The sequence below is a fragment of the Mya arenaria genome, chromosome 3 (assembly GCF_026914265.1).
Source record: "Mya arenaria isolate MELC-2E11 chromosome 3, ASM2691426v1".
NCBI classification, from domain to species: Eukaryota; Metazoa; Mollusca; class Bivalvia; order Myida; family Myidae; genus Mya; species Mya arenaria.
Window position 1 is genome coordinate 15,291,288 of NC_069124.1, and position 103,165 is coordinate 15,394,452.

At 33.4% G+C, this 103,165-nt stretch overlaps 4 protein-coding genes and 1 long non-coding RNA gene across 6 annotated transcripts; 2 read left to right on the plus strand and 3 right to left on the minus strand.

Moving 5' to 3' along the window:
• The first annotated feature begins 5,636 nt into the window (after positions 1-5,636).
• LOC128228449 (uncharacterized) lies at positions 5,637-9,349 on the plus strand. The gene is made up of 5 exons (XR_008259921.1): positions 5,637-5,956; positions 6,393-6,468; positions 7,628-7,704; positions 7,938-8,042; positions 9,258-9,349. It is a non-coding gene; the product is annotated as an uncharacterized LOC128228449 (long non-coding RNA).
• Positions 9,350-14,621: 5,272 nt separating this feature from the next.
• LOC128225728 (putative nuclease HARBI1) lies at positions 14,622-19,064 on the minus strand. The gene is made up of 4 exons (XM_052935635.1): positions 18,949-19,064; positions 18,501-18,608; positions 15,748-15,919; positions 14,622-14,894 (listed from the first exon to the last, which is right to left on the minus strand). Exons 1-3 carry the CDS (start codon positions 19,062-19,064, stop codon positions 15,757-15,759), a joined length of 387 nt encoding a protein of 128 aa, XP_052791595.1. The 3' UTR covers positions 14,622-14,894; positions 15,748-15,756.
• A 17,637-nt stretch (positions 19,065-36,701) lies between these two features.
• LOC128228445 (scavenger receptor cysteine-rich domain superfamily protein-like) lies at positions 36,702-55,186 on the minus strand. Of its 2 annotated transcripts, XR_008259920.1 has the most exons (16): positions 54,720-55,186; positions 54,096-54,226; positions 53,749-53,908; positions 53,312-53,462; positions 50,726-50,877; positions 49,973-50,152; positions 49,596-49,814; positions 48,366-48,530; positions 47,894-48,049; positions 46,694-46,879; positions 46,377-46,508; positions 45,701-46,009; positions 45,236-45,421; positions 44,514-44,648; positions 37,529-43,909; positions 36,702-37,202 (listed from the first exon to the last, which is right to left on the minus strand). XR_008259920.1 is itself a non-coding variant. In XM_052939761.1 (15 exons), exons 1-15 carry the CDS (start codon positions 54,808-54,810, stop codon positions 43,443-43,445), a joined length of 2,820 nt encoding a protein of 939 aa, XP_052795721.1. In that variant the 5' UTR covers positions 54,811-55,186; the 3' UTR covers positions 36,702-43,442. The 2 variants fall into 2 exon arrangements, 1 of the variants encoding a protein (XP_052795721.1); XM_052939761.1 differs by having other exon boundaries at positions 36,702-43,909.
• A 4,763-nt stretch (positions 55,187-59,949) lies between these two features.
• LOC128228448 (uncharacterized) lies at positions 59,950-65,727 on the plus strand. Its single transcript, XM_052939766.1, has 8 exons — positions 59,950-60,347; positions 61,767-62,125; positions 63,192-63,390; positions 63,637-63,741; positions 64,137-64,172; positions 64,392-64,520; positions 64,717-64,800; positions 65,030-65,727. The coding sequence occupies exons 1-8, from the start codon at positions 60,099-60,101 to the stop codon at positions 65,300-65,302; spliced, it is 1,434 nt and encodes a 477-aa protein (XP_052795726.1). The 5' UTR covers positions 59,950-60,098; the 3' UTR covers positions 65,303-65,727.
• Positions 65,728-76,837: 11,110 nt separating this feature from the next.
• LOC128225729 (receptor-type tyrosine-protein phosphatase kappa-like) lies at positions 76,838-91,120 on the minus strand. Its single transcript, XM_052935636.1, has 26 exons — positions 90,919-91,120; positions 90,213-90,395; positions 89,535-89,675; positions 89,102-89,233; positions 88,435-88,572; positions 88,074-88,205; positions 87,693-87,836; positions 87,178-87,312; positions 86,929-87,049; positions 86,508-86,635; positions 86,148-86,302; positions 85,639-85,804; positions 85,326-85,402; positions 85,075-85,111; positions 84,684-84,781; positions 84,321-84,449; positions 82,083-82,237; positions 81,223-81,358; positions 80,855-80,992; positions 80,534-80,657; positions 80,261-80,334; positions 79,800-79,915; positions 79,336-79,474; positions 78,946-79,091; positions 77,581-77,716; positions 76,838-76,909 (listed from the first exon to the last, which is right to left on the minus strand). Exons 1-26 carry the CDS (start codon positions 91,118-91,120, stop codon positions 76,838-76,840), a joined length of 3,354 nt encoding a protein of 1,117 aa, XP_052791596.1.
• Between the last annotated feature and the right edge of the window lie 12,045 nt (positions 91,121-103,165).

The following is a 103,165-nucleotide window of genomic DNA, read 5'->3' on the forward strand; positions in this document are numbered from 1 at the left end:
CCACGCCTCGATCGATATGACCAAGCCTCGATCGAAATGACTCTCAGTTAATATCAGATCATATTCAATGGTGCACTGGTCAATAATTGTATAATATGTGAGGCAGGTATCTGAAAGGATGTCGCACATTTTCAAACAACTATTTAGACCGTTTACATTTAATAACACACATTTGAAGATTGTATTTTTATGTTGTATATTGGATTTTAGGAATATAATCAAAACAACGACCTAAAATATTAGAAGTATTTTTTTTCGATTTGGCCTAAGGCTCTAGGTAACAACGCTATTGTAATGGTCCGCTGTAGGCGGATGTGAGTTCATGGATTCTAATTCCGTTATAGACGGAAGTACGTTCATAGTACGTCGATATACTTGTTTGGTAATATGCAAATAAGGAAAACCCTGTCTCTGTGTCGATTAAGCATTTACTGTTTATAAAGACAATAAATAGAATAGACAGTAAATATAAATATAGTCGACCCCGCCATAGTGGAGCATGCTTTTCTCTGATGGGATCTGTTGACCTTGTTTGGCTCGCACGTTACACTATTAAGGGCTTTCATCGGTACTCAAGTGGGTGAGAAAGAGGTAATATGCTCATTACTCCAAAACTATTTTTTGATGTCTCAAACTTTTCACCAATGTTTCAACAATATTAGTTTGTGATTAAAGAAGCCATGCTATAGTAGTGAAATGTATTGTAATTTATTGTGTCCGACTATGGTTGTATAGGGTGAAAGTTTACTTTTTACAATTTTTGAACAATATAAACAATGCAGACTCTTTCCTTGTAAGGAAGTCCCCATTGAACCCGAAGGGTCCTACCTTTAATTGATTTTCCTTTTCTTTAATTGACTTCTTATGTTTAAGAATAAATTAAACCAGGATATACCTGTTATAAGTAATACTAATTGATAAAGACTATTTCTTGAAACAGTATACAGGTAGCTATACATATAATTAAATATATAAAATGAATAAACAAACAATCCAACAGAATTAAAGAAGTACATCCTTGTTCACAATTCACTGCTTCGTTTCCAGTCGGAACATTTGGAACTCCGCTACTTTCAATGTTTCCCATGACGTGAAAAAATGGTCTTTCTTTATTAGTTGTGCATACTTATGTACGGATCAAATCCTCCTTCTCTCTTATATGTTATCCCCAAAGTAATAATTCAATTCTGTAATAGTTTATAATGTTGTCAGACTTTCTTTTTTTTCAAATTCAATGTATATCACATGAGTAAAATAATCAAGCAGTATCTTTGAAAATTGATCGATGAAAATTAAATTTTGAATCTCAGACAATAAATAGTGTATGAAAATGGCAGAAAGTAAATACAAATTATATATTATAATAATTATTATGGGATCTTACACTAAATAATCTATACAATAATGTTACATACTATAAAAATAGTTATCCTCTTAAGTTTTAACTTATATACATGTACAATAATAAAATAATGTTAACGACAGTGCTTATGCCATCTAGAGCACGGCAAAAAGTTATCAAGAAATGGTAATAATATATGTATGATATAAGTATGATTTGTAAGTACAAAGAGCATATTAACATAACTCTGTGTCTTACAACAGCCAGAATACGGCCCTTTCCCTACGACCAGTTCCATAACATCATCAAGGCGAGAACTTATCGCAGACTTAAACACTCCTTGTTCCAGGTTTACATGCAAAACATATATTTTAAGAGGTATCATAGTAAAGCTGTAACATGTTTAAGTTCACAAATGTGAATTTTGGACGACTGGATGTTTGGATGTTACTTTGTATCATCTTAAAGGGTTTTATGTCTAGAAGAAGAATATGTGAAAAAAGAAATATACTCAGCAAACTGGGAAGTTTTGTTTTGATGTTTGAAAAATTAAAATGGAAATGGAATGGACTTGGGGAAATAGGCTGATAGAAAAGCCCCCCCCCCCTTGTTGAAAATCCCCCCCCCCCTTATTTTCACCCCCGTTTTCTGTATTCCATTATTTGTCGTGGCTACAAAGAACTCATGCACACATACAAACGCACAAACATACAATATGACAGCCGATACAGCCGAAATGTCAAAATGTATATCAAGTATTTCGTATGATAAGAGATTCGGAAAACGTTTTCGATGTTGTGAGTGGTGTGGTGGTTACAGTAACATTGATTATCTCTTACTCGTTATGAAAAACTGTGCGCTCGAACATTCCGCGTGTCCAAGCTGTTTTGATAAATACAACGGCGTTTGTCCTGCTTGTTGGTTGAGCCATCCAGTAGCGTTAAAACACATTAAAGAAAGGAAACGATACTACAAGAAATTGGGTATCTCAGAAGGAAAAGATTATCTGACTAGAATCAAGCAAAGCGCAAGAAAACAGTTTAAGCGCTACTGGATGTTGAGATTTGCATTATTTTAGGGCCACGGTTTTGAATATATCTTGCTGAAATCAACAAAAGTCAAACAAAACGCATAATGACAAGCAATTGTATTGAGAACTGCCAGTGTGACGACTGTAAGTTTTTCAGATTAAATTATGATGACCATAAGTTTTTCGAAATTGAGAACAGCCAGTGCGACGAGTGTAACTACACAAAACAGAAAACAGAGAGGTACAACGCTGTTACAATTAATACAGATCAATGTCTTGAAAACTGCCAGTGCGACACACGTAAGTTGTACAGAAAGGTTTTCTGCCAGTGTGATAAATGTAAGTTGTACTACACAGAACAAGAAGAGATGCTGGTTGATGATTGTACATCGAACTTGAGCGCTAAAAGAAAAACTGAAAACTGTGAAATGGACAGCGATGTGAACAATGTAAAAAAACAGAAAACCAGCCATGATACTGCCCCCCAACAGATGGATGCTGAAATGTCGGGAAAGGACGAAGACTTTCAAAACGCTATGGGTTCCTGTCCGACAATGACGTATGGTCCTTATAACAATAGTACCAATAACTGCCAGTGCGACGGCTGTACTGCCGAGTAACATTATTGAAATCACAATGATGTGAAAACATTTCTGAATAAACATACAAACGAATGCTTTAAACTTGTTTTTATTGAATTCAGTATGCACTTGTACCTACAGTATTTTCAGTGTAAGAACTGTCAACCCAAACCTAGTACGCTCATGGCAAAGCAAATTTGAAATTACAGTGATGTGAACATAATTCTGACTTCTGACAATATAAAATAAACATAAAAAACGAATGCTTTGAAATTGCTTTTTATTGAATTTCGTAATATTCACTTGTAGGTGGCAAAGTAAAGCAATTCATGAAAAATCTTGAGTGTTTTCGTTGAATAGTTCCATACAGGCAGCTTCGTCTAAGGATTGCAGGTTGTCTGTTTGAGATTTCAAGCCCAAAACTTCGTCTTCCAATGCCGTGTTATTTTGCTTAAGCTGATTGTTTTCCGCAGTCAGCTGTGACAGATTCAATGTCAAGCGTGTAACTTCGTCCTGCAATAGTTGACTATTGTCCGTATTCAAGTTGTGCACATGAGTTTGCTTATACCGATCGTTCTCTCTGATCAACCTAAACACCTTTTGCTGTAGTGCGCCACATTTCTTGCGGTACTCAGTCGTTACTAGTTTGTTTTGCAGAAATGTTTTTTCGATATTGTCAAGTATTGAGACGATTTCTTTGAACGTAGACTCGTGCTTGTTATCACCCATACATAGTCTCGCTACGAAGCCGGTAATTTGTTAATTAAGGTTGCTTATGTCCGTCATGTTTATTGTGAGCTAGTTCACTGTAGGTGTTATATATCGTAGAAAGAAAACACAAAAAAGTGAATTACTTTGTTATGATATAATGACTGTTGTTAAGATTAGTGTCATACACACTCTCAAACAATTATGTCGAGCCAATCAGCCACTCATTCTGATGATGATTCTTTCGAGCGTGTTGTAACCGAATACTGTAACGGTGATTGTTCTGATGATGATTCTGCTGGTGATTCTTTCAAGGAAATTGAAGCCGAATATGAAGATTATATTGATTATGATATATTGAATCGTGTACAGGATGCTTTAGCAGGCATGGACAAAGGTAAACTTATGGAAAAGTATGAAGGTGGATATATATTCAGCAATGGTAGAAGTGTAGATATCAAATATATGGACAAAGGACAGTCGTACGTAGTATTTGATTTGTTTAGAAGTCGCAAGGAACGCATTAACTACGAGATCACTGAACTCAAATATGGGAGTTTCGACAACACGAAATATGAAAGTAAAGAGTTTGATCCACCAGTAGTGATAGTTTTCAGTAATGATGTTCCATGTTTGAAGAAATTTCCAACGTATCGATGGCGCGTGTGGAATATTATAGACAATAGACTGAAAAGTTATGATCAAGAAATGTGTCAATGCAAATGTTGTAGAAATTCTTCCACATCAACACCGAAAAAAGAAAAGATAAAACACTCAAGAAATTTTAAAGATAAATGTCTTTACGAGATGTTTATTTCCTGAAAATTAAAATAACAATTACTAATATAACTACTCTGTCCCCATCTCCGTCTTTAGCCTCCACTCAATAGATAGTTGGAGACAACGCATTATTTTTTTCATATTATAAGGCTTGAAATTTGTTACTTGTCATACACATTCTCAAACAATTATGTCCAGTCAAGCATCGACACAGCAAACAACGCCTTGTGAGAATACAAGTGAAAACGAGCAAAAAAGCGAATCTTGTTCTCAGCAACCCATGAATGATATCAATGAATATGAAAAAATGATGGAGATGGCAGAAGATTATTTGCGAGATGCTGAAGAACAAAAATCGAGCGAAATCGAATCCATGCAAGATGACAACCCAGACGGGGCAGCTTGTTATATGAGAAATTGCTGCGTTTGTGACGGTTACTGTTATGATAGTGATAATTTTAAAGACATTGAGACCGTAGACGAGGAAGTAAAATTTTTTGTGAGCGAAAACAAGAATTGACATTAGTTTTCAATCCGCTCAAACATGATGATACTGTCAGTCATATAAGATGATTCACAAAATAACAGATCTCAGTTGTTTGAAACACTGTCAAAAGACTCCATTTTCTTAAAGCGTTAGAAATGCTTTTTAACCATAAATATATCCATTTTCAAACAAAGATACGTACAAATGTTATCTGATCTTCTATCAGCAATCTTTTATCACTGGTTTTCAGACATTTTTTTTGTCAAAATGGTCAGTCTGAGAATGCAGCTTTAAACTTGAGCACTGTATTTACAATGATGAACAATTTTAGTTATGAAAATTAAAATACATAGGAGCAGATGTATTGAATCATTCAAGTCTTGAAATATTATGTAATAATAACATTAAACATGATATAATTCAATAACAATAAATTGTCCTTGGTATGCAATAATCCCTTTAAAGGTTCATTTGCCAAGGGTTAAAAACCCACATCTTGTGGTCTCTTGTTCGACTGTTATCGGCTATAAAGTGTTGTTTCACATCCTGTGTCATAATTTTAAGTTCTAAATGTCTACTTTTTGTACCAAACATTTAAATTTATGTCACTTGTGTGCATTTCTTTAGTCCTTGTAGTCAAGGAAAGTTTTCATTCATATTGACACACTTATTGAAACACTTTCTGTATATGAAAATATGATTATAAAGGTATACCTCTTAGTACATTACATATATTAAAGCTTAAAAACATCCCCAAACAACATTTAGGTATAATTTAATCAGATTATGGTAGATTCCGGTGGATTCCGGTAATAAGGGGATTCCGGTAATTCTATGGACCGGCAGAAATACGAAATGGCAAATCATGCAAGATTGATAAATATCTTCTTCTATTTGTTTGTTTGAAAAATATGTTGAAAATTATTTTTTTTAAACCAGAGACGGCAGTTCAGATGCAGTCGTCCTGTGTGTCAGAAAGCTGGTGATCAAAATGGTTGAAGGTAGTACCCAAGAAAGTACATTTACAAGTAAGTAAAATCACTGAAAATTAATTCCATGAATTGAACTGTCATATCATAATCTCAGTGCTTAGTCTGTTTGGAAATATGCTTGGAATAATTTTTATAAACTGATAATTTATCTAATAACAGACACTGTGTTTGATTTATTACATTGAACTGCTATTAGATAAATTTTCAGTTTGTGTTTGATATCTACCAATGCCATAAATGCATAATTTTGTTCCTGTTGTGAATGATAAGAAATGTTGAGAACATAATACCTTCTGCATGTGAACAGTTTTTCTGTGTCTGTTTGTATGTAGGAAGTATTTTGTTTTCAGGATTATTTCAACATTGTTGATGTGGATGAAATGTGCACTTAGCCATGCTTTTAATGGAATGAAAAATGTAAAAAACTAACAAGCAATATGTGCAGTTTTGTTAATAAAATGTTTTGTTTTAGAGTTGTGAGGAGTAACCTAGCCTATATAACCTGAAGCCTACCCAATATGCAGTGTGTTCTGCTCTGTCAATAACAAGTAAGTAATTTCACCAAATTTCATCAGAAACAAATCTCAAAGTTGCAATGAACAGTAAAGTTAACTCATCTTGGTACTTTAATATACTGAAACACTGAACCAACATGATTTGATTTTGCTCTTTTAACTTATTTCACATTATGGTAGCAAAATAACAGCTATGTGTCAAAGAGATTCATGACATTTAGCATTTGTCATACATTTCACTCATTCAGTTGTCAAACCAAATGCTAAGTGTCAAATAGATTTATGATATTTAGCATGTGTCATACATTTCACTATATTATTTGTCAAACCGAAAGATGAATGTCAAATTATTTACACATGCTTAGCAGTTTATCATAAACTTTACTCATTTTATTTGTCAAACCAAAAGATGAACGTCAAATTATTTGAAGATGCTAAGCATCTTATCATACATTTTACTCTTTTTATGACAAATCGACTCACAAATTTAAGCAAACCATGTGACGATGTACAATTAATTTAGGGTGACGAGCTTTTTGGTTACCTCGCACAGCCCAACTAAAAGACTTAAAGTATATCTATAAGTCTTTTAGTTTGGTCGGGCGAGCGAGCCAAAATCTCGTCACCCCAAAATATTTGTACATCGTCACTTTGTGTGCTTAATTTTGAGATTCAACTAAATCGTTCTAAATTCAATGTAAAAAAAAGTTTCATAAGGGGGGTACTCAGCGTGAAAAAACTACATCGCTTAAACGCAAATGCGCTTTGGTAGGTATATAGCTAAAAAGCGAATGCGCTATGGTGAAAATCCAAAGTCAAAAATTTTGAAAAATTTGAAAAGTTGTCAAAAAAATCATAATTTTAAGCACGTTGTTAGTGTACTGCTCTGTCATTTGTAAATCAAAACTGAGAGAATGGTTAATATGTTTTGAGACTAAGCATTTACAACTCACTGAAAATATTCTTTGGTGGTCAAAGACTTAATAGAAGTTAATTAGCCAGTGTTCATATTTAGTAAATGAAAATTAGTGAGTTGAAGCTTATATTGTTAAGTTTTATTGTATATCATCTGGCAGGGAAAACAAGATCATTTAAGATTCATGTTTTTGGTGGCAAACAAATTGAACAAGTATTGTTCTTATTTTACTCATTGATGTTTTCATTTTTCAACAGAAATGGTTTGTTTTTTCAGCTCTGTATGGCTGGTCTGACCTCAGTGGAAGTTGTTCGTTTAAATGGTTTCGGGACATTGAAGTAAAACAACACGAGGTAAAATACAAAGTGCTTATTTATTTTTTAACTTGTTTATCCAGTAGTATATGATAAAAAGTTTTTGAACTTGTTCATCCAGTATTATATGGTACATACAACAATAATGTAGAATATTAAATCACTGAGTTGCGGCTTCTCTGAACAAACATCTGTTCACTTTATGTCCACAGTTTTTTGAGAAACAAACAGGGCATCTGTTTTCCCAGTTTGTAGATTTTCTCGTTTTGCAGAATGTCCCACCAAGAGTGAAGGGCTGCCTGTTTGCTTCATATTCTCAGTCCTCCTCGCTGATGATTTCTGAAGTCCTTACGCAGTCACCCCAGTCTTCAACCTCGGTTTTAACAGGTGATAATGTTTTTGAACCATAGTTCATTGTCATGTCATTGGAGTTGTTCAGCTGCTCCAGTTCTGACTGTAACTCTGTTTTGAGTACAGCAAGTCTAGCCTCAAGAATGGCAATTCTTTTAATTTTGCGATTAAGTCTCTCCATTGTACAGATCATAAATTGCTGTAGGTTTCAAGTTTTGTAATGATATTAAGTATGTGTTACATATTAAATATGCACAAAAATAATGCATTCGATCTGCATTTCACAAGTGTAAAACATCACAAATGAATGGTATTTCAATCTACTTTTTTGTCAAACCATATGACATTATTTGTTCATGACATTTAGAAATAGTCATACAATGCAAATTCTTCTAGTACACAATCGCAAATAAATAATTCTTTCAGTTGTCAAACCAAATGCTAAGTGTCAAATCGATTCATGACACTGAGCATTTATCAAACATTTCACTCTATTATTTGTCAAACCAAAAGATGAACGTCAAATTATTTACAGATGCTAAGCAGTTTATCATACATTTCACTTTATTATTTGTCAAACCAAAAGATGAATGTCAAATTATTTGAAGATGCTAAGCATCTTATCATACATTTTACTCTTTTTATGACAAATCGACTCACAAATTTAAGCAAACCATGTGACGATGTACAAATAATTTAGGGTGACGAGCTTTTTGGTTACCTCGTCCAGCCCAACTAAAAGACTTAAAGTATATCTATAAGTCTTTTAGTTTGGTCGGGCGAGCGAGCCAAAATCTCGTCACTCCAAAATATTTGTACATCGTCACTTTGTGTGCTTAATTTTGAGATTCAAATAAATCGTTCTAAATTCAATGTAAAAAAAAGTTTCATAAGGGGGGTACTCAGCGTGAAAAAACTACATCGCTTAAACGCAAATGCGCTTTGGTAGGTATATAGCTAAAAAGCGAATGCGCTATGGTGAAAATCCAAAGTCAAAAATTTTGAAAAATTTGAAAAGTTGTCAAAAAAATCATAATTTTAAGCACGTTGTTAGTGTACTGCTCTGTCATTTGTAAATCAAAACTGAGAGAATGGTTAATATGTTTTGAAATTAAGCATTTATCATTTTTGTAAAAATCCAATGTTATTAATGAAACCAAAATTTACCAGAGTAAACATTAATTTGCTATTGTATGTAAGAATGTTTCGTCTTTTACACTGTTTCATTTCATTTTTTTCAGATGAGATGCCATACACAGGGGATCCGACAGAAGACAGCAGACAGAATTCGTCAATGTATTTGAAATGTCATTGTTTATTTGAAAAAAGTTACCTATCCACACTTGTTCGTTTTAAATTGCTGTATTATATGTGCTTTGTACCGTTGCGTTGTTTCATCAGTAATTCTCCAACACTTGTTTTTCGTGTTTTACATGAACATTGAAAATTTAACATACAGTAAATCATTTCAAAAAATAAAAATCAAATGGAGAAATACTGATTTATCTGTTTGCTTTTATGTTTGTGCTGTCTTGCTTACCCCAGTAACGCGGGTCTTGTTTGCTATTGTGAGTACTGTTGTTTGTTTTTTTGGCCATCCAAAGTATTGTTCACGAAAGATAACACATTTGTTTTCATAAAATTGGTTACATTTTGGTGTGTCGATTTTTTTCATTGAAACCACAGTCAAACGGTTTTTCACTATATTTATTTATGAGAAACAGCCAGACTTGGTCACGGCTGAAACCGAGGAACATTTGTGATTGAACAAAATTTTAGCAGTAATGCTGCTTGTAATTCATAAATTTATTAAGCTTTGGTCTTGTCATATTGATTACGATATTGGTTGGAGCATAACTTGGTAAATGGTAAACATTTTGATAGTGTACACAAGAGCAAAATGTGCACTGCATTCTAAAATGTTTCATCATTGCGAAATGCTGTTGACAAAATGATTTGTTTGCTCGTGCCAGCATGGGTCGACGAGATTCGTTTCTCACTGTCCTTTATGCGGCGGTTTAAGATGCAAGCCTGTTGTTTTGTCAATGTCTACAAAGTTCAGCTTGAATGAAAATTGAAATCAATATTGCAAGATCAAGCACTTTTTTAAAAAAATGTTAGAATGTAGATGCGTTGTGAAATGTACTAGGCTCATTGCATTCTTAGTTTGGTTTCGAAGTGCAAAACTTCATTCATCACAAACATTCCTCTTGAACGACCGAACATTGATATGTGGCAATGTTTTCGTTCAGCAAAATGATTTGGCAAAAGTAATTTAAAGGCTAGCATGAGTATGGAGGTGTCGTTAGACCAGCTTAGTATTGGTGTACAGTGCCAATACTAGGAACCGCTCATGTTCACCATGTCACGCTACAGGCAATGAAAAATAGGGAGTGGCAACCTCTTTGTATCGCCGTGGTCCGACAGTCCACACAGTCTTTACAATGAGAGGGGAAACATAGGCAATCGGATGCTTCTTCCTAAGTGTGCCTTGTCGAGTAACTGCCTTTGGCGTAGCCTTTATTTTCAAATTTGTGAACAAATAAAACTAGGTTAGGACCACATAATAGGGTTACGATGAAAATTAGTTTTCCCTTTTAATGCTTGAAGATAACAGCCACTGGCGTTATACTTAAAAAAAATGGCTCGAAATACACATATCACACAAACATTCAACATTTTGTCAGCAGCATTTTTCATTTTTCAAAAAAAATACTCAGGGTCCGTATTACAGAAGCATCTTAATATTTATTTTAAGTAATATTTTATCCTTGAATAATTTCCTTAGGTAAGGAAAAAAAAGAAGATTTTCTTAAGTAGTATTCCTAAAAAATCTTAAGGAAATCGTTCGTAAAATATTCCTTATCTTTATTTTTAACCTTAAAAAATATCTATCCGCGTTTCTAAGGAACTTCGGTAATTCCGTGTCTAAATATAGAACGGAAATTGGAATTCCAATAGTTCGCCAACTAAATATAGAACCGGAAGCTGGAATTCCGGTATTTTCCAGCACAAAAATAGAACCGGAATAAGGAAGTGCGCACTAAATATATCGTGCAGACGGCATTTGTCATCGTTTACCTTTGTAAATATGGAAAAACAAGAGGTCAAGAAACGTTCTCCGAATTTTTCCCTGCATGATTGTATGCTGTTGGCAGAGGTTATGGGAGGACCAAGCGGAACACAAAATCTAACCCGTTACCAATACGTGCATAGAAAGCACACACCCTGTGAGTATATCTGTACAACTAAAATATATCTAAGCAGTAGTCAGTGCCAACTGACGGCAACTGTTACAATATTGCATCCTGACTGTACGAAACAGAACGAATGGATACTAAAGGACTAGTGATAAATCATCGCTAAATTATAACTACAGTAACTTCCAAATTGCATGTATACATGTTTGTATCACAGAGGCAGCAGAGTGCGTTGTTGATTTGACACACCCCTTTGACCACGCCCCCCCCCATTTTATTTTAAATCCAAGTCTCATTTATAATGATGGTGAACTTGTTACTATTGATAACTTACAAAAACAATGTTTTTTGGAATTTTTATTCTGTTATCTTTGTAATGTACAAAGTTAAGATAATCAAAATTCCAACTACACACCCTGCCCCTGTGGTTTGTTCAATAGTCAGACCGAACAGTCGAAATATTGAGACTAGTGTGATCTTATGTGTGTATCAAAACTTTTTCACATACATTTTTTTTTAGCGTTGTATTAGAAAGTTTTGAATTTAGACACATTGAGTGCATTTTAAAGAGCTACAGACTCACCTATTCTTATTGTTTTTTTTGTTTTTGTTTAAGCTATTACAACAAAAACCAAGCGGTACATGTGGGAGGAGACCATACCAAAGATGTATAACGCTGGGTCAGAGTTCCCACGCTCATCCATTGATCTTCTGAAGAAGTGGGACAACTTGGTGCAGAGGCATAAAAACTTATACCAAGATTACATCCAAAATCAACAAAAAACTGGTATAATTCATTAAATTCATTAAATGTATTTTTGTTGCTATTCATATTCTATGTTCAGTACACAAAAGTAATGCACTTTATGGATAAAATTGCTGTCAAAATGGCTTTTCTTTATATAAACTTTTATTCTTCATATTGTGTGTCATATAATTGAAGTGACAATCTTATTCAAAATCAATACATTCACATGTAAAACATACATCACTTTTGACTGAAAAACCATACAACTACTTACTAAATAATGAATTTATAGAAAAAATTAAATACTGATAAGGCCAAAAAGAAAATGTTTGTTTAGGGTAACCTTCCCAAAATTTCTAGGTAGGGTAGGTAGGGATTTTTATTTATTTTTTTTTTTTTTTTCAAAATCTGTCGTAAGTTCAGAGTGTTTTCTTGCACATGGCAGTCTTTCCTACATTACTGTCATTGCCTGACTTTGTTTCATCATATAAACAATAATTCTGATTAAAATCTGCATTTATCCGCCCTTCGTTACTCTCTTTTCGCTAACGAATACTTTTTTTGCTCAGAAACGGAAAAAAAAATAGTTAGGGTCAGCACATTTTTATAGGTAAGGTCGGGTTACCCGAAACAGACATATTTCTTTTTAAGGCCTAACAAGATTTTAACTGTATATTTAATAGCTGAAAGCGCAAAACAATATTAATGATTGATGAACGCTTAAAGATTTACTATGGTCTACTATAGTCTCACAAAGAAGAAATACCGTGTTTTATGCTTATTTCTTTCAAATTTAACTCGGTACCCTTCAAAAGAACCTTTGTGTTGGATTTGTTTATAAATACATTTATGACACTAGTAAGGAAAAGCATATGTCATGTGTTTGCAAATTTATCATTTTAATATTGCAACAGTTGATCATGTATCAAAAAATCTTAATACAAGGAATTACTATTGTTTATCCATTTTTTCGATTATGTTCCACAATGATAATCATTTACACTGCACTTATTCCAGGTGGTGGACCTAATGCTGGGACCATTGGTCTATTGACAGATGCTGTAATATCTGTAGTTGGGAAAAAAGCCTGCAGCCTAATTGGAATCTCCGCCCAGGCCGGAATGCCAATGGACTCGGGATTTCTACAGCTGCCCTCCAACAAGTAAACTCATTAATCGTTGCATGTATAGCTGTAATAGTTACCTCCCGACCATATTGAGTGTAACAGATACTGCTTTTGTTACCATTAAACAGCTAAATACTGGGATTTCTCGCTACCCATTTCTAATGTAAAAGCAGGGTTGGTTTCTTTTGCGATCAGATATGAGATTTTTCACCATGTTGATTTCTAGCCTCTTACATTTTAAGCGAGTTGCAAACACCTTAACTTTAGAACCTCTCTTCTTATCCATGTTTCCTTAGTGCATCAGACTAATATTTTCATAGTATCATTCATATATAGAAAGACAACACTGCGATAAATAAAAAAATGCATTCATTCAAGTGTTTGTTATTGCTTATAAAATTGTAAAGATTAAATAAATAAAGCTAATGACATGTAATAACTAATGGGGTTATCATTTTTTAATTGTTCACCTGCAGCACATGCTCATAGATGAAACATAAATAAGCACTCAATTCTTCCAGGAGTGGGTGCATTAATAAGTATTAACACTGTACATACAAAGAACTTTTATAAAAAGAATGAAGTTACATATTTTTAACAAATTGTTCAGGTAGTGAATGCATCTTGATTGATTAAACTGTTTTCATAAATGTTTTATGTATCACAAACTGAACATTTTAATTTCATTGCAATCATAAACCAGAAAACTGTTTATATTTTTCAGTGTGTCTACAGGCATTTCCACAACTAATGGGAGTGATCTTAACAGGTAAAAGTATGGCTATAGTAAAAGCAACTTTTAAAATAAATGTTAGGATTAAGAAACAATATCAATTTGCAAATATACTGTCTGACAGTTAAGTTAATATGTAAACTGGTTATACATATTATCAGTTATCTCATATTGATACATTTCTGTTTAGATTGTGATGAAAGCTATCACTATATATAATAAATAGAAAATTTGTATCTAGTTCAAGTGAACAAAGGAAGAGGCCACAAGAACAACAACAACAGGGCTATGTGAAAAGCTGAGAATGCAAATTCAAAATTCAAAATGCAATAATTTTATTGTGTGTTGTTTTTTTCCAACTACTTTAATTGTAAATGATATCTGTATTTTATTATTTGTACCAAGTATTTATATCTCCTAAAACCATTACAGTGCATCAACATGGGGAATAAGTGCCAGTTCCAATGCAAGTCTTAGTGCCAGTGAAGACTTGGTTACAAATTACAGGTAACTTTTCAGGACTGTATCATTTATTATTATTATAAGGAGTTGCCAAAACGGTCAATTTTTGAGAGTGCATGTTAATGCTGAAATTCACTTGTGTGTGTATATATATTGGTCCAGGGCTGGTCATATTTTTCAATATTGGGTCAGCAAATATGTATACATGTAGTACCATTTCAGGGTTTGCTCTCACCAGATATGGTTTCCTTTCCCCTGTATATCCCATAATGGGTCACCTTATAATCTCTGCAACTTATATTATACAATGAAGTACAATTATACTTCAATAGTGGTTAAAACTTGCAGCTGTTATGTTCTTCATACATCAATATATTATAAGTCATTTTTCTCAAGCTATTCATTTTTAATGTAATGAAATATTTTTTTTCTTTCAGCCCAGTTCAGATGGTGACAGACCTTAATGTGACCAGTGAGACATACAACATGTAAGTAACACATTCATGCCATTTTTTTTACTGCAAACTGTGTGAATAATGTCTATTCATAAAATGAAGTTGTAAACTTTTCATCAGCACATCATCCAATGATTTCAGGCCATGGCACAATCTAAAACAAAGGATAAAAGTTGTCACTGTTAATAAATGAACTGTATATGTATGTACAAAGTAGAAGAAAGTCTCACAATCAATTCTTGTACTGTATTTATCAGTACCAAGTTAACATATAATATGTTATTGAATGAAACTTTATACAAAATGCTTATACTTATATGGCAAACCTGTTTCTGTGGTAACTTTGTTTGGGGTGTTCAAATCACCTTTAGTGATAGCTCAAGTTTCTTTTTATACTTGTAATTAAAACTGACTTATTGTTTGCAACAGTGACTCAGTGATCTGCACCTGTTCCTGCCATACTGTGATGCAAGGTTTGTGGGAAGAGAAGCTACGGCTCCAGATCAGGGTGCTCAAAAAACAGCTTGGCGAAGAATGATTATAGCCTCGGATTCATTTGTACTTTTAATGTTCAGGTATAAGATCATAATATATTTCACGGAGTGACCACCAAAATCTCTATTTCACAATTGGTGTAGCTCATCTGTGACATATTTGCTTCTGGGTTTACAATGTGAAATATTTTGCTATCTTACACTGAAATCAACACTTCTTTTATTATATGCATAAATATATGAGATAAAATAATTAAAATTTATTGGAAGTTTTTCAGGCAACCGGCCAAAATTTAGGCAAATGTAATGTCATTTCAGAATTGACATCATAAAAAGTGTGTACCAGCACTTTGCACGTTCATTTTGTATATGCATTTCCTTTCAGTAGGAGCTTGTTAAATTTAAAAAATTAAAGAATGGTATCAAAATGTTATTTCACCTATTGAAATATCCTTTTTAATTCATCGGTTAATCTCTATATATCATTATAGAGGATATAATAAAAAAACTTACATGTACTGCTTAAAAGTAGGTGTTGGCGAAGTAATCTCTGTACTGCATACCATGTTGAGGAGCAATGTTGTTGTCCATGTTGTTAGCATTGCCGCCGTCATCAATCACGTCTGGCATTGGTATGTTCCGCGCTTTACAGATATTGTGCAAAACAGCGCAGGTCAGAACAATTCTGTAATTTAGAGAAACAATGGAATGTTCTTATTCAGAAATTTAAGAACACTACTGTTCAATTTCAGAATAATTATGTTAACACCGCAAATAACTTGTTTTCTTTAATGTTTTTGAATTAATGAATTGATACACTTTAATAGTATAGATTTTCAGTGATTTTTTGGGAGATTATTTTTACAGCCTGTGCCTTGCAATTTGGAAAAAAGGTTCACTTTGGGAAAAATAAACAGGTCACATTGGCTTAAGTAATGGCAAATATACATGTTTTTACCTTTTTATGAATACATTATCATGTGAAAGAGTAAGTTTTGTAGAGATTTTGTTCATTTTCAAGAAATTCATTGTTTTTTTTATTTATTAAAGTAGCCTTCATTAATTAACTTGGAAAAAATATATGATTTTGGTGGGGGGGGGGGGGAGGGGGGAGAATTACACGAGGGTAAACAGCCTTTAGAAGGCAGTAAATTGCAACCAAAAGAGCAAAAAAATAAAATAATTTGAAACAAAGCTGTTTCATATTATGTATTGAATCTAATAAAATTAAATGTAGTAAAAACCTAATATGAAAAAATCAGTTGTATATTCAGATATTGTTTCAGAAAATGTCTGGTAATCCAGTATGTAAGTAAACATTGAAATCAACAAACCACACTGACCAAAAATAATAATAATACCATAAATGTGTTTTTTAAATGGATTGAATTTACAAATATTGTCAATTTAATTTTGTAAATTTGAAAGGGTTCTTTCAACAACATTAAACAAAAAGGCTCCATACATTGTCTAAACACAGTATTAAGTGCTTTTTGGTTATTTCAATGTATTAGGATTTGATTAACAGAGTGTTAAATAGTAAATACATGTCAGTACTGGGTGTTTGTATGTCAAAAGAAATCATTTTTAACTGAATCTTTAATCATATTAAGAGGGGTTAATGCACCCGGTGAAAGGTTGTTTTCATTTTCTAATTTAACATATGTTTGCATATATATATATAACTGGAACAGTGAGCTCATGAGTTGTATGTTTGACATGTTATGCTGTAACTTTGCTGGACATAACAAATGCAGGAATGAGTTGAATAAAACAGTATGTGTTCAGTAAATTTTCTGTGTCATGCTTATGTTTGTAACAGTAATGCTCCTTTAATAATAATAATAATAATAATAATAATAATAATAATAATAACTTTATTTAAAGAAGGTAACACATTAAGACATAGGCATCATATTATAAACAAACATAACACACGACTTATTTACAATGTGGCCTTCTGAAAGAACATACACACGCACACACACATAAATGCTTAGAATGAAAACGCAAGCATAAATTTATGTTATTTCAAAAGGGTACGTATTAAAATGTTATACGAAAACATAAAAAAACATGAATATAATACATTAATTATAAGATCAATGCCGAACAATACATCAATTTGTACCTAAAGGTTAACAAATCGTATCATTAAAATTTATTAACTGAGTAAGTAGGACAGTCACACATGTATTTAACACCTTAATCGAGATATATATAATGTAAAAACAATAGTCATGGAATTATGCGTACAATTCTTACAACGGTTTTTGCAATTGATGATGTAAAAAGAACTTCTTGCAGCAGGCTTTAAATGTATTTTCCGTGTTCGATTTACGTATTCGTTCTGGTAAAGAGTTCCAAACTGTCCCGCTGTAGCATGCAAACGAGTGTTTCTTGTATTGAGTTTTATGTCGAATGTGGGCAATGTCTTGTCGCGTAGAAGATCGTAATCCATATCTTGTATTGTTTGATAACTTTATAATGTCTCTTATATAACTCGGTGTAAGATTGTTAATAGATTTATATACCATAACAGCCGTTTGATATTTGCAACGGTATTCAAATTGAAGCCATTCTAATTGTTTAAATAATTCATGCGATGGCGTTCTAATAGGCTTAAAGAGAATAATTTTAGCAGCTCTTTTTTGAAGCATGGTTATTCGTTTCGTATGCGTTTGCTTGCCTTTCCCCCAAACACTACAACAATAGTCAAACATAGGAAGTATATACGATTTATAAAACAAATGTCTCATTTGATCCGTTAAAAAGTAATTAAGTCTTTTTAAAAGAGCTATCTTTGCAGTTACTTTCTTGCAGACAAAGTCAACTTGCAGGTTCCATGACAATGATGAATCAATAACAATTCCAAGCAATTTCTTCGAAGTTACATTTTCAATAAGTACATTGTCTACGAAATTAAGCTTACACAAATACTTGCTTGTTTTTTAACTAAAAACTTTCCTTAAAGTTTTGGCCTAAAGTTTTGGCCTATGTATTTTGTCTAGGACACAATAGCTAAAATTTTCAGCTCAATGTCACCATAAAACGTTTGATATAAACCTCCAAATCAATAGGGTCACCTACCCATAATCAACATGTCCATCAAGTTCCTGGGCCAAACATGTTCATTGTTTCATTAGGAACTACTCTTCTGACAATGGCCACATGCCCATACATCAGTTTTGTTTTTGTTTGAAAAAGTGCATGAAACTTAAAAGTATACTTTTTTATGCAATTTTTGTTTTGCATATTACTAATACCTGCAAGCTTTTTCTGGCTGCACCCTAATTTCACCATGGAGAACACCGAATCGTCTTTTAAGTTGGCCTATGCCTCTCTCCACCTTGGCTCTAGTAATTTTATGGGATCTGAAAAAAAAAATATGTATATATATCATTACATATACATTGACGAGTGTAAATAAGATTATTTTCTTACCACTGCCATATCAAAGCAAATGCACCGTGAGAACATGTATGCATCAGTGTATTCAAAGGAGTTCAGAAAGAAAATAATGAAGAGGGCATTGTTGTTTTTAATTACTTTGATGAAGATATAGGTTTAGTTATGTCTCGTGAAAGCTTCTAGTGTTACAGATCACCTTATTACATGATTAAATTTTACAATTTTCTTTCAGTGTTGACAAATGTTTCAATAATTGTTCACTTTGTTTACTATATCAATGTCATGCAGAATAATTACATTTACCTGTTGTATGCTGTTTGGCTACCAGGCTGGGGATTGAGGTATGGGGTAAGTAGCCACCTTCGCCCAGCATATCCGCTGTCCCCAAGAAGATGTGGGACAATGTAATTAATCTGCATGACATTGATATAGTAAACAAAGTGAACAATTATTGAAACATTTGTCAACACTGAAAGAAAATTGTAAAATTTATATTTATATATATATATGCAAACATATGTTAAATTAGAAAATGAAAACAACCTTTCACCGGGTGCATTAACCCCTCTTAATATGATTAAAGATTCAGTTAAAAATGATTTCTTTTGACATACAAACACCCAGTACTGACATGTATTTACTATTTAACACTCTGTTAATCAAATCCTAATACATTGAAATAACCAAAAAGCACTTAATACTGTGTTTAGACAATGTATGGAGCCTTTTTGTTTAATGTTGTTGAAAGAACCCTTTCAAATTTACAAAATTAAATTGACAATATTTGTAAATTCAATCCATTTAAAAAACACATTTATGGTATTATTATTATTTTTGGTCAGTGTGGTTTGTTGATTTCAATGTTTACTTACATACTGGATTACCAGACATTTTCTGAAACAATATCTGAATATACAACTGATTTTTTCATATTAGGTTTTTAATACATTTAATTTTATTAGATTCAATACATAATATGAAACAGCTTTGTTTCAAATTATTTTATTTTTTTGCTCTCTTGGTTGCAATTTACTGCCTTCTAAAGGCTGTTTACCCTCGTGTAATTCTCCCCCCTCCCCCCCCACCAAAATCATATATTTTTTCCAAGTTAATTAATGAAGGCTACTTTAATAAATAAAAAATTTCTTGAAAATGAACAAAATCTCTACAAGACTTACTCTTTCACATGATAATGTATTCATAAAAAGGTAAATACATGTATATTTGCCATTACTTAAGCCAATGTGACCTGTTTATTTTTCCCAAAGTGAACCTTTTTTCCAAATTGCAAGGCACAGGCTGTAAAAATAATCTCCCAAAAAATCACTGAAAATCTATACTATTAAAGTGTATCAATTCATTAATTCAAAAACATTAAAGAAAACAAGTTATTTGCGGTGTTAACATAATTATTCTGAAATTGAACAGTAGTGTTCTTAAATTTCTGAATAAGAACATTCCATTGTTTCTCTAAATTACAGAATTGTTCTGACCTGCGCTGTTTTGCACAATATCTGTAAAGCGCGGAACATACCAATGCCAGACGTGATTGATGACGGCGGCAATGCTAACAACATGGACAACAACATTGCTCCTCAACATGGTATGCAGTACAGAGATTACTTCGCCAACACCTACTTTTAAGCAGTACATGTAAGTTTTTTTTATTATACCCTCTATAATGATATATAGAGATTAACCGATGAATTAAAAAGGATATTTCAATAGGTGAAATAACATTTTGATACCATTCTTTAATTTTTTAAATTTAACAAGCTCCTACTGAAAGGAAATGCATATACAAAATGAACGTGCAAAGTGCTGGTACACACTTTTTATGATGTCAATTCTGAAATGACATTACATTTGCCTAAATTTTGGCCGGTTGCCTGAAAAACTTCCAATAAATTTTAATTATTTTATCTCATATATTTATGCATATAATAAAAGAAGTGTTGATTTCAGTGTAAGATAGCAAAATATTTCACATTGTAAACCCAGAAGCCAATATTTCACAGATGAGCTACACCAATTGTGAAATAGAGATTTTGGTGGTCACTCCGTGAAATATATTATGATCTTATACCTGAACATTAAAAGTACAAATGAATCCGAGGCTATAATCATTCTTCGCCAAGCTGTTTTTTGAGCACCCTGATCTGGAGCCGTAGCTTCTCTTCCCACAAACCTTGCATCACAGTATGGCAGGAACAGGTGCAGATCACTGAGTCACTGTTGCAAACAATAAGTCAGTTTTAATTACAAGTATAAAAAGAAACTTGAGCTATCACTAAAGGTGATTTGAACACCCCAAACAAAGTTACCACAGAAACAGGTTTGCCATATAAGTATAAGCATTTTGTATAAAGTTTCATTCAATAACATATTATAAGTTAACTTGGTACTGATAAATACAGTACAAGAATTGATTGTGAGACTTTCTTCTACTTTGTACATACATATACAGTTCATTTATTAACAGTGACAACTTTTATCCTTTGTTTTAGATTGTGCCATGGCCTGAAATCATTGGATGATGTGCTGATGAAAAGTTTACAACTTCATTTTATGAATAGACATTATTCACACAGTTTGCAGTAAAAAAATTGGCATGAATGTGTTACTTACATGTTGTATGTCTCACTGGTCACATTAAGGTCTGTCACCATCTGAACTGGGCTGAAAGAAAAAAAATATTTCATTACATTAAAAATGAATAGCTTGAGAAAAATGACTTATAATATATTGATGTATGAAGAACATAACAGCTGCAAGTTTTAACCACTATTGAAGTATAATTGTACTTCATTGTATAATATAAGTTGCAGAGATTATAAGGTGACCCATTATGGGATATACAGGGGAAAGGAAACCATATCTGGTGAGAGCAAACCCTGAAATGGTACTACATGTATACATATTTGCTGACCCAATATTGAAAAATATGACCAGCCCTGGACCAATATATATACACACACAAGTGAATTTCAGCATTAACATGCACTCTCAAAAATTGACCGTTTTGGCAACTCCTTATAATAATAATAAATGATACAGTCCTGAAAAGTTACCTGTAATTTGTAACCAAGTCTTCACTGGCACTAAGACTTGCATTGGAACTGGCACTTATTCCCCATGTTGATGCACTGTAATGGTTTTAGGAGATATAAATACTTGGTACAAATAATAAAATACAGATATCATTTACAATTAAAGTAGTTGGAAAAAAACAACACACAATAAAATTATTGCATTTTGAATTTTGAATTTGCATTCTCAGCTTTTCACATAGCCCTGTTGTTGTTGTTCTTGTGGCCTCTTCCTTTGTTCACTTGAACTAGATACAAATTTTCTATTTATTATATATAGTGATAGCTTTCATCACAATCTAAACAGAAATGTATCTGTATGAGATAACTGATAATATGTATAACCAGTTTACATATTAACTTAACTGTCAGACAGTATATTTGCAAATTGATATTGTTTCTTAATCCTAACATTTATTTTAAAAGTTGCTTTTACTATAGCCATACTTTTACCTGTTAAGATCACTCCCAATAGTTGTGGAAATGCCTGTGGACACACTGAAAAATATAAACAGTTTTCTGGTTTATGATTGCAATGAAATTAAAATGTTCAGTTTGTGATACATAAAACATTTATGAAAACAGTTTAATCAATCAAGATGCATTCACTACCTGAACAATTTGTTAAAAATATGTAACTTCATTCTTTTTATAAAAGTTCTTTGTATGTACAGTGTTAATACTTATTAATGCACCCACTCCTGGAAGAATTGAGTGCTTATTTATGTTTCATCTATGAGCATGTGCTGCAGGTGAACAATTAAAAAATGATAACCCCATTAGTTATTACATGTCATTAGCTTTATTTATTTAATCTTTACAATTTTATAAGCAATAACAAACACTTGAATGAATGCATTTTTTTTATTTATCGCAGTGTTGTCTTTCTATATATGAATGATACTATGAAAATATTAGTCTGATGCACTAAGGAAACATGGATAAGAAGAGTGGTTCTAAAGTTAAGGTGTTTGCAACTCGCTTAAAATGTAAGAGGCTAGAAATCAACATGGTGAAAAATCTCATATCTGATCGCAAAAGAAACCAACCCTGCTTTTACATTAGAAATGGGTAGCGAGAAATCCCAGTATTTAGCTGTTTAATGGTAACAAAAGCAGTATCTGTTACACTCAATATGGTCGGGAGGTTACTATTACAGCTATACATGCAACGATTAATGAGTTTACTTGTTGGAGGGCAGCTGTAGAAATCCCGAGTCCATTGGCATTCCGGCCTGGGCGGAGATTCCAATTAGGCTGCAGGCTTTTTTCCCAACTACAGATATTACAGCATCTGTCAATAGACCAATGGTCCCAGCATTAGGTCCACCACCTGGAATAAGTGCAGTGTAAATGATTATCATTGTGGAACATAATCGAAAAAATGGATAAACAATAGTAATTCCTTGTATTAAGATTTTTTGATACATGATCAACTGTTGCAATATTAAAATGATAAATTTGCAAACACAAGACATATGTTTTTCCTTACTAGTGTCATAAATGTATTTATAAACAAATCCAACACAAAGGTTCTTTTGAAGGTAACCGAGTTAAATTTGAAAGAAATACGCATAAAACACGGTATTTCTTCTTTGTGAGACTATAGTAGACCATAGTAAATCTTTAAGCGTTCATCAATCATTAATATTGTTTTGCGCTTTCAGCTATTAAATATACAGTTAAAATCTTGTTAGGCCTTAAAAAGAAATATGTCTGTTTCGGGTAACCCGACCTTACCTATAAAAATGTGATGACCCTAACTATTTTTTTTTCCGTTTCTGAGCAAAAAAAGTATTCGTTAGCGAAAAGAGAGTAACGAAGGGCGGATAAATGCAGATTTTAATCAGAATTATTGTTTATATGATGAAACAAAGTCAGGCAATGACAGTAATGTAGGAAAGACTGCCATGTGCAAGAAAACACTCTGAACTTACGACAGATTTTGAAAAAAAAAAAATAAAAAAAATAAAAATCCCTACCTACCCTACCTAGAAATTTTGGGAAGGTTACCCTAAACAAACATTTTCTTTTTGGCCTTATCAGTATTTAATTTTTTCTATAAATTCATTATTTAGTAAGTAGTTGTATGGTTTTTCAGTCAAAAGTGATGTATGTTTTACATGTGAATGTATTGATTTTGAATAAGATTGTCACTTCAATTATATGACACACAATATGAAGAATAAAAGTTTATATAAAGAAAAGCCATTTTGACAGCAATTTTATCCATAAAGTGCATTACTTTTGTGTACTGAACATAGAATATGAATAGCAACAAAAATACATTTAATGAATTTAATGAATTATACCAGTTTTTTGTTGATTTTGGATGTAATCTTGGTATAAGTTTTTATGCCTCTGCACCAAGTTGTCCCACTTCTTCAGAAGATCAATGGATGAGCGTGGGAACTCTGACCCAGCGTTATACATCTTTGGTATGGTCTCCTCCCACATGTACCGCTTGGTTTTTGTTGTAATAGCTTAAACAAAAACAAAAAAAACAATAAGAATAGGTGAGTCTGTAGCTCTTTAAAATGCACTCAATGTGTCTAAATTCAAAACTTTCTAATACAACGCTAAAAAAAATGTATGTGAAAAAGTTTTGATACACACATAAGATCACACTAGTCTCAATATTTCGACTGTTCGGTCTGACTATTGAACAAACCACAGGGGCAGGGTGTGTAGTTGGAATTTTGATTATCTTAACTTTGTACATTACAAAGATAACAGAATAAAAATTCCAAAAAACATTGTTTTTGTAAGTTATCAATAGTAACAAGTTCACCATCATTATAAATGAGACTTGGATTTAAAATAAAATGGGGGGGGGCGTGGTCAAAGGGGTGTGTCAAATCAACAACGCACTCTGCTGCCTCTGTGATACAAACATGTATACATGCAATTTGGAAGTTACTGTAGTTATAATTTAGCGATGATTTATCACTAGTCCTTTAGTATCCATTCGTTCTGTTTCGTACAGTCAGGATGCAATATTGTAACAGTTGCCGTCAGTTGGCACTGACTACTGCTTAGATATATTTTAGTTGTACAGATATACTCACAGGGTGTGTGCTTTCTATGCACGTATTGGTAACGGGTTAGATTTTGTGTTCCGCTTGGTCCTCCCATAACCTCTGCCAACAGCATACAATCATGCAGGGAAAAATTCGGAGAACGTTTCTTGACCTCTTGTTTTTCCATATTTACAAAGGTAAACGATGACAAATGCCGTCTGCACGATATATTTAGTGCGCACTTCCTTATTCCGGTTCTATTTTTGTGCTGGAAAATACCGGAATTCCAGCTTCCGGTTCTATATTTAGTTGGCGAACTATTGGAATTCCAATTTCCGTTCTATATTTAGACACGGAATTACCGAAGTTCCTTAGAAACGCGGATAGATATTTTTTAAGGTTAAAAATAAAGATAAGGAATATTTTACGAACGATTTCCTTAAGATTTTTTAGGAATACTACTTAAGAAAATCTTCTTTTTTTTCCTTACCTCAGGAAATTATTCAAGGATAAAATATTACTTAAAATAAATAGTAAGATGCTTCTGTAATACGGACCCAGATGTACAAAAATAATGCAAAACATGAACAGCAAATTCACAAATTCTGCTGTGTTGAAATTTAAAAAAAATCAAACATGAGATTGTATGAAAAAGCTTCTTTTTTATTTTCAAACATGTTAAATCTCACGATCATAAGCCATATGTACAAAAATAATGCAACTCTGAATTGTAATTGCATGCTCTCAACAGCAAAATATGCATCGAAAATTGCGAAAAATTGTGAAAAATCTAGAAGTTGACGAGGGATCTCAAGATTTCAATAAAACGAACTATAGGCTTTATTTCACACAATATTTCATGAAAAAAAAATCAAATCTTCATAATGTTCAAAATCTAGAAATTAACGAGGTATCTCAAGATTTCATAAAAAAATTATAGGCTCCATTTATTCAAAATTATAGGCTCATGCAATTCTTTCAAAAAAAATAACAAATTTCAATATTGTGAACTCGCGTCCATGTAGCACGCAGAAAATGTTCTTGCTTCAAAAAACTAGCTCCGACATGAAATTTTCATATTCAATCTTTTTTTTTTTCAAACAATTGAGATATCACAATCATAAGCCATATGGACAAAAATAATGCAACTCTGAATTTAATTTCATGCTCTCAACAAAAAATATGCATCGAAAATTGTGAAAAATTGTGAAACTCTAGAAATTAACGTGGGATCTCAAGATATCAAAAAACGAACTATAGGCTTCATTCTTCAAAAATTATAGGCTTCATAAAACTCACTCAAACACTCAGATTTCAAAACCTTCAACATTTGTGCTCTGAAACTAGCGTTCACACCAGTTTTCATGAGAAAAAAAAATTACAAATTTCACAATCATAAGCCATATGCACAAGAAAATGCAGCTAAGTCCATGAAACTTGAAAAATTGGTATCTTATTGAAACTGGCGTTCACACAAAATTTCAAAAAAAGTTATAGGCTTCATTTATTCAAAAAATTATAGGCACATGCAAATCTCACAGATCTCACAATCATAAGCCATATGCACAAAAAAAATGCAGCATCAAGTCCATGAAACATGAAAAATTGATATCTTTCTGAGACTGGCGTTCACACAAGATCTCATGAAAAAAATCAAATCTTCATATTGTTGAAAATCTAGAAATTAACGCGGGATCTCAAGATTTCAAAAAAAAAATATAGGCTTCATTTATTCAAAAAAATTATAGGCTCATGCAAATCTTTCAAAAAATTATAGGCACATGCAAATCTCAAAAAAAATACAATTTTCACAATCATAAGCAATATGCACAAAAATGCAGCATCAAGTCCATGAAACTTGAAAAATTGATATCTTTCTGAGACTGGCGTTCACACAAGATTTCATGAAAAAAATAAAATCTTCATAATGATCAAATTCAACAAATCAACATTTGCAGCAAATCTCACAGATCTCACAATCATAAGCCATATGCACAAATTCCACCAAGTCCATGAAACTTGAAAAAAATGATATTTTGCTGAAACTGATTTCACATAATCTTCATAGAAAAACTACTTCATTCACAGATTTCAAAATCTCGAGCCATTTGTACAAATATAATGCGGAATCAAGTGATAATTCTGGAACTATTTCATATGAGCGTATAAATAAAAACGGTAAAAAAATATTCCTAACCTTTTATGCACAATTATAATGCGATGCGCATTAATTTTGGCCATCGGGTATATAAGCTCCACATTTTTCAATATTCGTCATTCCAGTAGCAAGCTCTTAGCTCAGAAGTGCTGTTAGTCTGCTGGGATTGAACTTCTCAGATTTCTCCTCGCACTATGAACTTGGTGCATCAGAGATACAGAGAAAATATCTGAGAGGTTTTTTGACCTTCTGGTTTGAACATGAGAACCGTATGTCGCGATACCTCATAGTTTTTCGCTCTTGAGTCTGGCCAGCTCATGTTGTCGATCACTTTGACATCACCTGACGAATACGATCATTCTCTGTGATAGCCATTAGATCATATACAAAAAGCGATTTTGGCAAGTGATTTGTTATTTGCGTCTGGTAGCATGAGCATAGAAGTATAGCTTCGACGAGATTTGTTTCTCATTGCTCAATATGCTACGGTCTTGGATGCAATGCAATGATTTTGTCAACTTCGCAAAAACATTTTGGCAAAAGTAAAATTTGAGAGGCTACCATGAGTATGGAGGTGTCGTTAGACCAGCTTAGTATTGGTGTAAGGTGATGTACAGTACCAATACTAGGAACCGCTCATGGTCATCATGTCGCGCTACAGGCAATGAAAAATAGGGAGTGGCAACCTCGATGTATCGCTGTGGTCCGACACTCCACACAGTCTTTACAAAGAGAGTGGAAAACACAAGCAATCGGATGCTTATTCCTAAGTGTGCCCTGTCGAGTAACTGCCTTTAGCGCTGCCTCAGTTTTTTTCAAAATTCAAAATTCAAACTTCAATCGCTTCTTTGCTCATAAGTTGCGATACATAAAAGGAAATGCTTTCTGAGATTAAAGTTAGCATTTCCTGCCTGCAAGTAAAGCGAGCAAATATGCCTCTATGTGCTTAAGAGGTGTGTTTGAAAGTGAACTCTGTAGCCTTCTCTTAGATCAAAAGAGAAATAAGTCTACGAGTTTTCGAGCCTAGCTTGTGGTTTTGGGTACTTGAAGTTGATCGCATATTTCCAATCGTTCACTGATCGATCTATGCGGCTGTAGCACTCGATTCTTGCTTCAGTATAGCCATTCATGTATCTGAGATCATAAGTTCGGCGTTGTGCCTACAACGAGTCAGCAATACCCCGTTTGTTACACCCGAGTAGTCCAGCACTCTACATTATAGGTGTAGCAAATTGTAGAAGGTCGCCTGGAAGGCCTCTAATGGGTGCTGATTTTGCGTAGTGTATGATACTAGGAAAATAGGTTTCTGGCTCAGAGTTACCATTTTCCGACCTCGCTGATGCCGTGGGTAACCTGACCAATGCCAGTCACAAGTCTGGATGAAAAACAGGGAGTGACAACATTGCATAACAAAAATACTTTTCACATTGAATGTTTGACATTATAACAATTGTAAACATTTGCTTGTGTTTGATTTCATGAAAACAATTGTGTATAATTATGTATATTGATATGTTTGCAATGTTATGAATACTATGCATGTTTGTACTTTGTTATCTGCTTACATTTTGAATAAAACATAAACTGAAATTAGAAGCATTAGTTGTATATGAGAAATTTTCAATAGTTATGCAACGATTGAGTGAAACAAAATTTAAGCATCATGAAGACTTTCGTCTTTTGAAATGCTTCAAACTGCAAAGCTCACTTCACTTTCACGTGAAAGCAATTTTTAAATTTCATCTCATATAAATCTTCAAACATAAGAAAAAACTCATGTTTCCTTTGCATTATAATTTCAAGCTCTTATAATCTTCACTTCTCAGTCATTTATTCATTCTTGAGTTGAAGTCAAACATGTCAGATACAACGTTAAGCTTAATTAGCAATTTGGCAGATCGTGTAAAACACTGCGAATCTGACTTGCAGCAAATAAAGATATTCATTAGTACGCGAAGTAGCAAGCGCACTTTGGACGTGCTAAGAAAATTTCTTTCACTACTTCACAAATGTGTGAAAATATTGCAAAATACAGCGATTTCCATTAAACCTCCAAACAAGGTGTGTAAACCGAAACAGAAGACCGGAGACCTATTGTCACAGGTTCAAAAGCTAAAAAATGACTTGAAAAATTTAAAAACAGACTTGAACAACATTTCACAGCGCTGTGGTAGGGAGAAAGAAGTTAACATTTTGGCTGACATGCGATTAGTATCCAAGATATTTCGAAAGACCACCACACTAGGAGACCTTCTCTGGCATCACCTCAGCATGAAAGAAGAAACGCGACAAGAGTTGCAACTACAAAACGATGAAAAAAACATTTGTCAAATTTGTGTTACGGACAAAAAGTGTATTGTGTTTACGCCTTGTGGCCATTTGACGTGTCATGCATGTTCAATCAAAACTAGTAAATGCTATTTTTGCAGAACTGTTGTTATTGGAAAATATCAAATTTATGAATAAATCGTAAACAATTATTTGTATTTTTGCTTTCTGATTATTTCATTTTCCGCTAAGGTGAACTGTGCTAATCACTCAAACACTACCAGTTCTGATTTACACAGCTATGTTGTAGACAGCCGCAATACACTAGTTAGCTCAAATTTCTAACATTGGTTAGCAAAGTTGACGAATGCAAGCTCGAGAAATAATGTATACGCTTTTTTGCGCACTTCAAACTATTTAAACATACAGCGGGGACTGTACTATTCACACTTCACTTACTATGGCAAAACGATATACTGACATCGTTGGGTTTGCTGGACTACAGTACAATGATTATTTCAAAACATTCTGTTGGGAATGCCAATTGTGTTGTGTTGGAGTCTTTACCGTAGAACCTTGTCAACGACATGATCTTTTGAACATTTTCCCTCCAGCTGGCTACTGCCAAAACTGTTTTCGATATGTGTGGTACTGTAATGATTGTAAGGCTGATGGAACGCCACCAAAAGTGCGAATGAGAAACTATTGTTTGTCATGTTTCTTCCACCGATTTGAAAATCTTGCAATCTTGGCCGGCTAACCCTGACTTGGTTGAAGAAAGTTTTCGATTTGACAATTATCTTGTTTCACAAAATAAAAAATAAAAACTTGAAATAAATTACTTTGTTTTTGTATCTGATACCAAGACGCTCATTTTTTTCTGATGATTTTCAATTTTCATTTTCAATTTTCATTTTCAATTTTCATTGTAAATTTTCATTGTAAATTTTCACATTTGTCAATTTTCATTTTCACCCTCGTGGGACTAAACGCACTCACCGCCGATATCGGGTTGTGTACTCATGCAGACAGGCTGTTGTGGTCTTGTTACTGTGCTAAATAGTTAATAATTAGGATTTCAGTAGGGACTACGATATCTTTATCAGAATGTATTTTCTGTCAATGATTTTACAGATAAATAATCCGCAACCAATATCCTTCAAACGAAAAAACAGGTTTGGGGTCACCATGCAAAAAAAGAATCTTTGTCATTATCTAAATGAATCGGCGTAATGAGTATGAGCATAATACCAATGATAACCCACACTTTTTTAAAACATGTTGACCTTCATATTATATACCTTTATTATACCCACAACCCTCATCATTGAAAATGTCCACTCACAATTATGCGCCCCTATACATATTAAAAAAATCGATTTGTTGGTGCCGAACCTTTTGAACAGTTAATTATTTGTAACCAAATACAACAATTTTCAGTAGTTTCTCATTATTTTGTTCTAAACGAAAACGAGTTAAAAAGGAGAAGGGGTTGTTAACCATACGAATGGTTAAGGCTTCCTGAAACTCTCCGTTTTGTGCCTATAATGATATATATTATTTCCACTTTTTCTAGTATTTGTATCAATGATTGGTTGGGGGAGATTTTGTTAATCTGCAAAAGTGTATGAGCGTGTGTAGAGACATTTGCATGAAAAATTCAAACAAAAGAGTTTGATTCTACATCTATGTCAGAAAATTAAACATGCATCTGTCACGAGAGAATTTGTGTGATGTTTGATTACTAAACGATTAAAGAAGGACTAATTTTGTTTGATGAAATTGAAAAATCACTATTATTCAAGCGTGCTATTACGCATTTTATACTGGATGAGCTCAATCAATATGTCCGTAGGTGACGTAACTGTAGTGCACCTTTATGTTATACATTTGACTCGAATAATACGAAACAAAATTCAACAGACATCCCGCCTACTTTTTAGTTTATAAATCAGCCATGTTTGTAGTTGATAGGTGTCATGGTGTCGGCCAGCACCAGCAGCATCCATTTTAGGTATTTAAAAACTTGGGAGGAAAAGTGTGCCCGGTATGTGCCTGAAACCCATGACCACCATTACACCAGCAAGGTGCCTCGACCAACCAAGCATCAACCGGCCGGTCCTAACCCGTATCCAAACACACTACAATGTCCATATATATTTAGTTAAAATATCCCTCACAAGACACAATGTTTGTTTGCGGGAGGGGGCACCCCGACCGAACCTTCGCCGTAAAACTTTTATGTATATTTCACTCGCTCAGGATCAGTGTTGCTCGGCAGGAAAGGAAACCCTGCCAAACAATGTTCAGTTGTTTATTTATTGGTTGACTATGTGTTTGAGTCAATCTCCCACAAACATTGTCACTTCCTCAGTCAAAGTGAGTTTTAAATAAGATTAGAACATCATAAATATCATGCCCATCTCAACTGTCAAACTGACATTATAGATAACAACATATTCATATAGCACCTTTTCCGTGACTAACTCTGCTAAGTGTTGACAAAGGTCGAAATTATATCTGTAATCAAGGACGAATGCATACTAAATAATGTCCGAAATGTATTCCAAAATCCATCAATGCCTGCCAGAGAAACCGAAATACTCACCATCGTGCGTATGCATATTTTTAATGAAAAATTGAATACAAAGTATTTTTCTCCCAAAACATAAAGGGTTATAATTTGTCTGTGCATTATTTGCCCACACTGTTCGTTTTATTTGTTAATAAGTAGCCTTTAAAATATGTTGATAATTACTTGAAAACTATATTTTGCATCTATTTTTCTTGTTTTTCCATGTTGATATTTTTACGAAAATAGTACTTAATTAACGATGACAAAACTATCGAATTCAGTTTCACCACGTCCTGATGATATTTTGGTATTTTTATACTCAAAGTGGTTGAACTTTCAAAAGAAAGTAAGGCTTATTGTAAACGCGTAAACGCGTATACATATAGCCTTAAACGCGTATACATATAGCCTTAATAAGGGTCGGCTGATCCTGTAAAATATTTTCTAGGGACAACATTAACGCAAGAAATGTCATATTTGATACAAACATTGGATTTCGACACTGCACTTTCGACATATCTGAACGACAGAGTCCCTTGGATTGACGGGGAGCATAAACACGTTCCAACATTTCGAAGTATGTTTCCCTAGTATTTATTGCATTATGTAATCAAATAAATCATCATCTATGTGATCTCTGGTAAACTACTAACACTAGATACTATACCTTTCCGTATACATATCACCACGATGTTGTTTATTCATACTGGATGTTATGATTGTCGTTTTTGTTGCCGTATTTTTTGTTCACAACTTCATTGTCTTTTCAATCATTTCAATTTTGCATGAATCTTTTGACACGTGTATATGTTTATTTATTTAGAAAATGTTCATTTAAACACGTTGTAGGTGTTGATGCCGTTGAAGAGCCAAAACGACCACATTGGCAAAGGTATTATTTTTTCTTTAGCTGCATTTTAAATAGTTGCTTAATTATAATCGTTGATGTTATGAACGTTCATCCAATCGGCAATGTGTTTTGGTATCACATATCCCTTTGCAGCAAAATAATGTTGGATTCGTCGCTTTAACATTTAATTGCTGTGCAAAATAATCAAAGTCTCATTCATATCAAATATCACGGAAATCAGAGAGACAAGCTCACTCTATATTTTGGTTGCTAGACTTGTCTATATAGTTAAAATAGCATTACATTATATAATTTATACAACATGCCGACACGCAATCCTACATTTCCAGTTCTGTACGGTTCGTGGGCTGATCATGTTCTTGGTTATTGGAAGAAGCGTGATTGTGGAAACATTCTGTTCACTAAATACGAGGAAACCGTAAATGTAACTAAATTCTTTGTATCTTTTGTATTGTATGACCTAAAAACAAATTTATTAGATAAAACAGCCATTGTGTAAACAGAAACTTTTGAACATGCAAGGTGAAAATTTTGATAAATGATATTTGGACTCACAAATTGAAATTATACAAATGAATCTGATAGACCTATGTAACAAAAGTCGCCCATTGACGAGTATTCATTCCAATATGTTTGATCATCGCACACTTATTGGTGATCCTTTAGAATTAGCATATTTTTGCATATTATATTTAAGTTCAATGTGTAAAAGGGACTCGTTTCCCTTTCACACGGTCAGACATCTAATAGAAAATCGTGCGAAAATTGAACAAAATGCTAACAAGGATAAAAAAATCCGCAAAAAATCAAACTCTAATGTTTATAATTATTAAATGTGCGGAAAATGCCTTATCCTTATCTTGCGGTAAAGCGTTTGTCACAAATTTAACAAGGAGCTATTTAAGTCATCGGATTTAGAAAAAGAAATCGGCATTAATGAATATCTGCAAGGCGCATTTGTCGTGTTTGTTCGTTAATATAAATGAAATAGCTATGGTTAAAAAATCATTGACAACAATAACATCAAATAAGTGAGTGTGTCCATTCAAACAAAAACATAAAGACCAAAATGTCAATAATAAAACACTTTGTTATAGTACTTGAACATTTAGGAAAACACTGCATTAATGGGGTTGTATATTTCACTGTAGGATTCTCTCGGAAAATGGCGACACAAAGATCAGAATATTTGGTCGATGTCGTTTTTCCAAGGGCTTGTTAATTTAGTAAATGCATGCTTTATACGGCTTGTATTTTACATTTTGATACCTTCTATTTCAGGATTTGTATAAGGCAGTGCAAAATATTGCAGGCTTTGTAGGCAAGTCCCTAACGAAAGATGATGTCACAATGATCAGTGAGCACTGTCACATAAGCCAAATGAGGCAAAACCCGACGACAAATTGTGAATATATCTCCAAGTACATGCACACAAGGGACGGCGTTGGAAAATTCATCAACAAACGACTCACATTGTTTAAACGTAATACGAATCAAATTTACATAACGAGTAAGGACATTATTATTGCTTAATTAATAACACTTTGTGGTTTATGTTAATTTTTACTCTGTATCAGTATAGGTTTTTCTTTTAACTAAAGTTATAACTTAAAAGTTTATAATATATACAGGCCAGCTGGGGATCTGGCGAGACATTCTTTCACCGGAAATGAGTGGCAAGCTGGACGTGTTGATTAAAAGATTGGACGGATCTGGACTCTCATTTGATTTTTGTTAACTTCTTTAAAATTTTAAGCCAAATATTTATTCAGACATTTTATAAAACCGAGTAATTCGTTTTATTTTAATTCATCAAATATTAAATCTGTATTCATGTTTTACATGCCATGTGCACCAATTACACTTAAAGAATCAATTTAAAAATATTATTTTATGTTAGGTACGACTGATCTGCTGTAACTTGTAAAAGATTTATCATTATACGTCTCTGTTTGGTGGAACGTTTTGGTGTGTAAGAATACACAAAATAGTATTTTCTGTCTATAAATGGAGTACAATAAAAGTATGTTTTTCTTTATATATCATACGTTAGTGCGCATAAGGCTAGTTCAAAACGTAACCCTCTAATTTCATATCAATTTAGGCATATACTTACATATAAAAAACTATCGTTTGGTCGCACACATTTCACTTTTGATCATGAGAAACAGTTTTTGGGGGTTTCATGTACCATTTAAAAAAATGACTCAAACATTGTCAATATTTCCAGGCTTGTTGTCTTGGGTGATCTTTTTGTGGACACGTATTGCCGTTGGATAGCCGGGTGAATAGCAAGAATCAACATACTATGTTTTTGTACGTACATACCTGACAAATGCATTGACCAACCAAGACCTATACACTTCATTTGGACTTCCATTGAATACTTTACTGCATACTGGATATAACATCACGTATTATACTTCTTCTAAAGCTATAAATTTTACATTAATTTTCAAACAAATTGAATAATAAACACCCTTCATGAAACGAAAGCAAGCGTACCACCTTTGTGATTGACGAATACAACTTAAAACCCATTCAAAACCGCGTACCTAAACGACGATTGGGAGCGGTCAGCAGGAGAAATACCTTATATAATACAACGAAATATACAAACGTGGTAGCCAAGAGCTATTACGATATCTACTATACTCTAGTTATGACAAAAGACCAGATTATTGTTACGTTCGTGATCTATATGTCCCGGTAGATAGGCATTTGCATCACCTTAAAAATGTCGGTTATTAATTGTCATGCTCAATCATAAATTTCGTGTCATGTGTAAATGTACTTGAAGGTGAACGCGCGGATCTTAAATCACGACATTGAAATCATTGACCTAAAGGGCAAACGTTTATGCACCTAATAATGTATATAAAGGTATGTTGATACTAGCTGCTATCGAACAAGTTTGTAATCCTAATTTAAGAGATGTTAAACAATATAATTAATGAGGTATTCTGCGTTTAGGGAAAGTATTATACCTTTATCTGAACTGATTGCCGGACCCGTATCTCGTTTGTTCGTCTCTATTGCCCTTTTTTGTACACAAATCTAGTTGATTTTGGTGAATTTGACCTTGCCCCGGCAGGTGTATTATCACAAAACCAGGTTCCTAGACGACTTTGTGGGTATTGTGCCTATACATATATATATATATATATATATATATATATATATATATATATATATATATATATATATATATATATATATATATATATATATATATATATATATATATATATATATATATATATATATAGGATATATATATATATATATATATATATATATATATATATATATATATATATATATATATATATATATTGATATATTAAAGGCTCATCAAGTGTTGTTTGATGTTATCAAATAAGAAACGATTATGCAACTTTTAAAAAGTGTAAAAGTCAAAATCAATCCAAGCAGAATTCGAAGCCCGGTGCGTTAGGTTTACATTCGTTGACCATATTTCATCACATTATGGTAGACTGAATTTTGGTTATATTGAAACACTTTCAATAACATATATTTACACTACAACTTCCATTCCTTAGATGATGTGCAAATGCGAATACTTTCCGATAAACGGAACATCTTCGGACATGTTCGGATCGTATAGCAATATACATGTAGATCGAATGAAAATTATCTTGTTACTGTTTGTATTGTGTCAACAGGCCCTGAAAAACTTCAATCAGCATTTAAGAACGTGTTTATCTATGAAATGTTAATGTTTTTTGTCCAAATTGTTTCAATTGTACGTTTGAAGTGATTTCAAGTGGTTTGTCTTTTCCCGTGTGTTTTTTTAATTAAATTTGATAAACAGTTTCCGGTTACGGTCTTGTGGTTCTATTTACAGAATGGGTAAGAAAGAATTAAAGTTAGATTTTCTAAAATGATACGACGTATTTCTAACCTTTCGTGAATGAAACAATAAACTATTGTTTCTTCGGACTCCACAATTTTTTGTCAGCCCAACTGCATTCTTATCCCGATAACAACATCATCACCACAACTTGTTCCTTAAATAAGAAAATTGAATAAGGTAATAAAACAACAACAGTTAATATTTTAAATAGCTGGAAACGTTTTTCTTATGTTGGAAAATACTTGTGTACAGATATAAGTGATTTCATAGGATAAATATTTTAAAAAACGATTTTATTGATAACTTAATAATTACGTAGGCCATTTATGACAAAACCAACGAATTAATCATTTTCATACAGTTGGATACTTGATGATTATATGAATACACGCATACACGCTGTTCTAAATTTTGTTATAGGCATAGGTATTAATACATGAAGTTTCAACTTGATATCATAATAATATTAATTCGATAAAACGAAAAACAGCATCCTCGACAGGCAATGAAAAATGTCCATTCCTATTTTCCCGTATTTGGCGATTTCAGTAACCAATCAAAACGGCTGCAACTCGTATTAGCCTAATTTTGCGAGTTCTGGCATATATTTTCGTCAATTGTAATGTGTAGATACTATGAGTATTCCTTTATCTTGTCCAATACGTAATACTTAATTAATAATAGTTAAACACAATTTGGTCTGTAAAATAAAAAGCATTATATAAACAAAATATTGCTCACAAAAAGCATACACATTTTTAACGAAACAAACATAAACGATTTAAAAGGTTTAATGGGGACCAGTCGACATATTACGATAGTGATTAATGAAATACGTCGGCACACTTATTTGACTAAGAATGAAGTTAAACTGAACGTGGCATTTATTATAACATTCATATTAAAAACTTAAGCATAAGTTTTATTTATAGCAAATGATAGATAAGTTGCACTTTTATTCAATACGTTATCACAAGAAATTAAGTTGTTAAATTCTGTCAAATTCTGTACAAAGGACATACTTACAAAAAGTGATATTCAATTTCTTCACCATCGGCATTACATTTATAGCATCTTATTGTTCTTAATTTCTATATATTCCTTTTTCAACAGTGTGGTTGTGTGCCGAACATCTGAATCTAGTAAGTTAATAACATTAAAATACTCATAATGATAGTCTTTACATTTAACATCGGATGCAAAATAAATCATCATTCAATTGAAAACTTTTTTATAAAACTAACATAACATTGTAGTGTTTCTGAATATCAAACATTTGTAAACCATCGTTGTAGGTAACTAAGTAGCAAATAATCATCTAACAACAGCTTCAATCTGTAAATTTGTTACATTTCCAATTGTAAATACATAACCAAATTCAAGCGCATCCTCCCTCAAATTAATTATTCGCGTGTTCATATACTCGTAATGAATAGATTTAATATTAAATGACCTATACATCAGCGAGTCAGGAAACCGTTTGACTTTACACCAGTACTAAATAATTCGTATTTTCATGGATATACTTAATGGGATTCTTGCCAATTCACAATAAACGGCAGCATTGCATGATGGCTTTCTTACACATTAAATTTGTTTTCAAGAATTTTAGTTGTACCCTCTCGCGATATCCTGGACTTTATGGTAACGCCATACCTCAACACCATTATAAAGTTTAGAGGTTATTTTCATAGCATCAACTAGGTTAAGTTTATCACTTACATCTAAAGGCCTTACAGCAAAAAATAAATTCGATGAGAACAAAGCACTCAGTGCCTGCTCTGATAACTAATTAAGGGCTTGCAAAAAAGTTTTATTTTGTGATAGAGTATTATCTGCATACAACGAAACAATAGTAGAATTTGTTAGTAAATAGTGATTAAGTTAATTTAACATAATATTAGAATCTCTTCCATATCATTTATAATACGAAAACAGATGTAACTATGTTGAAAGCTGTTCACCTTCTTTGACACCATTATAACTGTCGAGTTAATCAAAATATTGCGATTTTACACGTACTGATCAGGTCATTTGGTATTGATAAATCTTTTTAATCTTTGATACAAATTGTGTAGAAGCACCTAATTGTTATGATTGTATCATATACCATTTTTAAATACAATATTGCATACCTTATGAAAGTTCCTGAATGCACAGTACAACTTCTTTTAGCATTGTGTACCCTCTACATAACATATTGATAATCTGCTTGAAGATTAACATCATTCTTCAACTAACCATATCCATCAGTATAGGACATACGTAAGAAAATATACTTGTATGGGTTATATCGTGATACTTGTTAACATCATTGAGATAGTCATTAAAAGTCAATCATTCCTTTTATCCAACTGTGTTGCTATACACAAGGAAGAGAAATATATACGAAGTTTAACACAATTACATTCACTTTACATTCCAGGCGTTAAATAATCAACTACACCGCTTTAACATCTTTCAATAAACGTGTAGCTTTTACACCTTATTCTAACTTCAAACACATTGTCTAACTGATTTATATTAACGTTTTCATTCTTTTGAAAGTGATCAATATATTTCTTGGGAATAAATTGTCTTAAAAAATAGTTTTTAAATGATTTAAAAAAAATCATCTTTTATGCTTTTCGAAATATTTGAGTTTCATCGTTGAAATAACAAAAGTGAAAATATCAAATTGATATTTTACTGCAGACGAGTGAAAATATTAACCTTTAGACCTACTTTTAAAAGTCATTGTAGCTACTTCCCTTTTAAATAAAATAAACACATTACCTTTGCTCATCTTTAGACATTTTATTGAACTTTGAAGCTGAATCTTCAAATATTTGCTTCCGAAAAATTATATTACGGACGAAAACAACAGCTCGAACATAAATTCAATATTATTATATTATATTAATATTTATGATATAATAATATATTATGATATTATATCAATTATGTTTATAAAAACAGAGTTTCTGGTTCATCTGTGTTGAAAAGAAAGGTACCTAATTTAGATGAGAGCTTCAAAAGGAAAATTGCACAAATATAAGTATTGTTTATGAATGTGAACTCACATTCCTAAGCTCGTCAAACACAACTGTTTTCACTTATCAGGTTTACTGAATCTAGTGGGGGCATTCAAGAACACGAGAAAAGGAATAAAAGGAAACCAGATATATCGTATTGTACATCCATGCAGTCAGATATCATTTGTTAAATACACATTACATTATTGATATATATTAAAATGTGTTTTTGATGAAAAGAACGTAGAGAATTATTCATAACAACTCCAGATTAGTGTCGTTTGGTCTTGTCGTTAATGATACATGTTTGCATACTTGTATGCTGATAATGTTCACTTATTCTATAAAATATATAATTATTAAGATCATTTTCATTTGTAGGACAATGCTACTCTCAATGAAGCACTATTCATTTTTATTACTACCAAACAGGCATTTCAGGGTTGACATAAAGCTGTCCAGCACATTTTAAAAGAAATCTTTGCTCCAGACTTTGATCCGGATGATCACAACTTCCAGCCGCAAGAATGGCCTGATATTATCATCATGGGAGTGACAGACTTTAACTTTGTATAAACAAATATTATCAAGAACCTGCCTTATCCGTCGATGATTTTTCATATTTTTAGTTTTGGTTTTTAATACAGTATTTTCCACAGTAAAGTAAGAAAATAAGTAAGGATAATATCGCCATTCTTTGGAACTAACATTTGATTGTAAAGTGACCATGAAATCCTTGAGATAAGTGGCCAAGTATTGTGTACGGAATTGATAGAACTGCCATTGACCAACCACTATTTGTAGTCAGGAAGATGGGGCAATTAAGAACACGACGGACAGGTAGAAGAGAAAGACGAAAATGAGAGACTCCCAGTCGTATCAAGACTAAGCAATGTAGAAGACAAAAATGAAGAGGTGTTAATTATCCCCAATGGTGCCTGAAACACTGCTTGAAATGTATCCACAGAAACAGTGTACCAGATATGGAAAGCACATCGAAAGGAAAATCAAGACAATTGGAAGTTTTATAATTATACCATAGAATGTATTTTCAAATGTTAATAGGAAGTATTTACCAGAATCAATAGACAAGAATTGCTAATGTCGTTCGACTGATAAATTGGTAAATGCTTACTAATTCACTTCAACCAGGTAGATGTTATATTATGTTTATAACATCCCTTTCAATATCTATTAACTGTTTTTGTGCAAAACACAAATAAGTTAATTGGATGGTGCATATTCAGGTACAGCACACACTGAAATGCGTAAGCCATACCTCTGCTGTGTGTTCAAACGACCAAATGTAAACACTGTTTAAACAGCTAACTTACTAGGTTATTATCATAAATGATGATAAATTGAATTATATAGATGATTCCTTTTAGAAAATAATGCCATGCAATAAGACAAAATATAATTTTAAACACTATATAAAGTATAGACAGCATTTTACTGTAAAAAGTTACAATTTTTATTATGAACTGTTTTTAATTCAAATCAGACATAATTTTTCTTCATAATAATGCAATAATTAGTTGTTTTTATTTGCCAGTACGTTAATTATTTAAGTTAAATTATAAAGCAATGTTATTAAGAAATATATATTTTGTATTCCTAGATAATAATTATATGGAGATACTTCATGGTAGATCTTTATTACAACTAACAAATAAAACTACGTACGCCTATTTTCGACGGAAGACACTTTGTATTATGTTTTTGTAAAAATGAACAATTTTACGGTAAGTTTGTCGTTAGCGTTTACCCAGTGCCATTAAACCGGGTTTATGTTCAAACTTTTTGCTACTGAGCTTGTTTCTTCAGCTTTTTGCATAAATATTGTCCCTTCGTAGTCATTTCATCATGAAATGTCTTGTCCGTGTTAATCCTAAGTCCCTTGCATCTTATTTTTATTTTTACATGATATCTCACAGTGAATTTGCGAAACAACCCTAAACCGATTGCTCGTGGCTTCTTCCTACGAGTTTTTAATAGTTATAAAAACTTTTTCTTATGATTGAATAAACAAAATTGCACACCATGGAATTAATTCATGATTTAATAATATAAACATACGTTATGTAGATATCTGCCTTTATCAAATTGGGTTACAGTGTCATTTTCAAAAGTCATCGACATGATTGTAGTTTCACGTTACATACTATAACTACAAATATTATAAATAAGTCATTATAACATGGGAGGTACAGTGTCCTTTCGTCAACAAGTATATTGTAAGGTCATGTATTCAAAAGTGATGTCATTGAAAGTTTAGAGAAACAAAAAATGAACGAGCATATTTTCTTCATTTTTATATATTCTTCATAATGTAAGATACTATCTTATAATAAAAGATGTGTTGTATTTTGATAAATTTCTCATTTGAAAACGTTTTAAAAAACAAATAGATGAAGAATCTATACTTTATATACATTATATAACCAAATAACCTATTTGCATGACCAAGTTGACAGTTTTAGAGCTAAGCAACATTGAATCCTTGTTTGGTTTAAACACTGAAACCTTCCAGCCTAATATAAAACATTCTTGATTTAATAATGAATTTGAAATTTCAAAGCGTGAATTGAGATTTGGAAAAACAATGTACACAAAACATTATACTGATGAATTCCGTACATTGTAGAATATGAAACATAAAAATGATTGATGCATAACGCGTTAAAGTAAGAAGCAGGCCAATTTCCAATACAAGTGTGAAAAACATAATGTGTCCAAAACATTTTTAAAACCTTTTTGAAGGCGAAACATTTCCTAAGATAGTATTGATATCTCCTAAAATAAGGAAATCGTTGAAATAGATATAGATTTTATATTTAACTATATTAGATAGAAATCATTACAGTTTAGTGCTTCTACAAAACCTGTCATGATGCTTAAATAGATTTCTGAAAAAAGTAAAGCCATGCGTACATCGCAATAGTGAATTTTTTGGAAGTAATATAGGTGTCAAACAAGGTGAACAGCGTACACGCCTTTTTATTTTTGTTATCTATCATATTGAAGAGTATCTAAATTATATATAATATTAACGTTGTCCCGACTGAAGAAATCCGACCTTTTTCATTTATTTTTCGTTTGCAGGTGATACTGTTTGTTGGTAATATCTGTAAATGTAGGCAAATGCTATGATTTGAGACAAAGGAAATAGAAAAAAAATGTTGATTTGCACTATGATGGTTATAAATTGGATGTTGTTAAAAACATACCTATCCAGGCTTTACTCTATCACAACATAGAATTATTCGAAAGCACATCAAAGTTATCGGAGCAGACACGCGTGCTTTGTTCGCTTTGAATAAACCTTTTGATCTTATGCTTGAAGACACAAGACTTAGTGAAAGACTTAACCAAATAGATGCTTTGATATGTTATGGAAATTCCTACACTATATAAAGGTACTATAAAGCACAGGATACCAAGAGATTCTTTAAACAAATTTTGGACAGTCATCACGCATTGCTGCCGTTATGGTAATTTGGGAAGATTCCCAAGTTTGTTCAGGAGTATACGAACGATTTAGTACTGGTTTAAAGTCAAACGATAACTTGAGTCTTTTATTTTATGTCAGTTTATGTAAAACTATTTTTTTGTATCAATGGCAATGCGTTAAGGATATTATTTGCTAGGGCTAGATACTCGGAACAAAATCTTAATATAGAAGAAGACATAGGAACAAACACCGAGAAGATAAACATGAAATGAATATATTAAATTATGTAAAAAACAAATGTCTCTTTTTATTAGTATGTTCTCATTTTCGGGAATTACGTACAAATTATTTTTCCAAGTATTCTTTTTACATTTTAATGTCTTGTAATAGCAATAAATATTATGTCATAGCGTTATTTATCAATTGCTATATATATATTATGTATACTTAGCTTTTCGTAATTAACACGGTATTAAAGGAAACATTTGACAGCTAAACGTTGTTTTCCTCCCCAACACGAGAGTTCTTTTTCTATCGCATACATTCGGTTGTAATTTCGTTCTCTCATACAAGACCAGTTGTGACATCCATCTGTTGTAATCGATATCCAATCTTCAGTGAACGTCGACCAGTCTTCTACAATCCTAAACGTACACTCCGTTATACTGTTTTCGTTTCCGGTACACTCGACCTTGGTTATAAACATATTCAACTTTCCAGGAAATCTTTCCATTCCGACGACGTCATTATCAGCTTCTGTACCATTTAAAAGCAGGCTGCCGTTTCCATAGCCAAGCTGTTTACATAAAATGGCTGCAAGTTTTTGCCGTTCTCCAATAACGGAATCGCGTACACATATCGCACCGTTTTTATCATCTACGGTGAACACAACAAGTCCATTACCATTATCTGTTCCATTCACAAGGGAAAAAACGAAACCTGTATTTAAGAAATAAAACGTTGTTATTATACATTAGAAATTAAAATGAAATAATAAGAGATACTATATGCATACCGATGACTGTCATTGGTCAGAAAGAGGTATGGATTGCATATATACAAAGAAGACTAAACATACATTCTGAAATTAAAATGAAATACTGGTAGGTTACTGATAGCCAAAACTATAAATATTTGCAGATATGTAAAGAACACAGGAAAACAAAATAACCACAATCTATAACCTACTTAACTACAGGTAGCCGTAACAAGCGCAAACCCGCGACCTAAGAAAAGCTCAATTACACGTAGCCAAAGTAAGCCGTAGCCTAGAATAAGGTTAAGTAAGCTTAGCCGAAGCTTTTAATACTTGTTGCCATGAATACTATTGAGTAACCTTAGGCTTGAGTAAGATTAAATATAAGTAGCCAAAACAAGCTTTAGCTCCCGTATTGAATAGGAGCTTAGTAACACGCAGCTTAGAATAGTCGTAAATACTCTAAGCCAGACATGAGTTTTAGTACCCATGACCTAAACGAGGCTTAAGTATCAGAATAAGAAATACGCTTCAGTTCCCCAATTCAAAAATAATTTGTTTATGTACCCGTTTGGTTGTAACAGTAAACTGCAGGTATTCTGTTTTCATCGCAAGTCCCAACTGAGCCCCATTTGTCTTTTTCACATTGTCCAAGATAGTATTCGGTTCCATTGCACGCAATGTTTGCTAACCATGGAACACCTAGAATAACATTTAAAGAAACAAATATAAAACGAGGTTAATCTTCAAATTCAATATTTGAATTGATACACATGTTTATCACTTTTATACAATGTGGTTATTAGTAATGCACTTCTATCCGGGAGGTTGTTTTCCCTCTCCACGAATCGAAATCGCCAATAATCTACGAGGGTCAAATACGATATGCCGAATCGAAACACATTTATCATATACTTTCCTGATAACTTCGTATAATATCATATCACTTAAATGGCACCTCATTTCATAATAAATATCGTTTTAATGACACACTATTTTGTTTTATGACGTCATTTTAACTTCGCGCAATGATAAGCACATGATGTAGCGCCAGTAGAGTGAAATAAATTCGTATTGCACTTTAGGGGAATACGGACTAGACAACCGTAGTTTGCGATATGTATTGCGCATGGATATAATACAATCAAACGATTGTAATATTTAAACATTTAAAATCAAGATACAGTGTTATGTAAACAATATATTATCTCACTGAGTAAAAAAAACTATTGGAACGAAAATCTTTTTGCTTATTCTGGGAACTATTTAAAAGTAAGTAGTTCATATACCTAAATGTGGGAGGGTGTTATATTTAGTATTTCTGGAATGGAAATACGCAGATCCACCTTTATATCCCTTTTCTCTGCAAATTACTGTTGCTGTTGCATCATCAAAACCATTAGCACAGATAAAGCCCGAATTATCAAAATGTCTTGTGGTAACTTTTCCAGATGTATGGATCTTTAATTCATAATCTGGCAAATACATGATTAAGGGAAAGCAATCAGAAACAAAAACATTTCGAAAATAACAACAATGCTGTTAATCATTTGATCGCTCTCAGAACAAGCGTTTTTTGTTTTGTTTTGTTTTAAAATTTTAATGAACATTTCGATAAAAAGACACTTCTTAAACCTAAATACTTAGTTTTTAGGACAATTAAACATTCGTACAAAGAACAACGATTCATTATATATAAAACTTTTGAATAATAAAATGTGAATTACAAACAAAACGGTCAAAATTGAACACACCTTTATTTTCCGGTTGATTCGAGCAGGCTACAGAGGCGTAATGTCCACTGGTGCAATTGGGAAATAATTTGACATAATCGCATTCGAGTATATCTGACTCAATACCAGTACATTTAATATTGCTATATACAATTTCATATTCCATTCTTCCGAAAGCGGAGCAACATATGCTTGTTCCATAAGCGAACCCAAGGGACCGACACACTGCTTGAGCAGCAAGTTCATCAAAACCTTCTGCACACACTAGATGATAGTTATCTCTGTCCCATACTTGAACAGCGCCAAATGTCACATTGGGTTGAACTCGAACTTGTTACGAAAGAAGTCATGTGTGTGTTAAGAGAATGTGAATAAATCTATATTTCGATAGCTAAATATAGGTTAAGTCGCATATCTTCAAAAATATATTTAACACTTCTTCAGTCCCATTATCTGAACCATCTGAATAGCTTTATAAGTATTTCAAAACCATGATATAAAATGTTTTTATTAATCGTTGGTATGACAGTCTATCGAAACAAGTCCTCTGAAAGTAATTATCCCATTTTCTACTTATACTCATTTGATATCAGACGAAGTGTATTATAAAGAAAGTAATGGACTGGTAAGCCTTACCTTACACAGATTAGATTAAAGCTTATTTTTAAAACCTAAACTAAGGTGGGTGTGACTGTACCTTTTTCTGTACAGAAAACATACGCCATGCACGTGTCATAGTATTGTTGATTTGTAACATTGAAACTTCCCGGACAGGAAAATATAGACTTTTCTTCACCGCTGCATTCTATGTCGTGCAACCACAAACGACCTAGAAGGGGGAGAGTTTGAATGCACATATTAGACCAAACCACCATTTCAGAGATGTATCGCATGTTTCAAATTATTTATATAACAAATTACAATTACAGATCTGGCCAATTTAATGAAAATAATCATGCTGAACTATTAAACTCATTATTCAATGTAAATTCCATTATGTTGTTTTTATCTTACCGTTTCCTAATGATTTGTTAACATTGGTACCAGCAAGACCGTCATAAAAGCCCAAGTGACGACAAGCTACCCTGGCGCCCATATTAGTCCAGTTCCTATCGCAGATAACGCCCCACTCCCCGCTAACAGAAACCTTCACCATTCCTGAGTTTGGCGTTGTTCCAGCATCAAGTTGTATATCGACACCTACAACAGATATGGACGACAAGGAAAATACGGTAAGACAATTTGGAATGTTATTGTCAGTTACTCACGCACTTACAATCGACGACACGGTCCACCTTATTACTACTAAAACTTACACACAATATTCATTTATTTTCTGGTCTTTCAGGACCCGACGGGGTGCAATTTGTTTTGTTTATTACCGACATTGAATAAGTTGTGTATAACATGACAAAGTAACTTGGATGAGTAATCACAATTAAATCATCATAAAAGTGTCATGGGTCGGATAAATGTGTACCGGTCACCGGCAATTAGAAGATTACATTATATTTCGGACAGATTTCCCTTGTTACTAGGAGACAAAAAAAAACGCGAACTTTGAAGCACAATTCCTTAACAAGAATTGATAACTTTGATGAAATTAATAAAATGTAAGTGTTGTTCCAATGTACTTGATAGTAAGAATAACAAACAAACGATATGCAATGAACAAAGATAAAATAAGAAAAAAATACCGGTCATTTAGCAAAAACTATTGACAGGTAATTATTATACTTATATGTCTCAATGACTCATGGAAGTAAGAGGGTATTGCCAGTGTTGTACTTTTCATAGTTTCAATCAAACCGGAACTGACATGTTCCATTTTTTTGAATGTAGATTGCACTGAAGGATATCACTTTTAGAAAGGATTTATAGTTGTACCTTAATCAGTTCTTCGTTAGCTCATTCTGTACATACTTTTGAAATTGATGCGTATGTATGATTGTGCACGTCAGAAAAATATTGTACATTGTTCACTAAAATAAACCCAATATGCTTCATTTAAAGAACAGCATGTGTAGAGGCGAAACAATCACCAAACAAGAAAAACATGGCAGCGAAATTACAAAAAGCATTGTACAACTTTCGAAATATTGAGGTTTTAAAAACGTTTTGATAACTGCTGTCGAATTCTAAGTAAAAACAAAGTGATAACTAAATGAGGAGTTACTATTGTTTCAATATTTTCGTATGCAACATATGCTTTACCTGTGCCATTTGTACAATGCACTTGTGCCGCGCCGCGAAAGTCCCTGAATGAGAATGCTTTCCAAAGAGGAGGTGTTTCATCAAAGGTACAATTTTCAATGTGTCCTTCTGTTCCAGCACATTGCACGTTTGACATCCAGTATGGGTAACTTGGATCTTTTAATATAAATTTCAAAGTTGTTATACAATAATTAAAACTACAGAGACTAGCTCAGTTGCTTACAGGTTATACAAAAACAGATCTAAAGGCACACGATCAAATGTTAAACAAACAAGTCACAGAATGCAACCAGGCCAAACACATTACACAACATCATCATAAGTGAGTGTTTGGGTCATTTTATATTGGAATAAAGGTGAAAAGGATTTACTAACTCTACACGAGTTGACATACAATGGATGTAAAGTAAGCTAATAAAGGTCATCCAACATGTTGACCATCACTGTCCATTCCTCTTCGTTAAATGCTTACCTGCATACTTGGGTCCGAGGGCGACTCCTGTTTTATAACCCTGCTGTTGACACATGACCTGGGCGTCACCATCGTCCCAATCTTCAGGGTATATAACTCCCTTTATCCCGTCTTTCGCCACATACACTATGGTAGGTGAATGGTCAACGGGAAGTACCCTCATTCCTGCAATATGAATTGCATGCAATACATCGATCATATCTGGTCTTTGATTCTACCTGGTCTATAGTTTCTAAACATTGACTGATGATTGATATCAGAGACAAAAAGGCTGGACAAAATGCACTGGCTACTCGTTGATAGTGTCGACCCACTTACAAACAAGACAACGTTACAAAAATCACTCAAAAGTACTGGTAAACATTCCAATACTTATTGCATCAAGCCGATTAAAGATACATATCTTTATGAGCATATGACAAAGTTTTGAATCTGTTTTTAATTTGCTGTTTTTTTGAGCTTGTTGAAATATCTCACGTGAAATTCAAATACAACAAAAAATGTATCGGCCTAAAAGTAGTTTAAACGGAATGCTAGTGAAGAATGACGAGATTTTAATAACAATAATGTTTTAAGGATTAACTGTGTAACTCTTCATTGTTCTTACATCCACCGATACAATCATCTTAAGATTGACTTTTATCAATTTTTCATTTTTTTAGAAGGAGCATTACTTCAAGTAAATGAATGTAGAAAACATTTCAAGGTAAACATTTCATTAAGTGAGCATAAAACCTATTTGTAACAAGTCGTTAATGTCAATTTGTGATAATAAGTATGTACAAATGTTACATTTATATTTCAATTAAACATGTGAATGCTAAAAGGTTGATTTGTTTTTTTGTATTTAACTACATTTAGTTTCTTAAAGTCAGACACACACACACACACACACACACACACACACACACACACACACACATATTTATATCATCATTTATATCTGATCTCCTATATAATCGTTTCTAAGCATTGGACTTTAAAAGCATAACAATTCGAAAAGTTATATAGCTGTAAAAAATGTCTTTCGGATACGTACCTTATCGTAGAGAGGTCATTGAACATTAAATTGAATTGATTTGTTTTTGTTTAAAAAAAAAACTTATTTTGATTCTTTGTGTCCAAAACATTCATATATTCCACCTTTAGTCATCAGGTTTGCGCGAATAATATGAACATTATCTTCAGCCTCAAATAAAACATTATATTGTGAGTTTCCGGAGTCTATACCTTCGTTCCCAAATAGGTATGCGGAGCAGACAATAGAAGAGTACTCGTAGGTCATAGTTGACCGCTGCCAACAATTTCCATATGGTCTTACGTAGCAGGCATATACGATGTGGAAGTCTTCTAGGGTTGCCTTTCCGTAATCACAGTCGGCAAAACTAATTTCACTTCCACTACAATTAAATTGGTGGAAAATGGGGATGCTCTTTGCCCCAAATAATCCTGGAAAAAAGTCCGTGTTATATGAGTTACAATACAAGAACTCGGAAAATAACTTCAGAAATGCTTTTGCTTAAATCGATATATAATTATTGAACCTTAGGTTTTGCTTGCATTTCAAGATTTTAGTTAGTAAATTAGTGCGCAATAAAACGTCTTACCTAACGGTAGAAGTTTACTGTAAGGAAAGCCAAGTTCTCGACACACAACCAGTGCCTCCCTTTCGTCGAAACCGGTAGGGCTCATGGTAAACCAATTCGTTGTAGCAACATAGTCGGGATAATACATTTCCACTACACCAGCAATCATTGTGTCGTTCTCCCAACCGCCAGTTATACGCACTGTGTATATACAACACATATGTTTTGAATTAAACCAAAGAATTTTAGAAAATAGTTCTTTGGGGGCATAAAAACATCATACCTAGACAACAATGGCAAGTGCAGTATTATAAAAGCCCATTGTAGTGGCAGTATTCTATTTGAATGCACAACTCTGTGAATCTTTGAATAATTGACTTATTGCCACTGGAAAGAAACGTTAATTACTATAATTTGGATAAAAAAGGATAAGTACGCTTTAGACGAAAAAAATGTTTTACACTGTTTAGGAAAATTAATAAGAACAAAGTTAACTAAGTAAACGACAAAGTGGACACAATTGAACATCTAATAATACATGCGACTTGAATATGTTTTAGGACTTAGTACCTTAAGTGTGTATTAAGTGTGTATGAACACAGTACAACAGTAAACGGTATATCACCGCTGATATTGTCGGTTAAAAACTTGATTAAGTCCTGTTAAAAGTATGTCCTTGATTTAGATTGACTGGCGCTTTCACTATATAAAGTAAAAAAAAATTCTAGAATAGTTCCAAAAGAATTTATTAAAGATGATCTTCAGAACACCTACCATTATTATAGCACACCACGCCAGCAGCTCTACTCACTTCGAGACATGTGGAATCGTCTTTCAAGAACCAGGAGCACGAGAAAATTGATTGGTCCTTATAGTCACACCAGATGCTGATAGCTAACATGGTCATGTTACCATTTGGATAAATCCTGGTATAAGTTTGCAAATATATCGATTACTGTTTCATATATTAACAAGAGATGTTTGTCAAACATTATCCCCCCCCCCCCCCCTGAGCGCCATGTTGTCAGGATTATATGAACAATTGAATGAAATATGCATGGACCGAAATGACAGCTGATTTGTTGCTGTTTTAAGATTATGACCATTAATGTGTGAGGATAAAGTGTGTTATGACCGTCATGACCTTTGACTCTATGAACTCAAAATCCAGAGTCATCAGCTGGTCACCAGAAACCTAATGGGTGCAGGCATTGTCAAGTTATCACAAAACAAGTTTTTTTCGTTCAAGGTCACTGTGACCTTGACCTTTGACCCGATGACCCCTTAAATCATAAGGGGTCATCTACAAGTCAGATGCAACTCCAAGTCAAGTTTGAAGGCCATGGGTTCAGGCATTGTTGAGTTATCACTCGGACAACCTTTTACCATTCAAGATCACTGTGACCTTGACCGTTGGCTCTATGAATCCTAAAATCAATAAGGGGGATCTACTGGTCAGGCTTAACATCCATGTCAAGTTTAATGATCATAGGTTTAGGCATAAGATTTGTTAACTTTTTAGCGTTAAAGGTTACTGTGACATTGACCTTGGCCTAATGACCCCCATAGTCGATAAGGGTCATCTGCTGGGCAGGCCCAAACTTCATGTCAAGATTGATGACCATAGGTCCAAGAATTGTTGAGTTTGCTTTCAATGTCACTGTGACCTTGACCTTTGACCCCTAAAATCATAACGGGTCATCTACTGGTCAGGCCCAACCTCCATGTCAAGTTTGAGGGCCATGGGTGCAGGCATTGTTGAGTTATCACTTGGACAACCTTTTATCATTCAAGGTCACTGTGACCTTGACCTTTGGCCCAATGACCCCTAAAATGAATAGGGACAATCTTCTGGCCAGGCTCAACCTCCAAATCAAGTTTGAGGGCCATGGGTGCAGCTATTGTCAAGTAATCACTCGGATAACCTTTTACCATTCCAGGTCACTGTGACCTTGTCCTTTGGCCCAATGACCCCTTAAATCAATAGGGACCATCTTCTGGCCAGGCCCAACCTTCAAGTCAAGTTTAAGGGCCATGGGTGCAGGCATTGTTGAATTATCAATCGGACAACCTTTTACCATTCAAGGTCACTGTGACCTTGACCTTTGGCCCAATGACCCCCAAAAACAATAGGAGTCATCTACTGGTCAGGCCCAACCTTCAAGTCAAGTTTGAGGGCCATGGTTGCAGGCATTGTTGAGTTATCAATCGGACAACCTTTTACAATTCAAGGTCACTGTGACCTTGACCTTTGACCCAATGACCCCCAAAAACAATAGGGGTCATCTACTGGTCAGGCCCAACCTCCAAGTTAAGTTTGAGGGCCATGGGTGCAGGCATTGTTGAGTTATCAATCGGACAACCTTTTACCATTCAAGGTCACTGTGACCTTGACCTTTGACCCAATGATCCCCAAAAACAATAGGGTTCATCTACTGGTCAGGCCCAACCTCCAAGTCAAGTTTGAGGGCCATGGGTGCAGGCATTGTTGAGTTATCACTTGAACAAACTTTTACCATTCAAGGTCACTGTGACCTTGACCATTGACCCATTGAGCCCAAAAAACAATAGGGGTCAGCTACTGGTCAGGCCCAACCTCCAAGTCAAGTTTGAGGGCCATGGGTGCAGGAATTGTCACGTTTTCACTCGGACAACCTTTTACCATTCAAGGTCACTGTGACCTTGACCTTTGGCCTGATGACCCCCAAAAACAATAGGGGTCATCTACTGGTCAGACCCAACCTCCAGTTCAAGTTTGAGGGTCACGGGTGCAGGCATTGTTGAGTTATCACTCGGACAAGCTTTAAAATTATTTTACCATTAAAGGTCACTCTGACCTTGAACTTTGACCCGATGACCCCCAAAATCAATAGGGGTCATCTACTGGTCAGGCCCAACCTTCATTTGAAGTTTGATGACCATACGTCCAGGAATTGTCGAGTTATCACTCGGACATGCTTTGGTCTACCGACGGACCGACCGACCGACCGACATACCGACATGCCTGTGCAAAGCAATATACCCCTCTTCTTCGAAGGGGGGCATAATTAATAAAATGTGTTCATTGTCGGTAAAATTGAGATTTAAATTGTTGTTGTTTTTCAATACAGCTGCTACAGACGCTACATAATATATTTAAAAAATCTAAAAGCATACAAAGACTGTTTTTCTTATCAAATAATGGTCAATTGTCTTTCATGGAATGCAATGTTTGCAAAGTTTTTGAACTACTTATAAATAAAACGATTATGTTAAAATATCACATGCACATGTAATAATAACCGTTGTATATAATGGATGCACTATTTTCGTAACTGTAACATTGAAATATGCACAAGTTACGTGAATCACGTGTGCTACCTTCTCAGCCCGTCGTTGAACCCGAATTGCCTACAGGCTGTTCTAGATGGACCACTCTGCCACATACTTTCACAAAATGTGTAATTGATGTCGTCAACTTGAATTTCAACACGACCGGAGTTTCGTGTACCGTTAATGCGAACTGAAGGTTCTAAAAACATTCTTTCCAGTGTTTTAGTGATAAATAGTGAACAAAACATTTAAAAATGTTAAGCAGACATTTCTATGCAAAAGAACGCACATTCAAGCATGTTTCTGATATATTGACAGCTTTTACGCTTAATTAGGTAAAACCTTTCACAATGAATAATTGAGAGCATTATATAACGTCTATATCGGATTACCATTTAATATATAAGCCTATGCATGTATTATTATCACGGGTTGATTTATTATATGATCTTGAATTATATATCACAAACAAGAGTCAAACGCACTGTTTTGATTGTAGCATAGAACTCCGGCATTTTTCCAACTTTCCTTGCAACGCCCTCCAATGTTATATTTGCATTTCAATATTGAGGTCTCCTTGCCAACACAAGATATGTTCGGACGAACTGCATTTGCAAAAGAGCTCATTTTCAAAGCAATACCTTTCTGAAACACAAAGAATACTGATATTCAAGGTATGGGAAACGATTCGGTTATTAGAAGGACATTGAAAATTTGGTAAATATGAACATTCCAACGGAAGAAAAGATCAGTTTTAAAATGGGAAATTTCCAATTTTAAATTACATGCTACTGTACGTCATTGCATAAACCCTTAGACACGGAAACGGTACCTTGAAACCAAGCTGCCTGCACACAACCTTCGCATTTGTCTTCCCAAACCCATCAGTACAAAGGCTAGACCACGTTCCGTTTTCATTAAATTGAACCACACCAAGGAAGTCTTTGCCACCTGTGATGCGCACTAGAAACAACCACGGAAGTTAAAGATGATAAAACTTTGTTGAAATCTGCATACATTGCGTGTAAAATTATTCATATTAATAATAAAATTATTATGTTATAAATCATAAGAAAAATTGGTATCTTTAGGGAAAACAATACTAGTGAAATACAGAGTGTTGAAACTGTCTGATTATTGTAATTTGCACTACCATCGTTGAATACCTTGCGACGTCGGTTCTTAATTGTATACTACAGTTCAAGTGGTTAAAACCGAACTGTCCCTGATCTATGTACCTTGGATTAATTCATAAATAGCTGGTTTTGTTCTTAGCGGACTTTCGCTGATCAATGACGTGCCTCGAGCATGGATAACGTAGTTTTAGGGGTTCTTACTGGACTGTCCACGATCTACGAAAATTGGACTCATACATAATTTAATTGTCGTGGTTTAAACCAGACTGCCCCTGTTCACAAAATACTCCGTTACAAAATAATTGCCAGTAAGAACGTACCTTTAGAAGAACGCACCATATCCATTGATCCTAGCTGAATGAGTACCAGGACAAGTGTTGCCGCTAAAGCTAAAACGTTCTGAAATATCATATTCCTTTTTTTTCTTTCTTTCCACTTAAACAACAAAACGTGTCCACGTGTTTTTGTGTTTCATTAACCAACAGCCTATCTTATCTTTGAGATTCTTTCGTGTTTTCTTTTAAGATTATGCTTTGAATTAGTCAGGATTAATGCGCATTGAAACTAATATTGAGCTTATTCGGTATTTCAATGATAATTTCAAATAACAATCCGTTATGTCAACATTTATTACCAATTAATACCACGTACTAATATAACGAAATATGTCAAGCTTTAATTCTAAATTACTCGTTTGAAACACACCTATGAAAAGTTATCCAAAGTGTGTTTACTAAAACGATTCAAAGGCGTATGCTTATTCAAACAAACGCTTCATCATTTTGAAGATTATAATTTGAACAATAGTACAATCCTGTTGTCATAATTGTGCGACAAGCGTGACGGATGTCACGTAAACATAGATGACAAGGACATAGATGATAGAGGTTGTTACGTTTAATAAAAATTGTCTAAATTTATAGATTGGCGTCTTAAAATTTACAATCTATGTTCGCCCTGTGCTGAAGAATGATTATGTTGTTGGCTAACAGTAGTATGTATATTTGGTTCTTTGATTTTTATCCTAAAAATGAAAATACTTAATACCTAACTTTAACAATACCGGGGAAAGATTATGTTTCTTTGTTCAAAATATGACAATTATAACAATAATACAATGAAACTAGAGAGACAAACCAATTAGTCGAATGTAACAAAAACACCATGTTTGGAGGCACAAGTCTACGGCCAAACCATTAAAGAAGTCAACACATAAAAACACCAAGTATAAACACAACCCAAATAGCACAAAATCATCAAAATTAAGTTACCGATACAAACGTAAAAACAACACATACACAAGTACAAACACTACATACAGAACACACACTCATCAACATAAATGACCAATAGAAACGTTTTAAAAAAATATACCATTTACACATTAAATTACAAATAATACAGACAGACCTCACACTCATCAACATAAATTACCTATAGAAACGTTTTAAAACCATATGACATTTCCTTATTAAAAACAAACAATACAGAAAGACCTCACATTAATCAAAATAAATATACCGATAAATAATGAGGTTTCCACTTTAAAACGTTCGTTCACTGGAACACGTGCCTAATAGCTACATAATTGGTTTAGCATCTCATGCATGACACACTGCTCATCCCTTCCCCCCCCCCCCCCCCCCCGACACCAAACACTATCCGTGCAGTCCCCATCAAGTGTCGAAGCGTTGAACTTGATATAAACCTCTACACTCACAACAATATGTCCTTGTTTTGTTCAAAAGTAGAGCGATCGTCACCAAAAAGTAAGGAAGATCATTGCAACATTTCTGTCTCTGGAAAGAGCATTTCATCAGAAAATGGAAAACATTTTCAATAGTGGTGCATGTAAATAGAGGAGAGTCAATGATACTTTTTCTGTGAAGATCCTGGTTAAGCGAACTACAGCAAAGTCTGAAACGACAATGCATAATAAAGTTGCGGCGCGAACCGACATTGTAAAACGTAGATGGTTTTGTAGAGTGTGTTTGAAGTTTGTATTTTAAAATTGGACTGTTTTCGATTGTGTAGTTGATATTGGGAGTTCCAATCTCGGAGTTTAGCAAGAAGAAATGATGACATATATGACTGGGTTCGACAAACTGGTAGGATAACGTTTTCCGAGTTTCTATGACCTGAGACTGGGATGGAATCAAAGAGGTTGGATATGCTGGTGTGATGCCAGCTTTTCATCTTATGAAAAAACAAGCCTATTTTGCCTTCTAACTGCAAGGGTGTCCCACTTAAAATCAGCTTAAAACCCTGTTTGATACACAGTTTAGTGGCCACGGTTACCATCCTCGCTGCTTCCGTCTGAATAGCCTCGATTTTACTCCAAAAATAAGCATAACTGTTGTCCCGGACAACGTTTCCATACTTCAAAGGTGGTCTTATAAAGCCAATATGTATTTTATAAGGCAGGCAGTATGAATTCATACTGCCTGCATTGACATATACATATAAGCTTTATAAGACCCCGCATGATACCCAATCTTAAAGTTTTGTCGAGAACGGAAATGATATGATCTTTCCATTTATAATCTTTCCATTTAGCATCATCAGAAATGCCAAGTCCGAAATGTTTGTAAGAACGAACACTTTGTATTGGAGTAGTGTGCATAAACAAAAGGAGATGAATCCATCCATCCCGTTTTATAGAAAAAAAATAATTCATTCTGTTTTAGAAGGATTGAAAGTGACAAGCCATTTAGAAGGTCAAGTGGATAGTTTCTGAAGATTAGAATTGATGACAGCAGCTTCAGGTGTCTCGACCACAATGTACAGGCTAGTATCATCTGCAAATTAACGAGCGTAAGCTTTAATATCATCAGCGATATCATTAGTATAAATGAGAAAAAAGAGGACAAATACTAGAGCCCTGAGGCACTCCCGCAAGCATCAGACCAAGATGAAGAAGAATTCGAAACAACAAATATTTGTTTCCCACCGGTAAGATATGATGTAATCCTGTTCCGAAGATCCCCTCTGATGCCAAAAGAAGACAGTTTGTGAATAAGGCCTTTTTGCCAGACTCGATCGAACGCCTAAGGTATATCACAAAAACTGTACTTATCTCCTGAAAATATGCACACGTACCGTAAATAACAAAACGTGTAATACGTTTCCTGTCTATCGTTTAACACAAATTGCCTGCAGGTTGTTCTAGATGATCACTCACCCACATATCTTCACAGAATGTGTTATTAGAGTTGTCGACATCAAATGTGGATACATCGCTATTTATTGTAACATATCATGCTCAATTTTAACCTGACATGTCTCTGTTTTTGCATTATAAGCCTCCAGGCACAGAAACGGTACCTTGAAACCAAGCTGCCTGCACACAACTTTCACATATTTCCTCCAAAACCCATCAGTACACTGATGCCACTTTCCATTCGTATAGAATTGAACAACACTTAGGAAGTCTTACCATCCATGATGAACACTGCCAATAGTTTAAAAATGTACAGGCCTTAAAACTATATATTTAAACTACTTTAAATCTACAAACATTGCGTGTTAAATTAGTCACATGTTCTATGAAATATTTCGACTCGTTTCACATGCAAATTGGTACCCTCACGGCGTACTCTACTAGTGAAATGCACATTGTTGAAACTGTCTGATAATAAAACTAATCGTAATTTGCATTGATAAGGTTGCAAGCCATACCGGTTACTGTCAATTTATTTGAAAACAACGGAAAAGTTCAGTTTGGGGTATTGTTTCTGTATCAATTCCTTTATAAAAGGTGTAATCGATATGTAAAGTAGGCTGTATAATAAAGTACTAGTACGGCTTAAATCACTAGTTTTTGTTTTAGAATCTCTGTAAGCCTATTATAAAAAAGGATCTTAGACTCATGCTTTATATAGGTGTAGTAGTTATCCGTGGAATGTCCCTGGTCCAAAAATACTGATCTCTAGTATACTTTAATTATACTATAATTGTAGTGTTTTCTAACCCAACAGCCCCTGTACTAAGAACCTTCAATGATATTGTTGTGTTGCTCTAACTAAACTACAAATGTTTTAAGATTTTTGTCCTCAAGTATAATACTAATATAAGAAACATGGAGCACACTAATGATCTAGTCTTGATAAAACTAAGGATATTATTTATGTTTTAACTTTTTGCTACTGAGTTGTTTCTGTAGTTTTTCACATAAATATTGGACTAGTGAAAAACATAAAACCGAGTCTTTACCGGACAGTTCCTGATATAAGGCGCTTAGAAAAACGCATACGATTGTTAGTTTTAAAATGTATAATATAGTTTAAATGGTAATAACCACATAATCATATCCATAGATCCTAACTGAATAGTGCAAGGACAAGTGTTGACGTTGACGCTAGCAGGCTCTGAAGTATCATATTTCTTTTTTGTCTTTGTTTACTTAAATGTAACTTTGCATGTGTGTGTGTGTGAAGTTCAGTAACATTTAACCATAACGGTTGGAGAGTTTAGAATGTATTCATGCCTCCACAAGAATTCTTTGAATGAACTTTTCTTTATTCCAGGATTAATTTGCATTGAAACAATGTTTAGTTCAAACTTTCATCCGTTTTCGACAAAAGTTGACCTAACCTAACACCGCGCAATCATAATTTAAAGCTGTAATACAAAACAATTTGTTTACAACGGTTTCGTATGTTTAGTGTAATAAAGAATGTTCACTAACACGATTATATGATGAATGTTTATTTAAATGAACACTTCATCATTTGTAAATTATATTTGTAATAAAATTAAATGTTGTTATTGTGGTACGACATGTGTGACGAATATTACCTAAACATAGATTACAAAGACAATGAAAATATTACTTTTATTTGATGAACCTAGTCGAAATATTTATAGAAATTATAATTAAAATGAATTATCTATTTACGTTCTGAGCCGAACAATCATCATTTATAAGTATTTCTTTTTTTTATTTTGTCTCAAATGAGAAACTACTTTATACCTTGCTTCATACATACCTGGATTTAATGACAGGTCAAAATATATGTATTGATCACCCTATAAATGAATCCTTACCCTAGTAAATGATATGCTACATGCTGATCTCACGCATCCGAAATTACCTCGTGCTTTCAGGTCATGGTACAAAATAATTTGACAACTTAATTTAGGTTTTAAGTTACAGATTCGTTCTTTACAGATGCAAACATTATTGGACCTCGCTAAAGGACGAGTAGTCTTGTGGATGGGATACATTTGTCAGATGAAAAATGAAAAATACAAAATTTGACAGCCAGCAACCAAAATATAGTTGTTTTTACTTCCTATCAATTCCAATAGTTTACTTGTAATCCAGAAACAGAAAAAAAATCAGTAAGAAACATACATGGACTACTTCAGTAATTCTAAACGTTTTGGCGCATGGTAAAAAACTCATTTAATTTGCGTTTTGAGTATTAATTTATTGTCTGGGATTCCACATTTGATATCCCATCGATTAGATTTAAGGGTGTCGCTTATTTATTTAGTGATAACATTGAATTCAAAACAAGTACAATGCTTACAAATTAATCTTACGTTTAAATTGTAAAATAAGCAGAGGATTAAATATTACGAAGGAGGAAGTATTTTGTGGACTGCGTAAATTACGCAGTATTATACAGCATTTGGTCAAATAAGTATGCAAATGTTAAAACATTAAAATATTTAACATTGATGACATACAAATCATGGGAAACAATGGAAGTTTTGCGAGTGTTCCCAAAGCAGGGAACAATACCCGCACTTATAAACGAGAAAGTAGCATGTTCGAACATGATAGAGCTGATGATCTTTTAAACCAATTTGAAGAGAAAATAACCTTTTGGAAAACGGAAATCGTTAAAGCAAGAGGAAACATTGATTCCAATTCTGCGGAGGAGATAAAGTGGTATTTTTACACACAAATGAAGGTTGCGGCTGAAGTTTTATTAAAACAGGTACACGTATAAACAATGTGAACTATAAGTTTACTTCTATTTTCGTTATAAGTAATAGTAATTCTCTATATGTTTATACACAAATAAAATTTAACTTCCTTCTATGCGGTATTGGTGACAGTAATTCAGTAAATGTTCATACATAAAATAATTTAACCTATTTCTATATAGTATTGATGATAATAATAATCTACATGTTTATACACAAATCTAATTTTCCTTCCTTTTATGCGGTATTGGTGATTGTAATGCTCTACATGTTTATACACAAATATATTTTTACTTCCTTCTATGCGGTATTTGTCGTTTGCCAATTGCCACTAAACCGGGTTTATGTTTAAACATTTTGTTACTGAGCATGTTTCTGCAGCTTTTTGCATATATATTGGTGACAGTTATTCTCTACATATTTATACACAAATACAGTTTTACTTCCTTCTATGCGGTATTGGTGAAAGTAATTCAGTACATGTTCATACATAAAAATAATTTTACTTATTTCAATGCAGTATTTGTGATAACAATTATCTACATGTTTATACACAAATATAATTTTACTTCCTTCTATGCGCTATTGGTGATTGTAATTCTCTACATGTGTATACACAAATATATTTTTACACATTTATGTGGTTTGGGTGATAGCAATTCTCTACATGTTTATACACAAATAAATTTTTACTTCCTTCTATGCGGTATTGGTGATAGTTAGTATCTACATGTTGATACACAAACATTATTTTACTTCCTTTTATTCGGTATTGGTGACAGTTATTCCCTACATGTATATACACAAATATAATTTAACTTCCTTATATGCGGTTTGGGTGATTGCAATTTTCTCCATCTTTGTACTCAAACATAATTTTACTGATTTATGCTGTTTGTGTGAAAATGAATATCGAACAGATATATTTCTTAAAAATGAGAACGCAGACACTTTTTTTCCAAACACTGTAAACAAAACTCGGATTAACAATTGAAATAGGAGGGTTTAACAAATTAGGCTCTATTGTTTAATGTTGTTTTTATTTGATAACTGATAGGAAGATTGTGGGGTTTTCATTATATAAATAATAGAACTCGTAAAACAGTCGGACAAGTCCATTTGCCATTCAATAAATTCCAACTTCTCGTGCTTGCTTATTTCTATCTTGGAAACAAAATAATTAATTGGCTTCATAATATGTTTTAAAATCAGACAAATGCATCTATTTCCAACGGCTAAGCTCATCTTTAATTGAAACTGTTATACTCCTGGTCTGACAATGGAGAAAGCGTCACAGGCGTCGAACGCGATTCTGCATAGAAGCTATACAAAAACAGATACAATTTCACATATTTCTTCATTTTTTTTCGAGTATGATATAATTGTTTGCTGCTAAGTAATTTCACATATCTGATTCAATACTGCTTCAGATTCCACAAGATTTTTTACAAAGATATGAAACCTCCGAACAAGCCAAGGATCAAAAGAAAAACAGCTGTCATTCTACAGAATATTATCGACAGCCAACGTTAAAAAGCAAAACAAGCACTGAAGCTGCGTGCGTTCGTATTGCACAGAAAACAGTTATTGACAACAATGCCTCCACAGTGTCAATGACTATAGAAAAAGAGTCGACAGAACCGTATACCAAGATACACCAACAAATGTGTGACTTCAGGGAGCGATTGGAGCTGGAGAAAGATGACACAATTCGGTTACTCGCAGCAAATGATCAACTAAAGACCGAACTTAAGCAGTTTAAAGCTGAAAATGAGGAACTGTTAACAAGGTTTGATATTAGTCGGTGAAGTCATAGTAATCTGTTTCTTGGGGGTCCTTGAATATTACTTATTTATTTTTTTGAAAATCTTAACCCACTTACAATGATTGAAGAGGTTTGTGACGATGTTGCTGCTACCATTGCTGAAAATAAGCAAATTCAAAGATATTTAAATCCTTAAGAAATGCCTTGTATTTACCTTTTGCTCAGAAAGTCGTATATAAAAGTAACTTAAAAAACACTTTGAAGTGACGTTTTTAAACGAATTCACCCTCGTTAAAGATAAACGTTTGGAATGTATTGATACTATAAATTGTATAATTTAAGGACATAATCTAAGGCTTAAGGGCCGTTCACAGAGTTCAAAACATTTGAATGTCCAAAAAACACTTATGTTCATGTTTTGTTTGATTTGTATTTAGTTTGGATTTTTAATATGCTACATGCATCATATGCGTTGCAACATGATAAGGTGTAACAAGTTATATCATATTAATTTCAATTGCAGAAGCATTGTATTTTTTTCGGAAATTTCGTTATACAAAATGAGTATGTTTTTGTGTCAAAACAGTCAACCCTATCAACGATCTTTTAAGGCTTTGAAGTGATTGCAGCTATTTCATGAAAGATATTTGCATTTGTATGATAAAGAAATGACTATTTTCCAATTTTGTCGTTATATTTTTGAATATTTTGAATATATATTGAAGAACCCGCGAGACATTGTTCATTGGGTAGTCTGTGGCTTTTTCACACACTTAATTATAGTTATATTGTCTTTTGACATTTCCAATAAAAGAATTCTTTGGATTCAAAGTCTGATAAAATACTTTATTGTAACATTTTGTCAACTTCCTATTCCCCTTAATCATGTGGCAAAAGATGTATTACTCATGCAAAAGATTGATTCTCAAAACTTTATAAATCATGAACCTTTGAAACAACTGTTATATATCCCCATCCACTTTTGCATTGTGTTAGACCATTAACTGTTAAACATTATTGCAATTTAGAGAATTTTAATATAGTGCTGTATAAATCCAAATGATTTTTAATTTAATATTCATCTTTGTAGATTGAGTAAGATTGCAGGAGATAGGCTGACGAAAGACAATCCCAACATTACAGATCTTAACGATTCGGACAGACCTTTGAAACTTGGTGAAAAGTACAGTGAACTTTATGACAATGAGTGGACCAATGCGTTTGAATGTTTGACCGAGGTTGGCTACACTGAGGAGGAATCGATTGAGACACTGCACCTCACGTTATTGGTAAAAGTATTTTACCTGATTTCATGGAGTGATGTACAAAGAGTTACTCACAATTGACACTCAATTATAAAAAGCATTAGAATTACAATTTGGATATTTCACAAAAAAAGATATGAGTTAAGAAAATCCGGTGACATACTAAAGCGATTTCCATTTACATGTTATTAATATAAAATGAGCGCTAAACAACTGATAACGCAGTCGTTTCCACAGTGTTATATCAATTCAAAAATTTCCATTTGTTAGAACGCGTTTGAATTTTGCGAGAAGAAAGCCAGTCAGATACTTAAGCAAACAGATGATGCTGTCAACCTCCTGTTTGATGAATACCGAAAGTCTGCAGTGTTCAAGGTAGTAGGAAATGCATTTATTTAATGCGTGTTAATTTTCCGTCTGAAATATTCTGTGAACTTTATATGACGTAATGGGCAAGTGTTCAGATGCTACCGTATAACACAATGTTTCCTGAGTCTGTACCACACACTTTCCAAGGGTGCATGCACAAATCAACTTTCGCAATATTACGCAAAGTCATTAGTTCTCGTGTCTTGCTTAAGTAACGATACATCGCATTAAACGTACGCAAACATATCGCATTGGTACAACCCAACGGATCAAGCGACAAATAAATAATTCCTTATTCATGCAGTATATATGCTTTGTTGTTATAATCTGTGGTGTTATTTCTGTTCCGGAAGCTTTCCTTATAATCCAGACTCATTTTATAAAATGCATTTGCTTTGTAGGACATTCCTGTACATTTGACGATTTCCCGTAAACAGGTATACAAACTTATGTACATTGAAGAGAGCATTATTACGAAAAACAGCAAGAAATTCAACATAAATAAAAAACAACATCTTGATGTGTTTCCAAAATTAACTTACTTACTGTAAGCTAAGTAAACGACTTTCCTCGTTTTATGAATACGATTTTAATCGGATTGTGATGTTGTGATGTTATGTGTGTGTGTGTATCATTTTGTCCCTTTTCAATTGAAGCTTGCCAAGTTTGCAAAATATTGCAAAGAACAGTCGACTATAGAAGACATGCAGCTTCAAAAACGATGGGAACCTAAGAGGAGAAAAAGTTACGCTGATGAAACCGAACAAAAAAATGAAATTGAAGTGGTATGTTTACTAACGATTTGGCTCACATGGCTTAGATCAGTGTGTCACAAAACGATATTTTGAATGCTTGCATAATATTGAAAGTATGTACTTCGGTTATTTCAATATAAAGGCATTGGAATACACTTGATTTTTTTTCTAACTAAATTGATACACATTTTGTGATCAATAAATAAGGCATAAATTAACTTTACAGGCATCAAGACACGTAAAAGTTGAAGAACAGATGACGAAAGTCAGAAAAGAAGTTTCACGGTCAATATTACCAATCGTGCAAAGAGTGAGAGGAATGTTTATCATGTATTTATAAACATATGCAAACATAGACCGTTATCGAACAATTTCTTAACGAGCGACAATTCGTAGACACTGCAATCGTTCTAAAATAACATGTTTTAGTACAAAAAGGTTTTTAAGTTGGCAAATCTTGATTCCGGCGACTACTCTACGTCAATAAAATAATAAGGTTTTTCAGCAGCCAGAGAAAAATATATTTGTTTATTCCGTAGGCTTACATGGAGGCGAGCTGGCGGAAGCACTGTTTACATGACCTCAAACCTTTCGTTATGCAGTGTCTTTACATCGGTTGGATGATGGTCGTTCAAAGTCCACCTATGAGTTTTAAAACAGCTTTGCGGGGCGACAAGTTTGATTCAAATGTTTTCAAACAATACACCTGTACAGGATCAATAGTGGATTTTGTTGTCTGGCCTGCGCTGTTGTTGCATGAATGCGGACCTGTAGTTGGAAAAGGCGTGGCCCAGCCGCGAAAGCCGAACTAATCAAGTGCCATCCTTGCATCAACTACACAATTTCAGAAACTACTTGTTTTTTTATAATACACACTGCAATACATATTATTGAAGCAGAGGAACAATGTCATTTTTAGAAAAATGTTTCGTAAACAACAAGTAAAACAGATATGAACAAAATGATTTAAAACTGTTTAACCATAGTTATTTATATATATTTAAGCATTTAACTAAGTGAAGCGCACTAGGTCTATTTAACATAAGTTATTTAAATGTGAAATTTGTTAAAAGTCAGTTGTCAGATTTTTGATAAGCACATGTATATAGATAGTGACTGGGGTTCTTTAAAACTACACTTAATGTCAATGAATGAAATTGCGCTCACACTAAATAAAACACATTAAAAGTGTGGATACCATGGAAGCGCCCAAACAATAAAGAACTGTTAAACGTCATCGTCCCTATCATGTTTGCCAAAGCAGGTTTAACATGGGAAAAGGGAGGTAAGATCCGTATATGTAGCACGAGCTGTTTATTCACGCGTACCAACTATCTTTATAGCAAAGAAATACTAGAACAATATAATAAACACCTGAGTTTATAAACAGATTGATACTTAATTAAGAAAATCATTTTATTAGTGAATGTGAACTGTATTGTGGCGTTGTGTGTCTCTCATTGATGTCTAGGGGACTGATCCTTGTGCCTTAAAATACGACATAGGTTCAATCTTAGGCTGCTGTGGTTGTCTCTGTAGTTTCAATTATTGAATTGAAGAATACACAACATTATACTAACAGCGTTTTAATGCAAGAACAGAAAAGACAATCAAAACATTTTTCCCAACACTAAGAATTTTGGGCAGACTAAGGTCTGTAGTAACACGTTCAGCCTAAGTTTACTATATCATTGCAGTAGTTTGATAGTAAACTGCAGCTGCTTATGTGTATTCTTAATTCATTGGTCTAAATGGCAGCGTTTTTTCGTATCAAATGATTTTGCAGAACATGAATATTTAAATAGATGTCGAAAACAATGGATAACCATCATACCGCTTTAACAAAAATCAATGACCTACTATATTTTGGACCAGTCAATAAGACATGCAAAAGTTCACAATAGTTTTGGGGCTGCTGGGCCTATAGTTTCCAGTGCATTACAGAATCTAATGGTTACTGCATTATGTATTGTTGAAGTACTCGTAGCGCTTCAGTTTTATTTAGTTCATGGGCTGAGCTTGTCCTCGGTCATTGGAAGGAGCGCGATTGTGGAAACATTCTGTTAACTAATTACGAGGAAAACGTACAGGCAAACATTCTTATTGTTATGTAATTTGATTTTAGGAACGATCTTCTGATCAGTCAATGCGTTAACAAAAGAGTATGTTTTTAAAGTGTTTTCGGACTTTTCGGACAATGTTTTGTATGAGGTTGGTATAACCATTCAAAATAAAATTAAATGAGCACTGCCACATACACAAAATGATGAAAAATCCTTATAGCACACAACAGACGATGTTGATTTGTTTTCAATGGCCTAGAAAAATGAATTATAGACTTAAAGTAGGATGAATAAGCATTGACTTATATATAACTATTTAAATATATTTATAAATAACTTGTAGCATACTTATACAGAGTATGGAACTAATATCGTGTATTTTCAAACATCAAACACAATGTTTTATTGAAAAGAATAGCGTTTGACTTATCTGTTAAAATGTATTTTTATTAGCGTTGATTCTTGCCTTACAGGTCAGCCGGTGTTTGACATTACCTTTTCTTGCATACCGGACGTGTGTTTCTGGTCATGTGATCAGTGCTTGAAAAAACCGTCTTACACCGCATTGTAAGACGAGTCACGCGCAATAGCGCGCCACTTCTTTTATCATTGTATGGTTGTTGAAAAATGTATTATATCATATCAATAAAGCACACTTTAATATATAAGTATGCAAAACTTTTAATCAAAATCAAAATAAATAATCGTAAAAACCCGATTTTTGAGGAACTATTTGACTCCAATATTGATTTACAATTACTGCGCTTTTTGACATAAGTGAACGAAGTCGCATGCACATTTTGTTGAATTGTAAAAAGTGCATTTTCTACATCAATTTTCACATGATCGATAATTTTAGATATGCAAGAAAAAAATCAATACTGTTTTTTTCGGTCCGGATATATAAATCCGACCCTCGGGCATGTTGCATGGCAGGTAAATCGGCAAGCCTCGTAACTTGGTTTCGCGCGTGCTCTCTGGTCGGATACTTTTATCCGTTACGGAAACAAATGATAGATACTTATATTGTCATCAGAAATAAATGCCAAAGCCGACATGTTTATAACAAAATTGTATGGATCTGGACTCTTATACGTTTTTTTTTCAATGAATGACATTATTGATGCTATATATTTACTGACATTTTATATAAGTGTTTTACTACAGTAGCCATCGTTTTCGAATAGATATAGAAGGATTCTGCAGAAACCCTCAAGTAATGAAGTTTGCTTAAGCTAGTGTTCACATTATAACATGTCGCTTTCATAAATATTCACAGCAGACGAATAAATTGAATTACTTAATAAATATCCGTCATATGTATCTACAATCAAACCAAATTATTTTTGCGGCGATTTCAAAGCAACTATTTAATATCACTGTACCTTCAAATCCATGTAGGAGCTTACTTTATCTGACAGCTTACTATACTTGTCGGAATCATCGATTAGCCTAATAATAGTTTCTCTACAACAAACTATAAATTATATTACTTTGTAGCATCGATTTTTGCGGTAATCGTAGCGAACAAAAATGTTTGACTGAGCTCCAGTGATTTGTATCAAGTCTAAGCTTAAGATAATTTCTAATTAGAAAAGAATCCTCCATCAACTAGAACTGATAAGAGTCTGGCGTGTGCAAAAACCATATCAAGTGAAAGAAATACCGTTGATTATCATGTGTTTCCTTATCTGGTATGAAATGACTTTTGCGAAGAGTTCAAAGCTGAATTCCGTGACAAGAAGAGGTGTATTAACTTGTTTTTTTTTTAATTTGTTCTAAAGCGCTAATAGGCATATAAGCCGATGATTATATTCTGTTAGATGAGAAAAAGATCAACGTTAAATTCCTGTGAACGTAACTTGATATTCGTTGTTTTGTTTGTGGTGATTTAAAAAGAGTCAGAATTTTTCAAACAAAATAAATCATTTTGTTATCAAGTGAACGGACATATCATTAACGTTTGTGTTTCTAACAATGCGTACCGTGACTATATGTTGTGTAATTAATATCACACATAGGTGTAACCATGGCTAAAATACGTACAGTCAGTGCAATTGTTAGCTTGAAGAGCGAAACATGGGAATATGATAACAATACAAAGTCGAAAACAGGGGCAGGTTGTTATGACAGTGTACAAACACGACTTTATAAGCCATGTGCCAACCAAACTGCTTCCGATGATAACACGGTAAAATTGTTTTTTAAAGGGACATAATAACTATATTTAAACTAAGGAATATTCGTATTAATTGTTTAATCATTATGAAATACTCAACACGGACAGTCAAACGTTTTCAATAGCATACTTTTAGACAGTGCTGAGCTGGTTATACTTTATTTAACCAAGATAGTTTTGTGTCATTATCAATTGTCTAAGTCCCGCACTATATACATTCTAAAACTATCGAAACCTGTCATGGCATTTCACCTAGAAGAATGAAGTAATCCTTGATCGATGTATTATGCTCTCTATTATTTATGTATTATTTCAGAAAAGAGGACTTGAAAATGAATCGTTCGAATCTTAACGAAGCCAAATAAGACATATCCTAATGTTGAGAGGAATTTAACGGAGTATCCAATCGAAGAGGACTTCCATCCTTACGGGCGAGGGCCATTTTACCGGTCCGTTATCACTGATAAACACCTGCCTAAGTTTCGGCGAAGTGAAGGAAAGTTCATAGTGTGGTGTGCGGTAACGTTTATTATAGCAGGCATCGCTATTTGCGTCATAATTATGGCACGTAAGTTTTCCATTGGTTTCGATGTGGTGTGCGCTATCGTTTTTTATAGCAATCATTGCTGTTAGAGTCATAATTATGGCATGTATGTTGTCCAAATTTTTCGATGTTGTATGCGGTAACGCTATATATAGCAGGCATCGCTGTTTGCGTCATAATTATGGTTAGTAACTGTTTCCATTGTTCGGTGTCATACATTTTGAAATGTAATTGAAAGTATGTGTCGCCTTTGCCTTTTTAATGGTTTGGATTTTTAATTATTTTGATCTTTGTGTCATAACGGTTGCCTATGACTTTGCTGTAAAATGTTAAGCTCACTGATCATTTTAAGTACAATTATTTTGAGGTTGAAAGTAATAATACAACTTCCTGTGTACATTTTAGTTCGATGGTGTGTTTTGAAATGTGGGATGTTTCACCGTAACCTAAGATGAAAAATTCTCAAGAAAAGAAATTGCTTTGGGATTGTCTGTGTTGGCTTGCCATTATGTACTCGTTTCTTTGCTCTGAAACTTAGCCAACACACAGCATGCTAAATTTATGTATGGCCGATGGAATTGAGGTTTTTGATCATGTGTTTACATGTGAACACATTGTACAGTTTACTCCTTTTATAAAAAAAAACCGATTTAAATGTATTGAGCTTGTTTGCTACTCTGTGTCTGTTTAAGAGTTAATTGATTTTGATGTTTTGTTTCTTTTAGTATTCCAATCGAACTTACAACGTATGCATTTGTTGATGGTGCTGTGAAGGAGGAGTATTAATGAGTATGTGTTCTTTCAGAGATGTATCAATTATATCATCAGAAAAAGACGATGGCGAAAACTAACAGTTCCTTGAAAATGTAATTTTTATCCTAAGAGTGTATCACTCCTGACTGCGATTACCAATGTGGTTGATGCATCAATTATCAACATGAATAGAAACGCAGTTTCAGTGCTGTTGTATCCAAACAATGTCTTATGTTTGATCGTTAATGCATAAAGCATAACATTATTACAAACATTTGTTCATATGTTTTATATAATTTTGATGAAGAAGTATTGTTGATATTTTATTTCAAAATCGTTGACGTTGTCATGAAGAATGTTGTCAGCAGTAGTTCTTTTTAAAATTTCCCCGTGAGTACATGACATATTTACATATATATATATATATATATATATATATATGTTCGCAACAAAATTACTAGAGGTGTTCTCGGAACAAGATGTATTCGTATCCGAAACGTATCCTGAAATGTAGGTGGCGAAATCGTTCATGTTCCTAACATCTTCTCTTACTTAAGTCACTTTCTTTTTTGTAGCTTATACAAATTATACAAATTATAAGGTGTGTCCTCTCGTGGGCATTTAAGGTCAATGTATGACGTTATTGTTCACCCTTTACTCGTGTTATTCGTTGTCGTTGCAACCCTTTCATAGTATCCTTACTGCATAGGTGAAGATTAATGAATCCGATGATAGGACACAGTGTAAGAGATGGTTAAACTTGTATCCATATTTTCTCTAAAACCACGATATACTTCACAGGAGAATTTTCCAGCATGGCCAACCGGATTGGGGTTGCTTGCTTGCTACGAAAGCTAACTCAAGCACGCTAAGCCTGTCAACACACTATTTCTCACTTGCCAGATGAACTATCCCCATCGCGGCACCAACCATGTATTGTCTCTATCATTAAACAGCTTGTGACATGATTTAGTATTGAAGTTCATTTGTCGTAAACAGCAATATTAATGTTGTCAACATTTGGCCACTTTAACGCAAAATGTTGATTATAAATGAAGGTACATGCTTAAGGATCAGAACCGACACCGTGGTTTAAATCCTCGATGAAGTCATTGTTTGTTGATTGTTAAAAGGAAGGAACACCGACAGTTATTGTCATTTTTATAGCAAAATGCTTAAGCAGCAGATATAGAAATATGGTTGCCAAGATCCACCTCCCGGTCGTTACTAAAAAAGCGTCCCAATGGCTTCACCTTTGGTCCGAGCACTTGATAAATGGCATACTCCAAAGGGAGATGTCCTGTTATGGATAAAAGGTGAACACATCAAAAGTGAGATTTCATGAAACGGCTAAAAACGGCTGAAATAAATCCTTTAAATTCATTGGCACCAGTCTTTTTATAAACAAGCATTCTGCAACCAAAATTGTTATTATCTTGATAATGAAGTAAAACGTTTCTAAGACAACATACCAATTTTCGTTTAGAATTAATGCTGCATGCCAATATGTAAAATATAAGTTATGCTAAACATTTGCTACAATACATAAAAAGACTAGTAATTAAATCAAATTATTATATTAACGCGTATATGGTCTATTATTTCATACAAGACATATCGTTGATACTAAGTTGCTATCTGTAACTCATACATGGTTGTGCTGAGTTCTTACCACGGTCTGTAAATTTACGTAGAAGGTAAAAACGGCAGGATGTCTTTTGTTATACAACCGATAACATGTATCTGCTACATCACCTCAACAATCTTGCCAAACGCCTTTAACGAAACACACATTCAAAGAACCTAACTGTTTCTGTAGACCCTAATAAAAAGGGGCTTTAGGACTATTTATAAAGATCTCGCATGTGTTCAAAGGACTTGGCTGTACAAAGATGTTAGCTTTAAGTTCTTGATCCTAGGCTATTGAACTTAGTTAAGAATATGTTTAAAGAACTTGGTGCGGGCGAACAATGTTTTCAATGTACTTGGTCCTAGTGGACTTGTTTTGTATTTAATCAGATAAAGAAACAAAATCAAATCACTAAAGGATTAAAATAATGAAGCGCCCTATTTTTCAGTTCGAATGCAGACTATTGTACATAAATAAATGAAAATAAAATTAATAATAATAGAATCATTTAATAATGTCGAGTTTACTATTTTGATAAAAATTAATTTGAAAATATGCACGTCTGTTGTTTGTTTTTGGTCTATCTTTCTAGCACATGTATATGTTTTCATATTTTCCAATAATTTATTCCACAAGCCATGCAAAGTATAAATTTTAAAGCTTCCTTTTCCATTCTATTGAAATGTTTGTTTTGTGCCTGTTTCACATGTTTCCATTTCACGTATTATTGCGCAAGTACTATTACCATAGTTTATTTAATGTTTCTACTCCAATTGTCTTCATATTGAGTTTAAAAAATGTTATGTTAAAATAAATACTGATTAAACCTATTTTGTTTTACCACAAAAACATATTTAATTGGGAAAAAAACTTTGTCCTTATGGGGAGATAATTAAATAAGCACACTACGAAATAAGGTCATTGAAATGATTTCATACAATAAATACAAGTTCATTTCATATATCTGTCCTTACCAAATAACGATATAGTGTTCTTTATTACGCCGATGACATGATTGTGTTTCCCATGTTACATACTACAAAAACACGTTCATATCATAAGTCTCCCATTATCAAATTGGGGTACAGTGAACATTGTCAACAAGAATATCGTATGGTCGCCTTTTTGCAAGCTATATTCTTTAAAATTAAAAAAAAAATCTGACGGGCACATTTTTATTGTATATGTTTTTGTTCTTGATAGTATAAGATATAGAGGATATTTGTTTATTTCAGTGTAAGATCGAATTTTATTTCACGAGTGTCATAGAAAAAACATATTTTCACGAGTGGCGCAGCCACGAGTGAAAATGTAGTTATTTTATGATCACGAGTGAAATTAAATACGTTTTTACACTGAAATAAACAAATTTTCTGTTTCTTTTATGCTTATTTTCGGAGTTTTATTTTTTTTATTTATTTCTGAATTACCCCCTTTTTTGAAAAGGGTGGGGTTTTCGCCGCTACCCGTGGGGCGCCCCTCATGCATAATTATAGCTGTCAACTTTTCTACTTTCGGTTTGCTGAGAAATAATTCTCGGCTATTCATTCTTATAGCTTAATATTCGCTCGTTTTTTATTGCAAAGCTTTATGAACAGTAAACAATGAAGTATTATTAGTGCACATATGTTCCAAAAATAATGAAAACACTTTATTTTAAGATGGGCATGAATGCATAACCAAATTACTACGCCGCGATTTAATGAATGAAAATTTGGAAGGTCAAATGCGTTAGCAAAACAAATGTGGATACTCATTGGATTTTAACAATTCTTCTTAGTTTAAGACTGCATGTACTCGTGTTTTTATAGTAAGTTAATATTCAGTCATCTTACTGTCAGAGACCAGTCTGTTTCGCTTTAAAATGTTTGTTTTCCAGATAAAGAGTAAATGTCACGCTAGTTTGTTGACACATTTTGAGGTGTGGGTGGGGTTAAAAATATCGGATCTATATGTGAATTGCTGTGTGAATTCTCCAGGAAGATCATTTTACGTACTACAACGGTTAACAGTTCAAAATACATTTGAACGATGATATAAAATTTTATTTATGTTCGAACAGTTTTTTTTGTCTGTAATTTGTTTGGTATGAACGCAAATGTTTGAACATATGATATAGCTTCAAAGATCAGCAAAATGTTTGATAAACGGGATAACCGGTAATAAACGGTAAGTTGTTAATTTCCAATTATATATTTATTTAAATTTATAAAATATTTCTTTATTGTTTTAAACATTTTTTGACATAATTTACTGAAGTCCAGTGTTCTGTTTTGATCAAGGCAAGTACATGTTACAACAAAGGAATTTAAAAGTAGTTATGAAAGTTGATATTTTCACTCCTTATCTTGCAGTGAAAATATCAATTGATATTTTCACTGTTGTTATTTTACTGTTAAAACCCCATATTTCATCGTAAAGCATGAAAGAAAATACCATATTCAACTGAAAAGTCAAACAATGCGTTGTCTTCAAATAAATTGTATGCTCCAATTCGTAATTGCTTTTTTTAAAACAAATCAACGAAGAATCAATATTTGCATTTGCTATTTCAAACTATTCGCATGAACACGTTTACAGTCTGAGAGCTGAGCAACATTTAATCGCTTTTGGTGCGAAAATCTGGAAATTACCAGGGAAGATTTCTTAACTTACAAGAAACTCAATTATTTATAAATAACAATAAAGACATGTCCATATGATGTACGATGGATTGAATAAACCATTGCGGAAATTAAAATAGTGTAACGAATTCTGTTTTAAGTAACATTGCGCGATATTGTTTTTACCAATTACATCATAACATAATTTCGAGCTGTGATCACAATGTATGTCATTGTATTATTCTTTAATAAAAGTTCGAGTCGTTCTTTATTAAAATGATGTAAAGCATGGACTTATTACGCAGTAGTTTGAAACCGCCTGACGTAGAGTTATGGAGTTAACTTCTGTTGTTTCAAAACTCCCATTATTATTACAGTAAAAAATCAAAGGTAAACTTATCGGTCGTCATCTATTTCTAACGGTAGAACCCAGATATGTATGCTAGTTTGAATATAAATATACCGGCATGATCTTTATCAGTCAAACAAAACCAGGATAACAATCCAAGTTTTCATCAAGCATGAATGAACCCCGGTATTTGCACCATATCTTCAAATGATGATTATGACCATTTGTTTGCTCTCTGCATTGATTTATTGAACACAGTGAAGGAGCTGCCACCCTTGGAGCGATCTCTAAAATAATTAGAAATTAAAATTACGATATCTCGCCTTGTAGTTCCTTGGTACCTATTTATGTTCTGTGTTTCAAAATATTTAGAAAATATGACATTTTCGCAGCTATCACATGTGCCATATATGGCAGTTATAATGAAATCAATACAGTTGTTCATACCTAAAATGCATTGTGGGCTTCCGAAATAATCTTTTTTCCAGATAAGTTCTACCAGTTTGAAGTGTTTAATTCCTGTATTCACCGATTCAGGGGGGGGGGGGGTGGGTCTGGTTAAAAGTTTTCATTGTTTAATTTTCCAGTTATGACATTTAACAATAAAGATACATACTATAACTGTATACTAATTTGCATATGATACTCTGAAGCTTTGTGGAAAATACAAATTAATTGTAACAGTGCAGTGGGGCTACAAATACAGGTAAAACAGTTCTTATCATAGCATATTTGTTTGACAGCGAATAGGAGGCATTTAAAATTACAATCGATTGGTCCGAATATATATGCTACGCATTATACAATTTAACTACAGAACAAGTTAGGAAGCCAGAACATTTAAAAGGACTCTGCTTAAAGCACCAGTATACAGTGAGCGAGAGACACGCAATTTACAGACAATACCGATGGACAAATGATCACAATATTGTTACCAATAATTGCTAGAATCATCGCCATAAAACGAACAGCTTAAATATGCAATCCTACTCCAATAAGATTGATCACATTTAATACATTTTAATATAATTTTTATGATGAATAAATGTCAAAAACAATTGTTTTTATAAAGGATATCTAGTTTAATTAGAAAGAAAGGTGCAGAAAGCATGGTATATATTGCTTATGAGACTAAATAGATCATAGTAAATCTTTCATTAAGCATTCACCAATCATTTTGTTTTGCGTTTTTAGCTATTACATACACGATTACAATCTTGTTATAAGTATTTAATATTTTCCATAAATGCATTATTTAGTAAAGGTATATCACTCAAACTTTATGTTTGTTATACATGTGTACGTATTGATTTTGAATAAGAATGTCACTTTAACAAATTCTACTGTTGGGATGGGGGTATACTAGTTTGTAACGAACTCGTGATTAGATACACGTACTAATGAAAAGGTGATACGAAAGTACCGAACGCCCTAATGATGTTAAAACACGGTACTCATATATATATATATATATATATATATATATATATATAGCTGATTCTACTTTTATTACAATAAGAACCATTTTTTTCAAGTGATATAAACATAATTATAATTTTTATAGTCTAAGAAAGAAATAAAAAAAGAGTGGAATGAATGCACATAATTCTCACGCGTTCAACCATACATATCTTTACATCAACCAATCATTACTTGTGTAATGCAACAATTAGGTAAATTAAAGTGAATACACAAGTCTTGCGATCTACAAAACTGATACGTGTAGTAAGTTATGTCAAAGAAAATGGCAATTGGTTTAACAATAATTGCGGATTAATTTACTCAGGATTTGAATTTTTTTAATAATAGCACAATAAATTAAAAGATTAAAAGTCCATATTACGTACACTAGTATTATTGCTTTGTATTGAATTTCAAATATTTGAACAGTTGTGCGTATGAAAAAAATCACCAAGTAAAATACGATAAAAACAAAACACTTGAATCCTTCACTCGAACCGTAACGTTTCACACATGATACATTTGGATAACATGCAGAAGGAAACATATTCGATGTTCTTCTTTAGGCGTTATTATAATCTACATGCTTGCGTAGGTGGTTTCAGCATCCATGTAACTGGCAACAGTTACACCTCAGTTTGAGTATATGGTTTTATCGTGTTTATATTTCTGAAAACATCGTAAATTGTGTAGGTGGTTTCATTATATCACTGTCAGCGCTGTTGGTTTGCATAGTTGGTTTCATCATTAATGCTACTAACCAGACTATAGGTTTGCGTAGGTAGTTTCATCATTCATGTAACTGACAACGCTTTCGTAGCAGAACATAAACTGTGCCTGAAAAAAGGGATAGCAACTTTGATGATTGGTAACAAATTAAAAACGTTAAGGTCATTCCGTCCAAGTTTAATCAGAATATGGTTTCAACAGACAAACATCGAAATACTTCATACGTATTTGTTAAGTTCATATTTGGTACAAAAACAATGAATCATACCAGAACTAGTTCAATCAAATCTACTTTTGATTTTTCTCTGCCATATTTATCAGCATTTATTAGGTTTTCTACCTCAATAGCATTTAACAGGTTGTAATCACTGGGGAAGCCTTGGCTTGTTGTGCGTAATGATAAGAGCAATTAACAACACGCCTTCCACTCGACATTTGTCGTAATCACTAATGTGATATATTATCCTACACTAACTACTCTAACCTTACATTTAAAATCGATAAAGTCTGCTTATTCGTGTCCTCAGACCGTCTTATTACTTTATAAATGGATACATACTCGTCCGTTAAGACATCCTTATATCCGATATATCAATGTCAGACAAACATTAGACATTGGTGATAATGTTTAAATGCTAAGTTGGGGACAAGCTGGCGTCGCCTTGTCCTAATATGCATGATGACCTGAAGAATGGATACTACCATCTATCCGATAACTCTCTAACATATAAATTACCATTTCAGAGATATATTTAACATAAGCGATTTTGTTTACGTACAAAGTTGGGTATAATCTGGTGTCTCCTTGTCCGAAGATGTCTGATGACCTGAGGAATAGACACTTCTCCATCCATTCGACATCTCTCCAATATGTTAATGAGTACCACAAACAGGCCGCTCCTCTCGGCTCCATTCCTGGTGAGATATACATAAATGTCAATGGATTCTGTATAGATCTAATGACAGGTCATGCCTAAATACGGCCCAATATCAAAACAATGAGAACTACTGCGACCCAAGAATTTTAACGACTGTGTTTAGATGCACAATATTAGAGCGAGAGACACACATTTTTACAAAACAACAAACATTTAAATGCTTACATAGAAATATATATATATATAAATATATATATATATATATATATATATATATATATATATATATATATATATATATATATATATATATATATATATATATATATATATATATTAATCAACTATCGCGTATTTGATGCGATATGGGGACAATCACGGTACCAATACTCGACAATTGAAGAAAATATATGCCAAAACTCGGCCAATACCGACCAAACTCGGCCACTATCAACTAAACTCGGCCAATATGAATTTTCTCCGTTTTGATTGGCTACAAAACTCGCTAAATACAGGATTTGAAAAAAAAAAATTGACAATTTTCATTGGCTGTCGAAACTCTCCTTTTATGAGAAACATGTTTAAAATATTCAGCCACTTTTGTGTCCGGTTTGATATTGCGGTTGTATTTAACCCGTTGTTGGATTTTACGACTATTATGTTTTTGTACACCGACAAAATGGATGACAAAGGTGAAACATATGACATTTTGTAAAATGATTTACGAAAATAAGACGAAAAGATATGCTTTCTTACACTGCAAACTGCTTTATTCTTAAGTATCTTCTATATCACTAAAGGATGCATGTCAAAATCATAAGCATAATCAAGTCTAGAAAAACAGACACCATGAATGAATGGTGAATGGCTTCAATGTAAAATTAAGGTATGTTATGTGAATGAACGAAAATGTCTTTCCATACGTAATAGTCAATTAAAAAATACTTATTTATTAGGTGATTTGGTCGAGTTATTTGTCCTAGGACAGCTGTAACCTAATACAGCTAAACCCGGACAAATGACTCGGCCAATATAAAGTCACCTAATAAATAACATTAGAATGTATATGTTTGGGGAGCCGCTTTGGCGCGGTTGGCAAATATCAATTGATTTGGATGTTTAAACCAGAATTTGGAGTACTAACCTAACCATACAGAATTTTGAGTACTCAACCTAACATTTGTCTTAACATTCAGCAACAAAGTGTCCAATATCACATAAAAACGTATACTTCATGAGTCAAAATGATATGAAGAGATCACTTACAAGCATTGTACAAGAATAGGAGTGTCACCAAGTGTGGGCAGAGCGCTTTCTACATCGCTTAGAAGCGTAATCATGTGGTCAACATTTGCAGGTACACTTTCTTTAGGTGTCCATTTCGTAAAAGTTATATGGTCAAAATTTGAAGACTGAAAATAGAAGAAAGCATTTTTTAAATTGGAAACTTAACTGTTTTTCAATTAATATTATCTATTTTAAGTACATGTTTGTAAATACCTAATAGAGATAACCATACACGGCTGATTCGGCAAAAAGGAATACTTTTCATAATACTTTTTATATGACCCTGTCAATTTTATCCACTACCATCAATTTAGATTTTTTGTCCAAATCATTATGTAAGACGAGCTACAAAATGTTTTAATAGAGTACCCTTTCCTTATACTCCATCTTGTACGTTCTTTTCACCGAGTAGCTCCGAGTTGTCTCTGAAATTTTCTTGACCAAGAACTTGGCTGCCACAACAAGACTGTCATCAGTCGGTACAAAGCTACCAACCTTTTTTATGGAAAACAAAGTAACAAAGTAAGCATTTTTTGCACCGGCGATTGGTTTGATCCCGAGCATTTTGTTTAAATGACTGATTTACATAATATCTAAAATATGCATGCTTATTTTTTTTTTTATGATAAATAAAACATTAATTCAGAAATAGTCTTTGTTTAACACCGATATATTGGTAAATATATATAACAGTTTATAATAAGTAATATATTTATAGATATACAGTCGTTAACATTCTTAACATAATAATGCAATAGACATATATGGCCAAACGCCTCTACAGAGCCGCTCTTATATACAGCTGAATCGTATTTACTTTTTCGTCTCCATGGTCATCGAAGGCTATCACGAGACGGATGTTGTGTTCATGGATTAGCCTTAGGTAGTCAATAACAGTTGTTTTCAAAGGAGTCTGAGATATGACAAACCGTTTGTCATTGATGTAATCCTAAATTAACAAGAAACAAAAAGTTAATGAAAGCATTTGACTTTGAGGAGCTTGTTAAACAAAAAAAACCTACTATATCATTGCTTCAATGCAAATTAAAATACAAACAGAGGAATGCAAAGAATTGGAAACATTCAGGAAAATATTCCCATTAACATCAGTTGCTTGATAATTCCCATCAAAAGATAAAGACAATTTAACACCTTGATATAATCTTGAAAATTCAGGGGAAACCTTGAAACACACTTTGTTTCGTTACAGAAATGTTGAACGGAAATAAAAACTATTATTTCAAGCTTATATGCACTCAACTGAACGTAAATGTGATGAGTTTTAGACGCTTACCGGAATGAAAATAGCGTTAATGTAGTTCGTCGTGCCAGCTACGGGTGTGTTTAAGAATGGTCTATATTCATCAGCTGTATGTTTAAACAATACATTTTTTGATGGAGTGATAATATTCTTCCTGTATCATTTACGAGATGAATATGTTCATGACAGTTTCAAAAAATCGTGCCATTTATTAGTAACATATTAAATGCTAGTGCATGCAATAAATATTTGTGTTATTCAACAAGTACAAGTGCTTTTATATCTCAAATAAAAAACTATACATACAAGCAAGTATTTCCTTATATCGGTTTTTCTCAATATTGTCTGGCAAATTTGCAGTCTGTGAGTCGGCTTTGTTCTTCCGTTCGTCTAAGGAAGTATTTACATCCGTAACATCAGTCTGCAACATCTGAAACGTATAGATAAAGAAAACAAATACATTGTTTAATGAAAATCTTATATGTCAAACTAAAGAAACATGTACAGTAGTCGAAAGTTTAAAAAAATCACCGTTTATTGGGTCAACGCAAATTACATAATAAAAGTAATTCATATTGAAACAACAGTTGTTTTGCATTTTTCGATTAGCAATAAGTTCAATGTTACCTCGTAAAGTGCTTGCAGTTTCATCACATCTACCTCTCCCTGAATTGTATATGTCTCAGCAAAGTTTTCTGTCGACACAGGCTCATTGGCTAAAACTAGCATCTCTTTAACCAGCGTATGAAGGTATCTGTACTGGCCCTGAAATAATGTATTTAAATGTTATCAAAAGTATGATTAAACTGTAACTGATATCGTAATTTATTAAAACGAGGACTAGTTTTTGTGAAACATTTAAATAAAACTTAAGTAATTATAGCGAATACGTTACTTGATTCTGTTAAACGGTCGAATTACGCTATGCTTAATGTTAAGACAACTAAACTACTATGCAACTATTTAACATACCAATATACTTGTTTGGCACTTACCGCAGTTTGAACCATATTGACTCTCTGGTCCCGCAGATTCTTTACACATTCAAATATGTTAGCTGTTCCCAATGCTTTACCTGCCTCATACAACACATCCATGGCTATGAAGGTTCCAGTTCTCCCGACTCCGGCGCTAAACATGAACAAACGCTCACTAATACAAATATTTCGAAACTACATGTTTCAAATTAATCAACATAAAAGGCTGCTGAAATATAATTAGTACCAAGAAATCATGAATTGGCGACAATTTCAGGATTGTCAATAATTTTATACATTTTAAAAACGAATTCATAATTCTGTTTCGTCAATTTAAGTTATTTTCTCATCAAATCGGACTTGTCGAAAAGTAAACCACGTACGGTGTTCGTGAAAAGGTATAACAAGAGCTGTCACTGAGTATGACAATTTTTCAAAAATATTTGTGCGATGAAATTCATTAATTACCTCATGTTTTGTAACGTTAAAGCTCGTAAACGGCCTAATATTATTATGTATGTGCATATAGATTGCATTAGAGATCATCCTAAGTGTGACCTTCACCATCACTTATATAATTTGGGCCTTTCACGCAACACACTGCATTTTTGCGTCGAACGCATTTGAAAAAAAAAATCGAGAAATAAAAAGGAAGGGTGGATTGACGCGTTCTGCTTTCGGAAGCATACAAACAAACAAATGTTGTTCAAGTCACAAAACTAAAAAATAATGTTTTGTACCTTTACATAAATGAGTATTAAAATCATTCAGTGACTTGGTCTGTATCATACTTGTGCATTTATTTAGTGACATGTGTATGAACATTGAACAACATTTATCTAAATATGAAAATTACCCTGACAAAAACATAGTATCACCTGCAATGCACCAGCCATGGGAGGATCTTATCTTCGTCATGGGCTCTAACTCTTCTCCAGAAATGTATCAAACTTAAGGGGCTGTTTGGTACATCCTTGTCAGGCCAAGCTGTATAGTGAAACTGGGTTACATCTGTCGTTGAATCGGGATGCCCCTAGTCAAATACCAAACCTATTTACGTAACTTGTTCTCGTTTTATAGAACCAGACATCGAAACATAGATTGTCGAGTTTGTCCATAATATGCTTGTTGCAAAGAACATCGACAAACAAACCATAAGAGCATTTGCGGTAATTATATATAAAAATGTAAACAAAAAATGCTTAATTTTGTCAAAATCTTTGGTTACACTATGAAAAAGTGGAAGTGTTTTATTTCATGCTTTTTGATGAAACATCAATTTTATAAGTAAAATAACAACAGTTAAAATTAACAATTTGATTATTTTCACTGTAATCTAAGGAGTGAAAAATCAAATTGAAGAACTACTTTTTAAAATCGAAGGTGGTAACTTTACCTTGATCGGACTAAACGTATCACGTATGAGCCAGTCAATATTGCTAGAGTATTTTTTTATATATAATCAAAATAAGGAAGAATAAGTTTTAAAAAATATACTTTTTTGAAATATACATAAAAAACATGTTTTCATACGTTTCTAAAACTTAAAGTTGAATGTTCAAGTATATGCTTTGTAACAAACACGTTGCAAACAAAAATAAAACATGACAGTATTTTATTCACGTCTCTTCAGACATAAAAGAAAACAACTGATCGATCTTAAACTCGATGTTATATTATCTATCAACCAAGCGTGGTCAGCCCTACCCGTCTTCAAACCATTTAAGATAGTGCAAAAAAGATCCCCAATTTATAGTGTGTATTATTACCATGTGAACAACGCGTGATTAGTACAGATACATATTCCGACGCTATTTTTATATCAACCAGTATTTACGTGGCAAATAAACCCAGCAAATGTCGAATTAAAAAATACAGAAAATGTGTAAGTTTTTGACAATTTTTTTGCAACTGTATCATCTGCTGTCTATTCCCTTTAATTGTTATCATTTGGAACATAAATGTATTAAGAAACGTCATTGAAACGTTTGCACTTAAACACAAATCAAAAATAAGATTTGAAAAATAAAAAAAAGTTAAAACCATTTTTCATAATTCAAAAAGGGGGTATTTAGAAAATAAAACAAAAATACTAATAGAACTCCGATTTAAAAACATTAAAAAAGAAAAAAAAATGTTGATTTAATATCACCAATGATAAAAGAAAAAAAACTATATTTCGTTGTTGTGCAAAATATGTTTTTTATGACACGCGTGAAATAAAAAAAACACACAATTATACACTGAAATCACCAAATATTCTCTTTGTTTTTTTGAATTAACAAAATTCTACTCAAATGAGTATATGAAAGTTGTTGTTTGGTATTTCTTTAAATAGTCAAAAACAATCGTTTAAAACAGAGCATATAGGAGTGAGTGCCTTTAAAATGGATTCGCTCACGGAACAATATGAATGAGCGACTTGAAATAGCAGATTCTAAAATCTTAAACTAGATTACATAGGTAATCATTTGGAAGAAATGATCAGCTATTATATGTCGCTTTTATTTTTAATAATGTTTTCTTTATTTGCTTCCAGGTTTAGTACAAAGATGCTTTTTATTATGAAACTCAATGATCACACAGTTTTAAACCTTTTATTTTATAAGACAGACTGTATGTGATGCTCATAGCTTCAAACAATGACTGCATCGTATCTTTGAAAAGTTTTTTACATTAGGTGCTCTGAATTGTATTCCTCCGTCTGCATATAGAGTTGGGGTCTCTATCCATAGAAATACTTGTGGTTTACCTATAAGTTTATTATTATATGTTTTTATTTGTTACGGTTTAAACCCCCGGTAAATTTACATTTTACTGTCCGTTCCAAGGCAGTACATAACAATCCGTGATAAACATACCTAGTTTTTTTATATATAGTATGTATGCACTGTGTTGTTTGTGGAGTTTTGTGCTGTTCTTCCATGTTTCTTGTTTTTGTTTTTATGTGTCTGAGGTGTTTACTCAGTGCCATTAAACCGGGTTTGCTACCGAGCTTGTTTCTGTAGTTTTTCCTATAATTTTTGAAAAACGATAGAAACATTTAACCATTTAATACATAAGATAACTTACAAGTAACCGTTTCATAACGCTATATGTATAATGCATGTGCTTACCTCTTGATATATCCGCAAACGACGAATAGTAAAGTCTGCATACTTTTGTTCATGTTTTAAAGCAAGTACAATAGCATCATTCTCAGGCTGGTCGTTTTTTTCTGATGTCCAATATTTCAAGCATTTCATCTGAAATATGAATATTAGTCATTCAAGTATACTATCTGTTACGGATTGATGCATGGTATTTTGCCCTTTAAAACACAAAGAACACATTGAACAAAAAACACTCTAAAACTGCTAACTATGTTTTATAACTGATGAAACCGAAACAGTTGACATACAGGTATAACACATTCTTAACAACTAGCTTACAGTGCTTACTACTTTACAGTATAATAAGATAACTAGATGCAAGCTAACCCGTCCTTCTTCAGATAGATTTGTAACCATGACAATTGTATTTATTCTTTGTTCCAAAATCATACGACAAAAATCATTCATTGTTGCCTCGGTTGGTCCTGCAAAATCGATTTACAACGTTAAATCGGTCAAAGGTATATCTTATTGCTAAATTAATCAGGTTAAACACATTTTATGTTTATAAACATGTAAGCTATGACTTTAAAGGAATACGCTACATTTCAACTTGTTTCAAATTTGATACTTTGCCATTTTTGAAATACAATTTTGAAAAAAAAGAGAAATTTAATACAAACTTACGCGTTTTAGTTAATCAGACAACTCGTTAAAACTTGTAACCAAATTTAATCATTCTCTTCAAAGTATTTGCAGTCGCATCAAATTGTCTTACCTTGAGCAGCTATGTAACAGTTTTGTCTTTGGTAACCCTGCGCAGAAAGAGAACAATGAACAATGTTTAATATTATGGTGTGTCGAACGTAGTCGAAATTATACATATTGTTATTAAGAAAGATGTAAAGGCTGAAACGAAATAAGTACATGTCTATAATATAGACATCTCGGCGTTGTAATTATATATCAAACCAAAAATTAGTATTTACATCCATAACTAAAATCGATAAATATTTTAATACAACATACATTGATATGGCAGGCATTTATATAATCAGTATGAGGTTTCCCTTTTAGTTTCTTCAAAACAACTCTGGAATGATCATCTGAAAAAGTACTACGGCATAACATAAATCGGCATTCAAGAGTAAAAAAAACGAAATGGCAAAAGGAGGACAGACTTAATAAACGTGAACTCTAACGCGGAAATGGCTTCCTTCTTCTATCTAATAACAAGGACACAATGATGTAAAATATAAATTTTAAACATGAAGTGTGTTTGTTAAGCTAATGCATCTGGACGACACATTCAACTCTTCTTATGATATCAGTTTTTACTTACATGCATACATTCCCCTGTATCGGTTCTTTCCATTATGCACCGGGTCTGAGGCCACATGCGTGGCATGGCATAGTCCTGATGGAAGTTTCTGCAATGATTGCATGTTACATACACATCTATTTACTGTATAACTTAATATAGTGTGAAATGTCCACCTCCAATTTTGCTAAGAATAAAGACGCAATAGCATGTGATATTAGCATATGCTTTAACTTCTTCCTTGTTTTATCCCCAGTAATTTTTAACTTGGCTTTTAATTTAAATCTTTGAATTTAGTCTCAACACCTTTTGATTACGCTGATATACTATTGATTTTTTTTGTGATGTCAGGTGTCACATTTTTAGCATATCGTACATGGTATTTTTTACTGGAGCAGTAAGGTCATTTTGAGTCTGCTGCTGATCACCAGTGGGTAAGCCCAGAACACCCGTTTTTGATATAAGCAGTCAATTCCAAAAATATAGCAGATTGAAGTAGAGAAGTATTGCTTCGTTAATCTTTTCCTTACCTGGAATTGCTCCATGAAAAACGTGATGCTGCTCTGTAGCAAATACTCTTTGAAGTTTTCCAAAGATATCTTTGTCTTTGAACACTGTTCTACTCTTACAATAACCTCGTTGTTGTAATAGACACTGTCAACATCCGGACTATCCTCATTGTGTCCTACAAAAACGTTTTATGTTTCGAACGTTTATCTTTATTTTAAAAAGTAGTCGTTATTAATATGATTGATTTCTTTTAACTTCAATTTCTATGTTTAATGACAATGGCTGCCTTAAATAACAATGACTACTTTAAATGACAATAAGTTATTTGTTCTCTTTATATCATAATGACTAATATGTAACTATATGTTAGGGTAATATACCAGTTTCTTTTTTAATTGCATCGTTCACATATTCTGATAGGGGCAAAGACGTCACTCCATGGTTTGAGTCATCTCTCTTCTCATTTTCATCTGTCAAGTTTGTAAATCCACTGGCATCTTTAGAACACCTAAAACGAAAGAAAATGCCGTGCATTCTTTTCATTTCGGTATACCGTTTATAAATTGATGGTAATTGAAGTGTTTTTTGGGGGTTTAAACTCAAAAAGCACATGCTAGATGAGGAACTGCTTTCAATCACATAAGTAACACTATTTATATGAAACACTACAGAAATAAGCTCAGAAGTCGAATGTTTCAACATAAAAATATAAACATATAATTGGATAAGAGCATGAATGTGTATTTTTCAATTTGTCCAAGGGTTTAAAACAGTAAAAAAGGCAATGTTTGCTAGTATTACAGTGGTTTGGCCCGTCTTCTTCTATACAAAACGAGGACAACTACCAAGAGCACTGCCATCACAACAACGACACCAACGCTTCCACCAACAGCAGCAACCAGACCAGGACCACTCGCTTGTGCTTAAAACATACATTAAAAATAAAGCAAATTGACTGTAAAACATGTAGTTATTGCTTATTGTAGTAAATGTGTAAACCTGTTTAATTTGGTAAACCCGCATTCGAATAAGTTAAGAAGTTAATTAAACCTTGTGTTAAACAGGCTTCTCCTTCAAACCCATCAATACATCCGTGTTCACAATGTCCGTTGGCTTTGTTGCAAACACCCTCACAGTTGCCGCACTTATGGGAGCAGTTATGGCCGAAGTGGCCATTGTCACACACTGGAAAAAACAGTTTTCAGGTATTCATTCGTTGAAATGTTCGTTTTTTTGGTAAGTTCCGTAGTGTTTTAGTTGTTTCTATTGAAGATGATTGAATTAATCTATATCACTTTGTTTGTTGTGTCCAGAATTTGATTAAACATGCGGCTACTGGGCTCTTGCTTCTACGTTCTAGTTCATATCAATATTTGTTACATTTGTTACCAATTTCCTTTATTTGTAAATATGTACTGGCCAACAACTAGTGTTTTACACAGAACCTACTACCTTCAGCTTTAATGTTTTGTTTGAATACCAAATTGTTTATTGTGTTATAAATATCGTAAGCGATGTCTGAAAGGAAATGCCTATAATTCAATTTATCATCCTCACTGACAAACCTTCATGACACTTGTCTGTAATTTTATATCCCGGTTCACATACGTCAGTGGCGCATATTCCAGAGGCTGTGTGGCAGGTCGTTCTATTGCCACAGGCGCCGCATTTGTGTTTACAACGAGCTCCATACATTCCCGGAAGACATTCTAAAAGAAGGGAGCATTATAGTATTTAGTTGTTTTTGTTTACTATAAATAATACAACTTGTTTGTAACATTTTGATTATATTATAAGGTTAATTATAAGTATTATCATTATTATTATATTTTTTATTATTATCATCATAATTGATCGTATAAGCAGTTATAGCATTGTCTTTAGTAAATTAAAGGCAAAAATAAACTCGTCAAAAGGATATTTTGTTCACTCTTTTTCCTATCTACCTTCGTCACAGAAGTCGCCACCTACTCCTGGGATACAGTCAGGGCAAATACCAAGTTTCTTTTCACATGTTCCATTACATGTTTTACTACACGTCTGATTACAGGCTAATCCATAGCTTCCGTCCGCACATTCTAGAATGAGCATAATTTTAAGGTATATACATGTAATGTTGGCCACCTTTTGAGTAGCGTGTGCGACCTTCATTGTCAACACTTTCTCAAAGAAACCTTTCTCATAAAACACAACATAAATCAAACGTTACAAGACTATTTAATGACAACGATTAAAGGTGCATCATTAGTAACGCTGGTACATCTCCCAAGTACATTACATACATATAGAGCAAATGCGAATATACACCCTGATCGCATGTGTATCCTTGCCAGCCAGGTTGACAACTACGTGGACATTTGCCGGTAGATTTGTTGCATGTGTCGTTTTCGAAGCAGTTCAAACACATCTCTTGGCACTCTCTCCCGAAAGTCCCATCCTCACATTCTTATGGAATGAAGGAAATTAAATGGTAGTGTATGGTATTAAACTACCTGTTGCACAACACATGCTTGGAATGGGTTGTTAAAACACTATATATGTAAGCGTATTGCTTGATGCTAACTATATCAGATAGATGAGATATGAGCATTTATAATTTCAGTGTTTATGAAAGTTCAAATAATATTTCTTTTGCAGCGGTTTGATTTCTGGTGTTTTTTAATAATATATTAACTTGAGAAAACAACGTTAGATAGCTAAGGTTGCTGATTCTCTTATATGAAACAATGAAGTACCTGCCTCACAGAAAGTGCCATTCCATCCATTTAGACACGCAAAACACTCTCCAAATATTTTGTTACAATTTCCATCGCATGTTTGGCTACACCCATGTTCCCACTTATTTCCATATCTACTGTCTTCGCATTTTGAAACGTTTTGAATTCTTAGCAAAACTTGTTACAATACACAAACCCAATGTTGTTATTTTAAAAAGGTATGTTACAACTGAAACAACGGATACAAAAGAACAAACCTTTGTCGCAAAGGTGCCCTTGCCATCCACTTGTACATGCTCGGCAAACACCGTCCGTCTTATTACATACACCATCGCATGTTGAGCTGCAAACTCCAGTACAGTTCAAACCATAATTTCCATCTTGACATTCTATAATGTGTAGTTTGTGTTTCATTACAAATGTCTAGGTGTGTACGTTCGTTAAGAATTGGACGTATTTGATAATAAGCCCCGAATTCAAAGGAGCAAAACAAAACAACAATGAATTGTTTCACATTTTTGTTGTCAACTCTTTTAATTTGTTTGGAAGAATATCCTTTTATGTACGAAATATCCATCCCTTACTCGAATCTCGTTTTTTACGTGCTAAAAACAAAGTAATAATGATGAATGCATATATCCTCTACAACGAGCATTTTCATGTCTAAATATATAACAATATTAAACTCACCCTGTTTGCACGTTGGTTCTGCAGTCCATCCCGGTGCATACCCTTGATCACAGTATCCAGTCCTCTTGTTGCATGGCAACCCGTCCAGACAGTGACCACAAGTACCGAAACAACCCGTCCCAAATCGACCGTCATCACATTCTGTAGTTTGACGTGGTATTACATTAAGAACTAATGTATGGTATAGTTTAGAATCTGACCATGCAATTATAATATCCAACATAACAAGATATACTTAGATATTGAGTGAGTACATGATGCACAGGCCAATAATATGACTTTTGTTATTAAAAACTACCGATATGTGTATATTTCCTAACATACCTTCCAAGCACGTATATGTTGTTTTGTAACCACTCATACAACCATTTTTGCAATATCCATTCCAATCGTAGCAATAGTTACCAAGGCATTGGCCACAATTGTTTTCACATTCATTTCCCCAACGTAAGTAAGGGCATACTAAAATTAAATAAAAACAGTCATAGGTTAAATATTGTATTTGAACTATTTATTCTACTGCAAAGTTGTTTTACATATTTTTACATACATGTTACTACTGTCTGTTTGGAATATTTGCAGGTACACATGTAAACCTAGCTCAAAGTGAGTTTTAACGTATTTATTATTATTATTAGTAGTAGTAGTAGTATTACATCACATAAATCAGAAAAATACCTGCAAATACTTGAACTTCGCATAATGCAAGTGTCCCACCAGACCTAGATATTCTAATAAGCCTTGCTTCGATAGATGTATATATTTCTGTTGTAGGTGTCAATCCCGAGTTATCAGTAAATACTGTAGTTCTATAACCGCCTGGAACTTGGGCTGTTTCGACAGCATATCCGGATAAATACCCTGAAATAAGAGGGGGTTTCTTAAATAACACGACGTCTCATGAACCAGTGTAATCTAAGTATTACTCACATGTGTTTGTATTGTAATTGTATGAGCTAGATGCTGACATTGGTTTGTAGATGAACTTCATTGCCCTTGAATCGTTTTGAAATTACGATATTTTATTGATGTTCACGTACTTTGATTGTTTGTTATTAAACTTTACTTGAATGTTATAATGGACAGGTGTAAGTCTTCATATATGCTCATATCCAGCTTAACTTATTTTTAAAGATTTCCTGCAGCAGCCCTGGAAATAAATGTACTCCATACTAGTTAGTCCAAAGTATTTTATTAAAATGGACAGTGAATCCTTATATGGGCACAAGCAGGTATGTGAGATTTCCAATCTACTTGGTTTAAATTTAAAACTATATTTTTGTTGAAAACACAATATTTAATTTTCAGTTTAGAAATGAATTAATACTAAGAATTTTACAACCATAAATGTTCAAATCATAAGTAAACTGTTTGGCGCTTTTACCGGTGCTATATTCGCTAATCACTATCCTGTTAACTTTCATTTTGGTGCCGAGGTCGACTTCCCACCAAGGGTTAGTTGCAGTCACAAAGACACAAGGTGTTGTGGTGGTACCGTCTACCGCTGCTCCAGGATCAGAAGTTTGTTGATTGTCCTCACTAGATGATGCTGTCTTCTTAAGTGCTACATTTCTTCCTGTAGACATATCATAGTAATAATCTATAGTAAAGTTAAGTTTATAGGTTTGTTGAAATGATATTATCAATAACATCGAAAGAGTTTTAACACATTACAGGACGAATTAAAACATTATATGGCAATTCTTTCATAAATAATTGTGATTTGAAATAACTCTTTGAATTTCAGTTGAAGATTATTTTATGTTTTTATTTATGTATATCTGAAAAAAACTTTTATTGTTTAATAAAATCTAGTGCCCTTGTTAAGTGATCTAGTTTCATTGAAGTAAACTATGATAGTTTTGGAATGTATTTATCCGGATTCGTTTACAATGTTCTAGAATAATATGTCTATTTCACGCACAGAACTATAAGAATAAACAAGATTCTTCTAGAACTTGAGAGAAAGTTCTTGAGAAATTTTGTAGCATATATGTAATATGTTTTGGCACGTTCTTTTTTTATTTTAAGGGCAAACATTTCTGAAGTTAAGTCTTTGGGTTATATTGATAGTTCAAACCATGTCTCACCAGTAGTTGAACACAAATATGGGATTCCACCTTTATATGCGAATGATTCAGAAAGTGCGGTTGGAATTTAATAGAGCGCATATAGAGTTTCAATATTTTTTATGGATTTAACTGTGTGTACATTAAAAATAAAGGATCAATGAAGCTATTGTGTAAGGTTTAGGGCTAAATTGTAGAGTATAGCGTTATCTATTCTTTTGTTGAACGGTTAGTGAAACATTGTTGTTGTTGTTTTAGTCTCTTGGTCGTCGCAAAACGGTTTCATTTAGAAACAGAGTGTTTAAGAAATAACGAATTTACATCCAAATATACCTTACAATATTGGCAAAATACTTGTCTCATACAGTTAACATACCAATATTAATCTTAATATCGCACAGCACCAGTTGTGTACTTTTATCTCTCATCTCAATTCTAGCTGAATTTCCAGAAAGTGACCGCCCACAGTTCACAGCCATTTTATTACTGGGCGTGTCCAACCCATCATGTTGGTAGCACAATTGTCTGTCCGCGTCCGGCGGGATGTAGTTTCTATCATCGGGAGTATTCAACATTCTATTGCTTGGATAATTTTCGACGTAAAGCTTAAATTTGTCGTAAAATCCTGTAAAACACGTGTTTTAGTTAAAACCTCAACTGATATTTTACTTCATTGTATGATATATCATATAATTACATTTAAAATTTGATTAAATAGCGCATGAATTAACTAATCATTTACAATATTTTGCATATATAAAATACAGGCGACTGTGATTGTGTAATAACACAATGAAGTCAAGGAGGAACGTTTAAGCATTTCCGGCATGCAATTATGATACAAGAGCCAATGCCAAACGGGCAAAGAGAGCCATATTACGTCACAAATCACAGAGACCGACATTCAAATATCGTGCTCAAGTATGGACAAACGCATTGGAACGATAAGTGTAAACAGATAACTGTGTACAATATTAAGACTAATATTTGCATAAAGAAAATTAAAATCAATCATTGAACATATCCAAATAGATTCGAAATTTAGCATCAGCCAAAACACGCTAACAATAATACGTGATAGTACGAAATCTATAATTCAAGTGTGTGTACTGAACTGACTTAACTTTATACATGTCACGCCTCTCTGTTAGTGTTTTAATGGAGAGGAAGCAAGACACTACTTTTACGTTAACGTGTATGTGTGACTTTCTTCATGGGTGCTACATCATCAAAGTATGTGTACCTTTAACAGGTTTTAAAACATGTACTCTGTATCAAGAACAAATAATACTTGTGTTCCCTGCGTAACTGAGGTTTAAGTATAATCGCACGAGGTGAACGGTTATGGTATCTACAACAATTGTTCACAGTATTTTATGGATAATCGAGTAATTTATCCATAAACAAAGGAAGTGAGAGTTCGCAAATGACCTTTGAGAACAACTGCACTTCTACATTTATGGACAGCAATATATAGACTAGATTAAACATCTCTATTTACGTTATAATCCCATGAACAAAGAAAACTCAAAGACAAAACTGTCCTAACTGGTTTACATTACTTCCTTCCAGAATTATCTCCTTGGTTGGTATCTGAACAAGAATCAAAACATACACCATTAATACACACTACTCAGAATATTTCTTATTCTTATGACCTTTATTCCAAACAAACAGACGAATAAAGAATAAAGAATCCAAAATGTACCTTGATAAGTAGCAGACGATAACGTTTGTAGCTCAAATTTAGACAGATAGACATCCTTTTGAAAGAAAATGATCCAGTATGGTGGAATTTGTCTGTCGTTGTCATAAGATGCGTAGTTTGTATAACTGCATGTATTTGGGTTACCGTCATTGGCCTCGATCGAATAATGGTAATCCGGTTGGTTGTCTAGATGTCTGGAATTTACACCTAGTGCAACATCATCTGAAAGAAAACAAAATCAAAAGTAGAACATTATAAAACATATTGATTATGTAGCTGGTATCTCTCATATGAAAACCTCTTGCAAAATGATATTATTACGGGCGAAAACGTAAAAAACACCGGCATACCGGACGTGTAATTCCGGTTATGTAACCAGTGCTGGAAAAACCCGTCTTACACCCCCATGTAAGATGGTTCATGAAAGGTATAGTATGCCATTTCAATGAAGCGAAATCAATTTAAATGGTATGCAAGAAATTTTGAAAATAGATAATCGCAAAAAGGTTATTTTTAGAGGAACTAGTTGACGTTAATAGTGATTTAAAATTACTGCGCTTAATGACGTCAGTAAACAACGTCGCACGTGCACTTCGGTGAAATGTACAACAGTGCGTTTTCTACGTCATATTTTACACAAATTGATAAGTTAAGATATGCAAGAAAAAATATATATCATGTTCTTCCTGTCCGGACCGAAATATCCGACCAACGGGCGTTCCGCGTGGCCAGTAACTCGGCAAACCTCGTTACCGGCTAACGCACGTGCACTCGGATTGGATTTTTTTTATATCCGTACGGTAAACACATCATATAAACTTAAAGTTTTCCTGGCTTTTCGGAATACTAATTACCATACAATGACAATAATAGCTTAAATATATTGAACACAATTCTAAAAATAATAAAGCCTGCGGAGCGAGCTAAGCAAGCAATCCCTTCTAAATCATCAACATTTCGAACAACATGTTCTGACCGAATAATATCTTACATTGTTTTCAGCAGGTGGTAAACAAAACTATGGCGGCAGGTGAATTCAGTTGTTCAATTGTTATTTTAACGAGTCATCGCGGTACTTATTAGAGGTGGCAATAACGTATTTGGATCTCACGTTATGTAATAATGCCTTAATATACTTAAGTCTATCAAATTGTGGCAAATTTAAAAATGAAATAATGCAAATCAACACTGATTCCGGATTAAGTAAACGGCCTGTACAAAAGCACTGATTTCGCTTTGAATTTAAATAATAAATTACATAAAACAAGCTCCCAATGTTCTTCAAAAACAGTTCAAATGAAATATATTTCATAAAGTGCCTAGTGCAATTATTCAGGGCTTGCTATTAATAAAGTAGTTGTAAGAATATATAAACCATCGATTCACATAAATAGTTGTGAGTGTGAATGTGAAACTAAATATCCTTATTTAAAGTAAACAGTGGCGGTTAAAAGTACTCATAAAGCATTTGTTTTTAGATATGGCATGGGCAAATCATCCGTTGATTCGTTAAAACATTTCTTAAACAGTCATATCACACTCGGTGGCATAGGTATTTTTGAATGAATAAGTAACTCGCACGATCAGCTTAAGCTTTAAATTCATATGAAGCAATTTTAAAATATCTGAGGACTTTCACTTACAATATTGACAGGCAGGTCCAAACCAGTGTTTATCACAGCCGCTGTTGCATATGCCTGTGACGCCATCACATTTCAGGCCTCCGGCGCAGTGACACAGATACTCACAGTTTAGGCCAAACAAAAATAACCCACTTGCAGAAGAATCACATTGTGGAACTGCACACATATAACAATGTTATGTAGTTAAGTGTAAGTTATAATAAATATATATTCGATTCACCTTCAAGGGTAATACACCTGTCAGGAATGAATGACTTTGCATGCGATTGAACATACTCATTTCAAAGACCAACGCTAACGAATTCCATTATCATCATTATTCCACAATTGTCGGTGGCCAAATATTTAACATTAGCATGCTTGCTAATATCATAATCCAATCTAAATAAAATGATATCGTTTTAACATGTTTTGTCATACAATCGACTTTTGCACTGTAGATGGCCCTTTCAAAACAAGAAAAAACATTTTGTCAGTGGCACTAATAGTCATGTGCGCACCTGATCAATCGGTCTTTGTGATTAAGGTTGTTGTCTTCTGTTGTTATCAGACATGATCATAGGTCAGTCGCAAACGGTCTTTATCTCCGTGAAAACAGGACAAAAGAAATGTCGCAGGTTGTTTGCAAATAATAATGCTTGACACTAAATCTGAGTGCAGAACAAGACAGTGGTATACTAGGACAATTTGCCGACAAAATAAGTATGATGATTGGTTAAATTGAACTACCTTTTTAACAAATTACGGACCCCTCGATTTTGATGAATAAAGTAAAAATGTTTAAATCAAAATGGATTGAGGCTACTTCTTTAAAATAATTGCAATTATGCAATGCTTCAATATGCGAAAAAAATATTTCAGAAGTACGAGAAAGGTTTTTGGGGAAGATATCTTTGAAAACAGTTGGGTACAAAATAATAAGGATTATAGACAGTAAATTATATAACAAAATTAAAATAAACACCAGATCACAGGATTTAAAGAGCTTTCTTTGACCAGTTGTATTGGGGATGAGTATCCAGAAAAGTAGTTGGATACAAACTACTTATAACGGTTTAAAAACGTAATGATTTGCGTGATTGATCTCATTATCGGAGTATGAACGCAGCTGGGTTGCTTTTAATAGTGTGTCGAGTCCGAAGGACTGCGCGCGTACTTTAACCAGACCAACTGCTTTCATATCACGCAATATCATTACTTACATACGAAAACAACAATTTGTTATTATATCCATATTGTTAAAAACAAGAAAGTCTTTAAATTATTCCTTCTGATCCATTATGTTAATAGAACGACCTGACCGTAACCGGAAGGTTGTCAAATGACGTCATCACAACGCGAGAAAAATAAAAAAAACTTTAACTTAAACTTAAAATTGAAACACTACTGATAACAATATTTTAACAAATCATAAGCTAACATTTTAAACATGGACGTTGAGCAATACAGTGAATATATAAGATATAAATTAAATAAACACAACATCACAGGATCAATTTAACTTTCATTTACCAATATAAAACCAAAAGTAATAATTGATAAAATAACTAAGGTCCCTTGCAAAAAGCAGATTATTTTAGAAATTGACAATATAAACATTGTATTTGGGCATTCGATTAACTTACCTTGGGAATCTACAAAACTAATGGCCCGTGAACGATACAAAAGCAGTAAATAATATAACAAACACTCCATTCTTTTCCATTTAACTAATTATGGTAAACATCTGCGAAATAAATAGTGGAAGTACTATTCATTGTATAAAGCGTAAATGTGTTCAAATTTAAATTCAGTGTATGTACTTTTAAATATGACAGTGAACAAAAACGACAAATATTTGTAAAATATTAAAAAATTATCTGAACAGTCGATATGAATCGTTACAGACAAAAGCGAACTATCCGCCACTCATGAACAACTTTCCCATGATAATACGTTACAATAATTGTATTCGACTATAAAGAAACTATAAATGAAAGTTAGAGTGAGAACTAGGAAGTGAAAATCCATTTTTTAAGTACTGGCGATCATTTGACCGTCATGGTCATTACTATTTTATTATCAACACTTATACAGAGAAAACTGCTCTACTTTGTCCAAAATGCCAATCGAGCGTATTATATATACCAACTGCCCATCGTTGGAAAAATCTTATAATCTTTATACCGAAGCAAATTAGGTAGTCCGTTTACCCCATTTATATAGATATATTTAAAACGAAACAAAACATGAAAACCTTATTTCAATACGTATTTTCGCCATTAAGTATAATAAGAAGGATAATGATAACATTAAAGATGAAACTGATATAATCATGTAAATTTATAATATTATGCAACATAAATTTTGATGTAAAGTCAAATTAAACTTGACATGTATGCAACGTGATATTTCTGTTTAAAACATTTTTGATGGAATACATTTGTACTACAACTAGACATAATCGACACTTTATAAACTAGGTCTGAATTACTTTAATACAGTCGACATTCCATAATATAACACATAGCTGGTGAGGCTCTTCTGATTGTTTTAACAGAGAGGCTATAAGTTTTAATTCATTTTAAATAAAGTTTTAACATAAAATTCGTAAACCTTCCTTTTCCCAGTGCGCTAGATTTGATACATATTTTTAAAATTTAATTTTTTTCACGGTCACAGTAGTAGTATGATTAAGTGATTCATTCAAACCTTTTAATAGGTACAGGGGCATTCTCTATGTTATGCAAATGCAGCTGAATTCAATTCAATACAATTCAATACGTTATTGCCTCCAGAAATGAAGTTATGTGAATATGAAATTGATTAAATGAGGAAACACATACAAAAGTAATTGTTGAGTAAACATAACATATATAGGATGTATATAAACAATTGTCTGACGACTATATATGAAACATACATTAAATATGAAACAAAAATACCAGGTGTTCAATGTAATAAATACCTTTACAAAACGGAAAAGAATGTATTTTGAATGAACGCAGGATAAATGTTTACAATAGCAAGAAAACACTATATAGTAATTGCGCATTATGCAGAAAGTGTAAGATTTCTATGTATAGTCAATATACAATGTACGAGCCATGTAATCATTCGTTGCTTGAACGACTTGAAAATATATTAAAATGTGTATCGGACCACCGAAACATATCCTAGAGGTCGTTCACTACCTGTAAATATACCTAAACATCAATCAATTTCTACTAAGAAAAGTTAGCTTTCAATAAAAGAGTACAAAGCGTTAAGAAAAACAATTTTCTTTGAGGTATTTAGTAATGGCGGCAAGAGAGCGCCAAGAAAACGGAGACATACCAATGGCAACGGGGCTAAATCGTTCGGTTACAAAGTCATTTAAATACATTGGCAATACATGCACTATAAACTCGTCAAGTAAGTGGACAGTTTTGGTGTATTCAGCAATTACATGCGGCAATACTCTTGATTAGTACAATTGCATTTTGCACACTACATGCTCCTTAAGACCGTTGGTTTGCTCCAGAGTTAAGCAATAACTAGCTAGATGTTTCGAAATGATCGTTGTTTACTTACGACATAGATGACAAATTGTTGGATACATGGATGCAACAAACGAAATACAAATGTAACATAAATTCAGGATACTTTGAAGTGTGATTTTTCAGAAGAATTGATTGTTGTTTTGACGTATGATTTCAAGACGTATTTTGAGGGCAAAACAGATTCAACAATTAAATCATATTTCATTTGAACAATGTTATATTTTTGTAAAATATAGCAGATTTCTGGAATAACTCCGAATCTCATTGTTTTTCTATCTCGTACATACATGTTCTACTTGTAAGTAATTATTTGCTTCGTAAAACAATGGTAAGGAAGGGATGTTATTTTATGTAAGAACATAAGCCTTCTACTATCTACTTCGGAACATATTCTGTGTAGCCCTAACATGGATTGCACCATATCTGAGCGTGAACGCGTTGATACTCCCTGTTTTCTTTGATACAAAACATTGTCGCTAAATATAAGTATCTGTACTCCGATTATTTTATTCGCGGATATTTACCCGAATTATTTATTCTAAGATAGATTAGAATGAAGTGTTTATAATATATAATCTACTGCTATTTGTATCGCGCACGGAACACCACCCGTTTTGTAGATTCCCACGGTAAGTTTATCAAATGCCCAAATCGAGGTCTGAGCGCGGAAAGGTTTTATCTTCTTTTAATTATTGTCACGTAGAAACTCTTCTCATTCACCCTTCAATTAATGAAAATACAATTAATACGAAATAAATAGTCGGAGTACAAATACTCGTATTTAGCGGAAATTTGTGCAGATATAAATCCAGTTTATAAACATTTAAATATGACATGACGGTGAACAAAAAAGACTACGCTTTATAAAATAATAAAACAATTACCTGAACAGTCGATATGAATCATTAACGACAATAGCACAAAATATCCGCCTTGCATGAACAACTTTTCCATGATAATACGTTAACATAAGGGTATCTGAAGACTATAAATGAAAAGTTAGAGCGAGAATTAGGAAGTGAAAATCCGTGTTCATAAGTACTGGTGACCGTCATGGCCATAACCTTTGACTATCCACACTTAAGCCCAGGAAACTGCGCTACTTAATACACAATGGCAATCGATCGGTTAAGCATGTATATATACAAACTGTTCATCATTAAAACTATCTTATGATATTTGTATAGAAACAAATTAGGAAGTCAGTTTACCAAATTTATGTAGGCAGAAATGAAAACCTTATTTGAATACATAATTGCGACATTTAGTTTAACTTAAACGCTCAAAGTTGATAACATGTGAACAATTTAAAATACAATGTATAATAAGAAGGATAATGATAACATTAAAGATAAAACTGATATAATCATGTAATGTTATAATATTATGCAACATAGTCGAATTAAACTGAACATGTATGCAACGTGATATTTCTGTTTAAAACGCTTCTGCATGGGATACATTTGTACTAGGATTAGATATAATCGCCACTTTATACACAAGGTTTAAATTAATTAAACAGAGTCGACATTCCATAATATTACCCATAGCTGCTGAGACTTTTCTGATGTTTTAAACAGCGAGAATATACGTTTAAATTCATTTTAAAATCATAAACCTTCCTTTTTCCAGTGCTCTATATTTGATACATATTTACCTTTTCTCACGGTAACAGTAGAAGTATATATGATTATATGAACTTTGATTTTAATAAGTACATGGCCATTCCCCATCAAATGCAACTGAAGCTCATTTCAATTCAATTCAATTCAATTCAATTCTTAATTCTTAATTGCCTTCAAAAATGAAGGTATGTGAATAGGAAAATAAATAGATAATGAGGAAAACACATTCAAAAGTAATTGTTTAATAAACATACACATACAGATAGCATGTATATAAACTATTGTTTAATGACTAAATATGAAACAAATATACCAGGTGTTCACTGTAATAAATACCTTTACGAAACGGAAAAGAATGTATTTTGAATGGAAGCAGGATAAATGTTTACAATAGAAAGAAAACACTATATTGCAAGTGCGCATTATGGAGATAGTGTAAGATTTCTATGTATAGTCAATATACAATGTGCGAGTCATGTAATCATACGTTGCTTGAACGACTTGAAAATATTTTACATCGGTGTATTAGAAAACAGAAACATATGCTAGAGGTCGTTCACTACTTGTACATATACCTAAACATCAATCAATTTCGACTAAGGAGAGTTAGCTTTTATGCAGTCAACAATGAAATAGTAAGAAGCGTTAAGAAAATCATTTTCATTAGATTTATAAAGTAATGGCGGCAAAGGTGCGCCAAGAGAACGGAGGCAGACCTATGGCAACGAGGCTAACACGTTCGGTTACAAAGTTATTTAAACACATTAACAATACATGCACTAAAAACTCATCAAGTAAATAGTGGACAGTTTTTGTGCGTTAAGCAATTACATGCGGCAATTCTTTTTCATAAGTGCATTTTAGACACTACATGTTCCTTAAAGCAGTTGGTTTGCAGCAGAGTTTAGCAATAACTAGCTAGGTGTTGCGAAATGATCGTTGTTTACTTACATATTAAATGACATTGTATGATACATGGATGCAATAAACATATATATATACTCCCAGTTTTCTTTGATACAAAATTTTGAAATACATCAATTTTTTAATCATAGGATTTAGAAATGTCATTCCATAGTTCATATCCATACAGAAGTGTTGGTAGAACAAATTTCTTATACAATCTAATTGGGGTAAGAGGGTTTGTGCCTGTGAAATAATGGAAAACAGTGAGTTTCGAGGCTTTTCAATTATACCGCTTATTTGTTTGCCTGACTGTTGAAGTAAACCGAGATAATTTGCAGAAGGTGCATCAAATATAAGAGTGTCGCCATAGACGACACTAATCGAGAGGGGAGTGCGACGTTTTGAAGTGTTATGGTTGAAGATTGTTTTACGTTGACTTCAATATTTCATCAACAACAACGTCTACTTGACTCTGCTGACTGTTTGAGAAAGTAGCTAATAAGGAAATGTCGTCTGCGAAAGTAGGGCTGTTGCATTTTCTGACATCATCTTTGCACCATATTTACTTTCTCTAGAGTATGGGGTTGCTCGTCGACGTAGACCAGATACAAAAACGTAGACCCTGCCGGACCCCATGCACGATTTTGAAGGCGTTAGATGTATGACCACTATATCTGATGACGCACCGCAGGTTATTGTATGACGACTGAAGCAGGCGAAGGGGCTTACCCCTGACGATAAGATGTCCTAGCTTCAGCAAAAGGGCGCATGGGATCAAAGTCGGCGCTCTGGTCAAGACACGCCACGTGGACGTCGCTGCAACGTTCGATATTGTACAGAACAGTGTTTTGAAAGTTGAAGGACGTTGTTATGCAGTTGAAGCTTTTTCCTAAATCCGTGTTATTGTTGGCAAGTGCAGTCATTTTTCATTAATTTTGTGAATGTGTCGAGTCTATTAAAGATAACCTTTTATATATTTTACAGAAACATGAAAACAGAGAAATTTGCCGATAACTAGCGGGGCAATTTATTCTTACCCTTGCCCATGTATACTGGGATAAGAACATTCGTTTGGCACGATAACGGAACACGTTCGTTCGCGATAATGCAATTGAACAGTTTAGTCAATCCCGAAGTGAACTCTGGACCGGCGTTAATTACGTGTTCATTTAATTTGTTTTCTAAACCATGTTTTTTTGTTCATGCAAGGCTTTTAATGATATCATTCACCTCCGTGAATGTAATGATTTGGTTATAGTGTTAGTTGGGTACGAATCTTCTTGTGAATCATATAATTCCGTATCTAGTTTATCAGTTTCTTTCGAGAAGTGGTGTTTAAATCCCTAAGCGACCTGCTCGTGTTTGCAATTACAATTTCGTTTTAACCACTTCTTGCTCGCAATAATTACCAAAAAGTTATGTTATGAATTTCAGCAGCTTTATCATGGTCATACAAATACTTTATTTTCATTTAGATCACGATGTTGCCGCTGTGTGCGCCGTATATCAGTCTTGGCGCTATTGTATTTTCAGTCTGTGATTGGTCGTCGCAGGGTTTACAATGATCGTGCCATTGTTTCTATGCACATCGGGCATGTGCATAGGAATGACCTACCTCTGGACCAGTATGGTTTCAAGTGCTCGTTAAAGGTACTGGCCGGAATATGTGCAAAGGCACATATAGTGCACTGACGAGTGTTTAGTGCAAATCTTCCGGATCGCACGTACCTGTGCTGCTATAAATGATCTATAATTTGCCTAATGAGAGTGTCAAGACTTCATCGATGATATACACTGATCGTATCAGAGTTATTGATTTTAAACGAAACTTATATAGACAGATGGTCTGACTCAAGAACTTGAATAGGTGGTACTTGTATGAGCATACGTCGTTGATGTTAACTTTTCAATAACTACACGATCGAGCACTGTACCATTGGGGATAAAAGTAGAGTCCACGTTGGATTCATAACCACTCCGAGCATTCAAATAAAACATTTTGTGTCATATGGTTCCTATGTAGGAAATATAGCAAGCCAAAAGTTAAAATTAAACCCCGTAGTAATGGTAGTGTCTGTTGGAGCTGTCTTAATGATAACAAACAATGTGAAACGAATATGGAGTATAATATGTATTTCGTCAAGGATGGAAATCATCCT

Coding starts and splice junctions, on each gene's coding strand:
- LOC128225728 (XM_052935635.1), bottom strand. CDS start 19,064: ATGCAGATTAATTACATTGTCCCACATCTTCTTGGGGACAGCGGATAT. Junction 18,609..18,948: donor AGCCAAACAGCATACAACAG/GTAAATGTAATT, acceptor TTTTTTTTTCAG/ATCCCATAAAATTACTAGAG. Junction 15,920..18,500: donor CAGCCAGAAAAAGCTTGCAG/GTATTAGTAATA, acceptor TCTAAATTACAG/AATTGTTCTGACCTGCGCTG.
- LOC128228445 (XM_052939761.1), bottom strand. CDS start 54,810: ATGATATTTCAGAACGTTTTAGCTTTAGCGGCAACACTTGTCCTGGTA. Junction 54,227..54,719: donor TATGGTGCGTTCTTCTAAAG/GTACGTTCTTAC, acceptor GGTTGTTTCTAG/TGCGCATCACAGGTGGCAAA. Junction 44,649..45,235: donor TAACACCCTCCCACATTTAG/GTATATGAACTA, acceptor ATGTTATTCTAG/GTGTTCCATGGTTAGCAAAC.
- LOC128228448 (XM_052939766.1), top strand. CDS start 60,099: ATGGGAAACAATGGAAGTTTTGCGAGTGTTCCCAAAGCAGGGAACAAT. Junction 63,391..63,636: donor CACTGCACCTCACGTTATTG/GTAAAAGTATTT, acceptor TCCATTTGTTAG/AACGCGTTTGAATTTTGCGA. Junction 64,173..64,391: donor TGACGATTTCCCGTAAACAG/GTATACAAACTT, acceptor TTTCAATTGAAG/CTTGCCAAGTTTGCAAAATA.
- LOC128225729 (XM_052935636.1), bottom strand. CDS start 91,120: ATGTCTACAGGAAGAAATGTAGCACTTAAGAAGACAGCATCATCTAGT. Junction 88,573..89,101: donor AGGGCACCTTTGCGACAAAG/GTTTGTTCTTTT, acceptor TCATTCCATAAG/AATGTGAGGATGGGACTTTC. Junction 88,206..88,434: donor AGGATACACATGCGATCAGG/GTGTATATTCGC, acceptor TGCTCATTCTAG/AATGTGCGGACGGAAGCTAT.